This window comes from Sinohyriopsis cumingii, chromosome 14 (genome assembly GCF_028554795.1).
Source record: "Sinohyriopsis cumingii isolate HCF-2022 chromosome 14, ASM2855479v2, whole genome shotgun sequence".
Taxonomy (NCBI): domain Eukaryota; kingdom Metazoa; phylum Mollusca; class Bivalvia; order Unionida; family Unionidae; genus Sinohyriopsis; species Sinohyriopsis cumingii.
Genome location: NC_142974.1, coordinates 55,698,196 through 55,842,374, shown reverse-complemented (window position 1 = coordinate 55,842,374; position 144,179 = coordinate 55,698,196). Strand labels below are relative to the sequence as shown.

At 37.4% G+C, this 144,179-nt stretch overlaps 1 protein-coding gene across 1 annotated transcript; it reads right to left on the bottom strand.

Moving 5' to 3' along the window:
* Window positions 1–44,967: 44,967 nt before the first annotated feature.
* On the bottom strand, window positions 44,968–138,557 carry LOC149783861 (uncharacterized). Its single transcript, XM_089932923.1, has 3 exons — window positions 137,132–138,557; window positions 98,146–99,712; window positions 44,968–48,006 (listed from the first exon to the last, which is right to left on the bottom strand). The coding sequence occupies exons 1-3, from the start codon at window positions 138,530–138,532 to the stop codon at window positions 47,039–47,041; spliced, it is 3,936 nt and encodes a 1,311-aa protein (XP_089789049.1). The 5' UTR covers window positions 138,533–138,557; the 3' UTR covers window positions 44,968–47,038.
* Between the last annotated feature and the right edge of the window lie 5,622 nt (window positions 138,558–144,179).

Here is a 144,179-nt window from a genome sequence, read left to right as displayed (position 1 = left end):
CTTTTATAGTGTGTTACAGTGCACTTCTAAGTCTTCTAAGATTTATCAAATTTTCATTAGATATGTCAATATTTCTTTTACGTTTACAAAGATACATTTACTCCATTACCAGCAAAACTGTTAGATGTGCTCTGAAATGTATCAGAGTTTGCAAACTGGAGGATGTTACTCACATTATGTTACTATACATGATGTCATCATATCAGTTAAGGTATAAACTAATGTTCCTGAATTGTTAGACTTGTTTATGAATACTCTACTGGTGGCCATACATATATGTTAGCTGTTAATGTCAGTGGGCTCACCTTTAGTAAATGGCATACTAAAAATAAACATATAGGTAGATAGATGTCCCTATTTATTATACAAAACTGTCACACTAAATATAAAAAAGAACTTTATATATGTATCTAAAGGTTTGTGTAAATGGACATTGTGCCAAGAAAGAGTGTTCACAGCCTCTGCTGAATAGGTAACTATATGGTGGTGATTTACTTTTGGCATATGCCATACTAATTAATGTCTGGCAGTACCTTTCAGAATATTGTCATGTCTTTAAAATTTCGGAAGCTATCTATTTTAAGTTTTGACATTTCATAAAATTCAAAGGACATATTTAATTCCATCCATTGACCAATATTGGACTGACCATCAGGAACACATATTACAATCATTGCATGGAAAGGAGGTTGTAATTATTGGTATGTCAAATTTCAGTTAATATAGCTAAACTTCAAAGTTATCTGAAACCTCCAGCTAATTCAAGATATGCATGTCCTTTAAAATTCCAAAAATCATTAAAACACCTTTAACCCAAGTAAAATAACATAGCGATTGGTGTTGTTTTATCGTTATGCCCAGCACTTGGTTTTGATATCAATTGTAATCAGTATTATTGCTCAAAGATGAACGAAGACAAATCTAGGTTTTTAGTGTGCTTACCTTGTTACTCAGGATCTCTTAACATTATACAAAATATTTTGTATCTTATATCATCTTAACACTTTGACTTGAAATTTGATCATTAGGCTTGTAAGCGTATTTTGAAATTTAGGTGGGAAAATTAAATTTAGGTGGGGAAAGCTGGATTTCAGCATTTAGTCATTAATTTCAGGCTAAATCCCAGCTCTGATCATTGGTTACTCAAAAACAACATGGCAGTTATTATAATAAGATAGCTATTATTATTATTTAGTACGATTGCTTATATGAAACTTAGGGCCAATACGAAATGCATCCTGGTATTATGGGGATCGTATAATGGACAGCCCTGGACATTCAGCCCAGTATTGCACATACATATTCATAGAAAATGTTGTGCATCATAACAGTGGACAAAAGAATGACAGACAGGAAAAGCACAAACAAAGAAAATGCATGCTTTGTAAAGGGGTTGAATTTCTTAAGGAAAATAAAATAAAAGTTGTAGAAGTCGTCACAGATTCACATTTACAGATTACTGCGCTGATGAATAAGTTTGCTTTTTCTTAATTACTCTGATATAATGAAATGACCCGAATGTATGTGAGTGCTTATTTTCTCGAAAAACAACAAATATAAATTATGATTAAAAAAATTTTAATATAAAAAATGTGATGCATCAACATGTACTGAATGCTGGCCAGAAATATACATCATCCTGAGTAATACCTAATACCGAAATTCAGTCTAATGCCACTTCATGAAAATAACGTGTATCCCTCTTTCATTATGTATATGACATTTGACTGATAATGAACTGAAACTCTAATGTCCTTTGCCTATCACATCAATGTTGGTTTGTGCTGCATGCGTGCACTAACAGCGATCAATAGTATTAGGTTTACATTAGAAAGATAACCACATTCAAGCAATCACAATTAGTTATATTCAAAAAATCACAATAAGTTATATAATACTAAGTTATATAATATTATAATATAATCCACATTACTCATAACAGGTTATATGTTTGGTAAATATGGTATACTGACTTAAACAATGTTGTGACCATTGACTCCTTCAAGCAAATTTGTTGTGCATAATTACGTACATACTATATATATATATATATATATATATATATATATATATATATATATATATATATATATATATATATATATATATATATATATATATATATATATATATATAAAGTACCTAGCTACCTTAATTTTAAAACAAATGCTACAGGAAACACACGTTAGGGGCGTAAGTACAATATATGTTTCTTTGCAGTAGTTTGTTTAGGTGATGTACTAAAGTTTGTCATTGAGTAAATGGTAATCACTTTAGTTAAAAGCATATAAACCAACCCAGGATAATACATCATCAATGGAATTTCTATATAACTGGCTAGTATTTTGGACTGGGATGTCTGTACTCAATCTGTTATAGTAATGGTAGACTAGTTCCTCATATAAAAGTCAGTTTTATGACTTTTCTGGAACAATGCTCTTGTCATACACTGTGTAAAATAACTCTCCATGCATGTAAAGATGGAGATTGATGGACAAGTCACTTCTTGGAGCATTGACAATTACTTCAGCTGATAGATCCATCTATACATTTGAAATAAACTGCTGAGAATTATATAACATAGTAGCAATAGTTATAATGTGGAGAGAAAATGAGTTTTCTATGTATGCCATAATTATTCTTAGATGATATTGTAACAGCTTTTGATACCTGACTATACTCTTGAATTAAAGTTATGTATGTACGTGCACATTTGTAATTATATAAATTGAGTAAATTTCATAATATATAAGTCAGTTTTACAGTGTATGCAATTGTGTACATTCATTAGGGTTGTCATATAAAGGGTATTATTATTTTTGTGGTGAATGAACACATTTGAAAGAACTGAAAATTTGACGCTTTAATTGGTGTTAAGTATGTTTGATTTAGTTGTAATCAGATAGCAGTGATATAGCATTCAATGTCGCTTTTGATGAACTAGTATTTTAGTCTTAAAAATTTATTGAAGTTTCCAGAGCCATTTTATTTGCATTGAACTGCCATAGTTAAAAGGCAGTATTATGCTTGATAGAATAGTATCATTGTGTTTGTTGTTCTGTTTATATTTACAAACCGATCTGTATTCATGATACACTGCAATAAGTTTTCCTTTCTCAACTCAGTATGAATATGCGTTATTTATCATTTGACTTGATGTGTATATGCAAGAATACAATCATGTTCACCCTCTACTGTTTTGCCTTACATCCTTTGCATCCCAAGACAATGCTTGTCAACTTTAATTTTTCTTATTTTTTAAATAAATTTTTTATACTGAACCAACACTGCCACCAACCCCTATTTTGAATACTTTCATGTGACAAGGCAGCTAAAAGAATCAGTATGTGCCTTATGCATGAATCAAGTTCACTAGTACTATAACAAATTAGCATACTTTTCATCACCCCTCAACCATCTAGACTTTTAGATATTTAACTCTGTAGCAGACACATGTAAATACGTAAGCCAAGTCGGCTGCTCATTTGCAGCCCAGGTTACGCATTTGATCTCCAATGCTCGTCTGACTGACAGGCAGTCAACAACAAGCTAACCTATTTCCAAGCCTAACTCAAAATAAATCTCAACCACATTACAGATTTAGCTTCTGTGTGAATTTATAAATGATATGTTTATGATGATTAGGTTCATGCCTTCTACCTTAATAATTAGGGGTGTCAAAATACGAAACTATCCAGTGAGACCTAATACAGCAGTAATATCAAATGTTTTTATTTTTTCTATTTTCTAATGCATGAACATGAGTAATTAGTGTTGAAAGGTCACCCAGTTGCTCTTATTCATATATTTGTATCAATGTGCTGTATTTATGCACAATATCACATTGTTCCCGATGCTTATTGTATAGTACTTCCAACATGTAACAATTATAACTCTTTTCTTTATTTCCTTTTTCTAAGAGTAGCATATAAAGCTGTATTATATTTCTGTAATTATTCTTATTTTAATACAAGGTTACAATACCTGATACCTTTATATAAAGTGATAGGCAATAATAGTACTTGCCTAATATGTGTTGAATCTGCTAACTATATTACAAATTTGCAGGGTTCTTTTAATTGGAAAAAATGGGTGAGATAAATATTCAAAGTCAGTGTTTGTACCAAGACAATGAAATCCCAATCTTTAATTGGGAATTTCTTGTCTTGGTGCAAAACCCAATATAGATTCTTTTATTCACACATCATATCACTGGAAAGATCACCCAAGTCTTCCTTGAGAAAAGCCACGGTACTGGCGAAAACAATTTATCCCTTATACGCCATACACAGCAGCTTGGAATGACACGTCTATTGCCAACAATAAGGTATCCGTAAGTCCATAAAATAAACTGCATCTAAGCAGCATGCCTTTTCCCCCCGTTGTAATCGTTATATTCTTCTGCTGCCAGAAGAAAATTGCCTATACCTCTGTGCAACAAGGATCACGACATCCTCTAAAACAGGTCGAAGTCCTGCTGAAATTATCAAAAATTGTCAGTATAAAATATTCAAAAAAGATGCAAGCATTACATGTTCTGTGGAAAAATAATGATTCTTTTGTTATGCAATAAAGCAAACATATAATGATAAACAAGTGCTTCATTCAGCTGCTTAATTCACTAATAGTAAATTATAAATAACAAACATATTAACTCTTGATGGGCAATTGAGGCAGATTACAGTCACGAGACTTATGGAAAGTAGAACTACAAAGACAATTTACCAACAAATTTCTTACAGGAAGCCTTGAATAGCAGTTTGGCGTTATTTGTTTGCAGCACTGCTTTTCATCATCAGTTGGCATTTCACAGCAGTTACTACAGATGCACCAAGCTGGTGATTCACCTCTTGGTCATGGATGGTATCAATGTTGCTCCGTTGATGAGCCATTTATCACTTCAAAGACTATGTTTGGGTGTTTTTGGCATATTCGAGCCTAAAGGTTATATTTTCCTTCCTTTGTCATTTTGGCTATGTGTTCCTATAAGAAATGGATTCAACAATTTGAAGAAAAAAAACTGTAAAAAATATAAATCATAAAATTACAAGTCTTAATACAAAAGCTAACTGTAATGGGTAACCAAAATCATGTTTACCTTCAACTGATGATCTCTGGCTTCAGCTGTAGTAGCCACTTTTGTGCTGCTAAGTGATGGTCTTTGATTTCCTCTTCCTCTCCTTTGCCTTTTAACTCTTCTGCTACCCTTACCTGACTCCCTGTCTGAACTTCTACTTGATTCTCTTCCTGTACCCCTTCTACTAGACTCACTTCCTGTACCCCTTCTATTAGATTAACTTCCTCTAATACCTCTTCTTCTAACATCTCTTACTTGATGTTGGTCTGGGCTGTCAGTACTGTTATGAAGTGATGATGTCTGAGATACTGATTCATTTAGTGTTATCAGAAACCTATAATTAAATCATATGTGATAAAAGGCAGAAAAATCATAATAATTTCAATTGTAATATGGGGTGGGGGTATTACTTGTTATTTTTAACTGCACTTTTGTCGAAGCTAATATTTTTATTTTTAATTGCACTTTTGTCGAAGCTAATACTTTTATCACATAACAATGTACCACGTGTTTCTAACTGACATAGCCATGAAATGGATCTTTATTTATAATGGAGCTTGCCCACAACACTATTATTATTATCATTATTATTATTATTACTGAAGCGTAAAAATAAATGCGCAAATCACATCGAGTATCGGATACGTGAGCCTGAGGTGGTGATGCAAATTTACAAGACAATCAACTTCATTCTGAGCCAAAGAGGCGACTTTAGCGAGATCTTATAATAGCGGTTCTGATTGCAGTGATACGAGTTATCATATTTTTATTTAGTTTATCTTGCAACGTAACACACAATCTCACAAACACGACAAGTAATGCGGAATGGGAATTTTAAGAATTGCCCCTTAGAGGAACCCCTTATCGTTATGATACTCCATCATATTGCCTTTTTGCCTACTTCTTGTAATTTATTATATACAATGAGAAATCTAGAATCAATACATATGCTGCGCGTGACTATAAAGAACTAAGTATAAGGACAGACGAACAAATATGAAGAATAAAGCAAAAATTATATCAAAAGAGAAACACATGTTTACCTCGACTTCCATATTTTTTGACGTGCGTCACGTGACACTGCGACTTCGGGTAATATCGGTAAATTCCGTTTCTGCTTAATTAATTAGCAATCCGTATGATACGTGACACGAAAATTATTACATTTTCATTGATTAAACTGACAGTTGTACACATTATGAAGCTGAATGACGTGTAATTCCTCATTATTTGTACTATACTTTTCATAATATCATTCATTTGCAAGAACAAAAAAAGTCGAAAATCTTAGGTTGAATGCCTTTATGTAATTATATAGGTAGTGATAATAAATTACAGAATGTGCTATTTATTTAGCAGCGACTTAGTAGCTTGCATTAGTACTGTCCAAAATTGATGGTTTCTTGAGAAATGATATAACAGCTTACATCTATAGCTCTTCAAAATGACTGGTTGATCTAGAAATGGCTTTGTTGCTTGGATTAGTGACTGTGAAAACTTCCATTACATTGTCACTGATGGAAGCACGGAAGCCTCCTTATCGGAGAAGAAAGTAATCTGTATAAGATACCTTCACAATTATAAACTGGAAAAGGAAGCCACCGAGACCACTGTGTTTTTCGCTTCATTCTTTCTACGGACTAAATAACGTACAACGCATCAAAACAATGCAAGTTATCCAAATTTTACCACAATTGAATATTTTGAAACCACTTGTTATGGACCAGTGCATGAAATACAATTTTGATCAATCCTGTTTACATACCTGCTTACCCCTATAACTACCTACAGACAAACACTGCACAAATATAAAATAATTGCATATTTTGCTAATAAACATGCATACTTTTTGCGTTTAAAAAAATTTAAACACACTTGATTATTGCTCTTTTGATTGCTTCCCATCTGGTCAAATATCCAAAGTCAGCACAAATAGAAAGTAAGTGCTAGCAATGTACTTGATTTAGGCATTGCATCACTTTGTTGCCTTAATATTATCTTAAGAAAACAGCAGATATGTATGTTTTTGTGCGGGTGTTCTACCGAGAATGAGTATGTGTGTTTGTTAAGTGGGATATTGTATTGCTCTTACAGGCAGGAATGTATTGGTGTATAATTTGATCAGGTGTGCAGTAAAATTTACTTCCATGAAAGATATATCCATTCTAATTACAATATCCTACATTTAGAGTTGCGGTTAGGGGCAGTAACCCATAAACAAATTATATTTAAAGGAAACATTCATCCAATCACACACATGCTACTATTACTATGCAATTGTAGATATATATTAGTAATCACCCATATTTTTCAGTAATACAGACTATTAACAATGACAGTAATAATGAAAATTAGTAAGGGTATTTCATGTAGCTAGGTCTGATCTGAAGGTGAAGAAAGAAAGAAGACATAGAAATCTTTCCTTTATGATAACCTTACTGTTCCTATCTAAGTCCAGTCATCCCAGTCAGGTCGTTTAGGTCATAGCGTCCATGTGCTAGGAGCTACTTTATCAAGGGACACAACCAGTAATGGACTTATTATGTTACTTTGCCTATGATCGTGCATCGGTACCATAAGTAGCAACAAACATGAAGAAAAGAAACAGTATATGTCATAATGCATAAGTCCAGTTTTAAAAACTTGCTTTTCAACAGGAGAAATTGACTGACACAGAAATTATAAATGATCAATCAAAACTGTAATGCCAAGTTTAAAAAATATTTCAGGAAAGATGGCTAAAAACGTTCAGCATGTGCTGACAATGAAATAATACATATTGTCTTGTGTGCAAACAAAACTGACCAAAAAATAAACCATCAGCTTGTATTCAGGATACTTCTAATTACATATGGGTTGTCCTGCTAACACACAAATTACCAATGATCGGTCCTGCTAATTCTCCAAATCATCAAGGGTCTGCCCTGCTATTACACCAAATTTCCAATGGATCTGTCCTGCAAATTCACCAAATTGCAAACACAGTATTATCAAGTGTCATTCATGCTAATAAATTACAAATGGTCTGCCCTGCTGACACACAAATTACTAATGATCTGCCCAGCTAAGCTTCCAAATTACCAATTATCACCTTTGCAAAGACAACACATTACCAATCGTCTCCCTTGCAGTTACAAAGGGCCAGTCAATGAAGTTGAATATTATCATTAAAAAAGTAATAATATTAATTATTATTATTATTATTATTATTATATCGGCAAAGTTTGATGACACCTACAACTGCATATAATAAATTAAATAAAAATTTAAATAGCAAATCATGAAATTAACAAGTTGGATAGGATAAAGTAGTCATTTTATAATTTGCAACAGTTGCAAATTTTGCACACACGAACCCCCTCTCATTTTTGTGCTAAAACCTTAATTTGGGGAAATTAGGACTGATGTGAACACTGATATGAATTGATGATGTACGTCATTTGAGGTTGTCAACTATTTATGACATCGTTATTCTCATCAAGTTCATTAATCCTTGAGAGACAGCAAGAAAAACAGAATACTTTTCCTCATTTATGTTACATCTCAATACAAGTATTATGTTTGTTATATTTAATTACCTGCTTAATTAGAACCTATAAAATATTTCTTTTTAAAAAATTGCCAAGTTTGACACTTTATTGTAAATATGCAATTTCAATATATAGGGTTTCCATAAGAGTAAAATAAATTTTAAAATTTCAACAGATTTCATTTGTTTATATTTCCTAATATTATAGCATCGTCTGTAAAGTTAAAATGTAATACAATAATAATAATAATAATAATAATAATAATAATAATAATCATGGAAGAAGGAACAACAAAATACACAAGATTATATTTTTTCTAGTCAAAACATTCCTCAACCTTGCATCCACTTCTCTATTTATTGTGTCTGTGGATATAAGTAATTTCTCAAAGTCGATCGATACTTTAGAAACCTTCAGGTAAACAAAGAATCAAGTGATTTATTATGGGCAGAACAAGACACTTCTATAACAGTAATTTTCCAAAATGTGTTAACACTCTCTTGGACCACTGTCAAGACATATTGCTTCAGCTTTTACCTCATATATTACTTCTCTCTTTGGCTTTAATTTGCTGTGACTATGCAAACTTTAAAATCAGAATCAATTTATTTTAATAATTTATGTCTCTGACCTTTAACAAAAATTCCAATTAGAAAAGGGGCCCCATGTGGCTGAGTGGTCTAAAGCATTCACCATTACAAATCATTGCCATATCACCTCTGTCTGCGTGGGTTTGAGTCTCAGATTCGGCCAATGTGGGTATTTGAGAAAGCTTGCCAGTAGCTTCTCATGAGACGGTGGTTCTTTCCGGCATTTTCCCGGGTTCTTTCTCAACTATTTATACTGGTCGCCATATATAGCCTATCTTGTGCTGAAAAATGGTGTTAAACCCTACAACAACAACAAGAACAGCACAATTAGAATGCCACATTTTCTTTAATAGAATTAAGTTCAAAAGTATTCATATGTTTAAACTTCATTTTCACAAGAATGTTTTACATAAATGTTTCACTTAAATCAAATAAATTCAATAGTGTCACTATATTATTCATATAAGCGTAATGCATATATAAAAAAGGTTCTCTAGATAAAGTCTTAATACAGTCAGTTCTAATACAGGCATTGTATGGGCTAAGCGTAGGAAGGTTCCAGAGGACACAGCAGATTGAGCTAATTGATGAAGCGCTAAAATCTTAAAACATTTATCTATACCGCCTGAAAGGATAAAGATACCCGTCTCTATACCATGTCGGATTCACAGGCAATGTCAACTACCAAACACTGTAGAGCAGCAGAGTAGAATCAAGCTGACTGTTCAAGACTACGGCACCATCATGCCTGAAAATATTTCTTAATGATATAGAATACATTATATCCTTTCAAGAGAGGTTAGGAACTTCAGTGCCATCCTTATGTACATTTACTTTGCATTGTTTGTTTGTTTGTTATTTTTGTCTTAGTTTTTATTTTTTATTTCATTATATGCTTTTGTAATGTAACCTTGTATGTTGGACTTAACCCTTGTCCAAAATCAAATTTTCCACTTCACCTGAATTATTTACCTTTTATCTTTTATTTTATTCTGTAGACAACTAATACAAAGCTAAGATATTATCTGTGCGAATGGGTTTATTATCAGGAAAATTAATAAGAGAAATATGTTTATTTAGGTCTGTGTCTAGGTAATTGGGGTTCCCCTACAATTTACCTGGTGTACCTGACTTTGTCCAGGTTATATGTTTTAATTTTAGTAATAGACAACTTATTATGTCTAACATTTTTTGATAAACATTTTGGTACGTTCTAGAAAGTTATTTTCCATTAGGTAATATTTTGTAGAAAATGTTAACTGTGACCTGAGGTGTGCTCATGTAGTTTGTACTGGTACATTTAGATATTTGTTTCGCGACAATATTGAGAATACCAGCAACACCACCAACAACAGAGATACTGATTCCAACCACGGGCGGTACCACGTACGTCTCCTATAATGTTTCAGCGACCAGCGAGGACACTGCGTATACAACATTGACGATAACGATGATCCGTCCGCGATGTTTTTGGGGTCTTTTGTCATATCCTCGTCGATGATTCTTCCAGCAATGCCTTCCACGCGCCTGATTGATTATACCGAAAGTATTGAGTGGGATTCGTTATGGTATATACTAAGTTACCAACTGAGGTGTTTTCGAGAAAATTTCCAGACACCACCAACATATCGGTGCGGTTAAGGATTTGTCTTCTGGATCCATTATGAATATATCCTTGCTATTTTTATTTGACACGATTGAGACGGTTTCAGAAATCTGTTGGTAGAATGACGCCATGAATTATCCTAAATCTAGCGGCGCTAAACACGGAGAACCTGTACACCCCGGTAATCGCAGAGGTATATTCGATAACTTTATTTTCCACTGACCATGTTGCTGATCCAGACGCTGCTGTGGATAACATGTTCATGAGCGGAGTTTTGTGAATTACACCATCGGAAATCTTTTTATTTTTATCGAATTCAGTGTTTATCGAATTGATTCTTGAGTTGATAATAATGAGCTCATTGTTGATAATTTTGATTTTTGTTTTAACGTTGACTAGATGAAAGCGTTGTGTATTATTTTCCTAGAGCTTGGTGTTGATGACCGTTGAATTTCCAAAGAAATGATATATGGTCATATTTATGTTTCTGCGAAAATTTGTAAACGCGGTTACACGATTAGTTTATTCAGATCTGAATGTAGTCATTCCATCATTGATTGCCATTAAAGAGGTGATCATCGGGATCTTGCTGTTGTCCACATTTTTCTTCGATGCAGCGTCATCGTTTGATTTCTGGTTCTCTCAAATTAACAATGTCATTTTCGCTCATCTTGAGATCGCCAGTCATTGCATCACCGGACTTAGCAACGCATTTACTGATCTCAGTTCTGATCGAGGTGTTGTCGTTGTCCAAGTATTGTTTTTTTTTTTTTTGCCACATCGTCCTCTGATTTTGGCTCTCTCATATTGATAATTGTATTTCTGCTCATGTTTAGATCGCCATAAATTATATCTCCGATTGTTCTAATACGCCCAGTAATCTCTCCCATGATTGTTATAATTCATTCCTCCGAGTTTTTAATTTTACCGGATTTAGTAGACACCACTAAGTTATCTTCGGTCGCGCCTGGAACTCGCAGAATAATATCTGTCAACGGAATATCGCTCGTCTTTAACCGTCCTTGCTGATCCTGAAAAACAACAGTCACATTTGTGTCAACATCGGCGAGACGCAAAAGACCTGCAAGTTCATCTCGTGTTGCAAATTTGGATAAATCAATGTCACCTTAGACCTTACCGCTAGCAGATCTTCCGTAAATATCTATAAATTATTAACCTGTTTAAAACGACGGATGGTATACTCATGCATGCGTTTATTCAGCGGCGCTGATGACCTTGACACAACCTTAAGTACAGGAAGTACTCCTTTGTCACCGGCAAAGCCACCATTTCGTAAATATTATTTTGGTGGCGTCAATCAATACGAATCAAAATAAACAACTCATCGTGAATAAACCGCGTATGCAACCCAATGAGTAGCTGGACCAGAACTTCCATCAACATTAATGAGACCGGTTTCAACACGGTCTGGTTTTTCCGATAATAGATCACACATGAAAACACCTCTGCCGTTTTGTATGCTTAATCGCCGAGCATCATCAAGTAAATCATAATTGGACATGTGAAGCTTTAAAGACGCGTCGCCGGCAGTCTCAGAACTTGACCATACCGCATTCCTGGTAATCGTAGACCTAGTCTTTTTCTTGAGGTGTTTATGCCGTGTCGAGACATTCCGTGTCCTGCTGATTTTCTCAGTTCGATACCGGCAGCTATTCCATCAACACCAAGTGCACCTGATTTTCAACAGCTGGGGCCGTTGATGAAATATCTGTAGCCACTGTTGAAAATAGCACCTGTAATACCTCTAGAACCGGACATATATGGCCGGATTTTGTTGTCTCGCTCATCGCATTTGCAGAAAGATCAAGTCAAACGCCAGTTTTTGATTTCTTGACGTAATTGTAGTGTTTGAGCTAAAGTTCAGTCAAAGATAATTTATTTGGGCCCTACGCTGATTTTAGAGATATTTTTCCCCAGAATTCTTCTTCGATGCCGATTTCAGTTTTTTAATCTGACCAGGTGTCAGAGTAACATTGATGCGATGAGATGACTTTATGACATCATGAATGCCTAATAAACATTTACATGTTTTCAACGGGAATATCAACGACCCTCGTCCGCCAATATCTTCAAGCACCATTGTTTTATCTGACAGTATAATAGCGATTTCCCTTTAACCATGAGGGCCAGTAGGTATGTTATTAACAGGTGCTCGTACGTGAATATCAATGACAGATTGTCTGAATAAATCCAGATGTTCCAGTGAGAAATAATAGATTGGATAGAGCGATGAGAACTGAAGCTGAGATATCTGCAAATCAGAATCAGCATTCTGATTATGCCCCACAAATCTCATTAATCTTAGATACTCTCGTGCCAGATTGTTTTGCTCCAAATTCCGTATTATGTCTTTGATGTCCATGTATCCTCAGAGAAATCGTAGACACACCTAATATATCAAACACCATCGTGTTTCGTTCTTGATTTTCTAATATTGTGTTACCTTGAGGCGCAACCAGGATATGTTATGATGCTAAAATTCCCCGTTGAGATTATATCTGACATGTAAATAATTTGCTGTGCTACTGAGTATGTGGCCATTGTCAACTACAACGTTGACTTGCCGCCGTTATCCATGAACGATAATAATCCACCTTCTTATGTGATTCATTGAGTCATTGCTGGCATCTACACCGCAAGTTTTATTATTATTACCCTTACCTGCAGCTGCAGCATTGTCTCGCCTAATTGCGTCGTTGTCAATGGAATTTTGGACTAACGCAACTGTATGTTTGGCTCCGAAGATAACTTTTCTAACATGTATGATGAATCCAAAGATATGCGACAACCGTATCACACAGCTATATCTGCCTTGAGCATCAGTTTGAGATCGTCGTGCTGTTAATCCCAAGTTAAATTCTAGATTGCCGCCATGGACTACCGGGGCTATGTCAGCGTCAGTGTTGTTGGCGAAGTTTCTTGGTCGTGTTATGTCATACTGTGTATGGATATAATGGTCAGTAATATCATCTGAAAACATCATTGATGGACCAGCAGACCTTGAATAATCATCGGAATATCTTGCAAGTCCGAATATCATCGTAGTAACATCGACGTCGTTGTGAAATACTTCACTTTGTCTACGATCAATCATATACAGGACACTTTTACATAACGCCATAACACCATTATTAACAAGTCCACATTGGTCATCTACAGCATATGTAGTATTGTTATCTCTCAAAAATCTACCCTGAACTTCAATAAATGCCTTGGCGGGCATGAAATACCTGAATGTATCTTTGACTTGTAGCTCGATTCGCCCTCGCTGGTTTGGTTCTCGTGCTTTATAAGAATAATATTGATAATCACGCACAAACTGATCCCTGACTACTGGTGCGTCCATGTAAAATGCAGGTTCAGAAACATGACTAAACATGTTATTATAATTCGTTGTTTTCGTCGCACTAATCGCGCGAGTCTGTCCGATAGTGTCAATTACCTTATCACAAACAACTTCGATGGCTTTCAAGCCTAACTGTTTTGCAATGGGATAGCTTTTGGGGCAATCCTTCGAAATAAACACTGAATAACATTGCCGACTCCATCTCCACAGATCATTTTATAAACCGGTAATCGTGAATGTATAAACCCTGATCACTCACTGTAGTAATCGTGGGTAATTTCATCGATCGGAGCCCGATAGACACCGGCAAGTAAACGATGACAAATAGCAGTTGCATTACTAATTTCGTGAGAATTGTTGCCGTCTACTCTTATACCTGTTATGTAGATTTTATTTAATTTATATTTTATTTGATTTAATTTGTTTGTTTTTAAAACAAAATTATTATTCCGTTACATGGTATTATAATGTAATTTTCTTTGCTGGAATTTGACATTTTCTAGAATTTAGTTTACCTGTTTTTTTCGTAAACACCTAATATTAGAAATTTGTATCTTAATGCTGACATAGTTCCTGACCTTGATACAGAATTAGTAACAGTTAAAGTAAACAACTTTTTTATTTTTTTATTCATTCTAAGTGTGATTTATAGAGTTAAATCGAGGCTCTACTTTGTGTACGTGATGTAAAACTTATATCTTGTTCTAAATAGTGATCACGTGACCCTCATACGGGAATCTGTTTTGTGTCTTAAATTAGTGGATAACCTTTTCCTATAGAGAATTTAGACAGTCGGGCTTTTAAGCACTTACACATTAGGGTTATGGCTTTGTTGTGACAAGTTTGAGTTGAAATTCTATTTTCTTCCCTGGAAATATTTAAGTGTTCATACAGAATTCTATAGATCGAATATATGTATTAGACACCTTTACCTTTCTAGCACTTTCCAGATCTAATACACGTATTGGACCCTTATATCCTTCCAGCACTTTTACAGATATATTACATGCATCATACCCCTTTACGTTTCTAGCACTTTACAAATATAACACATCAGACCCCTTTAATGTTCTAGCCCATTACAGCTCTAATTGATGTATCTGACCCCTGTACTTTTGTATCACTATACAGATCTAATTCATGTATCATACTCTTTACTTTTCTACCACTTTACAGATATATTTAATGAATTTGATCCATTACGTTTCCAGCACTTTACAGGTCTAATAAATGTATCAGACCCTTTACTTTTCTAGCAGATTACAGATCTAATACATGAATCAGACCCTTTTACTTTTCTAGCACTTTACAGGTCTAATAAATGTATCAGACCCTTTACTTTTCTAGCACTTTACAGGTCTAATAAATGTATCAGACCCTTTACTTTTCTAGCACTTTACAGATATATTAAATGAATTTGATCCATTACGTTTCCAGCACTTTACAGGTCTAATACATGTATCAGACCCTTTACTTTTCTAGCACTTTACAGGTCTAATACATCTATTAGACCCCTTTACTTTTCCAGCACTTTACAAATATAATACATGTATTTGACCCCTATACTTTTGTAGCAGTACACAAATCTAATACATGTATTATACCCCTTTATTTTTCTAGCACTTTACAGATCTAATACATGTATTAGACCACTTTATTTGTCTAGCACTTTACATATAATATGCATACAGATCTAATACATGTATCAGACCCTTTTACTTTTCTAGCACTTTACAAATATAATACATGTATTTGACCCCTATACATTTGTAGCACTTCACAGATCTAATACATGTATCATACTCCTTTACTTTTCTCGCACTTTACAGATCTAATATATGTATCCGACCCATTTACTTTTCTCGCACTTTACAGATATGATGCATGTACTAGACCCCAGTATTTGTCTAGCACTTTACATATATAATACATGTATTTGACCCTTTTAGTTTTCTAGCACTTTACAGATCTAATTTTGTATCCGACTCCTTTACTTTTCTAGCATTTTGCAGATATGATGCATGTACTAGACCCCATTATGTTTCTAGCACTTTACATATATAATGCATGTATTAGACCCTTTTACTTTTCTAGCACTTTACAGATCTAAAACATGTATTAGACCCCTTTATTTTTAGAGGAATTTTACAGATCAGCTACATCTATAAGACCGCTTTACTTTTCTAGCACATTGCAGAATTGATGCATGTATTATACCCCATTATTTTTCTAGCACTTCACAGATCTAATACATGTATCATACCCTTTGCTTTTCTAGCACTTTACAGATCTAATATACTATGCGACCCCTTTACTTTTCCAGCACTTTACAGATCTTATTGCATGTAATAGACCCCTTTTCTTTCTAGAACCTTTGCAGGTCTAATACATGTACTTGACCACTTTACGTTTCTAGCACTTTTACTTATCTGATACATGTATGAGATCCCTTTACTTGTCTAGCTTTTTACAGATATAATACATATATCAGACCCCTTTACTTTGCCAGCACTTCACAGATATAATGCATGTATCATATCTCTTTACTTTTCTAGCACTCTACAGATCTAATACATGTAAAGACCCCTTTACCTTTCTAGCACTTTACAGATCTAATGCATGTATCAGACCCCATTTACTTTTCTAGCAGATTACAGATCTAATTATTGTATTTTACCCCTTTACACTTTTAGCACTTTACACGTCTAATACATGTACCATACCCATCTACCTTTCTGGTACTTTCCATATTTAACATAAACCTTTACGTTTCTAGCACTTTACAGATCTAATACATGTATCATATTCCTTTACTTTTCTAGCACTTTACAGATCTAATACACGTATCAGACCCCTTTACTGTTGTAGCACTTTACAGATCTATAACATGTATTAGACCCCTTTACTTTTCCAGCACTTTGCAGATCTAATACATGTATCATACTCCCTGACTTTTCTAGCACTTTACAGATCTAATGCATGTATATACCCCTTTACTTTTCCAGATCTTTACAGATCTAATACATGCATCATACTCCTTGACTTTTCTAGCACTTTACAGATCTAATACATGAATTAGACCCCATTACCTTTCTAGCACTTTTCGGATCTGATACATGTATACACTCCTTACTTTTCTAGAACCTTTAAAGATACAACACATGTATCAGACCCCTTTACTTTTATTGCCCTTTACATATATAATACATGGATTAGACCCCTTTACTTTTGTAGCACTTTACAGATATAATATATGTATTTAACCCCTTTACGTTTCTAGCACTTTACAAATCTAATGCATGTATCATACCCTTTTACATTTTTAGTACTTTACAGATCTAATATGTGTATTAGACCCCTTTACTTTTCTAGCGCTTTACAGATCTAATACCTGTATTATACCATTTTACTTTTCTAATACTTTCTAGGTATAATACATGCATTTTACCCCTTTACTTTTCTAGTACTTTACAGATATAATATATGTATTTGACCTCTTTAGTTTTCTAGCAATTTAAAGATCAAATACTAGTATCAGATCCCTTTACTTTTCTAGAACTTTACAGATATCATACATGCATTTGACCCCTTTACTTTTGCAGCAATTTGCAGATCTAATACATGTACCAAACCTTTTTACTATTCAAGCACTTTACAGATCTAATACATGTATCAGACCCTTTATTGGTCTCGCGCTTTACAGAAATAATGCATGTATCACTGTCTTTACTTTTCTAGCACTTTACAGATATAATGCATGTATTAGACCCTTTTACTTTACAAAAAGGTAAAGGGGTATGCTGCATGTATTAGATCTGTAAATTGCTAAAAATTAAAGGGGTCAAATACATGTTATAGATCTGTAAAGTTTTTTTTTCTAGCACTTTACAGATCTAATACATGTATCATACACCTTTATTTTTTTAGCAATTTAAGAGGTCTATAACATGTATTAGACCCCTTTACTTTTCTAGCACTTTACTGATCTAATACATGTATTAGACACCATTACTTTTTAGCACCTTTACTGATGCAATAAATGTATTGGGCCCTTTTACTTTTCCAGCACTTTTCAGATCTAATACATGTATTTGACCCCTTTACTTTTCTAGCATTTTTATAGCTCCAATAAATATATTACACCCCATTACTTTTCTAACACTTTACAACTACCGAATGTACTTGATTACAAGTCGAGTCAACTGCAAACAGTGAAGCTCCTGGTCTTCCAAAGGATAATGTGTCTGCAAATTAGGATTGATGTTGCTTGTTCTACTGATTACTTTTAACGTGCGATGGCAGACCTGCGTCTATACAGTTTACAATTTGGACTCGTCACTCGAAGCAGACACTCTACAGAAGTGGATGACAATCCTAAAAGAACATTTTAAGGACAACATCTGCATTATGGTGTTTGATGAGGCCCATTATGAAATTAAATAAACCAAGTGAGGGACAGATTTAAACATGAATTTGAATAGGTTATTATCGTTCAATATTTAACTGCAGTTAGATACATTCCAGTGCCTTATTCATTCATATCGCATTAGCAAATCACAAATTTATCTACACTGCCAAAATGTCCCTTCTCTCTCTCCCAAGGTTAAAAAAATGCTGCAAATGTTTATCATAGTGTGATAAAGGTAAACAGAGCCACACAACTCTATGCATGCAGTTTCAAACCTTTGCATATTCTGTAAATTTGAGGAATAGATTTACGTTTCATGATGTCAGGGTTAATGTAACAGGGTATGAAGAATAGTGTGTGTGTGTGTGTGTGTGTGTCTATTAAATCAAAGAACACCAATAATTATAATTTCAAATTGAGTACTATTTTATTCATTACAGCGAGATTAATGTTTACTCACATACTATACATTTATATAATAACCATCAAGTCATTGATTTGACCCTGCCACACTATGAAAAGAAGAGAAGCTAATTGTGAGGGAAGAAATATTAAAGATATATTGTAGCACATATCATTACCATACTCCATAGCTTTTTCATTAGTAGGCTTGCTTCATGAAGGTAACATAGTAGCATATCTTATAATAATTGGCCATAAGTTCCCTTAAAATGATAGACATCAGTAATAACTAATTTATTGACATGGCTACAAGCAATATGTATTTAATTAGGTTCTGATAAATTCTATATTTCAATTTATTAATGCCTATCATTTAAGATGGTTTATCATTGCATGAATTGGAGAACTGGAGAAACAATTAGAACGTACACTTCAAAATGTTTATGTTCTCTCTCTCTCTCTCTCTCTCTCTCAAGTTCTTTATATACATAAGACCATTGTATCCTTTTCCATTTTATATGCAACATATATTTGCTTTTGTGTAACATAGTCAAGTAGCATAAAAGAAGATTCAGTACTATTAAGAATTCATTTATGCATGTAAGAAAATGATTAACATTGAAAATATTGCAAGATATTATATATGTAGGATTGATTTTAAAGAAGTAAGTGATGACAACTTGCTCTACAATTTGGTCTGACTGTAGGGGCCTCGATTTAAGACCAGGCTACAGGCAGGTGTCTGTTGTACAGAGTCTGTTTTATGTCCCTAATATCTTGTATTAACAGCTACTGTGATCAAGCAAATACAAAGAGACCGATATGACGTTCTTGGTTTTCATAGCGAAACAACACTTGTGGTGTCAGACGTACCCATCAAGTTTGAAAACAGTTTCAGTCAAAAGACTTTTTCAGTTTCATCCATATAGGGACTGAAACAGGTATAGAACTGAAACAAAAATATTTGCCACTTGTATAGCAGAGGTGTGTCTGTGTGTGTGTGTGTGTGTGTGTCTTTCTGATTTTTAAAATAGGTTCAATAGTCTCAGTCATATCACTACGATGTTTGCAGTGTGGCAGTTTATAGTGATATCTATAACTGGTGCAAATGCCACATATATACAGCATCATATCCTGCCCAGGCACGTTATCCTGACATCAGGTGAGCCAGTCCTAACACTAACCTCTTAATTCTGAGCATCAAGTTAGGCAGCTGTTAGTACCATTGTTATAAGACTTTGGTATGACTCGGCCGGGGTTGTAACCCACGACCTCCCACATCCGAAGCATACGCTCTAACAACTATGCCAGCGGACTATTTAATATTCTTTTCACATGTTTTTGTGAACCATAATTGATATTTATAGAGAAATGTTCAAAATGTTTGAATTTTTAACCATTCGTTTGGATAATGCTAGCATATATTTACTTGATTTCATGTCATTTGATGACCATTATGCTTTGTGCATAAAGCTCTCAGCAAATTGACTTATGTCAGCAATGTACAGAAGGGTTTAAATGATAAGGCAAGTGTAAAATCCCACAGCAACAACCCATTATTTTTAAATTGTTACTATATGCATGTCGTATCCATAATTATTTCTTAATTTATAAAGGAAAAAATATTGACACAAATGTGCACACATACATTTAATTGTTTAACGCCTAGTCAGTTTCACTCCGTGTTATTATGCTGAAGCTGGATACAACTATGAGTTATATAAGCAACTGTATAAAGGGCACCTACATAAAAGACCGTGAATCCAATCAGTGATAAAGCTTTGTGTCATAACTTTCGTACAAATAAAGAAAATTCTCAACATTGAATGGAGAAACTATATACATAACTAGCAATCGTGTTTAACTGTTTCCTTATTAATATGGACAGACTGCAAACATATATATTTAGTTACCAGTATGTGCTCAAATTTACACTTTTGTTGTTGTTGTTGTAGGGTTTAACACCATTTTCAGCACAGGATAGGCCATACATGGCGGCCAGTATAACTGGTGGGGGAAGAATCCTGGAAAACCCCTGGAAGAACCACCGACCCACGATAAGCTACTGGCAAACTTTCTTACGTACCAACGTTAGCCGAGTCTGAGACTCGATCCTATGCAGACAGCGGTGAGGTGGCAGTGATCCGGAACGGTGAGCGCTTTAGACCAATCGGCCACTCGGGGCCCCTGAATTTACACTTTTAAAGAACTTTTCATATATATATATATATGTGTGTGTGTGTGTGTGTGTGTGTGTGTGTCACAAGATGAAGCCGGGTTGGGACTGGATTAGTGAAGACACCTAAAGCAAATGCGTTAATAAGATATTTATTTATAAACGCAAATTAAATATTAACATAATCTGACACCATTAAAACCAAAAAGATAAGGAAAATGATAAGGCTCCTAACATGAAACTATCAACAACAAGTAACTTAATGAAAAAACTCAAACATGAATTTAACGAATGGAAATTCAAACAAACGTAAACTAAGTCCTATCACCGATCAACAAATAAAAGTATATGATCTACACCCCAAAATAAACAAAATCTTGAATGTATCGTTCATATAACGATATTGAAATGCATATTAATTTGAATATATCATTCATATAACGATATTTACATGCATGTAAGTTTGAATGCATCGTTCATAAAACGATACTGAAATGCATGTAAATTTGCTCAGATAGCAATAGTGAATATAACATGGAACACATAATATATACAATTATCGTGATGTAACTCCGGTTCCACTCGCTCTAGTCAATATTCAGAGAAGCGCCCAAACATGGTCCGCCCCTCTCAGTCTGTTGAAGGATCCCTCGAGAGCCCTCACATTTAACACAGACCCTATGGTCGCGAAGCCTTGGTCCCTCTCATCGAGAACATCAGTATACTCTTCCGATCCAACGTCACCAGACACAGTATATACGTCACATGAAACCATACAGAGTTCTGTGACTCCACATCAAATGATGTATAAGGCAGCTAAAATTATAACAACTAAACCGTGTAGTAAACATGACACGGTTAAGTATATATCTTGCGCATGCCCACACATGAATTCGTTACCCATTACATTAATCGTTCAATGCATGCAGCGTATACTTAAATTCAAATTGTCTGTTCATTTACAACAAATAGCTAACTCGAACCAGACTATAGTATTTCTAACATGGCGTAGAATAACCTAGGCATTAACTCTCTGTAGAATTTAGAATAAATTCTAAAATATCTAAAGTATGAAACAATTCTGTCATATAAAACGAATAGTAATAAAGAACACTTAAATTTCATTACCTATACAACTGGAAATTTGCTCCCGTAAAGGGGTAAGCTTCCTGACCAGACTCATCGTCATGCAATTCGTTTATAGAGAATTTGCTCTATATATATATACTAACTGTGACAGATATGCGCAGCTAGGTACTTAGGTTTCTGCTGCAGGCAATTTGCCCATGCAGCATGAGTTGAGTTTCTCTCAGTATTTCGAAATAACTAGAGCCGAAAAAATATACCACCCTCGGGTGACGCTGTACGCGGCAACGAAACCCCAGTACATTTTTTACAACATATACATATCGATATAACTCATACACAATCCCGTGACTATATATTAATATATATATATATATATATATATATATATATATATATATATATATATATATATATATATATATATATATATATATATATATGATTCACGTCCACTAGGTTGTGCAAAAGATGATTTAATTCTGTTAAAATAACCCATTTTGTTTAGAATGAATAAAATTCGATTTACTCTCTCTCTCTCTCTCTCTCTGAATTGATGAGTGCTTTATCATAGAAAAAATTCTTTTAATTTGAGGCGTCTAAACAAATTAAGCATTTCTTCAGTTAATTTAAATTTATTGGGACATCTTGGTTTGGAACACAATTTTAGGTCTTTGCCCTAACAGTATATAGTCATTATCAGTTAATCTTCTACGTGAGAGGTTTAACACTGTTTAAAACTCTCTTAATTTGTTATCTTCGCTTTATTTCTTTCTTTTTCCATTACATCTTTGAATTACAGTGCTATGTAAACCAGGATGAAATATATTCTCAACTAGGTAATTGAACAATTCAAATTGCGATCAATAACTTATTTATTTCCAAGAAAAATGTTAAAAAGGTTATCTGGGTGACAGGTTTTGCGGTGATTTCTCCAACCGTTTGGGGGCGACTTCTGCAACCACTCCGGGGCGACATCTCCAGATACGTTGTGGCGAGTTTTTTTAAGGCGAGTTCTCCGCATACCCTGTCTCTTTGACTTGCGTTGGAGTTGGGTGGGGATTTCGCAACTTCTTCACAACGTATAACTTTCTTGGCGTAAGGACATGCCTCTTTAACTTCGTACCTAAGTATCCGGACTGCATCGCAGTATTTCTCAGTTTTTGGGCTGCCTCAGCGGAAGCCTCTCTGGACTTTGCCATGGTAACTACAGTCCAGTTTGAACACAAACACCTCCTGCTCTTTGATTCAGGAGTGAAATGTACACCAAATTCCTTTTGTATGACAAAGTTCATAGTTTTATCTATACAGTTTAGTTTTATATTAGTTTGCAAGCTTTTTCTGTCGCAACCTTTGCCTTTTCTCAACAAAAACTGGTTTCCGCAATTAATCCAAGTATCCATCATTAGTCTTCGCGCGTTATGTCATTCAATCATTAGTAACAGCGTAGAATATCCAAATATAATCTAGCAAGCCTTATTGGTGGCGCTCTACAATTTTGCATTTTGCATATAGAATTTTAAAGAAAAAGAATTTCACCGGCTTTCCTTATTGGTTATACTGGCTATTTAAAAAAGACCTTATATGTCGTATGTATAATTCAAAGAACCTTTATTTCCCTTTATTTTCGCGTATGATTGATGGGTGTAATATGGGTTATAGAATAAACAGCTTGGCCTTACTCCAGATGTGCATCTATAAAAAAAAAAGCCTGCTAGCACCACTTGGTCATTTTCACTTCCTGAACTTTAGAGGTAAATTGTATAAAAAAAAGAGCCGATAACTTTTTTTTACATCTTATATATTTGGTAAGTCATTCATTGCACTTTCAGAAGCTGGTATTTTCTAGTCTGGCAAAATCCATTTCCGTATTTTAATAGCTGCTCTGGATAATGTACTTTAGAATAATTCAGGCGGAATTTTTAGCACAAGGGAGCAGTCATTTTAGTTCTCAGTGTATTTTGATCATGTACAATTTCCAAAAGTACAATATCCAATGAAATATCATCCACGTTACATTAATTTAGCATATAGGTATACCAGTATTCTCTCCATTGTGCATGTTTTAAATGCAAACAACTTTACCTTACATACGTCACTCTCTCAAAAGTACATACTAACTGCTGAGCGTCCCCATTTAAAATAGGGTTCACGGCGAGAGTCTAGCGTCACCTGTCATGCCGGACACGGCGAGGGTAGTGTAACCATGACAATTTATTTGATCGTGTAAGGGCTTAATAAATTCATAATAAGCCAAAATTCTTTCATAACGTGCTTATACTTATGTAGTCGATTTCCACACTATTTGTTTTTCTGACTTCATCGTTGGTTTCTTTGCTCCATTGCATGATACGGGATCAGTTCAGTTCGTAGCCTCAACCACAACAAATCAAGTTGAGGCTACGGCATCGCAGCTAGGGTCACGCTTGCACTCCCTACGTCAATTTAAAGTACCGATAAGGTGATTTCTTGTTGTCAGATTTCATCGTACGTTTTTGATAAATCGTTAGACTCTTTTGAAAAATGTTTAGTCACGGTAGAACTCTAATAAACTCGCGAGGACACATGCAGGAGAAAAACCATTTAAGTGTGAAGTGTGTGACAAAAGGTTTAGTCGCAGGGGACATCTGAATCTACACACGAGGATACATACAGGAGAAACACCAAATAACTGTGAAATCTGTTATAAACCGTTTAGTAACAACGGAGGTCTGAATCGTCACATGAGGATACATACGGGAGAAAAACCATATAAGTGTCAAGGGTGTTAGGGTTACTAGAAACACCGAAATGCACTGAAAAAAAAAAACGAAATACACCGAAATACACACCGAAATGCACATGTATTTACATATTCTCTCTTTAAATATCGGTTTCCACACAAACATTATTATTTGGTTTTGTGTGAATAATAATATAATGCAAAATAAAATATGATTTATGTGATTTTGATACGAATTATTTACTTTTTCCTAGTTATAGCACGCGTCAATTGGTTGTACTTGATTGGACATGTTGATCGTTCCGTAACGGAGATAGTATGATAACGACTGATCGTTCCGGAACAAACTTAATCTCCGGAAATGAGAAGTAAATGTTTTGATATAAAAGCGTTATACAATATTGATATTATCACATACACAAACATGCGCAACAAGGATGGATCAATATCCATGTGTTATTTGTTCCGGTGAATACAAAACTGACGCTCTGCAATGCACAAATTGCCGACAATGGGTCCACTGTGGTTGTATTTCCATGAGTGCAAAATACTTGAGATAATGGTCTCGCCATTACTTGGAGTTTCTTTGCACGACGTGTTCTTTCAGTGGAGATGTATATGATGCTGGACAGGCCCTTACAAAGGTAATACAAATGTATGTTCTCTCTGTAAATAGATAAATAGATACCTTGATGAATTACATATTGTTTGTCGTTATTATTCTTCAAATATATATTTGATCTTGATATTCAAAAAATTAAATAAGATTATATTCGTGCCGCTTTTCTCGTTGAAATGAATGTACATGTTTGCGACAATTACATACTTTTCCTGTATCTCTCTATGTATCCATTTATATATTCTGTCCATTCAATGCATTATTAATGTTATATACTATTGAATTGATTGACTTACATATTTCAAAGCATACTTCAGTCGAGAACAATAAATCATTTAATGTTATTATTGTCTGCGCAAAACTTCGCGAGGACGACAAAAATATTGAATGTATTGATTTAAGTTACATATTTATGTAGTTCCTATTCTTTGTTTATATTTGCTCTTACTTATTTGGGGAGAGAGTAATATGCTCATGCTTTCTACTAAATCCCCGTTTGTAATTGCAATTGACAAAGTTTCTTAAAATAAATGATTTAATTTATATGTACCTAACCTATATCTGGCCATTCTTGCCCTCTCGTCTTACTTAATACTTTAATCTACTTTTCTCGATATGTCCTGCACACGTTCTATTATTCATTTTTATTTGACTGCACACCCTTTATTGTCTTCCCCGTGATCTCATTTCTTATTCAAACTAAGATAACAATGTCGAGTACATTAAGGAAACGGCCCCGAATTTGATGGCGGGTGTGGTTATGCATACGTGAGTTATAAGATAAAGCAAACAAGCATTCATTTCTTCAAATTGAAAGCTGTCTGCAACCTGGAAATACATTTTTACAGTGTCATTTAAATATAACAAGAATTTCACTTATAGTTAAATGACACTGTAAAAATATATTTCCAGGCTGCAGACAGCTTTCCATTTGAAGAAAATGAATGACCTGACCAATGCTGCAAAGTCAGAAAGTAAGCTTCTCATCATCTACGGGAGTTTCATTCCAGAATCAGAGCACATGTCTTTCAATGGAGAGAAATATGCAGTTTCTGTGAAAATTTTAAAATTGTATAATCCAGCAATTTTAAGGGAACTTGTACCAATGTCAGTATATGGTGATGTAACTGTTTATATAGAGCAATTTCTAGAGCACTGACTGGTTCAGAAAACTTTCACGAACTTCTGCGACTACGAACTGCAATATAACTGATATTGAATCCTATGTACTACGATGAAAAGTCCAACAGTTTTGTAGATTTGATTTGTGATAATCGCATTGTTGTTAGTGACTATTCAAAGCTTGTGGAGGACTCATCTCCCGCAGCATGCGTAATGTGGACTCAAATGTCGGGCCCAGAAAGAACAAACGAGTTTATTCCCAATCACTCTGTGCCTCTGTTATATGAAAACAAGGAGCATATGGTCATTGTAAATGTAGATGACTCAGTAGATGATTAAATAGATGACTCATTGGATGCTATTTCTGTTAATTCTGACTTGACGGCAAAACACGTTAGTAACGAGTCACATACTGATACAATCGACGACGTGACTGACATACACAACGAGGTAAAAGACGAAAATGACACATACAGACATCCAGCAAAAGGCAAATTTGACCAGTGTCATTTTCTTGACACGGGAAAAGCAGTGGAATTTTGTTAAAGTCAGAATCTAGCGTAGAATGCATTCCATGTGGTTTGAAAGAAAATGTATATTTCATTGTGAATAATGCGAAAAACCTCGAAAAGAGGTCAAGTAATGGCAAGCGTTCTATTTCAGATGACTGTGGTATATGGGATATATCTGCTGGTGCATCCCCTAAATCCTACTGTTTGCTGTCTGACAACGGTAATCTGACCATGATATTTTTAAAAAATGGGAAGTATTGCTTAAAAAGACAAGTCCAGCGGAAAAATGAGTATAGACCTTTTGATCCGCAACTTAGCAAAGATCAAGTTGTTGTGATCCACAGGTACTATACTCAGTTAGAACAGGACAATATGTATAAAAAGAGGGTCACATGGCTACGGGAGGGGGGTCTGGCAAGTAATTTGTCACTGGTTGAATATGTAGGGAAATTTCCTGGGTTAACGCCACATGGAAACTCGCGACAGACGACAGAGTATTTGCGGACTCCTGACCTTGTTTTAGACGAGATTACAGAAATGACAGGAAAATTTCTTAATTACTTTCGGAAAAAACTAAAGACAAATATCAAGCTAAAAGTCAATAATCCATTACGAATCTATCAAATAGACCGCATATGGGAAAAAATTGTGAGTCCATGAATCACGTTTTAAAACAGACAGTTGACTGGAAAACGAAAACGCTGACGGAATTTGTACAACTAACACATGAATTAGTAACTGGAAAATTCAGAAATCTGAGGAGTGCTCTAGTATGTACTAGAGAATTCCGGCTTGCCGACAGTCATAAACAATTTGAGTCGAGAAAAACAGACTGGATAAAGATGACAGAGCAACAACGCACAAACTTGTTCAAACGCTTCAGACGCCACATCGACATAGACACAAATTACATGATTTCGATTGACGGTCAGACAACTGTTGTTGCACCAAGGACTAATGGACGAAAACCTGGACAAAGGAAACGAAAAATTAATATACGAACTGTGACAATTACAGCTAAAAAATTTAAACATGAACCAGAGATTTCGTCATAATGTGCTATATTTTATTGTGTTCGGTTAGGTTTATTTTACCTTGTCTTGTGCAACATGTCTTTTAGTTAGATTTTCAAGAGGAACATAATCCTGAATACTATTGGATTAATTATCTGCGTGCTCAAATTATGCATTCGTTCAAACCTGATACATTATGTGTGTAATTAAACGTAAATATTAAATTCTGCCAAATAATGAATGATACATGTTTTTTAAACAAAAATGCTTACCTGAGTTGTCTTTGTTATCATCATGTATCGTGGCTTGTTACGATCACAATATTAATCTCAATCTTGCATATATACTATCGAATACACTTTTGGTACTTTGTTACATTTCACTTTCACTTTGTGTATGTATTTCAATTCTCCGTTTATCATATATATATCAAATCAATTAAAGAATAAATAATTCATATAAATTTAAATTATTTTGCATTTTATTATTATTCAAACATGTATGACTATTCCCCGTTCACATACTTCCAAGAAGAATACTTTTTTAGCATCCTTGCAAACTGTCATTTCATCATAACCAGTATATATATGCCAAATATTCGGAAACCTTTAAAACAAAAAATAAATTAAATGTTATTTATGTGTCAAAAACTATATCATTAAAAGTTATAGTAAATATATAATATAATGTCGGCAAATACTTTTGATACTTCTATACTTTTCCCTTTCACTCTGTGTATGTATTACTATGATTCGCCATGTATCAAGTCTGTCGAATCAAGTACAACCGAGTGACATCTTTACATGAATTTTGCTATAAATAGGAAAAAAGTAAATAATTCGTATCAAAATCACATAAATCATATTTGTTTTGCATTATATTATTATTCACACAGAACCAAATAATAATTTGTGTGTGGAAACCGATATATACTGAGCGAACATGTAAATACATGTGTATTTCGGTGTGTGTTTTGGTGTGTATTTCGGTTTTTCAGTTTATTTCGGTGTTTCTAGTAACCGAGTGTGTTATAAAATGTTTCGTCACAGCGGTACTATGAAAGAGCACATGAGGATACATCCTGAGGAAAAATCATGTAAGTGTGAAATATGTGCTGAAAGCTTTCATCACTCTAGAGATTTGACTAAGTATATGAGGATACATACCGGAGAAAAAATATTTAAATGTGACGTATGTAATACAAAGTTTGCTCGCATTGGACATCTGAATCGGCACATAAGCATCCATACTGGAGAAAAACCATTGAAGTGTGAAATATGTGCTAAAAGATTTTGTGATGCTGGAAATTTGATTCGGCATATGAGGATACATACAGGAGAAAAACGATTTAAGTGTGATGACTGTGATACAAAGTTTAGTCACAGTGGAAGTCTGCATAGACACCTGAGGATACATTCTAGAGAAAAATCATTCAAGTGTGAAATATGTGCTGAAAGGTTTAGTGAGAATGGAGATTTGAATAAGCACATCATGATACATACTGCAGAAATACCATTTAAGTGTGAAGTGTGTAATAGAATGTTTAGTCTGGGTGGACAACTAATTTTGCACATGAGGATACATATTGCAGATAAAAGCATTGAAGTGTGAAATAGTTGCTTCAAGAATATGTCAGTTCAACTTTCAGGCAGTAGATAAACTATACAAGTGTGAAGTATGTTGTAAAGTATTTTGTCAGGATTGACATCTAATGGGCCATCTGAGGATATATACTGGAGAAAAAACAACTAAAATATGAAGTATGGAGAGAAAAATTTGATTGAGGTGGAGATCAAATGAAGCATATCAAGACACACACAGAAGAAAATCCATTTAAGAGTAAAGTGTTTAAAAAAAAGCAGCCACATAATTCATCCATTACAAACATGATGTAAAGGAAAGGAAACAAAACTGCAAGAAAATATTGGAAAATGTACTTTTTTGTAGATTCAGAAAACAAATGTAATTCATGTTTACATCAGATGGTAATGAAACAGTACTGAAATCTTAGTGCAGGGGTTGACAACCTTTGGCACGCAAAGGGCAACCAAATCTCTGCATTCTAACAGTGTTACTCTCTCACTGGTGGCATGCGCTTGTTCCTTTTGTAATTAATCCAGAAAAAGTGGCACGCTATGTAAAATAGCTTGCCTACCCCTGTCATTGTGGATTCATCACCAGTGCCAGTAATCATGATTAACAAAACCAGTCATCAAGTTCCAAGTGAAATCAGCCTGATTGTGAAATAAATAATTGACTTTCAGTGCCATACTTATCAATGGCGGTGAAGAAAATAACATATGCATGACAATATATATATATATATATATATATATATATATATATATATATATATATATATATATATATATATATATATCAGTCTTGTAAAGTAAATAATGGACTGTCAGTGTCATACCTATCAAATTAAATTAGAAACGAAAGAATTGTAACATTTAAACAACATTGCAGGCAAGCAACAGGCAAACAACAACTAAAAGTACCACATAAATTATGCATCTGATTTTAAAGTTCTGCCAAACATGGCATGTCTTGGTACTAAGTTAAAGTTCATAAATATGTACAAAGAGTATTATTCAAATTCTTATAAAGCACTAGTTGTACAACATAAAATGTACCAGTGTTCAACTTAAGAAGTTCAACTAAAATGGGGTTTGTACATTTTCAAACAGGTGTTAATATAATCAACATAATACAATTTATTCATGCAATCTTTGTCATAGGTAACACAAATTCTTAAAATTTTACAAAGGCTATTATACATAAACATCAGAAAGATATTTACACAAAACCAGGTAAAAATTGTAACAGTGGAAATGGATAATTTAGCCATTTATTGATGGAAGACAAGTGTAGCTAGTTCAATTTATGTAGCCTCCATAAATGTTTGTCATTATTGCTAGTTCCTTTGTACTGTTTATTCCACCGGTGTACACATTCTTTGTCCAGGTTCAAGTTCCGCATCTCTTTTCAGCCTGATGCATTGGAATGTTATATTGGAGGGTCCATTTTGCTCCACTGGATTAAAATAACAAATGTACTTGATGTAGTATTTATAGTGGTAGCAATTGCTCAGAAATGATACAAATTGATATTACTACATTCTGTATCTCAGTCAAGTTGATTATAAAATAATCACAACATTGACATTAAATTTAGAACATACTACCTTATCTTTCTTTTGATTTTTACCACCTGTAAAATCTGTTAACCATGACTTTGTCACAGCATAAACTCAAATCATAGTTTGGTTCATAGGCAAAAATATTGTTTGAAGCCATTGTTTTGCCCTCCATTTTCATGCATGTATTCATAAATCTTCTTATCAGCCTTACATAAGTGAATACTATGTGCAGACAACTGTTTTACCATTAACATTAAATTTCAAGCAATGTCGGACAATAGTACAAATGACAAGAAGATGCAAGGAACAACATGAATTATGCAATCAAGGGTTTATTGCCAATAGAGAGCTGTGGGAATACATACTAGAGAGAAACCATTAAAGGCACAATAGTGCAGAATGTCTGTAATTTTATGAATTTTAAAGATCATGAAACTAATGAAATGTGTCAACTTATAAACTGAAATATTTCACAAAAACTTAGAGTTTGTGAAGTTTCAATTAGATAAATGATAAATAAACGAGAGAAAATGAATTTTTGTGGGGGCCCACTTTAATTGAAACTTGTAAAGTCATAAATTGTTATGGAAGCTTCAAGTGACCACAAACACGGATACGTCATCTTTGTCTAATGGGCAGGTTATTAGTCACGTGGTTGTAATTTAAATATCTACTATACACAAAAATGGTGGACACGAGAGAGTCAAGAACATAAAGGTTGCCAACACGTTTCCATTTCTGAGAAGAAAGATAAAAAAAACTGTCAAATAAACCGAATGGGACCCATCAAGGATTCATCTCAGGGCCCAGTTTGTTTGATACACAACATTGATGAAGGAGTTAGGACTGGTGTCAGACACTGAAATGGCAAAGTTGTTGTTGGACCGGTAGGCCAATGATTATATAGAAAGTGTTCTCCAATTGACAATATATTGTTCCTATGCTTGAAAGCACACTGTTTTATTACTACTGTCTTTGCACAAGGACTTGATTTTGCATTGTTAGATTCCCAAATTAGATATGATTGGCCAATTGATATTTCACTCGGTGATTGCATTGTGTGTATAATGTATTGTATATATTGGCTGGAATTTTTTTTGGGTATAACTTCGTGCACGTAAAGGTCATTTGTATTCATGATCATTACCTTTGCGGGACTGGTTCTTTTAATTCCGTTAGAGAACTTAGATATATATAAAAGCGTTATCGATATGTATACCCTCTCTCTCCCTCACACACACACACACACACACACACACACACTTTCGGTTACTGTGACAAGCACATTACCTGCATGCAAAAGCTTGATAACCTTTTCATGTAAACTTGTATATAATGTTAGAACAATTAATATATGTTTAATGTTGAACTGTTCATAGGGTTTTCTATATCTGAATGTAGAACAGATCCAGTACAATTTTGATCTCATGCTTATGAGAGGCTGGATGCTAAGATTTTATTGTACATGTTTAGCTACTAGTATTTTTATTATAAAGCATTGTATTAACTACAATTACAAAAGAATCTCTAGTCCTGATAGGAAAGGTGCTTTCAGTGCTACTAGAATATATGGCTGACAGGTTGTTAGGTTATCAGTCAATGTTTTCAGCTGCAATCAAGTTAGTTTTATTTATGTCAAAATTTGTTAGATCTATTATTGCGTATTCTTGCTAAAATGAAGTATTTCAGTTCTAAGTGTTTAACACAAAGTACAAAGGTACAGATTTAAAATATAAATTATAATACAAATAAACATTTATTACATATTTTTAGCTAGAAGTTACAAAATATGTATCAAACGATGAACCCATTGCAAACAGAACCAATGGCCAGTACATCTTCATGCTAAACATCAACAGCTGGCTGAGTGCTTTCGCAACAAGCAGAGAGAATGAAGACACCTTCAGTATCTGAAGTTTCTGCTACTGACTCAGGTAAAACTTTAAAATTTATTGCACATTTTGTTTTGTCATTCTACTAAAACAATAATGTAACAAATGCAATGCTGATAAAGGATATTTTTAAAACTGTGCTAGCAGATTGAGTCCTCTCTTCATACTTTTCTTAGTTTGAATTAGAAGAAACAACAATACCATGAATTTATCTTTTTCAGAAGTTGGGGATGGTACTTCAACTGCGCCACCTGATGCATGGAAAAAGGGCATAATTTTTACTGTAATTGCTTTGGTTAGGCAAAACAAATTCCAGTATACTGTGCTGGCTTACCCAATAATCACAGCTGTTTGTCCCCCACCCTCCACTTCCCTCACTACTGGTCAATCAGTACTTAGAGGAACAGTGATTGTACATTTTGAAATTGTGTTTACATGCCCCATATGCTTTCTCTACACAGTTTCCCATTTATAGCTATGTCTCGCATGCAATTCTTGTTAACACCCTCTTCCCATCTATCCACTTAGCTCATGATGAATGCACATTTATTTGAAAGTGAGCAAGTCATCAGCTGAATATTCCTCAAGCCAAACATCAAAGACAGGACATTTTTATTTCAGTGGCCAATTATTTTTCATCTAAATATTTTGATGGAATTAGTCTTTATCACAGTCATATTAAATAGTTTGGATGTTGATGGGGGTGTGGGTGTGTGTGAGAGAGAGAGAGAGAGAGAGAGAGATATTTGAAATGTACTTTTCCAAGTATGTTATGTCATATATAGCAGTGGATCCCAAAGTGGGCGTTACAGACCCTGCGGGATGGGGTGGTGGTATTACAGAGGTGAGGGTGCTGATACTGAATAATTCTTTTTATTGGGTAAGGTAGGGAGTGCTGTGGATAACCCAGGGGGCAGTGGCCCAAAAGAGAACCACTGGTATATAGTAACTAAATGTATGGTGTGACTTCTGCTAATTATTGGGACCGACATGTCTATGTTACGTCGTATACACTGCACAACATTTTTCATGTAACTTAAGATAATTATTTTGATCCTCATGCCTGTATACCAAACTAGAATAAAGTGGAATAAAATATTGGGTACCTGATGGCAAAATACTAAGTTTAGCCTCTACAAGTGGGAAAATCTAATCCTGTGATGAATTTGCTTCAGGAAATGCAAACCTACTCAGAGAAGAATCACCAGAACAGGCAGAGTTGTAGAAAAGAAGCAACTATCTGACTCTTTTGTAAGTCTGACATTTTGAGTAAATTATTTCATAAATAGTCTGGTATGATTTTAAGCTATTGAAAGACATTTTCTGAAGAAAATAAGAGGAATAATAATAATAATAATAATAATAAGGACTTTGTATAGCGCCTAATCTTTAGAAGCTCTAAGTGCTTTGCAATATAAGATAACACCTATAAGATAAAAAACATATTATAATATTATTACAAATCAAACACCATGAAATTAGAAAAACATTAAAACAATAGAAAAACATGTTGAGAATATTACAGGTAGGAAACATTATTAGGTCCTAAAGTTTGTTCTTGCAGTCCTGGTATGCAAAAGAACGCTGACCATATGACTTTGTTTTCATAGTGGGAATAATGAGTATACGATTGTTAGAAGAGGAGCGCAAGTATCTTGCTGGTGTGTACACATGGGTGAGGTCGGATAGGTATGTTGGACTAGAGTCCGACAGTTAAATGTAGCACAGAAAACAAATTGTGTGTTTGATTCTGGATCAAATGGATAGTTAGTGTAGGGTAAAGAACAGCGGGAAGGTGTGCTCTGATCGTGGTACTCTAAGTATGATCCGAGCAGCTGTGTTTTGAAGTTCTGGAGTAGATATTGAGATGAACCAGACAGAATTGAGTTATAATAGTCCAGTCTTGAAAGTACTAATGAACACACAAGTGTTTTAGTGGCATCAACTGAAACATGTTTTGAATTGCGCTGATGCGTCTCAGCTCAAGATATGCAGCCTTGCATATGTTCATGACATGTTGGTGCAATGTGAAAGTACTGTCCAGAGTAACACCTAGGTTTCATACTGATTGTGTGAATTTAATGTTGGCGTTTTGTGTGAGGTAAAGGATGTGAATGAGAACGTCTTTGTGTTGTGATCAGAATGGCCTCAGTATTATAATCATTCATCTGCAGCTTGTTACAAGGCATCCATGATTTCACATCAGAAATGCACCTCTCTACACCATGGATGGTAGCATCAACTTCAGTTGGATGGCTAGGTTTGTATATTTGGGTGGCATCAGCCTACAATTGGTGAGACGCTGGATGATGATTTATGACACCTGAGAGCAACTGAGTGTACAGAATGAAGAGAACAGGTCCAAGAATAGACCCCTGTGGAACACCACAACATAGATCAACTGGGCTGGAGTGTATTCCATTTGCAGATACAATTCATGTCCTGTTGACCAAGTAGGACTTGAACCACAATAAGGCTGTATCATGAATGCCAAATACATGCTGGAGACGGTGAAGTAATATATCATAGTCTATTGTGTCAAATGCTGCAGACAAATCAAGAAGGGTGAGGACTGTAATCTATCCGCTATCCAATGCCGAAAGAATGTCATTAACTACTTTTAGAAGAGTAGTTTCAGTACTGTGGCAAAGGCGATATGCAGATTGTACATTGCTAGAAAGACTCTTTGAATTTAGATGAGGTGGCGCTATACAGTTTCGCATTTTCCATAGGATTAAGATTTTAAAGAAAAAGAATTTCCCCGGCTTTCCTCACTGGTTATAATGGCTTTTTAAAAACGACCTAGTATAGCTTAGGTATAATTAAAAGAACCTTTAATTCCCTTTATTTTGATGTATGATTAATGGGTGTACTATGGGTTATAGAGGATACAGCTTGGCCTTACTTCAAATGTGAACCTTTCAAAAAAGTGCTAGCTCTACTTGGTCATTTTCTCTTCCTGAACTTCAGAGGTAAATTGTATAAAAAAAGAGCCGATAACGTTTATTACATTTTATATATTTGGTAATTCATTCATTGCACTTTCAGAAGCTGGTATTGTCTAGTCTGGCAAAATTCATTTCCCCTATTTTAATAGCTGCTATGTATAGTGTACTTTAGACTAATTCAGGCTGATATTTTTTAACACAAGGGAGCAGTCATTTTAGTTAGCAGTGTGCTTAAATCATGTAAAATTTCCAAACGTACAATATCCAAAGAAATATCATCCATATTACATTATTGTAGCATATAGGTATGCCAACATTCTCTCGATTGTGCATGTTTTAAATGCAAACTACTTCACCTTACATACGTCACTCTCTCTAAAGTACATATTAATTGGTGAGCGCCCCCTGAGATACAAGACGGGATAGAACAGCCTTTTCTAAGATTTTTTATATGAATGGGAGATTAAAAACTGGGCGGTTGTTCTATAAATCGTTATAGTCTAGTGTTGGTTTCTTCAGCAGAGGCTTTACATGGGCAGTATTGAAAAATGATGGGAATTCCCCGGATGAGAGAGAGGTATTAATAACATCAGCTAGTGAAGGCAATACTGGATCTAAGCACTCAAGCAGCAGTGATGTTGGAATTGGATCAAGTTCACATGACTTTCGTGCACTCTTCATCAGGATTGTACGTACGAAATGCATAGAGACCGGTTCAAATACTGCTAATGGTTGCCGCTCAAATTATGTATCTGTATGGTGACGACGAGTCAATTGAAATTGTGGTGGCAAGCTTATCTCTAATGGTTTGTACTTTGTCACGGAAGAAATTTGCAAACATGTCAGGAACGTCGACTGGAGAGAAGGTAGTTGGAAGTGGTGTTTATTTGTTCCTTGACATTAGCTTGTTAGTAATCACACAGAGCTCTTTGCAGCTGAAACTTTCCATGATCTTAGTAGTGTAGTGGGCTGATTTCGCTGCATGGACTATATTTGTGACATTTTTCTTAGCGACTTCATAGATTTGCTTATGAATAATGAGTCTGGTGGAAAGCCAGAGCTTCTCAGCTTTACGGCGGTCTCTTTTAGCAGTGCGAAGCTGGTCCCTAACACTGCTATACCATGGAAAACACTTTTGAATTGGTACTCTGCATTCGGTAGCTGGGGCATGTTTGTCAAGCAATGAACGCAGACAGTTATCAAGTTGTTCTGCAGTAGGAGGTAAGCAAGTTGTTAAGTTAGCTTGGATGTCGTGCATTAGTTTGGTTCTATTTATCATACGGAGGTTTCTCTTAATAGCAGATAAAGATGGAGGGTTAGGGACTGATATGTCAAGATGGCATATAATGCAGAGGTGATCTGTATCAAGGTCATGGGATACCAGGAAGGATCGTAGAATGTTATCATCAGGCCTATGAAGAATCCAGTCTAAAATGTGACCTTGTTTATTGACGGGTTGAATAAACCAGGGTGAAACCTTGTATAAGGGCAAAATATCCATTCGTTGGATTTTACTAAGATAGTTTTAAGAGATTTACTAAGATCGTTTTAACAGTACATTTCCGTTATATATATATATATATATATATATATATATATATATATATATATATATATATATATATATATATATATTACAGCTTGACAATTGATGTGACAAAGGTAACAGATGCAGATGGTCATGACAGTGATCCAGAGTATGAACCCAGCTTTAATATAACAGCGGTCCTGGAAGTAACTATAATAGAAGTTATATAATTATTCCTTTTAGTAAAAGCTCTAGTGTTAATTCAGAATAATTAAAGTTATTGTATTTTAGCCGTCCAATTCAAATTTGTTGGATGGTGGCATCATAAACCACTTTGTTTTAACGCTCATTTCAAACTTGTTACTTTCCGACCTGGAACAACCCACATTTCAAATCTGATACTGGTAATGGTTAGAAAGTAAAAATAACTTTTGGATTTGCATCATCCAAGTACACTTCTCTCTCAATAACTTGCACACAACGGGGTCCACAAACATAGACCGCACTATAAGTGAGGCGCGAGTTACCGAGGGACCTACAGATGTTTTAAAAAATTGCTTTAACATCAAGAAAACCGTGGGGAGGGGAGCAGCGTTAGGGAACTGGGTTGTTTATTGATTGAAACCTCATTTTACAATCACATCGATAATAATTTTTAATAACGTGCTTTTTCTAATGAAGTTGTTCGTTATTCTGTTTAAATAACATTTATTTTAAAAATGTCCAACATATGAAATATAGTTCCAATTGGTTTCAACAAGCATCATGTGTACACGAAAAAATATATGTATTACATCACTGCTTTTTGTTTTCTTGACGAGTCTGGTTCCCGTAGTGGTCTTTAATATTATCCTGTTAAATTGGGAGTCAACATAGCAGGGAATTAGACTAACTGTTGATAGACCACCAAACAAGATTCCTTATTTTTCTTCATAAACACGCGACGCTTATTTCGTGAGCAGTCGTCTACATCGAAATTCAATTTTGTATTGTTCAATTAGTACAATATTGATATCGTGATTCATTTGAAAGTAATAATGAAACTTCTTATCATCCTTGAGGATATCTCTAAGTGCCAGTTCAAGAATTCTCTGAAACTCGCTTGCCCACAATGGTCCATATCTGTGAAATTAAGCTCTTTATTTTACAAAGTATTCATCTCGCTTGACTGCCTTGTTTACTTTGATCAGTTATGAAAGGGTCGGTTAATTTAAGCTAGAGTATGTTACATACACAGTAACATTTATAAGTGTTCGATTGATCAAATGAAGTGAGTTCATCTGACATACGACCAGGACCACTAGATTTTAAGTTTGTAGGTGCCTTTCAACTTTTCTTTTATTGCACCTCCATTATTGGATTCAAAAGACATAGTTATAACATGGTAATACAAAGGAGACCAGCTTTTAATTCAGTGCAACAATACAACAAATACTTCCGGAAGTCAGTTATCAAAACATGGTCGGTACTTAATTAGGTTCTCAGAGAAACGCTCGTGGACATAGCTGTTACGGTTGATCGACGCACTTTACTTTAAGATAGAACACAAATTTCAATTGATAACAAAATAATTTAATTTGTATTTATTTATTAAAATACTGCCTTCACTAGGCATAAGTAGCATTTTCATTATCAAAATTTCCGTACTTATCGTTAATTGCAATGCACTAATAATGTCGTTTGGAAAGAAAATGAAAAAAAAAATTGTATGACCTATTTTAAAATTTGATATTTCAAAGTGTTGATTAAAATTTCCAGGTCCTATGTACCATTTTTGACAATAAAATGAGCGATACATCAAAGTTTCCGTTACCAATTTTGATCACGCTTTTCTTCAAGTTCAACAAATTGGGATCAATTTTTAGAGTATTTTCTGGTTTACAAAATGGGAGCCACGCCTGACCCTGCGTTATAAGTGGGTTTGCGAGTTATCAGGGTACGAGTTATCGAGTGAGTGCTGTATATTGCTTTCAACTTTTCTGAAAGTGACCATAATTTTGACTAGGTAAAAAATACAGTTACAGTGCAAAAGAGACAATGCATCAGAACTTTTGACAGAGTGCTTTTTAATGGTCATCTTGTTAGTGAGAGTACATGATATAAAAAAAATGATCAGTGTAGTTTGTTTACTGGTTTATAAAGTTTCATAGATATTACATCACATTCAGGCATCCAACGACCTATGGTTAATATAAAAGTAGATATGAAATTGTTGAAGACTATTTTGTTTGAAATCCATACAAGTGATACGAGTTTAAGTTAGTTCATATTTGGTTTATTAAATATTGTTTGAAATATGACTTTTAATTTGTCTCTCTTTTGTTTTTTACTTTTGTCTGCAATTTCTTTTCTTACGATAATGGGTGCAGTGACTTTCTGGGCCATTCAATCCAGTGTTCCTACATGAAAATGGGGAATAACAGCAAAACAATATGGATTATTCATACACTGGACAAAAGGATGGTTCAGAGAAAATCACCAGCCCTAAAAAAGGCAGGTTTTCAGAAAGCCAGGACAGAACTGACAGAGAGAGAGGAATAAAAATGATGGAGGTGGTGACTGACTCATGTAGGAATTGGATCAGTTCTGAGTGAGTTGTTTTATTTTGTTTCCAAATATCACCATACTTTTCAGTTTTTACAAGTCCATTTATATAAACTCCTGATATATTGACTTGTCATTTTTTACAATATTCATTTAAGTGTATTCGCAAAAAAAATTGCAAAATTTGTTTGAGAGGATTATTGTACAGTAGTCCCTCTCTTATAAAGCCACCCCTATTACAGCAGGGAAGTGGCCTTATAACGAGGGTGGCCTTTCTAGAGGGTGATGACAAATGTGAATAGTAAATACATATGAAGAAAGTCACAAGTATATTTAATTCTAAAACATTTAATATTTTCATTAAAAAAATCACATGCATGTTGTGAAATAAATGTAAAACAAACTGTTTCATCATTTTCAAAAGAATGTTATGAATAACCATTGATATAGTTTTAAAACTGTCTTTATAATTATGTTACAGATCACATCATCTGTCACTTTATTGGTAACAATCTAAAAACAAAAACCAGTCTCGTCACAATTAAAAATATCCTGGCTGTCATATCCCCTGCATATATTGTTTAGTCTTTTGTTGCAATCTTCGACAACTTCATTATTAACATCAGCTGATTCTCCGCTAAGAACAGAACACTTAATATTGTGTTGCACTTGAAATCTGTGCAACCATCCGTTACTTGCAGTAAAGTCATCATATCCCAATTCAACTGAAAAAATATTTGCTTTTTCTTGTCATTCAAGTCAGGATACAAACATCCCCTTCCTCAAACAATCTTCCTTTCTCCGTCCATTTCACCTTCCCACTTCTGCAGAATTGTTTCCTTATCTTTCATGATATTGTTTATTTGAGTCTTTCCGACATTAGTTTTCTGCAAGGATCCTCGATCCCCCTCGGTCGGTTGAATTATTTTCACTTTCTCTTCTAAACTGAGAATTTTCTTCTCCTCGATGACATTCTGATCTTTTGGCAGTAAGTTATTCATGTTGCCAACTACAATACTGATAAAACATTTTTTATGCATCTAAACAAATCGACATGTTTTTAAAGGAAGTGATCTTGTCACATGATTTGCTAGTCGCAGTCTGGTACCCTAGTGTTTTTATACATTTCTTTACACTAAGTAAGAGAAGCCAAAATGGCTTCGATATGTACCATCAACATCATGCAGATTTTGACCTCGCGGCCGTTAGGATTTGTAATCTTGACAATTGTTGTCAGTAGTAATAGCCACTAATTATCAAAGTGAACAAGCTCAACATCTTACTAAGGGAAGCCATAAAGGCTATCAAACCATTTTCCTGCTGACTTGTGTATTGTACATCGATGCTGCCACTTTTCAGCTGTTACTACTGTTCAGTAATTGTAATCTTAACAATTATCAGAGTGACTAAACTGGACATCTTATGATAACACAGCAGTATGGCTAATTGGATTACATGTACTTACCCTTTTGTATGGATTAAAATTAGTCTTTTTCGGCTTAATGGAATAAATGTGGCTTCTTGTGAGGCGTAAATGATATAATATTAACCTTAGTGATACATGTACTTTAATCAAACTTCTTTCAGTAATGAAAACCTGACATCAGTAAACTGAAATTGGATTACTAGACTTACGTTATGAATAAAATACTGGTTCTGGATACATATTAAAATAAAATGCGGCCGCTTTTGAGGGGTAAATTTTATATGATTGTACTAATATGTTGGCCGCTGGTTGTGTTAGCCATGTGGCCTTTCGTGAGGGGTACTTTTGAACACAAACTCGTTGGTGCCAACAAAGAAAATAAAGAAAACTCTTTATTGCCGCGAGTCGGTCTCGAGCTAATCTAACGGAATATGCTTATCCAATGTTGGCCATTATTGTTAACTTAAATTTTTAATTCACAGCAGCAGAGGGGGCGACGACAACAAAACGCAGCAACAACGGCGACAACAACGGCGTAGGGTTAGCCCTCCATTTTGACGTTTGGAGGCTTCTAAAAAGTTGTAGGATTCAGCCCCATCTGGGGACGACGACAACAAAACGCAGCGACAATTACGTGTGCAACGAAGCGTCGGTTTTATAAAGGGTTTATTTCGGCGTTTGGAGGCTTCTAAAAGTTGTGGGATTCGCCCCCTCTGCTGCTATTCGTGTAAAGTGTATGTGTCAAGCAGAATTCTAACAGAATGTATATTTATTACGGTCTAATACAGCGCAACCACCTTCACTATAGAAATATCGAATGTTTTTTATTTGCTCTGTAGTTTAAAGTGTCACTGCCGGATGATTAAGATCATTGAAATGTGTGACACTTATTACACATACGTGTGCGTTTGTCATTTCTTCTACACAAATAGATTTACTTGATGCATTATAGGATTCCAACGGTGCTGAGATGCTTAAATTATCGCAGTTTTCATTTTCTTTTCTAGTCTTTAGTTTCTGTTTTTGAAAGTCGTCATCAGATTCCTTATTTCATGTCTTTCCGTAACATTTATTGTATTCATCTCTTCTTTAAATGCGTCATGCACAGATTTCTTTGTTCTTGATTGTGTCCAACATAAATTCTTGTCTTTAAGAATAGCCAACTGCTTTGACTTCCGAAATGCTGCCAGGATGTCCAAGGGGTGGGGGTGGGGTCATCCTCCCGGTTGCTCGAAAATAAGTTGAGTATGGGGAGTGAAACAAAACTGGGATAGGGGGGTAACTGTCATAGTTCAACATTTACCAAAACACTTCAATATCCATTTATCTTTCTACCAGCTATATTCTGTCCTATCGAAATGAAAACCTTTAAATGATGATGCCTTGTGTAAGCATCACCATTATTTTTAGAACCCCTGGTGAAGAGGCATATAGTTTGCTAGCTTAGTCACCTGGAACAAGTTTGGAAACTGTTCTTTATGGTTGTGATGTACAATTTTCCACAACTCACAGGTATAGTCTTTTGGACACTTTAGTGCCTAAAATAAGATTTTTCACTTACAAAAGCTCTCTAAAGTTTTAAGTTTCTTGAATCAGTGCTTTACTGACTACTATGCCATATTACCATGTGTGTAATAATGCTGTACCATGATTTACATCATTAATGCTGTAGTGCGGTTGTTGAGAATTAGGTATTTTAATCAAATACATATATTTACTTCCTCATTTTAGTTTCCGGGCTATATGTAGCTATGCTCGTTAATTTTAATTATGCAATTTTATGAAGAACTGGTTTGGATTTACCAGGGTCTCATAATTACATAGAATGAATGTTTTTTTCCTTTTACTTGTAAAACCTAAGATATTAAGCAAAAAATGGATTAAAACTGCAAACTAAAAGTTGAGTGTAACCAAAATTTCCGGAATTTGTAGACAAGCAAGTAGACCCTAGCTTTTTTCTAACATTTCTGGTCGCGGAGAAATGTCAGAAAGAAAGCGGATATCTATTTGCTCGTCTATGTGAATTTGGAGATCGCAGTTTTCTCATTACAAAAAAGGAATTTGCAAATAAAGAAAACGCCTTTTATAATACTTTAATCTTAAGAAAGGTTGATATCACCCTATATTTCTTCAGTTTTAATGAAGACGGTGCAAATTGTTGTCAAATCTCTAGGCTATCTAGGATAATTTGTCAGTAAATCGTCCCCGATTGTACATTAAATTTCATCTTGGATTCATTTACTAGGAAATAAAAAACATAATCTAGGTGAATCAAACTATATAAATTACATTTTTGTTTCAATTGCACAAATTCTTGTACCTCAAAATTGAGTAGTTAATTATAAGTCAAGATATTATTGGAAATCACTCCTCATGCATCAAAAGGGATTAATCTGTGTTTATAAGTTCAAATATTTGTACTAACAGTTGCCAAATGATCATTACAGAATGTTTACCTCCTAAGCTTGTCATCAGACCTAATAAAATTAATTAGTTGGAATAGTTATGAATTTATTAAATTATGCGATGATTTTGGTCAAAAGGTTGCCGTGCATATTTCCAATAATATGATATACATCTTGTGGCAGTATTTGCTGAATGAAATCATGATCTAATATGAACTACACTGTTATTTGGCCATTTTGGATTTTCTAGGCAGCCTGTATTTTAAACACGCATTTGGAAAACTTCATGATGCAGGCTTCAAACTATTATAGAATACTTTAGCCAGTACCCAATGTGCTAATTAAACTAAGTGAAGAAAAATAGTGTGCATGTGTCAATTAAAAACTTTGACATGATGTCATCCCTGACATTCATCCAAACACCCCTGACTTGTTCAACAGGTGATTGATCAGTGTTTATCCTTTTAGATGTTATCATTGTTAGCAAAGAAAGTCCTTCTAGCCTGCTATTTTATTGTAAAAACAAAATGTTCATAACCAATAACATGCTGAAATGTATTCCCAAGATTTTCCAAGATTCATTTTGAGAAAATATCTGATGTTAAAACTAGGCACTTGTCAGGCAAGATGAAGGACAAGAACCGAGTGAACCAAAGTTTTCCAACTATTGGAACTGGGCTTCAAGCCTCTTGCATCTCATATGCAGAAATTGTCAAAGATACCATGTTAATGGGGCACTATGAATGATTGCTTCATGTGGATAATGATAATGGCAGATTTGCTAGCATATGACAGAAAGTCAAACCATACCGCCACTCATCATACAGTGTAAAATAAACTACTCCAAAGTACAAGTTTTCATATTTTATTTTCAAAGGAAACAATAAAACTGAATGACTTTTAATAAAAAAGGTGAAATATCAGTGACTTTCAGGGCACTGAATTGAGGAAATTATTCTCAAAGACTTTCAATAACCTTTAATTACCATGCAGACCCTGTCAAAGCCATAGTTGTCAGGTTTCAATGTCCAAAAGTGAGTTGTCAATATGTGTTAATAGTCACAACAACAACCTCCCTAAAAACATTTCCTTTATGCAGTAGAAGAAGAAAATGTGTTCTTGTAGAGATAGGAAATGATAAACAATTTATTTCCAGAATATTAAATGTTATAGAAAAAGACGAAGTCAAGCGTTTTGATACAAATAGACGTATCAATTAATTACTGTACAATCAATCATTATTATTAAAAAATCTGCAATGCAGACTTTAAGGCCAGGTTACATATGACATTCAACTTCATCATGAATCTGAAAAATCGAATAAATAATTTTTGTCTTGCAAGCTAAGAACTATGTGAAACTTATTACCAAAGTGGTAATTATATTGATCTATCAGCTAATTTTTCTTAGGTTTTATGGGACCGTTTCTCATAATCACAGGCATCACAAAAACCAATTGTATGATTAGTGATGTTACCTTAATACAGATTCTTGCTTGTTAATAATGATCTACTTTGAAAATAAATTGGTTAACAAGTATATAACTAATTTCTTTTAGGTAAAGTCTTTGTTTGAGATTATCGTTATCCTTTCATCACCATTTTAAGATCTGTTTCAAGTCCTCTCTTGTTTTATTTTCCTTGGATTACATTTGATTTTTATGACTGCATATTTTAAAAGAAATGAAATAGCAAAAGGTAATGTGCAAAATCTCAAACCAAACATGTAAGGGGCCCAGAGTGGACAAGTGGTCTAAAGCTCTGTCCGTTAAGGATCACTGCCATCACACCTCTGTCTGTGTGGGTTCGAGTCTTGGATTCAGCCAATGTGGGAATGTGAGAAAGCTTGTCAGTAGCTTCTCATGGGTTGGTGGTTCTTTCCGGGGTTTTCCTTTGTTCTTCCTCCACCATTAATACTGGCCACCATGTATAGCCTATGATGTCCACTAAAAATGGCATAAAACCCTACAACAACAACAACCAAACATGTAAATTTTGGCAAAGAAAGTGTATTTTTCATATTTATTACTGTCAAATAAGTATTCAAATTTCATAGATATTGACATACAACTGAAATACAGTTTTGCAGAAATGTTTGCAATCAACATGGTCAGGTGATGATGAAATGACTGTTATTGTATGAGCATTGTAAGATCTAAATGTAATGAATGATTTTACCTGAATTTAATGTTAGAATGGCTAGAACAATAAAAAATAAATAAAATTATCACTGAACAGTCTGTTATCATTTTTCTGTTGGAATTTGGGTATTACCTTTCAATTCAGTGTTTTTGTAATCAAAATTTACTGTAGTCAGGATTCCAGGTCACAAATTTTGGAACTCAAGGTTAAATGACTAACTGTCAAGGAATGTACAAGTTACTATAACTGTGTGCATTTTACCAAATTAATTTTTGTCAAAATTCATGCTGATTCTTACTAATGCCTTTGTTCATACAATTTAAATTTTCTAGTATAAAGTTGTCACTGTGAGACAATTTGCATGTTTTGCATACAAAGACATCTACCAATGTAGTCTTCTAGGCAATTCTAACCATGGCCTCCAAGATGGCTGGGCCTCACATTATAGCTGTACCTGCAATCACTAGATGTGCCACTGCCATGCAGTTCCCTATTATGTTTTCCTATAAATATCCTATAACATTTTGTCCATGTTTTGGTCCTATTAAATTCCTATTGAACAGTTTCATGTTGCATAGGAAAATAGTGCTTGGATAAATAATAGGACTTTAATTTCCTAGAAATGCCCTACTACTGACTCCAGGAACCTAAAGGAATCTTGTAGGATCCTATAGGTTTTCTACAGGGTTCAGTAGGAGGATTCTGGGTGGAAATTGTGTATCATCAGATGCTTTATTAGAACTCTATCATTACTAAATATTTTATCACATATTCCACACTTAAATGATTTTTTCTGCAATATGTATCCTCATGTGTTTCTTCAGAATTCCAATCTGACAAAACGTTTCATCACATACTTCACACTTAAATGTTTTTTCTCCAGTATGAACTCTCATATGCTGATTCAGATTTCCAATGCGACTAAACCTTTTATCACATACTTCACACTTAAATGTTTTTTCTCCAGTGTGAACCTTCATGTGCTGATTCAGATTTCCAGTGTGAATAAACCTTTTATTACATACTTCACACTTAAAAGGTTTTTCTCCAGTATGTGTCCTCATGTGTATCATTAGCTGTCCACCATAAGTAAACTTTTTATTACATACTTCACACTCAAATGGTTTTTCTCCAGTATGAACTGTCATGTGCTGATTCAGATTTCCACTGTGACTAAACCTTTTATTACACACTTCACATGTAAAAGGTTGTTCTCCAGTATGAGTCCTCATGTGCATCATTAGCTGTCCACTGAGAGTAAACTTTTTATTACATACTTCACACTTAAATGGTTTTTCTCCAGTATGAACCTTCATGTGCTGATTCAGATTTCCAATGTGACTAAACCTTTTATTACACACTTCACACTTAAAAGGTTTTTCTCCAGTATGTGTCCTCATGTGCATCATTATCTGTCCACCATAAGTAAACTTTTTATTACATACTTCACACTCAAATGGTTTTTCTCCAGTATGAACTGCCATGTGCTGATTCAGATTTCCAGTGTGAATAAACCTTTTATCACAAACTTCACACTTAAAAGGGTGTTCTCCAGTATGTGTCCTCTTATGCATCATTAGTTGTCCACCATAAGTAAACGTTTTATTACATACTTCACACTTGAATGGTTTTTCTCCAGTATGTATCATGTGCTGATTCATATTTCCCTTTGTATCACATACTTCACACTTGAATGGTTTCTGTACAGTATGAACATTCGTGTGCTTAGTCAAATCTCCAGTCCGGCAAAGCATTTAGAACATATTTCGCAACTACAAGGCTTTTCCCCTGTATGTATTCTCGTGTGATGATTCAGAGATCCACTCTGACTAAACATTTTATAACACATTTCACACTTATATGATTTTTCTCCAGTATGTATCCTCGTGTGCTGATTAAGATTTCCACTGAGACTAAACCTTTTGTAAACATTTTTTCTCGTACTTCACACTTATCTGGTTCTCATTCAGATCTGCGCTGATACCAAACTTTTATTATACAACATCACACAGTATAGGTTTTTCTCCTGCGTATCCAGTCATACTTCCATACTTCACATTTAAATGGTTCCTTTCAAACGCTGATACGTACTTGAAATTTACGTCAAGCATGCACACCTTCCGGCTATTGGACAATTCGGCCCAACTTGGACCGAAAATAAGACAATCCGGCCCAACTTGGACCGAAAATAAGACAATTTCGGCCCAACTCGAAAGACAATTCGGCCCAATTTTATAATACAACTTACAACATTTTTAACAAGTATTTATTTTTAACATATATTTTGACAATTCTTATATAATATGTTTTTACCGTATTATCAAAATCCTTGCATTAGGTTACTTAATTATTCATTCTCATTTTAATTAGGTTTTACAAATTAGAATAGAATACAATTTTACAATAGAATAGGTTGAGGATAAAATTTGAAACATTTGGTGAACTAGATAAATGTTTCCGGAAGTTATAATGGTTAGGAGCTTTCTGATATCTTTAGGAAAACCGTTCCAAAGAAAAATATTACTGTGGAGAAAGGACGCCTGATAAAAAGAAGTATCGTAGAGATTGACGTGATGCTTTGAGAGTTATGTAGACAATAATGAGATGCATCATATCTCCTGTGGAAGAAGGTCGATTTAGTTAGGCACGTGCCCACTTGGTCTCAAAATCTTAATTCTCAAGCAAAATACATACGTTACAAGAGATCTTATCGTATTTGAACGTATTTGTTATGATTTACAAATAAAATGATACCTGGAAAATGGTTGAAAATTGCATAATTAGGTATTTTGCGATAATTTCACATAAATTTAATTCAGAACATTATTCCGTTTTGCTATTATGAGTTACGAAAAAGACAGATAAATGTGCATAACGTAAGGTGCATCTTTACCAAAATTTATCGTATTTTAAATTTAATTTAAATTGATAATAATGAATACTCAAAATATCAAAAACATTTTACGTTGTCAAATTAATACCATTCTAATCATAACTGTTTCCGATTCAAAATATAAGCACGAAAGTTTACAATGTGTATGCCTTTTTAGTCACTCCAAAAATATAACGTATGTATCATTAACATACGACAAAAGACTGTTTATTAAATCTGTAATCGTTTTCACCCAGTTTTCTTGGTTCCCTTTCGGTCATGAAAATATGGCATGAAATTATTACAAATATGTTTCATTAACCATATTAAACACGTACATTCCTCATTGTAGTTATTTCTCCTGTATGTGACAGCTGAACATCAACCTTATTCACGTGATAATTGATCTGATATAATCAGTATGACTTATTTTACATTTGATAAGAAGATAAAATGAATATACTTAATTAAGTGCTTTCACGAAATTATTTAAATAAAAATAAAAAAAAACAATGTATTTTATAAAATGTTTTGTAACTTAAAATGGTAACGTATGTGTCGTAGTGTGAAACACGGATATATTTTAAAGTTCAAACAACTTAAATGTACACTTTTGTGTGCAATTAAAATGGCCTGAACATATATACACTCTCACATATAGAAAACAACATTTTTAGCCTTTAAAAGTGAGGAGTCCCCTTACGTGTACTGTTTAGGTAACGCATGTATTTCACTAACGTGAAGAAAATACATTGTTAATTAATTCCATTTCGGCATCAGACATTTTGAATATTCAACCCATAAATAATCTGATGTAGAACACGGCGTCATTTTAGAGAACGAGACTGCTTTGACGCATTTGTTTCAGACAAAACTGCATTGCATACAAGAAGTGTTCGTCTTGCAAGTTTCCGTCTTCATGGGATCAGATATAAATTTTACTTAGTCGCTCAAATTTCGTATTTTTTGTCTTTATCTTACGTCCCAGGTTTGAAACGTCAGATTTCAGAATACCTATATTTTTGTGGGCACGCGCAAGAGCCCTACGCCTCATCATCTGAAAACATTTTCCTTTGTTACTTTTAGTGATAACGTGTCAGCGACATTGATTTGTGCCTCACTAGTGAATTTGGGTGTCAGAAGCATTTAATCGATGCAGCTTCAATTTTAATGTGTTTCTCCAATCTGACCGTATCTTCAGTAAATGATTGTCAAGACTTGGGAAACATATTCTAATATGTGACATATGAAAAGAGTCTATATATATATATATATATATATATATATATATATATATATATATATATATATATATATGTATATATATATATATATATATATATATATATAATTAGACCAAAGCTTCCTGCAAAAAGAAGTTTTAGTCAAGCACAATATGTATGTATGTATGTATGTGTGTTGATATGTATGTGCACTCAAGCTGGTGAGTCTTATGTATACGGGCTCAGATGTATTTTGCGTTGTTTCACTTTATCCCTTTCTGGCAATTATTTTGTTTCTCATTTGAGAGAGAGAGAGAGAGAGAGAGAGAGAGTCACACACAAGGACAACTAAACTGACAAAATGCTCGGCATTTCTCTCTCTCCTTTCTCGCCCTCAGACACACACACACACACACACACACACACACACACACACATATATATATATATATATATATATATATATATATATATATATATATATATATATATATATATATATATATATATCTTACATGGTATCTACTTGCTGTTTGAAGAAAAATATCTTTATACAACTATCGTAAAGTTGGGCCGAATTGTCTTTCCAGTTGGGCTGAATTGTCTTATTTTCGGTCCAAGTTGGGCCGAATTGTCTATAAGTCACACCTTCCATAGTTGCTCTGCAGTATGTTGATAATGAAACACCAATAGTCGGCTAAGAAGAGCTAGCCTCCCATAGCAGTAGACACGTGGGTTCAAGGCAAGTATGATATCTCAAAAACGGCTTGGATGACAACTATTCTAAATTACATCAAGCTATTTAGCAGACAATGTTTTTTAATTTTTCATCCAGGGAAACGGCTTGCGTTTGCATTGTGAGCACCATTTGCTGTCAAAAATGGCCTTCGGATGTGAAAAATACATGTACGAAATAGGGGTTGGGGTACATAAACTTATTCTTCTATAAACTGCCATTGACTTCTCTGGTCAAGGGGATAATATTATTATGCTTTGTTTTAATATAGGTATTTACAAATATTGACCTTTTAAGCTTCACTTGTGTATTTGATTTTTTATGATTTTCTCATCTAAACTCAAGCAGTCTGTTTAGCAATGTACCATCTGCATATCGCCCTTGCCACAGTACTAAACCTACTCTTCTAAAAGTAGTTGATGACATTTTCTCTGCGTTGGTTAGCGGAAAGATCAGTGCTCACCCTCCTTGATTTGTCTGCAGCATTTGACCCAATAGACCATGATATATTACTTCACCGTCTCCAGCATGTATTTGGCAATCATGATACAGCCTTACTGTGGTTCAAGTCCTACTTGGTCAACAGGACACAAATTCTATCTGCAAATGGAAATGGAATACACTCCAGCCCAGTTGATCTATGTTGTGGTGTTCCACAGGGGTCTGTTCTTGGACCTGTTCTCTTCATTCTGTACACTCAGTCGCTCTCAAGCGTCATAGATCATCATCCAGTGTCTCACCAATTGTAGACTGATGACACCCAAATATACAAATCTAGCCGCCCAACTGAAGTTGATGCTACCATCCAAGGTGAAGAGAGGTTCATTCCTGATGTGAAATCATGGATGACACGTAACAAGCTGCAGGTGAATGATGATAAAATTGAGGCCATTCTGATCACAACACAAAGACTTTCTCATTCACATCCTTTACCTCAAACAATATATATCAGCAACACCAACATTACATTCACACAATCAGTACGAAACCTAGGTGTTACTCTGGACAGTACTCTCACATTGCACCAACATGTCATGAATATATGCATGGCTGCATATCTTGAGCTGAGACGCATCAGCTCAATTCGCATATATCTTTCAGTTGATGCCACTAAAACAATTGTGTGTTGATTAGTACTTTCAAGACTGGACTATTGTAACTCAATTCTGTCTTGTTCATCTCAATATCTGCTCCAGAAACTTCAAAAAGTTCAAAACACAGCTGCTCGGATCATACTTAGAGTACCTCGATCAGAGCACACCTCCCCGCTGCTTTGTATCCTACACTGGCTATCCATTCGACCCAGAATCAAACACAATGTTTTTCTCTTTGCTACGTTTCACTGTCGGACGCTAGTCCAACATACCTATCCGACCTTACCCATGTGTACACACCAGCAAGATACTTGTCCGACCTTACCCATGTGTATACACCAGCAAGATACTTGCGCTCCTCTTCTGACAATCATATACTCATTATTCCCACTATGAAAACAAAGTCATATGGATAGACAGCATTCTTTTGCATACCAGTGCCCAGCAACGTGAAATGAATTGGCCACTGAACTTAGACACAAAGACACAGTGATCACATTCAAGAGGGCTGTCAAAACTAACTTATTTCGACTGCAAGAACAAACTTAAAGACCTAATAATGTTTTCTACCTTAAATATTCTCTGCATGTTTTTATAATGTTTTTAATTTCATTGTGTTTGTTTTTGTAATCATATTATTATATGTTTTGTACCTTATAGGTGTTGTCTAATGTTGTAAAGCGCTTAGAGCTTCTATACAAAGTCCTCATTATTATTATTATTATTATTATTAGTATTATACTAGGTCGTAGTCCTACATGTAAGACCTGACGCTGATATTTATGGTTTGGGCGTCAGGGTCTTACTACCTAACTAACAGCGCTGTGTAGTGTGTTTCGATGTCGACTAACATTGTAACAAAAGTAAAATTTTCAGGAATATCTCACACAACTGGCAACTAAAATAACGGTGCTTTTCTACAGTGTAAAGTAATAATGTTTTAGTCAGACTTTACTTACTATGATGTCTTTTCTCTAATAAATTCAAATTCTCACAAAAGAATTGGAACTGTTGTCAAGTTTCTTTGGCCTATATTTCAGTTGACTGGAAAGCGATGAAAGTAGTGAATGGGGGCACCCTACGGACAATGGGAATTAGCATTAAAAAACCCCTTGGGCAAATCTACGGACAATGGAAATTTAACATGGAGAAAAATCGTGGGCAAATCTACGGACAAGGGGAATTAACATGGGAATAAATCGTGGGCCACTCTACGGACAAGGGGAATTTAACATGGTGATAAATCGTGGGTCACTCTACGGACAAGGGGAATTTAACATGGGATTTTTTTTTTTTAAATTTTTAAAAAAAATAAAATAAAATAAAAAAGGGGTAGGCAATTGAAAGGCTATCTCTTTTCGAGAAATATGGCTGGCCCTGAAAAGGGCCTTTGGGTTTTCTTCTTCTTCTGCTTCTAATTTCTTCTTTTCCTCCACCAACTTCTTATTTTCTCACCTACACTCTTTTTCTTCTTTTTTTTCTCCTCCTCTTCTTTCTTCTCTTCCTCCTCTTCTTCTTTCTTCCTCTTCTCATTTTCTTCTTCTTTTTCAATTTTTTCATTCCATGCTCTCATCCTTGTCCTTTCTTCTTCATCCTCCTTCTCCTCCTTTATTTCCTTCATTACACCACTTATCATATCCTTTGCTTTTCTTAAATTATTAATTTCCATTTTTACTCTATGCGGACTATAAGAATAGTGATCTTCAACTAGTCGTACGAGCATTTGTTCTATCATTCCCAAATTGTCAAGGACGTCTTGCAATGATTGAAATTTATCCAGGTGGTTTGAAGCCATCTTCTATGAAGAATGGTTTGAACGACGAATACTGTGGGTTCTTATACTTAAAGCGCGTACGTGAAGGAAAACATCCCCCTAAAAACATAAAATGGATCTTACCTAGATCATGACCCAACAACGCGCGTACGTGAAGGAAAACATCCCCCTACTTTTTCATTTCATATAATATAACCCAAACCATACTCTCCACATACGCTAAGAAACCCATAATCTACTATTCACACAAACATACCTGAGCTCTTACAAACACACAAACACATACCCTCACATCTTTTAAAAAGAGTTAGTGTTTATTTTCACACTACTCTACCTACACACATTGGCAAAATTGATCGTTATTTCTTTTCTAGAGTATTGGGTAGCCCTGAAAAGGGCTGTTTAGGTTGGAATTTCATGGACACCTGGTTAATGGTGGCACCTTCCAGGCCTAGCGCCACATACACACCTTATCCCCCAGTTACTTTTTACCTTTTGGGGGGAGAGAGCAGAGGCAGGATATGTCACTTCAGAATCCCAATTTTCGCTCTCTGGGATTTTGAAATTTCTTCTCTCCTTTTCCTCCTCTTCTTTGTTTCTTCTTTCCTCTTTATATCTTCTTTCTTCTTCTTCTTTATATCTTCTCTCCTCCTCTTCTTTGTTTCTTCTTTCCTCCTCTCTTATTCTTCCCTCCTCGACAATGGCTTCCGCGGCCAGTTCATTTAATATGCGCCTGGCATATTCCAGATGCACATGAAGCTCCAACAGTTTCTCCAGTCTCGTGTTCATTTTTGGTGTTGATCAATCAACAAGGGTAGCTGGACTGCCGAACGAGTTTCAATTTATACTGAAAGCGCGGACGTGAAGGAAAACATCCCCCTAAAAACATAAAATTCATCTTACCTAGATCATGACCATAAAAACAACAACAACAACAACGCGCCGACCTAAAAGAAACACTCGCTCACTTTTTATGCTACTCATCACTTCAATAGACTATCCACATACGCAAGGCAATCCAATCTAACCCCAAATATACACCTCAAACAGCCCTAAAAACCAAACATCATTTTAATCTACTATCCACACCAACCTATTTTATCACTTACAAACACAAACACACAAACTCATACCCTCACATTTTTTAAGAAAGAGTTAGTGTTTATTTTCACACTACTCTACCTACACACATTGGCAAATCAATCGTTATTTCTTTTCTAGAGTATTGGGTAGCCCTGAAAAGGGCTGTTTTTTTGTTTTGCTATGGCATTCTTTTTTAGTTTCTAAGAATGCGATGTCCTCTGAGGATAGACTTTCTGGCGATAGGTCTGCTTCTTCGGAAAGAGAAGAAGAATTCTTTGGTGTCGATACGACAATCGACAAAGCCTCTCTCAGCTTCAGGTTGCTGCTGCTGTTGCTGCTGTTGTTGTTGCTGCTGTCTCTGAAGTCTGTACTTCTCTGTCCATTCTTCTTTCTCCCTGTTCATTTCTTCTCTGAAGAGCTCTTCTATCAGGTCTTCAGTGATTTTTAACATTCTCACATTCTCTATTTCTTCTGGCTTCGGTATCAGACTGTGTCTGACCCTATGCAAATTCACGTAGGCTTCGTTGAGCTTAGCTAGTTTGGAGCACATCTTCTTAGGAGGATGAGTCGACAATGGATGGCTAGACTGGGAACAACCCGGTTCTTAAAGTGAAAGCGCGGACGTGAAGGAAAACATCCCACACACGGTTTTCGAGCCGCAACGTTCATGAGAGGGATAGTAAGAAATGAAAGAGCATCAATCCAACATTCTTATAGCTAAACAAAAGACAAAGGCATTTTTTCTAAACACAACATTTTTTATTCAAAAAATCACTTAACACTAAACAACAACATTTTTAACAATAATCCAACACTATAACATCAAACAATTTTTTTCAAATCACAAACATTTTTTTCTTCAAATACAATCTACTTTAAACAAGGCTGACAACGTTGTGAATGAAATTGTGATTTCCACTGTTGGAAATCATTAGGCCATTGATGGACACTACGTTTCCTAGCTTGAGACAAAAGATAAGCATAATGGTCACAAAACCATCGATCTACTTTCACATCGTTTCTAGCAGAAGAACGAGGATCAAAATGAGTCACTAAATGTTCTAAGGAATAGCCCAGGCTGCGATGATGCAAAAAATACACACAATATTGTCCACACACCAAGGAATCTGTGCCTTGTAATTTCACGTTATTGAATCGGGTGGTTTGAGCATTTCTTCTCATAAAGTCGATGATATCGTCTTCCAAAGGGGGCAATCCGTACGAATCGAAATATTCCACACAGCCTTCTTGAGGAAAGTAGACGGCTACCCAGTGGGTTCCTGGGAGATGACTATCGTCCGTGTTGATCACGTAAGCTTGATGGTCTTTAGGTTTGCGATGAGGGAGTTCATCTTTAGCACAGACGACAGGATTCCAAGAAGACGTATACGAACTGTGGTTCAAAAGGTAATAAAGTTCCCAGGTATCCATTGTTTTTGTGTTTGTTTTCTTCTTCACAGGTAATAATACGTCGTCAATTCGATCCTGACTTTTTGCTTGAAAATGTCTGACGAATAAACGGTTATTCGTTCTGTTTCCTCACTCTGATTCAGGAGAGTTTCGATACGATGGATCTCTTGAGTGGTTAATGGTGGACAAGAATGTTCACGCAAGTCTTTATACCACTGGTGCAACACGTCTTTGTTCGAGATGAGACTCCAAGCTTCGTCCAGATACTCGTCCAATTTTTCTTCTTGACTCAACATCAGGCATTTATCGTGTTGAATTTGACTGGGATGATCGTTTTGACATCCATAGCAATTTTTCTTGATCAATTCCGTCATTTTGTCGACCAAGTGTTTGGCAAAACAGGAGACTAAATGGGCTTCTTGTTCTGGCCATCTTGACTTCATCAAAACTTCTTCGTCTTTGTCTTGAGATTCTTCTCCTTCCACGGTCTCCTTACATTCCATCTCCAAAGTTTCTCCACTAGGTAAAGAGGGACAACAGTCTTCCATGGCTTTCTAATAATCTAGGATGACTTCTCTCAAACTGTTGATTTCTATGGTATTATCGAATTCTGCATACAGGATGACGTTCACCGTTACATCAGGGTCTCGGTTTGCAAACTGAATTTCCACACGAATCTGGCCTGATTTTATAGGGTGGAAATGTCCCTCGTCGCTGCCTTGGTCTGGAGTGAAATCGAAAGCCCACAAAGCATAGCCTCCTACATAATCCTCGTACGTAATACCGTGACTGGTGTTGGTTCCTAACTGACCGGTGGCTTCGTACAGGGACAAGTACGATCTCAAGTAATTCTTCTTCTCAAAGTCAGGCTCAAAGGGTCGGGTACACAAGGTCTTGCCATCGCGACTGACTTCGATCTTGGACACGCCAAAGTGTTGAAAGTAGAAAGGATTTTTAGCCAAAGCTCCGTTGAAGGCTTCATTTTCGACGATACCAACGATCAAACGCTTGGGTAGCTGTCCTTGGAACAGATGATCTTCGATCATGGATCGTTGTCCCTTGGGAATGGTGAAGGTTTTCACTTCCACGCGTCGTATGGGATACTTGGCTGTCGTTCTGCTCAACGTTTGACTGATGTCGTTACCCACTTTAGGTAACACTTCCACACGACGTACGTAGAGCCTGGCTTCCTCGATGACAGTTTTGCAAACAGTATTACCTATCAAATGGAAAGCGGCACTGCTCCGATTCAGTCTCAGGCGGACATTGACCCCGTTTAGTAAATATTTCTCTTGCAACCACATGTCCAGATGTAAACGATCCATCAGTTCTAAACTCTGTCCATCTTTGATTCTCTTTCTTCGTTCTATAAATCCGTCATTGTTTTCTTTCTTTTCATCAGTTTCTAAATTTTCAAACTTTTCAGCTTCGTCAGCTTCCCATACCACACAGGCATTGAGATGAGTGTTCTTGGCGTCTATTCCGTACGTCAAGAGATTTTCCAGGTACGCTCGATAAGGGTAAGTATCCATGCTGCTGCTGACCAGTTTGTTGTTCAAGTACAAGTCCACTCCGCTAAACAAGGAATGCATGAAATTGTTGACGGGAGCTATTACCTCATCGCCATCTAGGGTCGAATTGTCCTCATCGACAAGTTTGACTTTCAAGTACAAGTAACTGCTATTCAGATCGATGTAATCTTCGGGCTGTCCTTTGATTTCAAACTCGATGGGAGCGGAATCGGTCAGTGAGGAGACGGGGTGAAATTCCACCCACTGGGATTCTTGCATGGTCATCATGGTAGGGGGCATGGCAAACAGATCCAGTTCCGTCTTGGAACAAGCGCAAGATTCTCGGTACATCATATTTTTTTGTCTCTTTTCTCAATAATCAAAAACGTCTAAGTCTCGAACGGTTCTTCTTTTCTTGGCCTTTCTCGCTTGAAGTCTGGTGAAAGGGTGTTTTCTTCGTCGTCTCTTTCTGCCCTGTCCTTGCTGAATGCCTGACTCGGTAGCGTGCAGGGCATTTATAGGTGTTTCTCGTTGGCCTAAAATGTCTTTGCCCGTTTGCAGCAAGACATTTTTGCCTGCCCTCATGAAGGCTTCTTTAGGGTTTTGTTTGTCGATGATGACATTTTGGAGAAATTCTTTGCCTTGCGTCAGTGCCGCATCTTTCAAGGCGTGCAATCCGCGTGTCACCATCGGTTTCAACACCGGGGCCACCGAACGAAAGGCCGATTTTAACATGTCTCCTAAACCGTGTCCTCGCTGTCGAGCCACCCCTCGGTACACTGGATACATGACTTACTTACGAATCGTGAGAGAACCGTTTTCGAAAATGGAGTTTCACCGTGACTTTTCCTTTGGTGAATGGAATATTTTGTCCCAAATCTCCTTTTATAGCAATGTTGACCGTGTCCAAATACGACTTGCTGACAGGCAAATAGTGAGGATGGACAAATTCGCGGTGGACGTGGTAAGTGTTTCCACCTTCTTCGTCAGCGTTCGTGGCAGAATCCACTTTGAAAGGAATGACACGCAGTAACGGTACGGAGGTGTGTCCCACCACGTTGTACTCCACCACATCGGAATACACGAACATCAAATTCAGTCCTTGGTTCAGTTCTACCGGGGCACGAAATAACTTGCTAAAAGACTCGTTGTCGTAAACGATGGGTAATTCGTTTTTCTTGAGCATGGCCTTTCTCATGTCCATGTCTCCGCCCAACATGTCAAACAATTCAGGACAAAATAAAATGGACAGGATTTTACTTCGTTCAAATTTCATCAAGAAGCGACGAGCTGCTTTGTGGTACTCCATGGTGACACTTTTGTTGACATGCTCTAAAGCTTTCAGAAACACGACATTAAACCTGGAGGTTATGGTGCTGACCAAATGTTGACCACTAAAATAATAGCCTGGGGGAATGAACAAGTGATAGATGGTGTACTTTTGTGCACGGGTTTTCTTGTCATATTTGACATTGCTATCCATCCACTGTTGCATTTGCTCGTCATGAACTTCCACATCAAAAACATTTTGATTGGGAAGGACATTGAGGACTTGGGTTGGGTGAATCATTTCCACTAAAGCCACTTCCCAATGGGCTTCGTGATCTAAGGGGATGGCTTGAGGTAATTTGGCCGTGTAACAGCACAACGTGTTATTGGGAAACACCTCCATGGAACTGTCACTGGGTAAGGTCAAGTAAAATTGGTTTTGGTGACTCATAATTCTAGAGTTCTGTGGCTGTCCGAGGGGATATTACTGGACGTCAGAGGCGTGTCTCCACCCAAAATGGGGTTCTGGTTGTGACTGGCACTGGCACTGGACACAACGTTCCCGTTCGAGGAGAATTTCAGGGAGGGATTGGGAAGCAGGTAACCGATGCAACTGCTCAATAAAATGGTCCACAATTGTTTGTCTCCTTGTTGCAAACTCAAATTGGCGATGGCTGCCCCGATGACACAATACACCACGAAGATTTGGCAGAAAAAGACGATTTGCGTTTTAGGCACACGTTCTCCACACCACACCCACAAGGGTTGTTTTTGTAAATCTTGCACAGAAGAACTAGGGGAAGAAGGACTGGTCGACGTAGCTGCGTCTGCTGCTGTGTGAAAGGGCATGATGGTCACTTCTTCTTTTTATAGTCGATGACTTGCGAAGCGTCGATCCAAGAATCGAAACTGGGTGGATATCCTTTCCAACGTACTTTGACTTCTTTGACACGTCGTTTGCCCACTTTACGGGTTCTGCGTTCGAGAATGCTTTCGATGTCGTACACGTCGTCTTCTTTTTTGGTGACACGTTGTAACTCGGGCAAATAAAACGTTCCTTTGAGTACTTCTCCGTTCATGTCTTCCAATTTATAGACGGCAGGATGACGACCATGCACTCGTCCAGTGACGCGAAACAATTCGGTCGTCCAGTTAGGTAAGTAACCTTTGTCGAAAGTGCGTTTGGTTTTGCCAATGCGCACCCAATCTCCTACGGTCAACTCTCCACTTTTCTTGGGGACAGCCCTCGTCGGGGACGTACCAAACAGGCGCTCAAACACCAGCACTTCGTTCTCGGGAGTCACGTCTTGCGGGGCACGTCCGATGCTTCGATGGTAAGATTGGTTGTACGCTTGCACCAGGTGAGGTAAGATGTCGATGTACTTCAGAGTGTGGTGATGCGTAAAATATTTCCACATGCGTTCTTTCAAAGTGCGTTGAAAACGTTCCACGATGCTGGCTTTGGTTTCGGGATTCTCGGTGGTAAAAAAATGAATGTCACGTTTCTTTAATTCTTTTTGGAAAGCCTGGTTCAGAAATTCGGTGCCTTTGTCCGTTTGCCATCGAAGAGGGTGACGGCCGCTTTGTTTCAACACCCGTTGCAGGGCTCGCACTAACTCGCTGCTGGATTTGGAAGTCAAGGGCACGACCCAGGCAAATTTGGAAAAGACGTCGATGACACAAAACAAATATTTGTAGCCACGATTGTAGCTGGCTAAATGAGAGACATCGGCTAAATCGGCTTGCCATTGATGATCGATGCCTTCCACTCGGGTGCGACTTCTGGCAAACTTGCGTCGAATGGGTTTGTGTAAAGTGTAGGTAGCTTGTTCTTGTAACCATCGTTGCACTTGAGGTAAACGGAGACTTTTCAGTCGAGTTTTGGCAGCACGATACAATTTTTGAACTCCTGCGTAACCTGCAGGATGGGAGGGATCGTAGTAAATGCTGGCTAAGACTTTTTCCATTTTTTATTTTGTGTTGGTGTGTTAATAAGGCACCCACTCTTGGAAGAGGCTACTCTTTTTCTCTGGGGGTATTTTCTTGGATTGCAAGGCTTTGCGTGTGCGACCGGCAATAGGTGTCGAAGAGGAGGAGGATGTCTGAGCGGGGGATATCGGTTCTTGTTTCACTTCTGTCTTCACTTCTGTCTTCACCTTCTTTTTCTCTTGTGAGGAAGAAGGGGTGGCCATCATCTTTTTAATCCATCCAATTCTGGAGGTAGGTGGTGTTGTTAACTTGCGTACTTTTTCTGGTGGAGTTTGAAACCCTTCTTCTTCTTCTTCTTTTCCTTTTTCTGTCTTGGTCACGGGTACTGGTGGTACTGGTACTGGTACTGGTACTGGTGATGGTGCTGGACTTTTCATCAAGGTCTTAAAATCTTTCAGAGTGGGTAAAGCTGTTTCGTCTAAAGCTTTCTGGTGAAAGAGTTGCAGTCGTTGCAAGAGTTGACCATACTTTTGCGATTTTTCTGTTTCGGACAAATCTTGGCGATCCATCAAGGACTGCAATTCGTGTTGTAACTGGGACATCTCGCTCAAATGGGGATTGGGAGGTAAATGCGGGGTGCGTTGTTCTTGCCACCGATGGTATTCCATCCATCGTTTGTAAGGCACTAAAGCTAGTTTTCGTCCTTCCATGGGGTTGTCAGGGGTGAATTCTGAGATCTTGGGACTTCCGAAGGCCTTTTTATCTTGCTCCCATCAGTCCTCCCAACATGGTTCCCAAGACTCCTTTCAGTATGGGGCCTAACAAGAGAGGTAAAATACCTCCACGTTGCACTAACATCTTCTTTTTTTGACGAATGGGAACTTTCTTTCGAACCATTTGGCGAAGAACGTGACGATGTTTGCTCAAGCATTGTTTCTGGTGTTTGGACAAAGGGATCGTGCCTTTCAAGACGTTCAAACAACATTCGCACACGGTATCGATGACCTCTTTGGAGGCCGTTTGAATGAGTTTTTTTCGTAGGGGTGGAGAAGCTTTGGACAGGACAGATAACAGGTCCCCATGTTTGGCTAAACGTGGTGGCAGTCCTTTCCTTTTCTTTCCTTGGGGTTTTCTGGAGGGTGACATCTTTGAGTCTTATGAGCACCTAAAAAACACTGATACCCTACTCGGTCACAGGCCTTTTTTATACTGGAACGCGTCGCCACTGATTGTCTTTACGTTTTATCAGTTTGAGGACAGGCATGACACGTCGTGCAGGGGTACGTAACGGACTAAATCGAGCCAGTTCTTGCTTGGACAAATCCAGTAAACTTTGTAACATGCCCGATCTTTCTTGAACTTTGATTTTGGGAGAAGGTACTTTGTGAGCAGCAGCCACTGCCACTAAATTGGAAGGTCCTGCCACTGGGGAAGTTCTTTTGGGGGTCATCAACGGAGAAGTTCTTGGTGTGATCAACGTCTCCAAGTACTCTTCAGTTCCTGGTGACATCAACGGAGAAGTGGACAAACGTGAGGCTGCCGGAGACGTTGTGGCAGGTCGTGGCTTGCGAGTGTAAGGTTGCGTCCTGGCCGAAGTGCCTCTCTTGCGACTAGTTTTCTTCTGTGGACTTTTCTTTTTTTGAGGACTTTTTCTCTGTTTCTTTTTCTTGGGGCTTCTTTTCTTTTTCCGGGGTGATGGTGGTGGTGTCTGGTAAGAGGAGGGTCCTGCCACTGGAGAAGTTCTTCTTGGGGACTTGGTCTTTTTCTTTTTCTTCTTGGGGCTTCGTTGGACTTTTGTCTTAGGGATAACTTTGGGGGCATTAGGATCCCATCTTAAGAGTGAGCGAATGATGACCCCTCCTAGAGTACCGCTCCCTCCAGGTTTCAAAATGATTTGTTTTTTGGTTTGAGTGTCGATGCGGGGATCGGCCAGTTGGACCAAAGCGACTTTGTTTCGATCGAAAAAGCGTTGGGTTTGATGAGGAATCTGAATGATTCCTTGGAGTAATTGACGTGCCGTCACCGTGAACCATCGTAAGACTTCTTTGAGACTAGCTTCTAAGACACGAGCTCGTGTTTGTGGATCTTTTTCTCGACTGATGCCATACAAGGCACGAATCAATTTGACGGGAAGATGCGACTGAAGGGACGTCATGTTCACACTGTGTGAGACAGACGAAAAAGGGTCTGAGGTTTTTATAGATTTTTTTCATGGGAGGAGTGAAATGAAGTCGAGGACGGAGACGTGTACAGGACAGGCCCTCCGTCTTGGCACCAGTGGTGAAACAAGTGGGTACGAAATCGCAAATCCTCGGGGGTCGTAGGTTTCAAATCGACGAGTAAATAGGCGTGTGGCGTTTGAGTGGCATCGTCGTACGCCTGAGTCAGCCAAGGCGTTCCTAACTGTTTGGCTAAGACTTGCACTTGCGATTTATCTCGAGGGCTTTTAAACAAGACCACGTAATGCGCATTGAGACTGATGGTGCGATGGGCTTTACTTTGTTGAAACAAATTTTGGGTGATGTAAACGACACTGGCATTACGGTGATGCCCTTTGCGCGTAAACCACAATTTAATTTCTTCTTCGTCTTCTCCTAACATGTCGTCGAAAATGACCAAATGGGTTAGACGGGAGTCAGAGACGATGCCATCGTCTTCTTTAGGAATGCCTTCCACAAACACGATGGAATCGCCTTGACTTTCTCGCAAGAGGCTGTACGCCGATTGCCACTCTTTGTAACACCACACGATCCGTTGAGGGGGCCGATCGATCAAATGATGTTTATGTTCGATCAAACGTTTGACGAATTCGGTTTTGCCTGAACCGCTAGGTCCAGCAATGAGCATGTTAAAGGGATGGCGAAGATACAAAGCCTCCCAACTGGCACGATCTAAGTGTTCGTCGATGACTTTGACAGTAGAGGAAGAGGGAGCAGAGACAGCAGAGGTAGCCATGGTGTGAGAAATGTCACTTGTGACACGAAAACAAACAAGACAAGAGTTTATATACTTTTTCAGAACACGTTTATTGAATGTTTTTTTTCAAACATGAATACGAAAGACAAAAATACATAAAAGCCAAAGGCTTAAGTACAAGGATAAAAGGCACATGATAACGATGAACGTGGAATAAACACAAGTGTCTGTACAACAATCACATCTTTTGGGTAATGTTCTAACCAGTTCAACAGGGGGTAAGGTCACACAAGTGTCCTCCCGAAAGGGTCTTTCAGGTCTGTCCACGACAGTCCTGTCCTGGGTGACGGGTTCTTCTGGCACCGTCACTAACACGGGTTGAAAAGTAACTTTTTTCCTTGAACAACTCTCGTGCATACTGGGCCACTTCTTGGGTCCAAGCCTCAAAATCCCATTCTTTCCAGGCACGGACATCTGTCCAATGGGGATGTAAGTCACAAGCTACACACACATCGTCATACACGTCTTGGGTAGCTAAAAGTTGACGAATCTTTTTTTCCCGTAGAGGTCGAGAAGTATCCAGATGAAAACGCAAGGCTTTGAGCAAAAGGAGTTTTTCGTGACCATTTAAGGCCATGGAGGTGGTAAGTACTGATCGTAAAGAGTCCACAAAGAATCGGCTGGTAAACGAAATCCCAAAAAACAAGTCACTAAGACACACACCACTTGTCGTCCCAAATTGAATGGATACAGTTCTTGTAATAATTGATGGTAATGATCCACGGTTTGAATATGGTCATTGAGTTCCTTCCACGGAATCTGTTGGATGACATGTGACATAAACCGTGGCATGGCAGCCTGTTTTTATATTCTCTTTTTTTCGGATGCAATAGACGTACTTTCTAGCCAGAGATCTTCGTTCTCCAGTAGGGAATCTAAATCTTGCATACTGTAACCGAAACGTCAGAGTTCGTTTAGGTGTTTCCTCTTCCTCTAAGTAGATTCCACGTAAAATATGTTTGTAATCCTTTAACTTGTCTTCCTCAATGCGTTGCACTAGGTGAATCTCGAAGTAACCATAATTATGAACATGTCGATCATTAGCGACCTCAAAGTGTTGAACAATGTCTGACCATTGAAAGAATTTCTGACGAATCAGTTCTCTTATACCATTCAGGTACCAGTGGTTAAAGATCTGGTGACGTAACGGATGCAATTGTTCTTTACGTTTCACTTGTATTTTCACCAGCTCTCGGTAAATCCTTTCTCTCAACTCCTCAGGCAAAGCACGAATGTTCTCTTGTAAAGTATCCATGAATAGGTCATACTAAATCCTCTTTGGTCTGACACAAGAAATGTACTCTTTGCACAAACATGGTTTCACTTCAGTGTCAAATTTAAATCGTTGAGTCACTAATCTACACATTACAATTCGTTCAGAAGTTTCCTCTTTCACCAAGTTGACATTGTGTTCAAGATGTTGGTAATTCGTTAACTCTTCCTCTGGAATTCGATGCAATACGTTTACAATGTAGTAGATAGAATCGTCCATACCAAACCAATCCTTTTTATAACCAGGAGATCGTTGATCAATGTCTGTCCAATGGAACACTTTCAATTGAATCAGTCCTTGTATAGCCTGAAGGTACCAGTGGTTCAAACACCGGTGACGTATCGGATGCAATTGTTCTTTACGTTTCACTTGTATTTTGACCAGCTCTCGGTAAATGCGTTCTCTCAACTCCACAGGCAAAGCACGAATGTTCTCTTGTAAAGTATCCATGAACAGATGATTATGGTAAGAAGTTACTTCAATGTCTCGGTCCCACTAAAGGTAAGTAATGACAATTCGGTGACCATCGAGCATGTTCTACGTAGGCCGAATCTTGCGGTTCCCAGTGGTGAAGTGACACACCGCAACTGAAGCACTTGACTTTATCTCCTTCGCCCAAGTAGAAAAATCCGGCTCTGGCTAATTCTTCGGGGGTCGGTCCTCCCAGATACTTTGGCCATTTTCCTTTGAACGATTGAAGACGATTTTCAAAGTCGCAGTATTCCGACAAACGCACAGGAAACGAATATTCGTCTTTCACAGGTTCGTTTCGATGAGGGTTGGGTGACATGAACAGGAGTTTGCTCAGGGCTGGATGACATCCGTAGGGGGGTAGACGTGAAGGTGAACATTCCCCTTTAAAACGAAACCCAGTAAAATGTCCAAGAGGACGAGCAGCATCGCTTTCGCACCCCACAGGTTTGACACGCACAGCATCACTTTCCATGATAGGGGTAGGGGCACTAAAGTTCCCATGATGCTTTACGGCATCGCTCAGGTCACAACGTACAGCATCGGTCCCATCGCAAGGCTCACAATCGCACTCGTCTGCAAACTCCGTTACGCAATTACAATGGTAACCACATGGACAATCGCAGTTTCCTTCCGGACATTTTCCGTCGCAATGCATGGGTCTTATCCATCCAGTATTAGTCACACTAGAGGAAGATACAACTTTTTTACAATCCCCAAACTGAAACGATGTCTTTTTCAAAGTATTCATCTTGTTCGCTCGGTCTTGGTAGTCACAATGAACTATCGGTCTTGCCTAGGGTTCCTTTTTTATATACAGACCAATACCGGTGTGACCGTACGGTAAGGTGAAATGATTGGGAAGTCGCACTCGCTTCTGGTACACGATTTGATAGACTTTTTCCAAGGGTCGACTGACGATGTGGTGAGTGGGTAAACGTACAATTTTGTTCGGTTGGTAGGTGGTCACTTTAAAGTTTCCATCCTCTCCCGATTGCAAGGCTTCTTTCAATACCCCAAAGTTGACCACTCGACTGGTACGATAATTCAAAGTCAGTCCTTTCACTTTGCACGTCGTGTGCACTTCTCCTTGTTTGTCCCAGTATTCGTAGCCGTAATTTTTGGGACCGCCACTGACGAAACTTAGAATCTTGTCGTCGGGATGCTCGTCTGTCCAGGCTCCTAAACGGTCTCCTTCGATGTCAGGGTGCTGTTGAATCGGGTGATGGATGTAAATGCAACTGTCCGTGTCAAAGTACAGGACGCGTTCTTCTAACAGTTCTAAAGCTTCGTACAATTTTAAGCGAGCATGGGCTGTCACGTAAGCCGCAATGATGACATTTCCAAAAGGGTCGTCTTGTACAAAGTCCAGATCTTCTTCGTAATTGACCAAGATCAAATTCTCTCGAACGACGTCCACGTGTTTCATGTATTTGGTTTTGTCGTGAATCATCTGGAAGTAGCGGGAAGGTTCTGTCAAATATTCCGTCTTGGGTAAACACGGTCGTTGTGCCATTTTACCCCACAAGCAATTTAACATCACTTTGGCAAACGATCGCCTGCCTTCGTTTTTCTCGATGTGGTCTAAAGTGATGCCTTCTTGTTCGTAGTATTTCTCTTTGAATTGTATTTGGTCTTCGGGAGTGTGACACCATGAAGGATAGCCGCTGGCTTCTTGTTTCAGTTTCAAAAAGGCATCCACGTAGTCTGCGAAAATGCCTTTCTGCGTGGGGTCACCCTTGTGGTACTGTTGTGTCTTGGGAAAGTGGCAAATTTCGTACACTTCTAACAGTTGGTATCCCATGTCCAGAGCTTTGAACAATTCTACGCTGACCCAAGTTCCCGTCAAGGCCCGTTCTTCCTGGCTGTGATGGCAAGGTTGGTCTTGGTTGCACGTTTCGGCACAAGTACGACACAAGGGAAACATCAGTTTGCCTTGACAATGGTGAGGTAAGACGGGATGGTATAGGTTCGTGGGAGGCAAAACTTTGCACTTGATCAAGCCTTCGTATTGTCGAATGTTTTTCAGGTCGATGTGTTCAGTCAGCAATTGCGGGTGCCCTACAGGAAAGCGACAATATTTGCACACGTAGGGATACAGCGAACACACGTCCAAGTATTTGATTTCTTCTCCTTTCTCTTCGTCGGCTTGGTACAGCAAACAGGTGGCATTGGTCCTTCCTCCGTACAAACTATCCCTCGGGTTCAGCGGGTCCATGAACTGGTAACTTTCCACGAGGCGTTTAAACTCGGGATCAGTTTTCATACGGTGATCGTACTCGTGTTCCCACATTTCCACCACTTGGTATCCTTGCTGTTCTAACTTTAGGCGTCGCTGACAAGTGTCCTGGTACAAGTCTTCCATGGTTCGTTGCAAAAACTGATTTTTAGTGCCACGGTCAGGGTAACAGACGGGACATCCGTGAAATAAACAACCGTTAAACTCGTACACGATCTTGGGGTTTTCTAAGTCCCAGCCATCGACCGAATACGTTCCGATGGTCTTTTCGCCTCCTCCGTTGCGGGCATGCTGAATCCACTTGTCTTCCTTGTCGCACAAGTAATGTAACCAACGTAGGGCTTTGACCGAGTATTGACGTTTGACAAAGTGGGTCGTTTGAGGGCTGATGACAGCCACGGTGTTTTCAGGCATGAGTCGTTGTCGATACACTAAGGAACACGCTTTGGCAATGGTGCAAGCTTCTTTCAAAGGATCGACCCCTCCGTGTTCCATGAACAGTTCTCGAAATTTTCCACAGCAACGTCGTAAAATGTCCACGTCGGAACGACAATACTTTAGCATTTCTTCCTGAAAGTCGAAAGGGTCCGAGGCGTGAGCCTGGTACCAAGCGTAGAAAGCTTCTCGTTGTTCGGTACGCATGTTGTCGGGGTCGTAATAGTGAGCCTCTGGTAAATGGGGTAGAACGGCGTGTTGATTGGCTTCCGTATTGAAAAAGTGTGGAAAGTACCCTTTAGCCATTTCTGTCATTCCAAACGTTTTAGGCATTCGACTCAAAGGCATGGCCAAATAGCTCATCGAATCTTTAAACTGCACTTGTCCCACTTGCATGAAAATGATTTTGGCTCCGTTCAAAGTCACTTTAGGACGCTCGGTGCCTTGTTCCGTATAGTATCTGAGAAGAAACTGTCCATCGTATCCGGAGAAATTGTGAGCCATCACCGTGGCATGACGATGACAATCTCCGTAACGTTCGATGTCCTCTTGGCTCCACGTCTTGTCGACGGGGTCTAAGACCCATTGGGCAAAATCGGCTAACGTGTTCGGTCCCCGAAAGATTTTTTCACGCCCTCTAGGAATTTTGCTGCAGTGAGGGCAATAACTGAAGATAGGTTCTTGAATACACTTCTCGCACGCTCGATGAGCCACGCAGAAATTAGGAATGTGAATGCCAGTCTCCTGCATGCATTCGAAATCGAAAAAGATGAAATTGCCTTTCTTCTTGTGACCGTCCTCTTTCTCTGGTGGGGGTTGGTATTTTTGCACGTAACATTGGTGTTCCAAGTCCACGATGTGGTGACAAATGAGACATTTTTTCTTTCCTGAACATACGTGTGCCTTGACAATATTGGTACGTATGCCTTGTCCACACGCGGGGCACAATCTCAGCAGTTGACAAGCGCATTTCTTCTGTGAACCTTGCGTCTTCAAATGTTGTTGGTAACAGGTAGGGCTGACAAACGTGCGCAGACAAGTGGAACAAGGCACTGGTCCTTCGCTCAGACAGGGTGAAGAGGCCAAACATCCTGTGCATTTCGATCCACAATGCTTGTGTTGCTCTCGATTGTTATAACCATGGTCACATTTCTCACAGTAATAACTGTATCCCAGGAATCCAGTGATAGTGGTAATCGTATCGAAATGGTCATCGTGATAATAGACATGAATGTATTTTCCGTCCTTAAAGTCTTGCCCTCGAAACAATAGAGGTCCGCGCACTTCTTGAGGGTGCACTTTCAAGGTGTATCGTGGAGCTAGGACATCTTGCAATTTTTGCATCTCAGGAATGCCGCAGGGTGTGTCTTTGGGCAGTCCGGCTTGTTGTAACAGGAGTTCTGCTTCATTTCGTTGTTTGGCTCGGTCGGAACGTTGAATAGTGTCCCAGGTTCTTTTCCATTCTACCGTGTCGTTCTTGTTGGCATAGGTTCGTCCCACCACGATGGCACGGGCTAAGCACATCTGGTCATGAAGGTTGTCAATTCGGACGAGACTTGTTTTGGTGTTGCGAAGGTAGTCCACCAATAACATCTTTTTGCGTCCTGTCCCTTGAGGAGGAGAGACGTGGGTCATGTCCAGTGTGGCTTTACCATCGGTGATGTCAAACTGATCATTAGATTGTTGTACGTGTTGAATCTTGTCCATGACTTTGGAAGCAGTTAATTCTGCAGGGGTGCTAAACTCGATCCAAACAGGGGATTTCAAACCGTCGTGTTGTATGGAAAGTCTCAAGCGATCGTCTTCTTTGGGTTGACATTGTCGCTTGAGTGCAGTGAGCAAAGAATCCCACACCTCGGTGATGAACACTTCTGCTTTCTCTAACGGCACTTCAGCCTTGAAATCTTTAAACTTCACCGTGTATTTGTAAGCCGTGGTTCTAAATTTTCTAGAGGAGCGCTTTTCGGTCTCTCGAATGGAATAGTACTTTTCAGGGTTGACTAAGGGTGGTGAACTTGGTTTAGAGGGTTCGGATTCTGGTTCACTCATGTCCTCTTCAAAATCACTGGCATGAATTTGTGCCAAGATTTCAGCCCTGGTACGAGGCGATAGATCACGTTTCTGCCTCTTACTTTCTTCTTCTTCTTTCTTCTCGAATGAATGGGATCGTTTCATCTTGAAAGCAAAAAGTCAAATGACTCAAGTTCAAACACCATAAACTACTTTATAGTCATAGCAGACCAGCGTATATAAAAGGGTGTGTGTCTTGTCCTTTCACTATTCATTTCACTCTCAAGCCGAGCACAACGATGGAAGAGACTGACCAGATGGAACGTTTCGTCAGAGCTTTGCGAGGGGTCATTAGAAAATTCTCTTCAGACCAGCCTACGGACTACTCTCCTTCCTTTAGAGATAAAAGTCAAGATACTTGCTATATCTGTCAGAAGAAAGGACATTGGTCTTCAGAGTGTCCAGACCGTCAAAAAAGAAAAAAAACAGGGGATAAAAAAGACAAAAGTCAAGATACCTGTTATTATTGTAAAGAAAAAGGACATTGGTCTCCAGATTGCCCAAAAAAGAAACAAGAGGAGTCAGAAGAAAAGAGGAATTCTTCAGAAGAAGAGAGGGATTCTTCAGAGGAAGAGAGGGATTCTTCTGAGGAAGAAAGAAGACAGGTGAAGAAAAAGAAACAGGAGAAAAAAAGAAGAAGGGAAGAAAGCGAGGAGGAAGAAGAAGAGGAAAAGAGTGTGACGGTGAAGAAATTCAAAAAACAGAGAGACTAAACAAGGAGAAAAGAAGAAATTAATGAACTTTTCTTTATTAAAGTGTTGTGTTATAAATTGTGAATTGGATTGTAAAAAATGGAGAAAAGAATAAATGAATGATATAAGGTAAGTGTCTTTGAGTTGTGATTTTAAAATAAGAAGCTACACTCAAGCACTCATACACAGACACGTACTAAAAGGGTAACATGGGTGAGTTTTTTTTTTTTGAGTTATTGGCAAATTGAAATTGTATTTCTTTTCGAGAAATGTGGGTGGCCCTGAAAAGGGCCTTTTTTTTTCATGGTGTAGGGGTGAGTTTAAGCAATCAATTTTAACTGCCTTAAGCCTTTGCCACGGCCAAGGCCTACTTCTGGACTGCGTAATGTTGATGATGATAATGATTGGGTTGAAATCACTAAGGGTGGTACGGTAGGCTTAGTCACAGGGTTGACATGTTTGGCTCGGGAAGGTCGTATTCTCTTCGGTCGTGATAAAGAAGTCTGATACATTTGTTTCAGACTTCTTAACTCCGCTAAAATGTCCAACAGTACCGTGACCGTTTGATTTTCACCCTCTTGTTTCTTTGCTGCTACTTCTTCTTGCTGTTGTTGCTGTTGTTTTTTTTTTTTCTTACCTCTTCTTCTTGTTGCTGTTGCTGTAGGAGAAAAGCCTGTTCCGCTTCCTTTTGTCGTTGTATAAATTTCTCCAATTCTTCTTTCTGTCTCTGTCTAAAATTCTCCACTTGCGGTAATGAAGAAAGTAACGAAGGTTCCGGAACAAATTCTTGCGAGGAGAGAAAATCCACAAAATCCCAATTCACCTCTTCTGAAAGTAAGTCCGGGTTCCCTTGGGCAGTCTCCCCTGCTGGTGCACCCCACTGGATCGTTTTCTGAGTTTCCGTCATGTTGAATCACTGTCGCATAGATTGACTGCACACAAGCGCTAGCGAATCTATATTGACTACGTGACGTCACAGACTGCTCTCTTCGGATTGGATGCGAGCTGACTGAATTCTGTAACGCGTGTTCGGATTGGTAAATGAACTCAATCCGTTTCAATCCTTCCTCCGCCTATAAATAAGCGCCGTTCAATGCATTGATTCACCTGTTCTCGTCGCTTCAAGATGTGGACTACAGTTGAGTCATCCACCCTTGTGTCTTCCATGATGTTTCGGACAGACTTGCTCATGTATGTCCGATCGAAGTGGACCGTTGTCCACAGGACAAACACCAGCCTGTGGATACGTAGGATCTACGTCGAAAGACAAGGATGCCTGAAAAGAGTGCTGATGTACGGACCAACAGTAAGACGCAGCCTAAGGACAAGAAGAAGACCAATGCGGTGCCATTTATGTTAATGAATACATTAACATAAAACCCAAAGGCCCTTTTCAGGGCCAGCCATATTTCTCGAAAAGAGATAGTCTTTGAATTGCCTACCCCTTTTTAAAAAAAAAATCCCATGTTAAATTCCCCTTGTCCGTAGAGTGACCCACGATTTATCACCATGTTAAATTCCCCTTGTCCGTAGAGTGGCCCACGATTTATTCCCATGTTAATTCCCCTTGTCCGTAGATTTGCCCACGATTTTTCTCCATGTTAAATTTCCATTGTCCGTAGATTTGCCCAAGGGGTTTTTTAATGCTAATTCCCATTGTCCGTAGGGTGCCCCCATTCACTACTGATGAAAGCCGGGAATGCCGAAATCGGGTTACGTGGAAATGTTATTCTTTAACGAAACAAATAAAAATATAATATTCCTATTGGAACTGTAAAGCAAAGTTTCGTTTCGTTCAAGAAACATATCCGCCCCATGAACCTACTTAAACATACTTCGGCATACCTAGACTACCGTCGCATTGCAACAAATTCAAATGTATGTCAACGGAACATGAAAAGTTGTCCATTTGCTAGTTTCATATTTTTATTCTGCAAGAATAAAGACAGCACAGTAAGTATATTAATTACACATAAATTAGTGGAAGAGTGTCGATATATGCTGCCAGATGTGTGAGATATTCCTGAAAACTTTGACTACTCGTTCCGATGTCAACGACATCGGAACACACTATACAAGGCCGTTATTTGGATAGTAAGACAGAGCACCTAAACAAAATCAACATGTGCTATGTCTTACATGTAGAACTAACTAGGTCGCTGATTGCGGCAATCAATTTGTACATAAACATTGGCCCCTTCCCCCTTAAGTAAAATTCATAATGTTTTTATGGAGCAGTCAGCCACATTGTTTATACTTTTCTGTTTCTTTATGTATAATTAAATACACTGCTGTCCGGCAATCCTGCGCACCTAAGGTTTTCGTTTCCAATATCGAAGCAAAACGCATACCGAATTCGAGCGATTGACAAAAATAAAATACAGCAATGCTTACCATTTGAAAGATGAAATTGTCACCAGAATATTCTGTTCAAAATAATATTAATGTTGTACACAGGGGATACCCCCACCCCTACCCCGTTTTCCTGACTCTCGATATATCGGCCTATTCTGCGCATATCTTTGAAAAGATGTAATGTTTATCCATCTTGCTATAGAAATGAAATATATTACATTGGACTTTTTCTGTCAGCAGTTCAGTCGACTAATTAGGCCAGGTTTATAGCTAGTTTTACAAAATTCAACGTAAAAATACCAATAAATAGCAAGAGATATTAAGCAAACTAAACCGATCTTGTATAAAAGTTAGTAAAGTTCAACATTTTATGAAAATTAAGCTATTACGTGGAAGAGAAACAACAAGGAATGGGATGTAATGTGTTTACAACGTCTTGTTGATGGGGAAAAATTACTACAGAATTTAGAAACAGACTATACGCCGGGTAATTTGTTGAGAATTTATATTGTAACGGCAAGTAGACACTTTGGGTAGCAGACGATTTTGAACGTGTGGGACAACTTGCAAAATTGGAAACTTTTTTATGTGCATTTCGAGTCTAAATGTGGGATATTTTTGTACACTTTATGAATATCACTTTTCTAAATTAATGTATCATTCTTTCTGGATACAAAATGGATTTTTGACCCAAAATAGCACGTGATCAAATGTTTACAGAAATGACGTATCGTTGCGCAGAATTACCCGACGCGCAGAATAGGATGACATGGCGGTAATTGTTATGCTTTAGCTTCATTATATTTTCTTTCCATTTTCCATGTATTACTTAGTGTTGTATGTAATGCTCTTTGGACAGAGAGGTAACTGTGCTTTGTGCCTCAGTGTGAGAACTGTTTACATCATGACAAAGTAGCATATTTTGGACTTAATTTACAAAATATGGGAACAAAATGGTGACCATAATATATTGTCTTGCTCTTTCTGTAGCTGTCAAGTTATGCACCCCTATTTTTATGAATATTATTCACATTTCAATACAGACACACATAAACAATTGCATAATATATCAGCATGCATTCTTAAAAGTAATTTAAATCCACAGGAGCACATAGAATTTAGAGGAATCATACATAAACATACTGTTGTGAATGTTGGATGTCACCAGTGGAACGGACTTTGAAATAGTGATGCATATGGCATATTGCTTACTATATTTTGGTGAGAAGAATGAAAGTTTTAGCACACCGACATAGCATCTACCTTCGTGACCCCACTGTGCAGTTGACATAAGAGATTTGTTCTCTCACAATTGGGTGATAATAGGAAATGTTTCAGGGTTATGTATATATCTTGAAATTTCTAGGTTCAGTTAACAAAGGGGGAAAGGTTTAAAATTAAGTGACCGTTTCATGCATTTGACAATATATTTGCAAACAGTTTCTCCTCTGAAAGTCTTATGTTTTCACTGAATGTTAAAAGTACATCAATATCACTTGTTTCTTTTCTTTTTGCACGCCTCAGTTTGCATGGTAAAAGATTAGGATTAATCGCAAGGTCATGCAGAAAGAAACAATAGCTTCAATCTCATCCAGATACTCATTCTGATCTAAGTGCACAAGAGAGTGACTCTGATGGACAGATTTAGCTTCTGCATGAATAGTTTTATGGTACGTGCTTATTAAAAGCCAAGCCGCTGAAATGCTTTTTTACCTTTAACTGAATTTTCCACTGTAAATATTTGTTCTATATCTTATCTTATTATTTACTATGATTTTGTAAACTCCAGAAAGTATTAAAGTCAGTTGTCAGTAAATTGGTGTCTGAAAAGAAATTTCTCCATTAAACTGTACTCAGACTAATTATATATGTATGGTCAATTTCACTAGCTATGTATCAATTAATTTATTTGATATGTCACTATGTAAGTTTATCAGGGTCTCACACATCATTATATATTCTAACATTGTCTGATGTTAATTCATTAAAATATGACTACTCCAGACAAACTAGTCTTGTGTTGCAATTACCCACCCACCCCCCACCCCCCCACACACACAACACACACACTTAACACAACACTGATGCTGCTATTAGCATCTCCAGAATGATGATGAAAAGTTAGGAACTGCTTTTTGTATATCAGTCTAAAAGTAATTCTAAAGCACATTATTTACTTAAGTGTGTGATTTGTTTAAGTTTGCTAGAAGAGTTTATGGAAACTTTTCACTTCTGTCACTGACAACTAACATAGCATTTCTGTCATTCCCTCCTAAAATTTATAACTTCCAGATCTCTTCTTGACATTCATGAAACACTGTAAAGGAATTTTGATTCTGTACTGATGCTATGGTGGTAAACAAAGACGAAAAGCATTGTAGGTTAGAAACAATTTGAAATCTTTCAAGAAATGCAGTCAGTCATAACTCACAATGTAAATAATGCAGTGCTTTTTGCTGCAAGTTAGTCACTTTTCTAAAAGCATAATATCATTTTTAGTTTTGTGCACAAAATGTTTTTCTTTATACAATTAGTACTAGATAATGTGATATGTCAGATGTTCCGCAGCACAGTGCCTCAACGACCACACTAGGTCATGAGACTGATGATGATGATGATGATGATGAATGTGATATGTACACAACTTTTTTCAGCCAAATTCTTAAGGTGGCAGGGTACAGTTTCGAAAATTGATGTTATTGGCTGTCTTCAGCAACTAGACCACCACTCCGGCAACCTTCTCAACCACAACCTGAAGTTCACCCACAACCCGAAGACGAGCCACATCGTCCGCCAGAAACTAAAACTAACATTATCGATAAATTTATGCCTGATGGTATTGTCACTGTCACGGCCCCAGACCAATTACTTGATAATGCCAAGTTTGGATATCGCAAAAGAGATATGTATGTAAAACCCGAATATGTTAAAACTCTAAAATTTGTCGATTGGGTTAAAAATATGTATCGTGTCGCAACTGACACTCCGCAGATCAGATATAGGGAGATGTTAATAAGTTTAACATTTTTAACCAGGTAGTAGATGAGTATATTGAACAAGTAAAACAAGAAAGGAAATGTAGAGAAGAAGAAAAAAAAGTTGCAACTTAAAGAAACTAAACAAAAATGAAAATCACACTTAACAATAAGTAAGAAAGAAGCAGACAAAACAACTAGTAAGGAAAAAGAAAAATTGTGTGATACAGATCCTGGATCCGGTGCCACTGGAAGTGATATTGCCACTCAAGGATGTGGCCTTGATAAACATTGTCCCCATAACGTCCTTGCTGGTGTTGATTGACTAGTAATTCTGATAAGGGGGAAACGAGTCGCTAATAATTCCTGAGAAATCATTATTGAAGCAGCTGCTATTTGTCAGAGATTATTCACTACTTGTATTATGGACATTGCTGTCTAATGGTCTCTCAATCATGAAATTGTTGATTATTACCGCGGTGATTGAGGGTATGCAATTAGATCAGTGACAAGAAAATAAGATGATCATATATAATGCTTAACGTGGAATTGTAATGGTCAGGGTGATAATTTGTGATTACCAACATATAAAGCGATCTACAATAATGGAATCGGTATCGTTGTTCAGGGTCTATTCAGAAGGATAGCCCCAAAACCATCGCCGATTGACTGGGAATGAAAGATATTGGCGTTGTTCGTGATAAAGGTATTGGTGATTTTGGTGATGTTGCTAGTAAAGCATTCTCAGCAATCAGAGATAGACTCGCACGATTAATACACAGATCGCCAGCGGTCTGACTCTGCCAGTAAAATTGCACAGCACCGAAGTTATGCTTGCAGAAGTTAGTAAAGAAATAAATCAAGCTGCTATTAATAGTTGAAAGAATTGGGTGGTGTAGAAGCTCGAAATATAACTGCAAATTTGGTAGCGGGTAGTGGGTTCTCTCGTCATTACCGATGTTAAACGTCGTTGGTGCATCATATCAGACAGCGGCAAATATAAATAATGTTCAATCGTATATCTGATCAAGCATTTGACATCGACGCACCAGTGCTCAAGGATGAGTCTGTGCGTGATTATCAATATTATTCTTGTGAAGCACGAAAACCAGACAAACGTGCACGAATCGAACTACGTGTCTAGGATACATCAAGATATTTCTTGCCCGCCGTGGCATTCATTGAAGTTCAGGGTGGACTTGTAAAAACCGATGGTAATAACGGAATTATGGCGTTATTCAGCAGTGCACAATATATTATTGATAGTAACGAAGTCGAAGCATGCCTAAATGACTGATGTTGCTACGACAATATTGGGGTTATTCCGATACAGCGATGATTATGCATGGCCCAATGTTTCATCAATAATGTTTACCAAAGATACCGTTGATCGGGTTTAGGGCCAACTTTATACTTTTCGGTGCCCCAAATATTTTACTGCTGCGGTTGACAACGCCGATGATGAAGTTTATTCTCTATAAATGTGAATTTTAATGTGGGATTCGCAGCACGTAAAAATCAAACTGATGCGCAGGGGAGATTTAGCTGTACAAAATCACTGTCACATATGTTTGGTTTCTGCATAAATGTTAGAAAGGTTCTCTTTGGGACAAAACAAACAGTTGCTCTCGTTCGAAAGGGCATGGACGATGATGCTATCTGGCATGCTGAAGGAGTTGATTCAGCTGTTCATCTGCAACCGCAGCACTTCATAGAAATATGACACTGACAAAGCTTTCGTTGTAGTTGCCAATAATATCACCATGACTCGCTGAAGAACAACAGCTGCTCTCTTTTATAGATGGCGGCGGAAAATCAACGTAATCATGGTTGACAATGACTACAGACTCGATCACGAGAGCAACTGTTGGCGCATTTCAATGGCAAATCGCACCACAACAGGGAGTTTCATCACCTGGACATGTATTTATAACTTTTCAAGATATCCGACGACAGGATTCTCCAACAACAAATCATAAGGTATTTGACCAACTTTGAGTTAGTGAAATTCCTTTCAGGATAAATGGACACCAAGAACCGTCTAAAGAAGTGTTGTTAGATTTTGAAAATAATCATGTTGCACGTGCTTATCATCGCTTGATGACATTCATAGGGTGTGATCAAAATGTGGATTATGTGTTGGAAATATGTCAGCGGGATTTCTCGACGTTGTATCCGATCTACTTCTCCTCACTGGAACACCTAGATTTGTTTAGACAGTCAGTCGTTGACATACATTTTCGAGCTCATATAAGGGCACTGCAAGCCGGTGTTACTCATTATAGAGTAGTCGCTGTTATACTCTCAGACAAAACAATGCTGCTTGAAGGTGTTGGTGGACGAATGAGAATTAGTATTGCCCCAGTGGAAAATATGTAATCGATCCCAAGTGTACGATCAGTAATTAAATTGCTCATGACATTATAATGTCATGTCATCACGTTAATGTCACTCTGACTCCTGGTAAGATTAAAAAGCTACAATCAACATAAGAAAAGTAGTCTGGAATAAAACAAATATTACTGAAATCAGCACAGATCGCAGGTACAGGTAGTCCAAATAACCTTTCCTTTAAAGAACGTCAACTCAAGCACTTCACTGACGCCAAAAGATCAGCGACTGGTGTTAGATTAGATCTTTCTGCGGGCGCCATTAAAGGCATTGCCAAGACGGGTGGTATATTTTCACTTCTTGCAGCTATACCAGTGTTGTTAGCCTCTGAAGCTCCAGCTGGTGCAAAAGCAGTTGCACTTAGTGCTGTTGGAACTGCCACTGGGATGGCATTAAAGAAAGCGACAGTCCAAGGACTAAAGACTTTCAATAAAGGTCGATCCACGGGAAAAGGTCTAAGACTGCCTGGAACATTTCGCTAAACATGCTTCCCATGTCCAGTTTTGATTTACTTGATGCTGCTAAGAAATTAAACATAAAATCTTAAGAGGTATTTTTATTATTAAAACAAGCAAACCGTGTTGAAACTGGTATCATTAATCTCGTTGAAAATTCTGGTCCAGGTACTCACTGGGTTGCGTATGCGGTTGATTTACGTGGAGTTGTTTATTTAGATTCGTATGCGTTTGGGCCACCAAAACAATGTTTAAAATATGTCAGCAGAGTACAAAACACTCCCGTCTGGTATTCAATATTTTGAACAAAGACAATAACTGACCCGCCAATATGTGGCCGTGAAGTACTCGCTGCACTTGACGCTGTGTCAAGGTCCCTGACACCGCCTCATAAAATCGTGCACGAGTATACATCGTCGTCCAACGTTTTAAACAGGTCTCAAGAGTGATATACAATGGTAGATATTTACGAAAGATCTGTTAAAGGCAATCCCCAGGGTGACGTATCCAAATATGCAACCCTTGACGAGGTCAAGAATGAACTTTTGCGTCTTGCAGATGTGGACCAAAATGAAGTTGTTGTTTTTCAAGATCAGCAACGACGGTTTAAGACGACCAATATCCTGCAGACATATATCAATCTGAAAGTTCCAGGTGCAACTGAAGATAAATTAGTGGAGTTTGCTAATAACGGTAAAGTTAAAATTTCGGAGGAATCAATTCTAACACTCATTGGAGAGATTACTGGACGTATCAGAAGAATTGGAGATATTATGTGAGGTGATCTCAACATGAGCAAAAATACAACTATAAATGTGAAAGAACTAAAATCAGACGATAATTAGGCAACAAAAATATGTGAACAACAATGATCCACGATCAGAACTGAGATAAGTAAACACGTTGCTAAAATTGGTGAAGTAATGACTGGTGAGCTCAATATGGCCAACAATGGAATTGTTGGTTTGCGAGAACCAAAATCAAACGATGACGCTGCAACAAGGAAATATGTCGACAATAGCAACATCCCGATGATGACCTCGCTAATGACAATCAATGATAGAATGATCACGTTTAGATCTGAATCTTTTAATCATGCAATCGCGTTTCCAAATTTTCTTACAAACACAAGTAAAACCGTTCATGAATTCTTTGGAAATTAAGCAGTCATCAACATGAATCTGTCTGACATCAAAAGCATTACCGAAGGTTTAACATACACAGTATCGTCTGGATCAGCATGATGAACATCACTCAATACATCCATCAAACATAACGCTAATGTTATCGGCATATACAGGTTCTCAGTACTCGTCGTTACAGCAGTTACAATATCTACAACAATTTTACGGAGTTATCCAGTTAATAGATCTTCTGGATCTGTGTTAGTGATATTGGAACAAAAAGACAAGGAAACATTTGTGGTGGAACTCAAAGAACCCGAAGATTTGTTTTAGGTGTGTTGTACTATTTATGCATTGAATTCATTGCCAATATGCCACCTACTTAAAGTGATTGCAATCTACATAATGAATTCCCCAATCGACGTTCAGCGTTTTAGATACGAGCAAGCACGTTTGTGGCATACCCAACCGAAAAATATCATTGACGAACACACAGCAAAGCAAACAAAACATCTCAGACGTGTCGATGTTACTGACATAATTTTATGCTCTGCATCCGCAATAATCGCTAGAACAGTAATCATAGCGGGAACATAGTAGCACCAGTGACAGGAATTGGTGTTTCAGTTGCAACCGGAATTGCTGACATTCTTAATATCATCGCAAAAGATCTACGTTCGTGGTTAATAAATTACGCTAGTATACAAATAAATTATCATCGGTTACACGCGCACACGCCAAATTATCTTCGTTGATGTCAGGTCTCAATGATGGAATAATATCAGATCAGGAATTCACTGAAATGATTAAGATTTGCAATGAGACTTTAGACACGGTAGAATATCCCTTGTCTCCAACGAAAATAGTTATTTGATCTCCCTGATTTACATAATATCGCTAGAATTGCTAAGACAAATTTTAGCTAACACAACACCAACAACAACCACGACGATATCAGCGAGCTCAACCAAGCGTGTGTTTGACGTTATCTTTCCAACGGTGATTTCAGCCAAGGAAATACCACCAGCACAATTGCGAGTATACTACAGCTGGCCAAATATCAGATCAACGTCATTTGGTGGGTTGCAAACAAACAATTCACAAATGGTACTTGTGTATAAAATTAAACCTGATTGACCCCCCGATTGGCGAGTTGTAAGTATATCTACGGTCAGTTGTCAAATCGAACAGATCAACAACGAGTTTCAGCGCATAATCAAAGATCGATATTCTGACTCAGGAACAATTACAAAAATTAATTCGAGATCTTATTATTGATGTTAAATATGGAGAAAAAAAAATCTCATTTTAAAGTATGCATATTGCTGCATTAAAGTTGATAAGCTCAAAAATTGTTTAATGTTCCGGTCGAATGAATCCGCAAAAAGTTTCCACACCCAACCCCAATATATCTTGCAGTGTGTTTTGCAAAGCAAAAAGTTTTAAATATTTTTTTGCTTTTCCTTAGCGCAGACGCCGCCGACAATACTCAGAAGACAGCTATTATTAGCCGGTAACGTTTTACTCCACGTGATCGGTGTCACATTTTTATCTCTGTTTAGATGCTACAACTTTCACTTTCACAATTAGATTGTTTATAATCCGATTGCTCACGATCGCACATGATTTTGTTTAACTGTCTCGCGCCAGCACAGAATAGTTTGAAAAACCTGTATTTTGCCACTAGTATGTATCTACATTCACAGTTCAGCTCTTTCAACAGTACAAAATCACAAAATCACATATAAATCGTTATATAATAAAAAATATGTTTAAAATTGAAAACAATTTGCATTCATCATTTTGGACAGCACAAAAGGAGATAGCTGTTCCCTGGTGATGATCATTGGTAATATTAACTTTATTTATATACAGACATCTGCTACCGTAAGCGGATAGTGCTCATATATTATTTACTTCCAACAGGCATTTGTATTGCTCAGTACTATATTAAGCGGAGACACAACCCCCAGTTCTGCAGTATCCAATATTAAAATATTATTTTTTGTTTGCATTTCTTTGAAAATGCTGAGTTGGTTATTTTATATGCGACTCTTTGTACCGAAGATGGGAAAATATGAAAATGATTGGATGCTGAATTGAAATTGTATTTCTTTCCATATCTTGTATTTACAGATATAACTGGTCTTGAATTATTTGTATTATTGCCAGCATTTCCAAGTTTGCAATTCTAACTCCCTGTAATAGCCTGAAGGTTATTCAAACAAATATCAAGTTTTTGGATGTTAATGTGATCTATCACGAGACTTCTTTTCGATCAGACCACAAAGACTTTCATAAGTAAATTTATGACAGATACCTATTTTCTCGGCAGTAAATCTGAGATGACAAGTATTATCAACCCAACCGACCGATATTTTAGTGTACAATTTCTGATGATACCATCACGTGATGCCTTATAATTTGTAACGAAAGGATGTGTTACACATTCTCCTTGCTCCATTTGTATAGTAAATATTATTTGGCTAAATTATTATTATTTAATTACTAGAAACAATATCCCAGGTGACCATCGCCACTATCACGAAAATCTAACGAGATAGTCTCCAGCGTTTTTATGGGAGATTCACTACCATCATGTTGTGTTTCAATACCGTTTCTGCCTCCACAGTCTAAACATAACAGTTTCCAACCCCCACCCTCACGCCGATTCATTTGTTACACTGTAAACATGGCTTTGGTCTTAGACTCACTCTTCGTAGGTGGTATCCGTATAATTCATTTACAAAAGACTTATTACAAGGAGTTGTAGATCCAATCATCAACCACTTTCAGTTATTCTTTGCTCGAATTATTATATATTCTAAATTTAAATTTATTTAAATATATATTTACCTTAATTATAATATGGAAGAATTTACGAGATTATGTGTAATTAAACCTTCGCAAGGGAGATTAGATCTTAACATAAAAAACCATGACTTGCCGAGGCGAGCTCTGATGGATGTTCATACTGATTCGACGAATTAAACTCTGATCCATAATATCCGTGAAGCCAAGAAAGAGTTTCGCCACGATGGTGAAGCTCATGTGTTGTCAACATTCAGAATTAGGCAAAACGATAACCTCCAAATTGATGATTTAACGAATGACCAGCGAGCAAGGACATTTATTATTTATCTCGATGAAAAGAGATACAGTTTAAAAATAAAATTGATCGTAGCTTTAGACGCCGCCGATGTAACTTGGCTTATCCGTGACAAACGTGACCCTGTTCGAGCGAGAATCACATCACGCTGGATATGTTGTAACGTTAAGTAAATATTTTAAACCATGATTGTTGACTGGTATTGGGAAAACATTTTATCAACGAGCATATCCTGTGACGGCAGTTGTTTATGTGATATATCCGCTGCATAATAAACCTAGAGTTGTCGATCTCAAACGATGAAACTTTCGACGCTACATTGTATAGCTGCGCCAGTTACAGAAATTTCACAAATGCAATACGTGGAAATGGTGTAAGGAATCTTTATTCTAAAAACAAAAGAATGAGTAGGATGAGCATGTCAAGGAACAGGGCTCTACGATCAACGACGTTGCTGAGCTGGAAAAGAAATTAAAATTTCCGATAAGAGTGAAAACAACTGACGGCGAGATTTTTCATAAATCGAAATATAAATCAAACGGAACTTCGATAGAGATCGTTCATCATAGCACACATGAGTGGACGTGGCACGTAACCATATTTTCACGAGATAAAACTATTCAGGTTTATGAGGGTGATATTTCTTATTTTGTGAGAAATGTCAGAAAAAGTAATCCTTCATCTGTATCGTTGTTTCCAAGTTCAGAAATGAAAAATCTTGCGTTGAAATATACCGATGATGTTGAACATTTCCTCGATAATTGCTTTATCTTTCCGTCATTTGCTTATCACTTTGCTCAAGAGAAAAATTCATCGAAACCGACAAGATCGGAATTTATTGTTGATATACATCGCAGTTGTGTCGAATACGGACACGACGGGTTCTGGAATACTAAATACGATTATAAGGATGTTATCTCCGTTGATATGCTTGCATGTTATCTTGGAAGTTTTCTTGGAATGGGAGAGAGTACTAAATATTTTAAAAGAATTTGGACATCCAACACACGAAATGACTAGGGTTCTGATAAATGGATATTTACCAGATTTTCATTTAAATGAATTTCCATGAATTGAATCATTTGAATTTACAGAAAACCATCCCACTGCTTATATTTGGTTTGGTCGTCATTTTAGCGAACGTGCATGGGCTCCAATAGTGTAATTATGATATGTCGTTGATGCTGGTTTTTAGCATCGTTAACTGTTCTTGACGAAATCTTTGAGCGTAATCCCAATGAAATTTAATGCGTAAATAAACTTGAGAAGGGTTTTGGCAGAAACATAATTAGTGAATTTACTCAGGGTAAATCATGTGATCACAAACGACATTGCACAAGGTTAATCGATGCCAAACTAGATTTTATAATCATTGATACAACAGAGAAAGGAACATTTATAAGCCGGAATAATGATTACTTATCGGATGAATGTAAATTAGGTACAATTGTGACCTATAATGATGGTGACTCACTATAGTTGACTCATTGATGATCTTCGATGTTAGCGTCTGTTACGATAAAACTGTTATCGGTGATAAACAAATTTCTTGATACCGTGGTTAGAACTGCCATATATGCATATAATATAAATTATAATAAAACACGCAGATGTGTTAAAGATTGGTAACAATGCATCATGGGGCGAATGGAGAATAAAAAGAGAAAAAAAAATTCTCAGTTATTCCGAATCAGCTGATTATATTCCCGCAGATATTTATTATAAAAATAATCTTATATCAGCGTTGTCATCAGCAACGTCGGTGTATGATATCGTAGCTAAACATACAACTGTTTATCTTAACGGGTGCGGTGGTTCTATTAAAACAACGCATGCGATTGAATTTTTTTCTTCAAAGTTTGATATGGTTGCTTTGAGCCAACACATATACTCGAAAGAGAAATGAAAGAGCGAGGAGTGAACTATCATACTTATCACAGCTTATTTAGATGGAAAGAAGATGCAAGGACCCCTGAACGAATGGGCGAACAATATATACCTAACATCATCATTTGGGTCTTTAGATCCGCTTAAAACTTTTTTTGATTGGTTATTAACTCGAAATACTGCTGTAAACATGTGTGGCGATTGTGGTCAACAAACATCTTTCGTTGGACCATCTCCGCACGAATGGCTAAAAATATATGTAGATTTTTATGAGGAAATAACTAATGATTACCGAGCGCTTGATCCAGAATTAAGAGAGTTTAAGAAATTAATCAGGCTACAACCAGACAAAGTTTAGTGTGAAATAATGCGTGAGATAACTCCGGAAAACCCGATAAATGATTTTTTGAATTTACGAAGGCCTGCTGATTTGATAGTTGCAAGTCGGAAGCTAGTTCGTGATGCACTTTATCAGTAATTATTTATGTTGCATAAAAAAAAAATCAGACCTATAGGTACCATTATATTATCACCCAGCAGATACGCGTTGGCAAAATATTGATGCTGAAATTCCAGGTTGCGATAGTAAACAAAAGCTTGAGTTAAATGGTATTATTTTAGCTCGTGTGAGTGCTGTTGAGAGCTCATTAACGATATATAAATCTCCATGGACGCAGTGATATGGTATAACGATTCATTCGTCATAACGACTAACTATTTTTGATACAAATATTTCGATTGTTGATGGTCGTATTGAATGGTCAAATTAGTCTATCTGGCAGTGTCTCGAGTCAGAAGAATATCTCAGCTGCGTAGGGTTATCATAGACTTCACAGCAAATAATATTCAAACTACTGGCAATTTAATAGTACGATCACAAATAGCTTGTTATCAGCGATGTTACAAAAAATAAGCGCGACTATGATCTTGATAATGAATTTATCATGACGCTGAAAAAGAAGAAAAACAACAATCATTGTGCTTGCTATAAACGATATCAAGGAGCCAATTCACAAATGTGAAGGTGGTGGTAACTGTGTATCTTCAGGAATTACTTGTAATTGTTCACGTACAATTCCACGTTGAGGGGCAGTTGAATCTAGTGTGCAGATTATAGTCTGCCAGTGGATCTTACCATGCTGAAAATATTATGTGTGGTTACACTCCAGACTGGATCAGTCGCTCTTTATTACCGCCTTCATATTCGCCAGGTTCGTATACATATCTGACAGTTACATAACCTCATGCTGGTTCTTATCAGAAAGAGTCATGTCGTTGTCCTGGTATGTGGGTTTCGTTTTCGTAATTAGATTGATAGGTGTCATATAAACTCCATGAGTTGTAATTATTTAGCGCAGTTATCACACATGGTAGCCTTGCAAACCATTCACAAAATCTCATGTCTTTCTGAACTTTGTTCAAGGATATTTCCTGCGTATATTGATATACAAACAATCGCTCAGCAAGTGTTGGATTACATCTTTCAACGACTGCCTGATCGCGATGAACTGCGGTGTGCCCGCGTCTGATTTTGGCGTTGTGCTGTTTCATCAGAGATGTTACTGCACCAAGAAATTCTTTGCCAGAATCAACATGCAGCCACTGTGGCCATCGCAAGGATCGTCGTTGATAAATTCGTTCAAACGCAGATGCAATTTCAGTTGCTGTCTTTGTTGATACGACTCTGCTTCTTTATATCTACTTACAACGTCAACGACAGTTAACGCCTACTTGTATGTGCGCGATTGACGTCTACCACATTAAATAGTCTCATGTTGTAAAAACAAAATATCTGCTTGATGAAACTCATAGGAAGCAATGACATCAAAATGTAAATCCTGAATTGTGTTTAAATGTTGGTAGGTAAATTTGCCATATTGCCTGTCGTGCTAACCAATTTGCAGCAACAGAACATGCGAAACCTGCTACATCAGCAAGTTTACTAATCGTTGCTCTTCCCCTCCAATATCCTCTTGGGCTACATTCAATCGATTCCATTATTATAATAATAATTTTCCGACTAATTATCAGCCCCTAGCATAAGTTAATCTTTCATCGCAGGTCTTCTAACACAATTAGCATGTGATTCTTAGAGAAATTTATTTTTTACAGACATTAGAGTATGACTCAACTTCACGTCTGAAATATGTCGTTGCTGTAGGTCTGGATTTTTATACACTACATCATGAACGTGGCACGCTAATCGCATTTATTGGATACTCTCCTGGTCTTGGTTGATCTTTCTCGTCACGTCGGATATCAAGTCGGGTTCCAGGCCCACAATAATTATATCCAGGAAGATTCTTCTCGCCAGGATACTTAGCCCGTGAACCGCGTGGTAATTTATTCATTGAAACGGCGACATCTAAGCCTGTTTCATTAGAGATAAGTCTGCATTTTTGTACCACAATTCATACACTTGCCTTTAATTGTACGCGCTTTAGTTTTCGTCGTCATTATTTTAATCTACTGGTGGGGTTGTGTGCTCTGCATCGAACGTAATATAAATTCATATTGTTTATTATATTTCTACAACATTGATATCATCGATTTCTCAGCGATACGAAAGCAAGACCAGTCAAGCATCATCCAGCGCTACAAAAAATTCAGTCAGAGCAATTATCATAGGCCAATTTGGGTTTGGTAAGAGGCAAATGATAGTATTGACTTTATCACGCTATTGATGATGCTTCATCTGTGGATGATCTTGATAGATGTATTAATAATCTTGTGGTATACGATGATGTGATGCTAAAAAACCGTCAAATCCAGCTCGGATATTTTCCCGAGGCAAACACAAAAATAGCGATATTTTATATGTTACTCAGCGCTATATGCAAACACCTAGAGTGATAAGCGATAACTGCAATCTTCTGATCGTTGGTGTTGATATCCACACACTAAAGAACATCGACCAGACCTGGTGTTCAGGGGATATGGATATGAATATGTTTAAAAACTTCTTCTCAAAAGCGCAAGGAATTCCTCATTGATTTATCACGATAAATGTCCATGATCCTAGGTCGCGAGAGTGAATAGGTCACGATAAAATGTTTAGTTGAGACATACACACCCCCACCTGATCTCTGTTTTTACCACATACAGTGAGGGAAGTGACCACCAACAGCGAATATTCTTGGTCGTTAATAAAAATAAAAATAAATCTAACCCGATTAGAAGTCTCGGTCGGTTAGAGGCTTCAGTTTAGTATTACTGACGCTTGTTTGTTCCTCTTTGTATGAAGTTTTATTTTCGCAAATGCACTGCTCTACAAAGTGGTGTGTTCACCCTTCCTGCTGTTAAATGTGCTTTCCTGGAACCCGACTTGATATGCTTTCTAACTCTCAACATGAAGACTCACTCCATGACCTTGAACTTTTAACCCAGACAATCCTATTTAATATGTATATTTTAAAATAATAAAATAAATATGTTATATAAAAGATGGAAATGTATACTTTAATACAATACTGCATTTTAATCTAGATTCCATGAAGTTGTCCCACACGTATAAAATCGTAAGCTATCGATACTGTAAACTTGCCGCTAAAACGGGATTTTCAAGTAATTCTAGGCGTATAGTCTGTTTCTAAATTATTTTGTAATTTTTCCCCATAAACGAAACGTTGTAAATACATTACATCATATTCATTGTTGATTTCCTTCAAAATAATAGCTTATTATTTTATAACATTTTGAACTGAACTAAATATTTTACAAGATCAGTTTAGTTTGCTTACTATATCTTGCCGTTTATTGGCATAGTTGCGTTGAATTTTGTAACACCAGCTATAAACCTGGCATAATTACTCGACCGAAATGATGACAGAAACAGTCGGTAACAATGTATCTCGTTTCCATACCCCGACGGATAAATATTACATCTTCTCAAAGATACGCGCAAAAGAGCTCGACATATCGCGAGTCACGAAAATACATGTGTGGTATCCAGTGTGTCCAAAATAAATATTATTGTCAACAGAATATTCTGATGACAATTGCCTCTTTTCAACTAGTAAGATTTGCAGTATGTTATGTTCGTCAATACGTTGAGTCAGGTATTCGTTTTGATTCAATATTGGCGACGGAAGCTTTAGGTTCTCAGCAATGCCCAGCAGCACTGCAGACAAACTTTGAGTTTGGCAGGCATTATTGTTTAGCACACTAAGTACGGAAAACGGACATCCCCACTGCAAAAGGACCGGAAAAGGAATCTATATTTATCAATAAAAGCCTTCTATGATTTTTAAAAATTCATAGCAGAGATAACTATTAAAGAACAATTCTGATAAACATTTAGCGTTGGAAACATATATGAAAAATATATAATTCAAATTGTTATTAATTGAGCGAGTTTTCTTCAATATCACTGGTAATACATTGTTACCTTTTACTAATCTAGCATATTTTGCACATTGGTAAATTATGTGCACTACCTTTGGTTCACATTTTCCATGTCACTTTATGTAAATCCTATCATTCCAATATCTTACAAAATTATAACCCCACCCACCTCGTGATGTCCAATGAAACTTTGCCAAACCACTTGAAGTTAAATCTATGCAATCGAATGGAACGCCAGGGCTGTCTTAAGATGAAATGTTTTATTATATGATGTGCAAAACTCTTTATATGATGTGATTTTGTACTTATGTGATGTGCAACCCTCTTTATATGCGGTAATTTCGTCTTTATATAACGTTCAAACGTCTTCATGGTGATGCGCAGAGACGTTACTATCTCAGGCGCGAAGGAGCCAAATAGTCATTGGACAGCATTAATTCGGTCGACTCAAACTGAGCAATACAATTTATGACATCTTTTCTTTCATCACCTTGTCGCATAGAACACACATTAATTCGAATCTACAACGTGATCTCCACCAGTTTCTGTAACAAGATATATACATACAGGAGGAAAGAAGGTCTATGTGCTATCATTATAGTACGAGAGAGAGAGAGAGAGAGAGAGAGAGAGAGAGAGAGAGTTTATAATAAAGAAGGCATCTTGGTACTGATAATAATTATTGCAATATATATTCATATATATTCTCATGAACATCATTTAAATCAAAACGCAGAGCATAATGAACGGTTACACGAAACATTCTTTCCTTTTGATGGCTTGGAACATAAGGTTACGGAAATTGAGCACATTGTAAAATGCTGTGTTCAGCATTGCGCAGATGACAACATGCATGACCCAGTTGCCGTCCTTCAATATTGGCAACGAAGGGTCATAACGTGCATAAAATTGGAACTGAAAATCAGAAGTCAACGATTGAAGGTGATAAATCCTTCATCATTATAAATAGGAACAATGTAATTGAAACAGCTTTGGACGAAATAAAAGGCATTTAAAAACCGCAGTTGATGCTTGAGGTCCAGTGTTATGGAGATATAATCTATTAATAAAGTGACGTTAACGTGTTAAAGCAATTGTAGTAACTCAAAATGGAAAGCCTTATATATTTAAGGCTATATTACAACTAGGCCTAGTTTAAGTTCCTGCTAGTAAAATCTACCTGCAAACCAGAGGGAACAGGATCAAACTCAATTTAGAGATGGACCTCTAGAGAAATTCATCCCTGTTATACACAAATAATTAACTGTAGGCAATTCATTTAAACTACCTGAAGTCTTTATATATATATATATATATATATATATATATATATATATATATATAGGTTGCTGCATTTGTATGGGGAAATATGAACTCGTTTTGTCAGATGGATATACTGTACTTCCAGGGTCGTGCAGTATTTCCATCCGAGAAATTCGTTCATATTTTGCAATAAATATGCAGTAACTTATAATTATTTAATTAATGGCTTGATAAATAAGTAGTGTGCATTTTACTTACGTGAATGTCAACATTTAGAATTATGTTGTATTTTCTGCAAAACGTGTGAAAGTGAATGCGGAACCCTCTGCCAAACTAACAAAATAACGGCTAGAATACTCAGGAACCTTCAACAATCAATAACGGAGAATGTAGTGTCAGAACATGAAAAAATATGCACTTTTCATGAAGGTGTGAGAAGCTTGCTTGTGAACATCGTCATTTGTTTGATTATATGGTAGTTTTGCAGTAGTAAAGTCTACATTCCTATCATTTTGTCATTGCGAAATAACAAACATTAATGCAATCTTAGCTAACTTTTTAAATCATATTGACATTGCCCATGAATGGGGGAAGGTTGGGTACGTTTAAACCGGTAAGGCCGTAGGGTGTTACTGACTATTTGTCGTGACTGTCTCATTTAATGGATTTTGATTTAGATCAAACATCAACAGACTCGAATGTAAATCTATAACGGTTGCATAGCCACTGGCACCACTGATAGCAGAATTCGTACAACTATAGTCTCTCTTACATTTATTTATCCATTGATCGCTAGTAAGATACGTTACCGATTGCGCTATGATTTGTGTTTTCCTATATATGCTCGGAACTCATATATACAATTATATAGAACGGGAAAAACTCAGAGAAAACTCCCCTACCTTATTGCAGATATAAGACAACCGCCATGTTAAGATGAGCACGCCCACTGAATCAATAACTTAGCCATTGTATTATACCCTATGGGGTCTAATAGACCCCCAATAACTATTTACCCGTACATGTAGGCTTTTTACACAATGAAATCAATCTTCTGAACAAAGGCGGATATAGTTATCAAAGCTACATGAACATGTATATAGACGACGTCTGTAGTCGGTCAGTGAATGAAAAACAATTGATCTGCGACGGAATACTGATTTACTTTCTCTAAACAACTGAGGGTATTAAATGATACACATGTACACATACGATAATCAGGTGCTTACAAATACATCATCGCAAAACCACTCACGCTTTGATTTACTTTCCCGGGATTGTGTGAAGTTTCTGCACACACAAACAGAAAATAAAAACTATCTATGCACGCTTCCATTCACTGTCCGACTGAACGATTTTTAATCTGTAGCATGGCCTTGATGTAATACACCAACAGTATCCCTCTGTAGTCCCTGCAGAGTTATCTCCCTTGACCGCTTACAGTCCAATACACGCAATCTAACAAGTCAGGTGAGATATTGAAATAGTATTCGCTATTTCTTTGAAAATCCTGTGTTGGTTATATTATCTGCGACACGGCGTACCGAACGACAGCAAATATCAAAATAGTTTCCAGCCTCATTCATTGATGGAAATGTTAATAATTCACCTGTCTCCGTATTTACAGATTTAACTGGTCTTGTATGCTTATTATATTTCCCCGTGCAGAATTCTGACTGTGTAATAGTCTGAAGATTATCAAAGAATTATCAAGTTTTTGGGCCATTAACATGATCAATCACAAAACCATCTTCGATCAAACCATTAAAACATACACAAAATTTGTGGATGTGATACCTTTTTCAGCAGTAAATCTAATATAACCAGCATTTGTAACAGAACCGATTGGTGTTTTGAGTCGGCAGTTTCTAATCACACCAGCACGCGATGCCTCATAATTTATTTTATGATGGGATGCACTCAAAACACATCAACGTTATTTCCTTGCTTCATTTATATAGCAAATGATGACTTGTCCAAATTGTTATTTTATTACTAAAAAAAAATATGTAAGATTTCTATCCCTCGACAAAATCTATGAAAACTCTAGGGAGATAGTCTTCAGCATATTTTTTGGGAAATTCAACGCCGTCATTTTCCTTTATTATAATACCTTTTCAATGCCGGGTATTTTCTATTTCCATATGTCATGCATAATTGCATTTCGCCCTGACCACCGTGTTGCATTTGGAACATGACTTACTCATCATACACTCTGCAGGTGATATCCACAGAAATCTGTTACACAAGCCTTATTACAAAGAGTAATCTCATTGTTTAATGCAGCTATCACACTTGGTTGTCTTGCAACCCATTCACAAGATCTCTTGTCTGCATGAACTTTATTCAGGGATATTTCTTGAGCATACTGATATCCGAACAGTCGGTCAGCTAGTGTTCAATTTAATCGCTAATCGCTAAATCACGCCTGATCATGATGAACTGCAGTGTGCCCTTGTCTGATTTTGACATTACCTTGCTGCACCAGGAACTCTTTCAAATGTCTTTGTTGATAGTGCTTCTGCTTCTTTATATCTTCTCACAATGTCAATGACAGTCAATGCATATTTGTACGTGTGCAATTGATGTCTACCATTTCTAATAGTATCATGTGGTAAAAACAAAATATCTGCCTAATGAAATTCATTGGGAGTGCCAACATCAAAATGTGCATACAGAATATTTTTAGGTGGTGGCGGCTAAATGTGCCCTATTCCCTATTATGCTAAACAATCTTCAGTGACAGAAAGTGCAACACTTGATGCATCAGCAAGTTTACTAATCGCTGCTCTACCCATCCAATATCCTCTTGGGCTATAATAAACTGAGTCCATATAATAGTTATTTATGATTAAGATCTGGCCCCTAGCACTAGTTTACCTTTCATTGCAGATCTAAAATTTAGCAAGCTTCTTTCTGAGAAATTTATTTTTTACAGACTTTAGAGCAGGGGTGGGCAAAATACGTGGCCCGCCAAGGGTTTTCATGCGGCCTAGAAAAAAGTCATCATTCGTACTGATTCTGTTTATGTTACTCTGTTTATCAAATAAATGTGCTTATTTTGAAGTTTAAGTTTTCAAATATTAACAACATATTAACAACTGAAAATTAATTAGTTGTTATTTAGAAAAACCTTTTGTTTTGCTATTTCTAATTATTTTCTTTAATGAACTATGCGGCCCGCAACACGGTGTAAATTTGTGCATGCGGCACTTGCACTAGAAAGTTTGCCCACCTCTGATTTAGAGTGTGAATCAACTTCATGTCTGCAATATGTCGCTGTTGCAGATCTGGATTTTTATACCCAAAGTCATGAACATGGCATGCTTGGTCAATTGTGTTTACTGGTTAATCTCCAGGTCTTCGTTGATCTTTAACATCAAGTTGGATATGAAGTCGGGTTCCAGGTGTCAACAATAATTGTATCCAGGAAGATGCTTCTTGCCAGGATACCTAGATCATAGGATCCTCTGGTAATTTTCCCAGAGAAGCAGCGATATCTCCGCCTGTTGCATGATGGATAAATTTGTATTTTTTTTGGTACCACATTTCACACACTTGCAAGTGCACGCTTTTTATTCTTCATTGTTACTGTTTTTAATCCACTGGTCCTACCGATGATGAGGGTGAGTGCTCTGCATTGAACATAACATAGATCCATATACTTATTATAATTCTAAAACATGGATGCTATTGATTTCTCAGTGACATGAAAGCTAGAGCCAGTCAAGCATCATCCAGCACTACCAAATTCTATCTGAGCAATTATCATAAGTCCATCTTGGTCTGGTAAGATACAGTTGTTACTTAACCTGATAATAAAGCAAGAGCCAGTCCAGCGCTACCAAATTATATCATAGGTCCATCTGGGTCTGGTAAGATGCAATTGTTACTTAACCTGATAATGAGATGGCTCAAGTGGGATAAGTTATGTTTAGTGGCACCATCTGCAGATGATCTGCGATGCTACATGTTTAAAGATTTTATTGAAAATGCATAGTTGATGGATGAGGAAAGCAATTATATTTTTGATTTTATCACAGACATCAACGATGCGCCGTTGGTAGATGATCTCAGCACAGGGTATCAACAATCTCATAGTATATGATGATTTAATGCTTGACAAACAATCAAATCCAGCTTGGATATTTTCGCAAGGCAGACACAATGACACCGATATTATATATGTAGTTCAGCAAAATGTGCAAATACCTAAAAGTGATGAGAGATAACTGCAGTCTCCTGCTTGTCTATAACAGTGTTGATACCCACACACTATGAAACATCCACCAGACTTGGTGTTCAGGGGACATGGATATAATCAAATTGAAAACTTTATTTTCAAAATTGCAAGCGATTCCTCATGGATTTATTACAATATATTTACATGATTCTTGGATGTGATATCGCATAGGTCTTGATAAAAATTTTGGTTGAGAGAACTTTTTTTATACAGACAGCAGCAGAGAGGCTGAAGACCAAAGTAAGTGTTGGGTTGGTAAACGAGAACACATAAAAATCTGACACGAGACAAACATCAAGAAAAAAATGTGCTCACATGGTTAGAGGCCTCAGTTTAGTGTTATGGACACTTGTGTGTCATTCTCACAGGAAGGGTTATTTTCACAAATGGACTTCTAAAAGTGGCATGTTCACCCACTCTGCTGCTCCTTGAATGTTCAGGTACATTATATAGAACAAATTATCTGATTATGTACATTGTTTTATATTTCTAAATTTTCAATTTTGTTATTATTGAAATAATATAGATCATGATGCAAACATGATTAAAAAATTTCAATATTTTATTAAATGAAAGTACATACTATTAAGCAAACACTCAAATATAAAGATAGATACACCAATGTCAAAAACACAGGCCCTCCATTTGTGGGTGGTTATATATTTGATTTATAATTAGCTCTTTAGAAGGTAGAGGCCCAGCACCTGTTTTTGGCTTTCTCAATTCATCAACTGTTTCCTCGGCTGAACAATGTTATTGAAGAAACTATTTATTATGAAAAAGTATGAAATGCAGGTATATCTTTCTGTTGATGGTAAGATAAGTTAAAGAAATCAATATAAGAAAAACATGAAGGCCAATATTTTTTACTAATTTAGTTACAAATAGTGATGGTTATTGAATCGGTTTCATTTGAAACATTTAAATTTTCTGTAAATATTATGGATGCAGTTTGCTATATTCAGGAATAAGTTTTCAGTAATACCGGTAATAAATATAGTTCACAATGCAACTATTAACAAAATGTTGTTGTTGTTGTAGGGTTTAACACCATTTTTCAGCACAAGATAAGCTATATATGTCAGCCTGTATAAACGGTTGAGGAAACACCCAGGAAAGAACCACAGACCTACAAGAAGCTACTGGCAAGCTTTCTCACAAACTCAACATTGGCTGAACCCAAGACTCGAACCCAGACAGAGGTGAGATAGCAGTGATCCATAATAGTGATCACTTTAGACCACAGCCACCCAAAATGTTAAAGTTTGCAATATTTCAAACGACAATCCGCATACATGTATTTGAAATGTATATATTCCTCAACATTTTTTTTTCCATAACAAACAAATACTACTTTAGACTTTATTTGTTCATTAGTAATTACAGTACTAATTTAGATATCAGCATAAAAATAGCAAATTTACACCAGTTAAAAATACTGTATGATACTAAACCTTTTATCACACACTTCACATGGAATGAACTGCCCACTGAACTTAGACACATAGACACAGTAATCCCATTCAAGAGTGCTCGTAAAACTCACTTATTTTGACTGCAAGAACAAACTTGAAGACCTAATAATGTTTTCTACCTTAAATATTTTCAGCATGTTTTTTATGTTCTCTGATTTTATGGTGTTTGTTTTTGTAATCATATCATTATATATGTTGTTTTTTTTTTTAATGTAATAGGTGTTGTCCAATGTTGCAAAGCGTTTAGAGCTTCTAAAGATCAGGCGCTATACAAAGTCCTCAATATGTATGTTAGCCAGAAAATGCTAAACTTTAGTAATTAATAGAATTATCTTGAAAAGATATATTAAATAAAAAATAGTTTATAGATATGGTAGATATTTAGGAATTAACGGCCTCCATCACCTTTTCCCGTGCCTTCTCTTTGTCTTTTGCGCTCACTCCCTTTCACCTCCACAGCCTTTAAACTTTCCAAACAATACACCCTCTTTTTTCAGCAGACTCCATAGTAACATAACTTTCTCCTTTTTTGGTCCAATAAGCACATTGTTTTTTCTTTACCTCACTATAATCCATATTTTAAAATACACACAAAACACCCTATTATGAAAAAGCACATACAGACAACACGATTATTCATGGAAATGTGTGAGCATCCTCTTAGCAGCAAGTATATTTTACACTTTCATAAATGGCAATTTCAGTAACAGACCACTTAATCACTTAATAAGGTGAGCATTATGACCCCACAACTGAGTTCACTCATATTTGAGGAGATCAGTTTTCATGAAATATTCATTGAGTGGACACTCACATCAGGGACAAGTTCAGCTTTTTGAGTTCAGTTTCTCACTCAACTTTGAGGAGTTTCTCGAATACGGACCCAGAGTATTATTTTGTGTCAAAGTTCAGGTAACAATTTCCTAGAAATTGTAGCTTTCTAAAGAAACTATTCATTCCTGTTTCATATCAATCTTTGGAAATCTATCAGTAGAGTGTTCAAATATATTCTTGAGGAATTATTTAAATATTCATTGCAATTACAATGCACTCATTGGCAATTTGGATTGTTGAGAACTCATTCAAAGACATTTTATATTACTGTGATGACATAACAACTTTCAAAACTAATGGAAAACATCTGGAATATTTTATTCTTTTCCATTATGTGTCCTTGTGTGTTCATTCAAATTACAACTGGGACTAACCCTTCATCACATACTTCACCCTCAAGAGACTTTTCTCCACACCATTATGTATCCTCATGTGCACTGTTCGAGTTCCACTTCTACTAAACACTTTCTCACATATTCCACACTTAAAAGAATTTTCTCCAGTATGTGTTCTTATGTGATTGTTCAGACCATCACTTCTACTAAACATTCTCTCACATACTTCACACTTAAATGTTTTTTCTCCAGTATGTATCCTCATGTGAACTGATAATATTTCATTCTGGCTAAATGTTTTATTACACTGTTCACACTTAAATGGTTTTTCTCCAGTATGTGTTCTGATGTGCTTATGCAGAATTCCACTGTTACGAAACCTCTTATCACATACTTCACATTTGAATGGTTTTTCCCCGGTGTGTATTCTTTTGTGCTTATTCAGACTGCTACAGTTAATAAACCTTTTATCACAAACTTCACACTTATATGGTTTTTCTCCAGTATGTATCCTCACATGCATTGTTAGCTGTCCACTGTTTCTAAACATTTTATCACACACTTCACATTTAAATGGTTTTTCTCCAGTATGTATCCTCATATGGTCTCTAAGATTTTTACCCTCCCAAAATATTTTATCACATTCTTTACACATCAATGGTTTTTCTCTAGAATGTGTCCTTATGTGCCTATTCAAATTTCCATTGTGACAAAACCTTTTATTACACACTTCACACTTATATGGTTTTTCTCCAGTATGCGTTCTTGTGTGCTCATTCAGAATTCTACTGTTACTAAACCTTTTATCACATACTTCACACTTATATGGTTTTTCCCCGGTGTGTACCTTCATGTGCTCATTCAGATGTCCGCTGTGAATAAACCTTTTATCACATACTACACATTTATATGGTTTTTCTCCAGTATGTATCCTCACATGCATTTTTAGCTGTCCACTGTTACTAAACATTTTATCACACACTTCACATTTAAATGGTTTTTCTCCAGTATGTGTTTTAATGTGCCTATTCACATCTCCACTGTTACGAAACCTCTTATCACATACTTCACATTTGAATGGTTTTTCCCCAGTATGTATCCTCATGTGTATATTCAGAGGTCCACGGTTAAAAAACCTTTTATCACATACTTCACACTTATATGGTTTTTCCCCGGTGTGTATCCTTTTGTGCTTATTCAGACTGCCACAGTTAATAAACCTTTTATCACATACTTCACACTTATATGGTTTTTCCCCGGTGTGTATCCTTTTGTGCTTATTCATACTGCCACAGTTAATAAACCTTTTATCACATACTTCACACTTATATGGGTTTTCTCCAGTATGTATACTCACATGCATCGTTAGCTGTCCACTGTTTCTAAACCTTTTATCACACACTTCACATTTAAATGGTTTTTCTCCTGTATGTGTCCTCATGTGCTCATTCAATGTTCCAGTGCGAATAAATCTTTTATTACACACTTCACACTGAAAAGCTTTATTTTCTCCACCAGATTCCATCATGTAAGAATTCAGATTTCCACTCAAGACCAAACCTATCATCATATCATCTTTAAAGTTGGTATTAATCCTACAACGTAAGTCAGATCACCCGATATTTTTTTTTCTGAGGGTCTTACAGCCTAACTAACGGCTGCTGTGGAGCGTGTTTTGATGTCCGCTACCAGTATAACCAAAGTCAAATGTTCAGGAATATCACACAACTGGCAACCAATAACGACGCATTTCTACAAAGTAATTTTTTTCTTCTTCTTCAGACTTTCCTTACACTGGTGTCTTTTCTCTACCAAATTCAAATTCTCACCAAAGAAATGGACCTGCTTCGTTCGCCTACATATCAGTTGGCCGGGTAACTGGTCAGAAAGGACCGGTACGGAAAAGGCCTGGGTTAAAAAGGCCCGGTCCAGAAAGACCAGTATCGGGTCAGAAAGACATGGACCGAAAAGGCCCGGGTTACAAAAGACCGTTTTAAAGATTGAATAATAATAATAATAATAATAATAATATAAAGAAGAAGAAGACAGCTATTATACAATACCCATATATATTCAAGTCAAAGTCAATGACAGTTTTACATATATTGCTAAAACAATGAGCTACAAAAACTGAAGCACTGGTCAAGGAGGATTGACACCTAGACAAAAATAAAGCACGGATAGCAAGCAGCAGACCTTTACTGATTACAAAGATCGTAGTACCGATATTAGGAAAGAATCAGCGATCGCATTGTACTTTTCACAGTACCTTTACCTGACACTTGTAACACTATAGTTGATTAATTTCTCATAAAATTCACGATGGTAATCGAGAAATGCTGCTGGCATCTTTAATCTAAAAGTGTCCTGATTTGGCTATTGGCGGTATTTGGGGTGGGGTAAAGAGCACGGATACATCCACCTGCGACGGTGAGCTGGATGAATTCGTAAGACGACGAATTAAACCACTCGGCCATCGACACCCTTAATATTTGTATTTCTGTAAGTCACAAGTTACCGTTATACATATGATCTGGTGCGCCTAACCGTCCAATGTAACGACCTAGGACTCAGAGACTAAGCTACAGATTTTAGAAATCATTAAATACACTTTGGGACCAGCACATGCAGCACGAAATAAAAACTTCTCAGTTTTTTAGCTCCGTCGGCGATCTGTATGGTCTCAAAGTGTAAGTATAAACACTGTAGCAACAACAGTACTATATCCCTCTGTTATTCTAAGATAACATCCTATATCGTAATATTAACGTCAGCAGCCGCTATGTGCAATTTTGTTAAGTTTTTTTTTGGTCGCAAAGGGAATATCTATGTATGCACGTATTTTTTTTTTATATAGTTGGATGATTATTTGTTGCTGTTATTGTAGAATTAATTACTATATTTTGCTGTTAAATTTATTTTACAGCCGTTATAAACAATATTGTTATAGTATTTGATACTGTGATTTAAAAAGACAACACAAACGCCGAAAATTCTGTGCAAATAGTTTCGCATTTAATGTAAGCTTCTTCAGGCACGAAAAATCAATAGACATTGTGCATGGTGACATGAATAGGCTCACAAAAGAAACTTATTGGATTCATAAGTTAGATACTCTGTATCCTAATGGACTTAATGCTAATGCACTATATAAAATTGTATAATTTAAATTGATATATTGTATATCCTTTATAACAATATAGTTATATGTATGACTGTTTGTCTCTAGTTTATTTTATTATTTTAGTATTTGATATTAGATTTTAATATTCATGTCTTAGCAATTATGCTTGTAATTATTAAAATATTTATAAATCTGAATTGGCATTAGCGTTTGTCTTTTGCTGCATATGCTACTTATTCTTTTCTCTTTTTAACCCATCATAAAAAAAATTGTCAATTATTTTTATAAATAACCTCTTAATTCTTTTCTAATTGTGACTTGACTTTCATTACAACCACAACGCAATAACGGTGCCTACATGGCACAGAATATAACAAATGTCTATTGAAAGCATAAATTTTAATCAACGCAAATAAACTACGAATACACATGTATTAACGATATTGAATGTATGTGAAATAGGAAGAGTCAATAGTCAATAATCAAGAGTCAGTAGTCTTCGCAAATGAAAATATTCATCCATCATAAATGAAATCGTCATTAATTAAAGCATTACCATGACAAAGTTGGCATGCACAAACCACACTAACTCGTATTCAGTAATGATATGTTATAACAAAGCTATTATTGATTCGCTTTACATACAATGTTTTCTTACACAATTAATATTTGCCTTCTTTGTTCATTTTACATAGAACATGAGTAGTGAAGTGGGGCGATTTGGCGACAATGGGAATTAGCATTAAAATACCCTTTGGGCCTGTATAGCGACTACGTAAAATTAACATGGAGAAAAATCGTGGGCCTGTATAGCGACAAGGGGAATTAACATGGGAATAAATTGTGGGCCTGTATAGGGACAATGGGAATAAATCGTGGGCCTGCATAGGGACAAGGGGAAATTAACATGGGAATAAATCGTGGGTCTGTATAGGGACAAGGGGAAATTAACACACACACACACACACACACACACACACACACAAACACACACACACAAATAAAAAAAATGGGTAGGCAATTGAAAGTCTATCTCTTTTCGAGAGATTGGAGTGGCCCTGAAAAGGGCCTTTGGGTTTATGTTAATATTAAGGTATATTAACATAAGGGGCACCGCATTGGTCTTCTTCTTGTCATTAGGCTGCGCCTGACTGTAGGACCGTAAATGAGTATTCTTTTGAGACATCCTTGACGCTCCACATAGATTCTTCGCATCCATAGACTTGTGTCTGTCCTGTGGATAACTGTCCAGTTGGATCGGACATACATGGGTATGTCCGTCCTTAACATTATCGAAGACACAAGCGTGGAAAATTGTACGTCGGTCCACATCTTGAGGCGGCAAGTAACAGGTGAGTGATTGCACTGAACTGCACTTATTTATAGGTAGAGAAAGGATTGAAACGGATTGAGTTCGTTGACCAATCCAAACACGCGTTACAAAATTCAGTCAGCCCACATCCAATCCGAAGAGAGCAGTCTGTGACGTCACGTAGTCTATATAGATTCGCTATCGCCTGTGCGCAGTCAATCCATGCGACAGTTTTTCAACATGACGGAAACTCAGAAAACGATCAATTGGGGTGCACCAGCCGTTGAGACTACACAAGGGAACCCGGACTTACTTTCAGAAGAGGTGAATTGAGATTATGTGGATTTTCTTACCTCGCAAGAATTTGTTCCAGAACCTTCGTCACCTTCTCCTTCATTAACACACGTGGAGAATTTTAGACAGAGACAGAAAGAAGAATTGGAGAAATTTATGCAGCAGCAAAAGGAAGCAGAACAAGCTTTTCTCCTACAGCAATAGCAGCAAGAAGAAGAGGTAAGAAAAAAACAGCAAGAAGAAGCAACAAAGAAACAAGAGGGTGAAAGTCAAACCGTCACGGTACTGTTGGACATTTTAGTGGAGTTAAGAAGTCTGAAACAAATGTATCAGACTTCTTTATCACGACCGAAGAGAATACGACCTTCCCGAGCTAAACACTCCAGCCCTGTGACTAAGCCTACCGTACCACCCTTAGTGATTTCAACCAAATCATCATCATCATCATCATCATCAGAAGTAGGCCTCGGCCGTGGCAAAGGCTTCAGGCAGTTAAAGTTGATTGCTTAAACTCACCCCTACACCAAAAAGGGCCCTTTTCAGGGCCACCCACGTCTCTCGAAAACAGATACACTTTCAATTGCCAATAACTACAAAAGCCCCATTTTACCCCTATAGTACGTGTCTGTGTATGAGTGCGTGAGTATAGGTTCTTATTTTAAAATCAAAAACCCAAAGACACTTACCTTTTATAATTAATTTATTCTTTTATTAATATTTACAGTACAATTCACAATTCACAACAAATCACTTTAAAAAGTTCATAGACTTCTTCTGTCTCATTATTTACTCTCTCTGTTTTTTAAATTTCTTCACAGTCACAGTCTTTTCCGCTTCTTCCTCCTCACTTTCTTCCCTTCTTCTTTTCTTCTCCTGTTTCTTTTTCTTCACCTGTCTGCTTTCTTCCTCTTCTTCCTGTGAACACTCCCTCTCTTCTTCTGACTCCTCTTGTTTCTTTTTTGGGCAATCTGGAGACCAATGTCCTTTTTCTTTACAATAATAACAGGTATCTTGAATTTTGTCTTTTCTAACCCCTGTTTTTCTTTTTTGACGGTCTGGACACTCTGAAGACCAATGCCATTTCTTCTGACAGATATAGCAAGTATCTTCACTTTTATCTCGCAAGGAAGGAGAATAGTCCGAAGGTTGGTCTGAAGAAAAGTTTCTAATGACCCCTGGCAAAGCTCTGATGAAACGTTCGATTTTGGGTAGTCTCTTCCATCGTTGTGCTCGGTTAGAGAGTGAAATGAATAGTGAAAGGACAAGACACATACCCTTTATATACACTGGTCTGCCATGACTATAAAGTAGCCCATGGTGTTTAAACTTTAGTCATTTGACGTTTTACACTCAAGATGAAACGATCCTATTCATTTGAGAAGAAAGAAGAAGAAAGTAAGAGGCAGAAACGTGATCTATCGCCTCGTACCAGAGCTGAAGTCTTGGCACAAATTCATGCCAGTGATTTTGAAGAGGACATGAGTGAACCAGAATCCAAACCCTCTAAACAAAGTTCACCACCCTCAGTTAACCCTGAAAAATACTATTCCATTCGAGAGACAGAAAAGCGCTCCTCTAGAAAATTTAGAACCACGGCTTACAAATACACGGTGAAGTTTAAAGATTTCAAAGCCGACGTACCCTTAGAGAAAGCAGAAGGGTTCATCACCGGGGTGTGGGATTCTTTACTCACCACACTCAAGCGACGATGTCAACCCAAAGAAGACGATCGCTTGAGACTTTCTATACAACACGACGGTTTGAAATCCCCTGTTTGGATCGAGTTTAGCACCCCTGCAGAATTGACCGCTTCCAAAGTCATGGACAAGATTCAACACGTACAACAATCCAATGAAGAGTTTGACATCACCGATGGAAAAGCCACACTGGACATGACCCACGTTTCACCTCCTCAAGGGACCGGACAACGCAATAAGGTGTTATTGGTGAACTACCTTCGCAGCACCAAAAAGAGCCTCGTCCAAATTCACAACCCTCAAGACCAGATGTGTTTAGCCAGGGCTATCGTGGTGGGACGAACCTATGCCAACAAGAACGACACGGCAGAATGGAAAAGAGCCTGGAAAACTATTCAAAAATCGGACCGAGCCAAACAACGAAGTGAAGCAGAACTCCTATTACAACAAGCCGGCCTGTCCACAGACACACCCTGCGGCATTCCTGAAATGCAAAAATTGCAAGATGTCCTAGCTCCACTCTACGCCTTGAAAGTGCACCCTCAAGAAGTGCGCGGGCCTCTGTTGTTTCGAGGGAAAGACTTTAAGGATGGAAAATACATTCACCTTTATCATCACGATGAACATTTCGATACCATTACCAGTATCACTGCATTCCTGGGATACAGTTATTACTGTGAGAAGTGTGACTATGGCTATAACAATCGAGAGCAACACAAACATTGTGGATCGAAATGTCCAGGATGTTTGGCCTCTCCACCCTGTCTGAGCGAAGGACAAGAACCAGTGCATTGTTCAACTTGTTTGCGCACGTTTGTCAGCCCTGCCTGTTACCAACAACATTTGAAGACGCAAGGTTCACAGAAGAAATGTGCTTGTCAACTGCTGAGATTGTGCCCTACGTGTGGACAAGGCATACTTACCAATAATGCCAAGGCACACGTATGTCGAGGAAAGAAAAAATGTCACATTTGTCACCACATTGTGGACTTGGAACACCAATGCTACGTGCAAAAATACCAACCCCAACCAGAGAAAGAGGACGGTCACAAGAATAATAAAGGCAATTTTATCTTTTTCGATTTCGAATGCATGCAAGAGACCGGCATTCACATTCCTAATTTCTGCATGGCTCATCGTGCGTGCGAGAAGTGCATTCAAGAACCTATTTTGAGTCATTGCCCTCACTGCAGTAAGATTCCTGGAGGGCGTGAAAAAATCTTTCGAGGACCGAACACGCTAGTCGATTTCGCTCGATGGGTCTTAGACCCCATCGACAAGACGTGGAGCCAAGAGGACATCGAACGTTACGGAGATTGTCATCGTCATGCCACGGTGATGGTTCAGAATTTCTCCAGATACGATGGACAGTTTCTTCTTAGATACTATACAGAACATGGAACCGAACGTCCTAAAGTCACTTTGAACGGAGCCAAAATCATTTTCATGCAAGTGGGACAAGTACAGTTTAAAGATTCGATGAGTTACTTGGCCATGCCTTTGAGTCGAATGCCTAAAACGTTTGGAATGACAGAAATGGCTAAAGGGTACTTTCCACACTTTTTCAATACGGAAGCCAATCAACATGCCGTTCAACCCCATTTGCCCGAGGCTAAAGACTACGACCCAGACAACATGCGTACCGAACAACGAGAAGCTTTCTACGCTTGGTACCAAACTCACGCCTCAGACCCTTTCGACTTTCAGGAAGAAATGCTAAAGTATTGTCGTTCCGACGTGGACATTTTACGGCGTTGTGTGGAAAATTTCGAGAACTGTTCATGGAACACGGAGGGGTTGATCCTTTGAAAGAAGCTTGCATCATTGCCAAAGCGTGTTCCTTAGTGTACCGGCAACGATTCATGCCTGAAAACACCGTGGCTGTCATCAGTCTTCAAGCGCCCAACTATGTCAAACGTCAATACTCGGTCAAAGCCCTACGCTGGTTACATTACTTGTGCGACAAGGAAGACAAACGGCTTCAGCATGCCCACAACGGAGGGCGCAGAAAGACCATAGGAACGCATTCGGTCGATGGCTGGGACTTAGAAAACCCCAAGATCGTGTACGAGTTTAACGGTTGCTTATTTCACGGATATCCCGTCTGTTACCCTGACCGCGGCACTAAAAATCAGTTTTTACAACGAACCATGGAAGACTTGTAACAGGACACTTGTCAGCGACGTCTAAAGTTAGAACAGGAAGGATGCCAAGTGGTGGAAATGTGGGAACACGAGTACGATCACCGTTTGAACACCGATTCCGAGTTTAAACGCCTCGTGGAAAGTTACCAGTTCATGGACCCGCTGAACCCGAGGGATAGTTTGTACGGAGGAAGGACTAATGCCACCTATTTGCTGTACCAAGTCGACGAAGAGAAAGGAGAAGAAATCAAATACTTGGACGTGTGTTCGCTGTATCCCTACGTGTGCAAATATTGTCGCTTTCCTGCAGGACACCCACAATTGCTGACGGAACACATCGACCTGAAAAACATTCGACAATACGAAGGTCTGATCAAGTGTAAAGTTTTGCCTCCCACGGACTTGTACCATCCCGTCTTACCTCACCATTGCCAAGGCAAACTGATGTTTCCTTTGTGCCGTATTTGTGCCGAAACGTGCAACCAAGAAAAGACTTGTCAGCACACCCAGGAAGAACGGGCCTTGACGGGGACGTGGGTCAGCGTAGGATTGTTCAAAGCTCTGGACATGGGATACCAACTGTTAGAAGTGTACGAAATTTGTCACTTTCCCAAGACACAACAATACCACAAGGGTGACCCCACTCAGAAAGGCATTTTCGCAGACTACGTGGATGCCTTTTTGAAACTACAGCAAGAAGGAGCCTGGACAGACGAGCACCCCGACGACAAGATTCTAAGTTTCGCCAGTGGGGGTCCTAAAAATTACGGCTACGAATACCAGGACAAACAAGGAGAAGTGCACACGAAGTGTAAAGTGAAAGGATTGACTCTGAATTATCGTACCAGTCGAGTGGTGAACTTTGGGGTATTGAAAGAAGCCTTGCAGTCTGGAAAAGATCAACACTTTAAAGTGACAACCTATCACCCCAAAAAGACTGTACGTTTACCCACTCACCACATCGTCAGTCGACCCTTGGAAAAAGTCTGTCAAATCGTGTACTAGAAGCGAGTGCGACTTCCCAACCACTTTACTTTACCGTATGGACACGTTGGTATAAAACATTGGTTGTAACTGGATAGTCACCCACCAGAAGCATGACTTCACCACAGCAAGAATCGAGTGAGAAACCCGATGAGAACTCCAAGTTCAAACCCTACCCTTTTCCAGTCTTCTTACCTGACTATTGTGATTGTGCCCGTCGATTGGACACGTTTCAGAAATGGCCTACGGATAGGGAAGGATTACCTTCTTGGCATGTTTCAGCTAGAACAGGATTTGTCTACTTGGGACCTGAGTCAGGATTGGGATACAAAGTACAGTGTTTCGCTTGCGGACTGAAGTTACGAATGGATCTATGTATCTACAAAAATTCAGCTATTCTGGAACATACTCGATGGTCTCCGCACTGTCCTTACCTTTCTATGGCCTTTCCACCCATGACACTACGGTACAATGATGACGGCACCTTAGAGACGGTACCTTCCAAAACTAGACATAAAAAACATAAAAGGGAACGATGTACAAGCTTGAGACTGCATTGCCACTAGTATAAAAAAGGGGCTATGGTCAAGATCGATAGTTCATTGTGACTAACAAGACCAAGAGAACAAGATGAATACTTTCAGAGAAATACACAACAAGTTTAGACAGGCACAATTGAAGTGTGGGGCTTCGGAAGTAGAATGCGATTGTGAGCCTTGCGATGGGTACGATGCTGTACGCTGTGACCTTAGCGATGCCGTAAAGCATCATGGGAACTTTGTTTTCACTGCCCCTATCATGGAAAGTGATGCTGTGCGTGCCAAACCTGAGGGATGCGAAAGCGATGCCGCTCGTCCTCTTGGACACTTTACTGGGTTTCGTTTTAAAGGTGGATGTTCACCTTCACGTTTACCCCCCTACGGATGTCATCCAGCCCTGAGCAAACTCCTGTCCATGTCACCCAGCCCTCATCGAAACGAACATGTGAAAGACGAATATTCGTTCCCTGTGCGTTTGTCGGAATACTGCGACTTTGAAAATCGTCTTCAATCGTTCAAAGGAAAATGGCCTAAGTATCTGGAAGGACCAACCCCCGAAGAATAAGCCAGAGCCGGATTTTTCTACTTGGGCGAAGGAGATAAAGTCAAGTGCTTCAGTTGCGATGTGTCACTTCACCACTTGGAACGTCAAGATTCGGCCTACGCAGAACATGCTCGATGGTCACCGAATTGTCATTACTTACCTTTAGTGAGACCGAGACATTGAAGGAACTTACCATGTCATTGAAGAAGAAACCAGAGTGGCTAGGAGTCGAATGTTGGACATCACCGAGACCAGTATTTAAACTTCATTTCAAAAACGATATTGAATCATTACCTAAAGAACTGCAAGAGAAGATTTACAAGGAAGTTTGGCAGGGACTTGCTAGAGTGAAATCTCAATGGGTAACTGTAGAACTTTTGTACCGAGAAATTCACAAGAGGAAAGTGAAAAAAATTAATCAATGTGTTAGATTTCTCTGGGTCAAGTGTGCATTCGTCCTATTATATCACTCTAGACCGTTTGCATCAAAAGAGTTCAGTGAGATTCTTGGACGTTACCCTGAATGGCAGTGGTCAGAAAATACTCACTATGTGGATTACTTTTGCTCTAGGAGAAGATTGCGAATTGTACGGACTGACCTATTCGTGGATACTTTACAAGAGAACATTCGTGCTTTGCCTGTGGAGTTGAGAGAACGCATTTACCGAGAGCTGGTCAAAATACAAGTCAAACGTAAAGAACAATTGCATCCGCTACGTCACCAGATCTTTAACCACTGGTACCTGAATGGTATAAAAGAACTGATTCGTCAGAAATTGCTTCAGTGGTCAGACCTTGTTCAATACTTCCAGGCCCCCGATGATCCACGTGTTCATAATTTTGGTTACTTCGAGATTCACCTAGTACAATGCATTGAGGAAGACAAGTTAAAGGATTACCAACATATTTTACGTGGAATCTACTTAGCGGAAGAGGAAACATCTAAACAAACTCTGACGTTTCGGTTACAGTACGCAAGATTTAAATTTCCCACTGGAGAACGAAGATTTCTGGGTAGAAAGTACGTGTATTGTTTCCGAAATAAAGAGAGTATAAAAACAGGCTGCCATGCCACGACTTATGTCACATGTAATTGAACAGATTTCGTGGAAGGAACTCAATGACCATATTCAAACCGTGGATCATTACCATCGATTATTACAAGAACTGTATCCATTCAATTTGGGTCGACAAGTGGTGTGTGTCTTAGTGACTTGTTTTCTGGGATTTCGTTTACCAGCCGATTCCTTGTGGACTCTTTACGATCAGTACTTACCACCCAATGGCCTTAAATGGTCACGAAAGACTCCTTTTGCTCAAAGCCTTGCGTTTTCATCTGGATACTTCTCGACCTCTACGGGAAAAAATGATTCGTCAACTTTTAGCTACCCAAGACGTGTATGACGATGTGTGTGTAGCTTGTGACTTACACCCCCATTGGACAGATGTCCGTGCCTTGAAAGAATGGGATTTTGAGGCTTGGACCCAAGAAGTGGCCCAGTATGCACGAGAGTTGTTCAAGGAAAAAGTCACTTTTCAACCTGTGTTAGTGACGGTGCCAGAAGAACCCGTCACCCAGGACAGGACTGTCGTGAACATGCCTGAAAGACCCTTTCGGGAGGACACTTGTGTGACCTTACCCCCTATAGAACTGGTCAGAACTTTACCCAAAACATGTTTACAGACACTTGTTTCTATTCCGCGTTGATAATTTCGATGTGCCTTTTATCGTTGTACTTAAGTCTTTGGCTTTTATGTATTTTTGTCTTTCGTATTCATGTTTTAAACATTCAATAAACGTGTCCTGAAAAAACTATATAAACTCTTGTCTTGTCTGTTTTCGTGTCACATGTGACATTCCTCACACTATGGCTGCCTCTGCTGTCTCTGCTTCCTCTTCCTCTACTGTCAAAGTCATCGACGAACACTTAGATCGTGCCAGCAGGGAGGCTTTGTATCTTCGCCATCCTTTTAACATGCCCATTGCTGGACCTAGCGGTTCAGGCAAAACCGAATTCGTCAAACGTTTGATCGAACATAAACGTCATTTGATCGATCGTCCACCCCAACGCATCGTGTGGTGTTACAAAGAGTGGCAATCGGCGTACAGTCTCTTGCGAGAAAGTCAAGGCGATTCCATCGTGTTTGTGGAAGGAATTCCTAAAGAAGACGACGGCATCGTCTTTGATTCCCGTCAAACCCATTTGGTCATTTTCGACGACATGTTAGGAGAAGACGAAGAAGAAATTAAACTGTGGTTCACGCGCAAAGGGCATCACCGTAATGCCAGTGTCGTTTACATCAATCAAAATTTGTTTCAACAAAGTAAAGCCCATCGCACCATCAGTCTCAATGCGCATTACGTGGTCTTGTTTAAAAGCCCTCGAGATAAATCGCAAGTGCAAGTCTTAGCCAAACAGTTAGGAACGCCTTGGCTGACTCAGGCGTACGACGATGCCACCCAAACACCACACGCCTATTTACTCGTCGATTTGAAACCTACGACCCCTGATGATTTGCGATTTCGTACCCAATTGTTTCACCACTGGTGCCAAGACGGAGGGCCTGTCCTGTACACGTCTACGTCCTCTACTTAACTTCACTCAAAAAAATCTATAAAAACCTTAGACACTTTTCTTCGGTCTCACACAGTGTGAACATGACGTCCCTTCAATCACACCTTCCCGTCAAATTGATTCGTGCCTTGTATGGCATCAGTAGAGAACAAAATCCACAAACACGAGCTCGTGTCTTAGAAGCTAGTCTCAAAGAAGTCTTACGATGGTTCGCAGTAACAGCACGTCAATTACTGCAAGGGATCATTCAGATTCCTCATCAAACCAAACGCTTTTTCGATCGAAACAAAGTCGCTTTGACCCAACTGGCCGATCTCCGCATCGACACTCAAACCAAAAAACAAATCATTTTGAAACCTGAAGGAAGCGGTACTCTGGGGGGGGGGGGGTCATCATTCGCTGTCTCTTAAGATGGGATCCTAATGCTCCCAAAGATCTCCCCAAGAAAAAAGTCAAACGAAGCTCCAAGAAGAAAAAGAGCCACGATGCCAAGACCAAGTCCCCAAGGAGACCCGTGTCTCCAAGAACTTCTCCAGTGGCGGGACCCTCCTCTTACCAGACACCACCCAGGAAAAAGAAAAGCCTCCAGAAAAAGAAACAGAGAAAAAGTCCCCAGAAAAAGAAAATTCCACAGAAGAAAACTAGTCGCAAGAGAGGCACTTCGGCCAGGACGCAACCTTACACTCGCAAACCACGACCTGCCACGGCGGTGACTGCGTCTCCGGCAGCCTCACGTTCATCCACTTCTCCGTTGATGACACCAAGAACTGAAAAGTACTTGGAGACGTTGATCACACCAAGAACTTCTCTGTTGATGACCCCAAGAACTTCCCCAGTAGCAGGGCCCTCCAATTTAGCGGCAGTGGCCGCTGCTCACAAAGTACCTTCTCCCAAAATCAAAGTCCAAGAGAGATCGGGCATGTTACAAAGTTTACTGGATTTTTCCAAGCAAGAACTGGATCGATTTAGTTCGTTGCGTACCCATGCACGACGTGTCATGCCTGTCCTCAAGTTGATACGACGTAAAGACAATCTGTGGCGACGCGTTCCAGTATAAAAAAGGTCTGTGACTAAGTAGGGGTATCAGTGTTTTTGGTGCTGAAGACTCAAAGATGTCACCTTCCAGAAAACATACCTCTTCTAAAACCCAAGGAAAGAAAAGGAAAGGACTGCCTCCTCGTTTAGTCAAACATGCGGACATGTTATCTGTCCTGTCCAAGGCTTCTCCACCCCTACGAAAAAAACTCATTCAATCAGCATCCAAAGAGGTCATCGATACCATGTGCGAATGTTGTTTGAACGTGTTGAAAGGCACGATCCCTTTATCCAAACACCAGAAACAATGCTTAGGCAAACATCGTCACGTTCTTCGCCAAATGGTTCAAAAGAAAATTCCCATTCGTCAAAAGAAGATGTAGGTCCAACGTGGAGGAATTTTACCCCTCTTGCTAGGCCCATTGCTGAAAGGAGTCTTGGGAACCATGTTGGGAGGACTGGTGGGAGCAAAATAAAAAGGCCCTCTGAAGTCCCAAGATCTCAGAATCGACCCCTGACATCCCATGGAAAGACGAAAACTAGCTTAAGTGCCTTACCAACGATGGATGGAATACCATCGTTGGCAAGAACAACGCACCCCACATTTACCTCCCAATCCCCATTTGAGTGAAATGTCCCAGTTACAACACGAATTGCAGTCCTTGATGGATCGCCAAGATTTGTCCGAAACAGAAAAATCGCAAAAGTACCGTCAACTCTTGCAACGACTGCAACTCTTTCACCAAAAAGCTTTAGACGAAACAGCTCTTCCCACTCTGAAAGATTTTAAGACCTTGATGAAAAGTCCCGCACCATCACTACCACCACCACCACCACTACTACTACCAGTGACCAAGACAGAAAAAAGAGAAGAAGAAGAGGAAGGGTTTCAAACTCCACCAGAAAAAGTACGCAAGTTAACAACACCACCTACCTCCAGAATTGGATGGATTAAAAAGATGATGACCACCCCTTCTTCATCAGAAGAGAAACAGAAGGTGAAGACAGAAGTGAAACAAGAAAAAATATCCCCTGTTCAGGCATTCTCCTCCTCCTCCCCGACACCTATTGCCGGTCGCACACGCAAAGCATTACAATCCAAGAAAATACCCCAAGAGAAAAAGAGTAGCATCTTCCAAGAGTGGGTGCCTTATTAACACACAAACCAACACATGGAAAAAGTGTTCGCCAGCATTTATTACGATCCCTCCCATCCTGCAGGATATGCAGGAGTTCAAAAATTGTATCGTGCTGCCAAAACGCGACTGAAAAGTCTCCGTTTACCTCAAGTGCAACGATGGTTACAAGAACAAGCTACTTACACTTTACACAAACCCATTCGACGCAAGTTTTCCAGAAGTCGCACTCAAGTGGAAGGCATCGATCATCAATGGCAAGCCGATTTAGCCGATATCTCTCATTTGGCCAGCTACAATCGTGGCTACAAATATTTGTTTTGTGTCATCGACGTCTTTTCCAAGTTTACCTGGGTCGCGCCCTTGACTTCCAAATCGAGCAGCGAGTTAGTGCGAGCCCTGCAACGGGTGTTGAAACAAAGCGGTCGTCACCCTCTTCAATGGCAAACGGACAAAGGTACCGAATTTCTGAACCAAGCTTTCCACAAAGAATTAAAGAAACGTGACATTCATTTTTTTACCACCGAGAATCCTGAAACCAAAGCCAGCATCGTGGAACGTTTTCAACGCACTTTGAAAGAACGCATGTGGAAATATTTTACGCATCACCACACTCTGAAGTACATCGACATCTTACCGCACCTGGTGCAAGCGTACAACCAATCTTACCATCGAAGCATTGGACGTGACCCGCAAGAAGTGACCCCCGAGAACGAAGTTCTGGTGTTTGAGCGCCTGTTTGGTACGTCTCCGACGAGGGCTGTCCCCAAGAAAAGTGGTGTGTTGGTCGTTGCAGATTGGGTGCGCATTGGCAAAACCAAACGCACTTTCGACAAAGGATACTTACCTAACTGGACCACCGAATTGTTTCGTGTCACTGGACGAGTGCATGGCCGTGATCTTGCCGTCTATAAATTGGAAGACATGAACGGAGAAGTACTCAAAGGAACGTTTTATTTGCCCGAGTTACAACGTGTCACCAAAAGAGAAGACGACGTGGACGACATCGAAAGCATTCTCGAACGCAGAACCCGTAAAGTGGGTAAACGACGTGTCAAAGAAGTCAAAGTACGTTGGAAAGGATATCCACCCAGTTTTGATTCTTGGATCGACGCTTCGCAAGTCATAGACTATAAAAAGAAGTGACCATCATGCCCTTTCACACAGACGCAGCTACGTCGACCAATCCTTCACCCAGTTCTTCTCTGCAAGATTTAAAGAAACAACCCTTGTGAGTGTGGTGTGGAGAACGTGTGCCTAAAACGCAAATCGTCTTTTTCTGCCAAATCTTCGTGGTGTATTGTGTCATCGGAGCAGCTATTGCCAATTTGAGTTTGAAACAAGGAGACAAACAGTTGTGGACCATTTTACTGAGCAGTTACATCGGTTACCTGCTTCCCAATCCCTCCCTGAAATTCACCTCGAACGGGAACAACGGGAACCTTGTGTCCAGTGCCAGTGCCAGTCACCTCTCCAACAACAACAACAACAACCCTATTTTGGGCGGAGACACGCCTCTGACGTCCAGTAACCCCTCGGACAGCCACAGAACTCTGGAATTATGAGCCACCAAAACCAATTTTACTTAACCTTACCTAGTGACAGTTCCATGGAGGTGTTTCCCCACAACACGTTGTGCTGTTACACGGCCAAATTACCTCAGGCCATCCCATTAGATCACGAAGTCCACTGGGAAGTGGCTTTAGTGGAAATCATTCAGCCAACCCAAGTCCTCAATGTCCTTCCCAATCAAAACTTTTTTGATGTGGAAGTTCATGACGAACAAATGCAACAGTACTTGGATACCCATGGCAAATATATCATAAAAAACCCCTAGCACAAAAAATCAAAAGTACACCACCTATCACTTGTTCATTCCCCCAGGCTATTATTTTAGTGGTCAACATTTGGTGAGCACCATAGCCTCCAGGTTTAATGTCGTGTTTCTGAAAGCTTTGGAAAGTGTCAAAAAAAGTGTCACCCTGGAGTCCCACAAAACAGCTTGTCGCTTCTTGATGAAATTTCCTGAGGGGGGTAAAATCATGTCCATTTTATTTTGTCCTGAATTGTTTGACATGTTGGGCGGAGACATGGACATGAGAATGGTCATGATCAAGAAAAACGAATTACCAATCATTTACGACAACGAGTCTTTTAGCAAGTTATTTCGTACCCCGGTAGAACTGAACCAAGGACTGAATTTGATGTTTGTGTACTCCGATGTAGTGGAGTACAACGTGGTGGGACACACCTCCGTACCGTTACTGCGTGTCATTCCTTTCAAAGTGGATTCTGCCACAGTCGCTGACGAAGAAGGTGGAAACACTTATCACGTCCACCGCGAATTTGTACATCCTCACTATTTGCCTGTCAGCAAGTCGTATTTGAACACGGTCAACATTGCTATAAAAGGAGATCTGGGACAAAATATTTCGTTCACCAAAGGAAAAGTCACGGTGAAACTCCATTTTCGAAAACGGTTCTCTCACGACTCGTAAGTCATGTATCCAGTGTACCGAGGGGTTGCTCGACAGCGAGGACACGGTTTAGGAGATATGTTAAAATCGGCCTTTCGTTCGGTGGCTCCGGTGTCGAAACCAATGGTGACACGCGGATTACACGCCTTGAAAGATGCGGCAATGACACACGGCAAAGAATTTCTCCAAACTGTCATCATCGACAAACAAAACCCCAAAGAAGCTTTCATGAGGACAGGCAAAAAAATGTCTTGTTGGAAACGGGCAAAGACCTTTTGGGCCGACGAGAAACACCTATAAATGCCCTGCAAGCTACCGAGTCAAGCATTCCCGCTTCCTTGACGCCACAGCAAGGACAAGGCAGAAAGAGACGACGAAGAAAACACCCTTTCACCAGACTTCACACGTCTATAGCTAGAAAGACTAAGAAGAGAAGAACCGTCCGAGACTTAGACGTTTTTGATTATTGAGAAACAGAAAAAAAAATATGCACCGAGAGTCATGCGCTTGTTCCAAGTCGGAACTGGATCTGTTTGCCATGCCCCCCACTATGATGACCATGCAAGAATCCCAGTGGGTGGAATTTCACCCCGTTTCCTCTTTGACAGCCTCAGCCCCCATCGAGTTTGAAATCAAAAGACAGCCCGAAGATTACATCGATCTGAATAGCAGTTACTTGTACCTGAAAGTCAAAGTTGTCGATGAGGACAATACGCCCCTAGCAGGTGATGAGGTAATAGCTCCCGTCAATAATTTCATGCATTCCTTGTTCAGTGGAGTGGACTTGTACTTGAATAACAAACTAGTCAGTAGCAGCATGGATACTTACCCTTATCGAGCGTACCTGGAAAATCTCTTGACGTACGGAATAGATGCCTAGAACACTCATCTCAATGCCTGTGTGGTATGGGAAGCTGACGATGCAGGCCAGTTTGAAGAATTCGAAATTAATACCACCAAAGAACACAATGCGGGATTTGTAGAACGAAGAGACAGAATCAAAAGTGGGGATAGTTTAGAACTGATGGATCGTTTGCATTTGGACATGTGGTTACAAGAAAAGTATTTGCTGAACGGGGTGAATGTCCGCCTGAGACTGAATCGTAGTAGTGCCGCTTTCCATTTGATAGGAACTAGTGCTTGCAAAACTGTCATCGAGAAAGCCAGGCTCTACGTACGACGCGTGGAAGTGTTACCTAAAGTGGGTAACGACATTAGTCAGACGTTGAGCAGAACGACCGCCAAGTATCCCATACGACGCGTGGAAATGAAAACCTTCACCATTCCTACGGGGCTTCGATCCATGATCGAAGATCATCTGTTCCAAGGACAGTTACGCAAACGTTTGATCGTTGGTATCGTCGAGAATGCAGCCTTCAACGGAGCTATCGCTAAAAATCCTTTCCACTTTAAACACTTTGACGTGTCCAAGATCGAAGTCAGTCGCGATGGCAAGACCTTGTGTACCCGACCTTTCGAACCTAACTTTGACAAGAAGAATTACTTGAGATCGTACTTGTCCCTGTACGAAGCCACCGGTCAGTTAGGAACCAACACCAGTCACGGCATTACGTACGACGATTACGCAGGAGGCTATGCTTTGTGGGCTTTTGATTTCACTCCAGACCAAGGCAGCGACGAGGGACATTTCCACCCTATAAAATCCGGCCAGATTCGTGTGGAAATTCAGTTTACGACAAATCTAACAGAGACGGTGAACGTCCTCCTGTATGCAGAATTTGATAATACCATAGAAATCAACAGTTTGAGAGAAGTCATTCTAGACTATTAGAAGCTATGGAAGACTGTTATCCCTCTTTACCTAGTGGAGAAACTTTGGACATGAAATGTGAGGAGACCGTGGAAGAAGAAGAAGAAGAAGAAGAATCCCAAAACGAAGAAGTTGTCATGATGAAGTCGAGATGGCCAGAACAAGAAGCCCATTTAGTCTCCTGTTTTGCTACATTCCTGGCAGATATAATGAAAGAATTGATCAAGGAAGAGTGCTATGGATGTCACAACGACCATCCCAGTCAAATTCAACACGACAAATGTCTAATGTTGAGTCAAGAAGAAAAATTGGACGAATATCTGGACAAAGCTTGGGGTCACATCGAGATAGAATTCGTGTTGAACGAGTGGTATAAAGGCTTGGATAAACATTCTTCTTCTCCATTAACGACTCTGGAGTGCCGTCGCATCGAATCTCTCTTTGACCAGAATAAGAAGTCGGAGCCAAACGCCTTTTACTTGTCAGACATTTTCAAGCAAAGAGTCAGGATCGAATTGATCACTTATCATTACCTGTGAAGAAAAAAAACACACAAATAAATGGATACCTGGGAACTTTATTACCTTTTGAACCACAGTTCGTACACTACTTCTTGGAATCCTGTCGTCTGTGCTAAAGATGAACTTCCTCATCGCAAGCCTCAAGACCATCAAGCTTATGTGATCAACACGGACAACAGTCATCTCCCAGGAACCCACTGGGTAGCCGTCTACTTTCCTCAAGAAGGATGTGTGGAATATTTCGATTCGTATGGATTGCCTCCTTTGGAAGACGATATCATTGACTTTATGAGAAGAAATGCTCAGACCACCCGATTCAATAATGTGAAATTACAAGGCACAGATTCCTTGGTGTGTGGACAATATTGTGTGTATTTTCTGCATCATCGCAGCCTGGGCTATTCCTTAGAACATTTAGTGACTCATTTTGATCCTCGTTCTTCGTCTAGAAACGATATGAAAGTAGATAAACGGCTTTGTGACCATTATGCTTATCTTTTGTCTCAAGCTAGGAAACGTAGTGTCCATCAATGGCCTAATGACTTCCAACAGTGGAAATCACAATTTCATTCACAACGTTGTCAGCCCTGTCCAAAATAATGTGTGAGTTGAAAAAAATTGTTTGGTATTTGAAAAAAATGTTTGATGTGAAATTGTTAGATTATTGTTAAAAATGTTATTGTTGTTTGTTAGTGTTAAGTGATTTTGAATAAAAAATGTTGTGTTTTGAAAAAAATGCCTTTGTGGTTTGTTTGGCTATAGGAATCTTGATTCACGCTCTTGACTTCTTACTATCCCTCTCATGACACTCATTGAACGCTGCGGCTCGAAAACCGTGTAGGGATGTTTTCCTTCACGTCCGCGCTTTGACTTTAAAAAAAACGGGGCAGTTTCCAATCTAACCATCCATTGTCGACTCATCCTCCTACGAAGATGTGCTCCAAACCAGCTAAGCTAAACGAAGCCTACGTGAATTTGCATAGGGTCAGACACAGTCTGATACCGAAGGCTGAAGAGATAGAGAATGTGAGAATGTTAAAAGTCACTGAAGACCTGATAGAAGAGCTCTTCAGAGAAGAAATGAACAGGGAAAAAGAAGAATGGACAGAGAAGTACAGACTTCAGAAACAGCAGAGAGATCAGCAACAGCAACAACAACAACAACAGCAGCAGCAACCTGAACCTGACAGAGGCTTTGTCGATTGTCGTATCGATACCAAAGAGTTCTTCTTCTCTTTACGAAGAAGCAGACCTATCGTCAGAACGTCTATCGTCAGAGGACGTCGCATTCTTAGAAACTAAAAGATCGCCCTAGCTTCAACTTCACGCAAGCAAAAAAGAGCCATTTTCATGGCTACCCCAATCTCTAGAAAACAAACAACAATCGATTTGCCGATGTGTGTATGTAGAGTAGTGTGAATATAAACACTCACTCTTTTCTGGTGTGATGGTATATGTTTATATGTGTGAGTGATTGTAAGTGCTCAAGTACGTGGATAATAGATTATCATCATGTTTTTTTTGGTTTTTTTGCTGTTTGACGTGCGTAAATAGTAGATTTGGGGTTTGATTTGACTGCTTTGCGTTTGTGGATAGTATGTTATTGGTTTCATGAAGTTTTTTAGAATAGTGATGGATAGTATAAAAAAGTCAGTGAGTGTTTCTTTTAAATCCGCTCGTTGTTTGGTCATGATCTAGGTAATATAAATTTTGTTTTAGGGGTATGTTTTCCTTCACGTCCGCGCTTTTAGTATAAATTGAAAATCGCTCGGTAGTCTAGCTACCCTTGTTGATTGATCAAGAGAATGAACACCAGACTAGCAAAACTACTTGAACTTCATGTACACCTGGAATATGCCAGGCGTATAGTGAATGAGCTGGCTGCAGAGGCCATAGTAGAAGAGGCAAGGATAAAGAAAGAAGAGGAGGAGAGAAGACAGAGGGAAGAGGAGGAAAAGAAAATAGGAGAGAGGATGATTTACAAGATACCAGAGACAGAGGATTGGGGTGCTGAAGCCAATCATCCCGCCTCTGCACTCCCAAGAAAAAAAGTAAAAGGAGACTGGAGAAGAAGATGTGTGTGTGGTGCCAGGCCTGGAAGGTGCCATCATTAACCAGGTGTCACTGGAGTTCAAAAACAAACAGCCCTTTTCAGGGCTACCCAAACATTTAGAAAAGAAATAGTAATCGATTTGCCAAGGTGTGTATGTAGTGTAGTGTGAATATAAACACTGACTCTTTTTTCAGTGTGTGTGTGTGTGTGTGTGTGTGTGTGTGTGTGTAAGCGCTCAAGTACGTTTGTGTGGTTAGTAGATTATTGGGTTTAATTATAATGCTTTGCGTGTGTGGATAGTAGATTTGGGGTTTGTTAATTGCTGCTTCACTTATGTGGATAGTATATTATATGAAATAAGAAAAGTAGGGGGATGTTTTCCTTCACGTCCGCACGTTGTAAGTGATAATCCAGGTAATATCAATTTTGTTTTAGGGGGATGTTTTCCTTCACGTCCGCACTTTAACTATAAGAACCCACAAAGTTCGTCGTTCGCACCATTCATAGGAATAAAAAACGAAGATGGAAGTGTCCCAACTTTTTAATGATTTAAGGCATGATTATTTTTGGATGGTGGATGGTGAATATGGAATTGAAAGGATTGAAAGAGACTGGAGGTTAAGAACAAGTCTGCACTACGTGAACGAACTAAAATTAGCCAGGAAGATGAAAGAGGGATTAATTGAAGAAGAAGTGAAGAGATTGAGAGGGCTGATAGATCCCCCTTATGTCAGAGTGGGGACAATAAAAGAGGCCCTGGAGAAGGTAAAAGAAGTAAGAAGGTTCTTGGAAGAGATAGAAAAAAAGGTCAGAGTGTCCCTTTGTCAAAAGGAGTGTTGAACAATTGAAGAAAGGGGAAGAAAAGATGAGAAAGGTGATAGATGAAGAAGTGGAGAAAATCAAGGACAGGTGGGCAAAAGATAGAAAAGAAGAAGAAAATAGAAAGAAAAAGGAAGAACTAGAGAAACTAAACGCTAACTGGATGAAAATCCAACAGAAGTTCCGAGCCATGGGTCACCCGGACTGGATACCGGAAACAGAAAAGAAGAAGAAGAAGAAGAAAGGAATGATGGAAAAAATAAGGGGATGGATAAAGAAGTTAAGGAGTTAGAAGAAGAAGAAGAAACCCAAAGGCCCTTTTCAGGGCCACTCCAATCTCTCGAAAAGAGATAGACTTTCAATTGCCTACCCCATTTTGTGTGTGTGTGTGTGTGTGTGTCTGTGTGTCTGTGTGTGTGTTAATTTCCCCTTGTCCCTATACAGACCCACGATTTATTCCCATGTTAATTTCCCCTTGTCCCTATACAGGCCCACGATTTATTCCCATTGTCCCTATACAGGCCCACAATTTATTCCCATGTTAATTCCCCTTGTCGCTATACAGGCCCACGATTTTTCTCCATGTTAATTTTACATAGTCGCTATACAGGCCCAAGGGGTATTTTAATGCTAATTCCCACTGTCGCCAAATCGCCCCACTTCACTACTAACATGTAGTAGCGTGTTGCAATTATTTTCATGATCACTTGACGTACGATTGTGACATACTGCACAATGATTCTCTACTGCAATTATTTATAGACATTTAACAGTAAAACAAGGATTTGATATTTACGTATTAGTTACTTTTATTAGACATGATACTGGTAATTGATACATAAATGGGCCTTTTCGTACCGGGCCTTTTAAGCCTTAGTCCGTTTTAATCGTGGGCCTTTTCGGTACCGGTTCGTTTTGACCCTGATCCGTTGGCGGTAAACATATGAATGCCGGGAATGCTGAAATTGGGTTAAGTTGAAATACTATTCTTTAACGAAACGAATAAAATATATCATGGCTATTGGAACCGTAAGCAACGTTTCGTTTCCTTCAAGAAACAAATCCCCCATATGAACCTACTTAAACATACTTCGGCATACCTCGACTACCTTTGCATTGCAACAAATTTAAATATATGTCTACAGAACATGAAAATGCGTCTATTTGCTAGTGTCATATTATCATTCCTCCAGGATAAGGACAGCACAGTATGTATATTAATTACACATAAGTTGGTGGAAGAGTGTCGATATAGGCTGCCATGTGTGTGAGATATTCCTGCAACTGTGACTACACATTCCGATGTCGGAAAACACTATACAAGGCCGTTATTTGGATAGTAAGACAGCATTAAAACAAAAACAACATGTGCTATGTCTTACATTGTAGAACTAAGGTTGGTATAAAATTCGATTAAGAATAGAACTAAGGTTGGTATGAAACTCGATCAAGAATTTTATAAAATAAAAATAATAAAACCTCAACACAAAGGCAATCCGAATTTCAATACGGTTTCAATACTGTCGGGCATTTCTGCGCACATAAGTATTCCGTCTCCAATATTGAAGCAAAACGCATACCAAATTCGATGGATTGACGAAAATAAAATACTGCAATGCTTATCATTTGAAAAGAGGCAATTGTCACCAGAATATTCTGTTCAAAATAATGTTACTTTTGGAAGCACGGATATCACCGCCATGTTTTCATGACTCGCGAACTATCGGCCTATTCTGCGCACAGCTTTGAAAAGATGTAATGTTTATACATCGGGCTATAGAAATGAAATACGTTACTGTTTCTGTCAGCGGATCAGTGGAGTAAATAGGTCAGGTTTATAGCTAGTTTAACAAAATTCAACGTAACAATGCCAATAAATGGCAAGACATATTATATATATATATATATATATATATATATATATATATATATATATATATATATATATATATATATATATATATATATATATAGGGGGCCCCGAGTGGCCGAGTGGTCTAAAGCGCTCACCGTTCCGGATCACTGCCATCTCACCTCTGTCTGCGTGGGTTCGAGTCCAAGGCTCAGCTAGCGTGGTTACGTGGGAAAGCCTGCCAGTAGCTTCTCGTGGGTCGGTGGTTCTTCCCTGTGTTTTCCATGGTTCTTCCTCCACCAGTTATACTGGCCGCCATGTATAGCCTATCTTGTGCTGAAAAATGGCGTTAAACCCTAGAACAACAACAACAATATATATATATATATATATATATATATATATATATATATATATATATATATATATATATATATAATAGAAGCTATTATGTGGAAGAGAAAGAACAATGAATAGGATGTAATGTGTTTACAAAGTCTTGTTTATGGGGGAAAAAAATTACTAAAGAAATCAGGAACAGACTATACCCGGGGAATTTCTTGAGAATCCCGTTTTAACGGCAAGTTGACACGTTGGATAGCAGACGCTTTATTGCGTGTGGGACAACTTCTTGGAAAATTGGAAACTTGGATTAGGATGCAAAATGTTTGTAAATCTTTTAAATAATGTATTTATTTTTATGATTCTAAAAGATATATAGTAAATATGATTTTCTGAGTTACAAGTAGTATCGTGTGATACCCTTTGGACAATGGGAAAATACATTATAGACCACCCCACCCCCGGAAACATTTAGGCATAAGACTTTTCAGATCACCCTGGGAACGTTTAGGGACAAGGGGAATTTAACATGGGGAATTTTAACATCGGTGAGACTATAGAAGGACAACAAATTATTGGGACTGTATATAGACAATAGGAATGGAACAGGTGAGGTGACGTCATGGTACTAGATATTGGCAACAATGTGGCAAGGAGCTGACCTCAATCGGGCCAAACATCAAACAGTGATAGCGGGTAACGGGCACGTTCTGCTAGTTTAGCGGGTAGCCGGTGGCGGGTAAATTCAGCTAGTTCAGCAAGTAGCGGTGGCGGGTAACTTCATATAGTTCATAAACTATGCGAATAAAACAACGCTTGGCGGGGCGGGTAAACAAACAAATAAACAAACAAAGATACACATATATGGCAAAGAGAATAAATATCTTTTAGAGGCATATGAGTCAAACAGGTCTTGTGCGACAAGGAAGACAAATGGATTCAACATGCCCAAAACGGAGGAGGCGAAAAGATCATCGGAATGTATTCAGTGGATAGTTGGGACTTAGAAAACCCCAAGAACGTGTACTAGTTTAATGGATGCTTATTTCACTGATGTCCCCTCTGCTACCCTCAACATGACACTAAAAATCAGTTTTTACAACGAACCATGGAAGACTGTACGAGGCCACTTGTCAGCGACGCTTGAAATTAGAACAGCAAGGATACCAAAGTGATAGAAATGTGAGAACACGAGTACGTTCACCGTTTGAAAAATGATGACGAGTTTAAACGCATCGTGGAAAGTTACAAGCTGGTGGACCCACTAAACTCACAGGGCAGTTTGCACGGATGACTGACGAGTGCCACCTATTTGCTGTACCAATCCGACGAGGAGAATGGAGAAGAAATCAGATACTTGGACGTGTGTTAGCTGTATCCTTACGTATGCAAAGATCGTCACTTTTCCGCAGGGCACCCGCATTTTCTGAAGGAACACATCTACGTGGACAACATTCAATAATAAGAAGGATTGATCAAGCGCAAAGTTTTGCCTCCCACAGATTTGTAACATCCCATTTTACCTCACCATTGCCAAGGAAATCTGATGTTTCCCTTCTGTCTTACTTGTGCCGAAACGTGCAAACAATACCGACCTCGTCAGCACACCCAGGAGTAGATTATGTTTTTCTCTCTTTTCTTTTTTTTGTCTCCTCTTCCCGTGTGTAGATATTGTATAATATGTGAAGTAGGTGTAAAGGAAATTTTCCTTCACGTCCGTGCTTGAAACATAAAACCGAGCGTCCGTCATTCGCGCCATTTAACATTGAATGACCAAAGAAAAGAGCGATAAACCTTATGAACAAAATTTTAAAGTTGCAAGAAGTGGTGGACATGATAGGTATCGTGGAAGTGCTCTTGGTTAGAATTGTAAATGGTGCCTGTAGCCCGCACATTAAAAAAGCTAAGGAATAACTGAGGGAACTGATTAAAGAAGAAAAGGAGGAAAACGGGGATGAAGAGGGGAAAAATTGGTAAAAAAAGGATGAGAGAGTGACATGATAAGATAGAAAATGAAGAAGCAAATGAAGTAAAGAAAACGGGAAAGGAGACGGAGAAATAGGATGAGGAAAAAATGAGAAAGGAAGAAGAAGACAACAGCTATTACAAGACTAAGAAGATGGTGGAGGAAAAGAAGAAACCAAAAAAAGATCAAGAAGAAAAACAAGAGCCCTTTTTAGGGCCACTCTTATGCTTCAATAAGATTTTATCCCTCCGAATTAAACAAATAAAACAACAAGAAAACAATGACTTAGTAAGCCTAAACAATTTTTAATTTTGACAAAACGAATTTCGTTGGCGCATGCCAAGAACGCAAAATGACTTCCATGCTGCTAAAATTACAGAATAGGGATATTTATTTCTCACCCATTCAGCAGATAAATCTGTCTGTTTTGCTAATCTTACTTTTTCAATCTCAGTCTGGTTATAAATCCAACATCAACAATAGATAAATAACTATAAGAATTACAATGATAAAGGAACTTAAGGTCTTTCCAACTTTTATAACACCAAAACAAATTATTTTCACACAGATACAGACAAACAAACACACACACACACGCCGACTGAGATGTGTGATACTTCAGACACAGGTTATACACGTCACTGACAACACAAAACCAGACTCTCTCAAGTGCATCTGCAAAGCCAGCCAAAACCATAAATGTGTTATGTCAAACTGGTTTCTACTTTGTTGAACACCCACAATCCGTTCCAGTTTAATCAAAATATAATAATGCGATTGATAATGTAAACTCCTGTACTTACTAACCAGAGTGGCTCATTCATCAGTCCACGTGCTATTCCACAAAACGGTTTCCATGTAACGTATCATTGCACTTGTGATAGCAACACTTGTCATATTTCCAGGACAGAAAATATAAATTTACAAGAAAGTCATGAATTGTACCCTGTAGGCATATCCATCATGTAGGCCTACTTCACAGTATCCTTCATTTGCCAACCATTGAACGTTTTCCAAATTCGAACCGATGAAAGTTAAAACTTAACCATGTGAAAGATATTACTTTTTTATTGTCAATTTCATATCACATCATGTTATTGTAACATTACAGCATGTAGCCATATATATATATATATATATATATATATATATATATATATATATATATATATATATACCGTGTCGGCCTGTTGTGTGCGTTGTACTATTGTGGGGTCAACAAGATATCATTTCTGTAAATATTGGAACAATGTTGTTTTGATCAAATGTTGTTTGTTCTTTCGGGTCAAAATCCTATTTGTGTCACGATGATACAATCGTCAATTAATCTTGGCAAGTAATATTTACAATGTGTAAAAACAAAATATCCCACATTTCTATTATGAATGCACTTGAAATGATGCCTTCCAAAGGTCAACATGAAGACCAACCCCACGATCTTCATGAACTTTTTTCCCCAGAGTTCACGGTTCAATTTATCAAACCCTGTTTAATATTATTAACCGAGTTTATAATTTTCCAAGAAGTTATATCACATCTAGTCTGCATACCAACTGGACATGTGAAGCGAGATTGCTTTGCATTTGCCGGGAATAGTCTGTTTCAAAATTCTCAGTATATTTTTGTTTCCATACATGGGAAGTTGCAAAAACATTACATCAATTTCGTAAGCGTTTCTCATCAACCGAATTACTTATAAAACGTATAAAATGTTCAACTTCTACTAATTTCTAAAAAAATAAAAAATTGGTTTAGCACTTTCAGTTATGGATTTTCCACAGGTGCATCAAGGATTCTCATTCGGCCACCAACACCCAAGTATACCATTGAAAAGAAATAAATCAGGCACGCCGTACGATTATATTGTTGAGAAATCTGTAGACTTGCATCGACCTTTTGATGCATTTTGACATACAACCACATATTGTACAATATGAGGATTGTCTTCCATAATATTAGCTAAATATCCGTTTAACTACAACGAATCCCCATTCACTTGTAATATGTTAAAAGCAGTTTTGTTAGCTTCTTCCTTGTTATCGAAGTCTGTAAATTGAGAATTGACTCACACGTTTAGGATGCGATAAGACAATTTCGGGTATTTATTTGCCATATATACTGCCCCTCATTAGCTGTTGGTGGATGTTTATCTGTGGTAGGTACGAGAAAAGATAGGCGAAAAAAGATAGTGTCAAAGTGGTTCCCAACAGCAAAAAAGATAACAAACGTGATTATGCAGTTTGAGAAGCGGTTAGCACATGTAAATGTACCACAAAGTCTATATATATATATATATATATATATATATATATATATATATATATATATATATATATATATATATATATAAAATTTCGTTTAATACTTTTGCGCACAGACTACAAAAAAAGGAAAACACCAGATATTGACATTTATACTACGACCGCTCCACCACGGCATTAACCTGGGGAGCAATCTGTTTTTAATAATACAGCTTGTGAATTTCCCAAGAAGTTTTTATAGCAGAAACATATTTTGCTGGGAAAAAACATACTTCATAGTGAGGAATTGCTGCATGCAACACACCCACCCACACCCACACACACACACACACACACACATATATATATATATATATATATATATATATATATATATATATATATATATATATATATATATATATATATATATATATATAACTAGAACAGAAAAGACTTAAATGGCTGTTTCATTTGAATGTATCAAACAGATTTATCAAAGAAGCTCAAAATATGTTATATGCAATTTTTGGCATATTCCGGAACACGCTTATAAATTGATTAATATAGGATTGATATTATAGCTACAACTGTGTAAACTTAGCCAACTGAAACCAACATACAAAAATTAAAAAGTTTATATGATATAGTATATAGAGAAAATTGAGTCCTTTAATTGAGATCATCTGATGCAAGCAGGGATTGATATTTGAATGAATATTCTCATGATTTTACTGAAGTTTGTCTGTAACGATGATGATTTCCAAGAGCATATCAAATAAACGAGTGCTTTTAGATAGTTATATAACTTTAACATTTACATTTATTAATCTACAATATTTGTTTTTGTCAAGATAATACATCACGATGCAGAAGCGAATCAGATCAAATATAAAAAGAAATTATTAATCACTTTTTGTGTGTAATTTGGATTTTAACATTGCTTTAAGAAATGTTCAGTCATATGCATTTTATAGTGATGTCTAGCACTGGGGCATCTTGTCAGACATGCATCATCATGTCCCACCCAGTCAAAAAAAACCTGACACCAGGCCGACCAGTCCTAACACTAACCTCTTAATGCTGAGCGCTTAGCAAGACAGCTGTTAGTACCATTTTTATTGTTATTTCGTATCACTCAGCCGGGGTTCGAACCCACGACCTCCCACATCCGAGGCAGACACTCTAACCACTACGGCATGGAAGCGGTCTAACAATGCGAAGTGGATTACGGGTTAGGGCAGATGTAGTGACATATGCAGTCTTGCCAGTTACTGCTCTACATCACTATATGACTTATGCTTTGGCAACATCACTTTCATGGGTTATTAATGCTAATATTCCACAGGTTGCACAGCATGTTACTTTAGACAAAAGTCATGAAGGATAGATAATGTGACCTAGAAAAGGGATAACAAAAGGAAAGAGGCAAAACTGACCTAATGACATTACTGATGAAAAACCGAGAAGAGCCACAGTCCCACTGGAAATAACTGGTAAGCTTTCTCACATACCCACATTGGCTGAGCCTGGGACTCAAAACCAAGTAGACAAAAGGTGAGATGGTAGTGATTGTTAACGGTAACCGTTTTAGACCGCTGAGCCACCTAGGGCCCCAAAGCAACTTCTGTCATATAAATATATTAAAGGAGTATTTTAGTTAAGATAGACAAAATATTGGTTGTAGTGACTTTGGTTTAGGAAACCTTCAGATTTCAGAAATATTAAACAAAACGAACCGGAAACATTCACATCTACAACCACTGGAAAGCATGAAGTAAAACACCTACATGCATTATGTGAAAAGTGGCACTTATTTCCTGATGTTCCAAGACAAATACATATAATCTATCATGCAGATCACAGAACCTACAACAATGCAACTCCACCCTTACAGTACAAATCCTCTGAATTGAAAACAGAAATTCAATATTAACTGGAGAATGATTTTATTGATTAATGAAAAAGAAATGGAGATAATATATATTCTTCTTCCAAAATTAGAAAATACATTCTACAAGCCACAGTAGAAAAGTCAACAGTGTCAGAAAAACGGGCTTCATTTCCAATACCAAGAACAGATGATTCCATTGACAAAAGAAAAGTACAAAATATTTACAACGGCTGACGCATTAAAAGGATTCTGGTAAATTTCACTCCAATAAAAGTAAATTATAATAGAGATTTCGGCATTTGCAACTCCAGACGGTCTTTATGTGATGCTGCTTGGTATGTAAATGCTCAGTCAACATACCAGCATTTAATGTATATCATAACATATGGTCAAGACAATTGGGACACATAAATCGATGACGTCATCATCTACAATGATAAGAAGAAAAATCACTTGAGACACCCTTTGTAAATTCTTTGATTGGCTCAGTGATGAACAATTGACAGCTAATTTAGTTCAAAGTGAATTTTGACATACTTGTGTTACATAATGTGGGACAAGGTCAAGTGAAGTTAGTAGAAGGCATTTTTAACTTAGTGAAGTACTGATTCAAAAACACACAGATGGTGTGGATCATCTAATACATTATTTTTCTACTTTAAAAATATTAAACAAGCTCCAGATAAATTATTTCACAATCAAGAAAGAATACTTGTGTTTCATACTAACAATACAACATTTTGAAGTGTATGTTAGTTCAGCTCCTTATACAATTATTTGAATCAGCGATCACAACCTTCTTATTTTCATTAACAAAATGAAACACAAAAATCACTGTTGGGTAGGAGATCACTGTTGCAGGAAATCAACATTGATGCAAGGCACATTTAGATTACATGTATAAGATATAGAAACGTCTTCCTATCTCAGTTTAATACCAAATGTATTTTTGAATACCAGGAAAACACTAATTTCTTTAAGAGGGGAGGTGCAGTGTATATCTACATTGAGTGCTCAACTTTTGTCCACAATTATAGATAGTTATTTAAAGAAAACAGTCACATTTAAGCTATATGTTTACTCCAATTTGAGTCCAAGGCCTGATCTTTTTACAAGCTTGGAATACTCTGGAAGAAAACTTGTTGACGATTTGATGGAGATTTCTAATACAAACAACCCACATATAAGTAATTCCAGGCCCATTATTCATGACACTCCTGAAATACAAGCTCAAACTCAAATCTAAGATCTGAGTTTTCCCTCAAATACCTAAGTGTGCCCTCAAATCAGGATTCACTAATCTAAGACATGGAAACCACTCAACTCAACTTTGAGGATTTCATTCAAATAAATGAAATAACATCTTACCTAACTCATGGAATACACCTAAAAATGATGTATGCATATCGTCAATATTCATGTTGGAGAATGGGTCTGACAAGAACTAAGGAAAGTCCAGCCTTACATGATGTGGATGATGAAGCATGCTTCCTAAGATTTAGATTTAGAAAATACACAATTTTATTTTTGGTAACAATTTTTGGAACATTTCCTATCATCATAAACCAATCGGTCTGGATCACTTACATTGCAATGTCAGATGCTCTTTACCGTTTGATATTTTGCAAGTGGAGCTCATATCCCACTGGTTGGGGACAGCATGAGGTTATAGCAAATGAACCATGTTCTAATCAGATTTGCATGGACCATATCATCTCTGGCTCACCACTACATAAAGTTTCCAAGTGATGATGAATTGACAACAGAAAAACAACAATTCCACATAATAGTTGGTGAGTATGCATCCTTAGAAACTGCTTTTTGTTGCATTTATGTTAGTGACCTCCCCTTCTCTAAAAACATGCATTATAAATATTCAAGCCAATATATCTCTGAACGGAATGGTGAAATGGTAATGGAATATAATGCAGCAATGAAACAGATACACTGTCAATATGCGAGTGTATACTCTTTTATATCATTTTTCTTAAACTTTTTGAATGTTCTAAATGGTGCAATTTATACATTGTCCTACAATTAAAATTGTATTATTATTATTATTCCTGCAGGTCCAAAGTTTCTATATTTTTAAAGAAATTACTTATTACTTATCAATATGTATACTTTTTAATTTTATTCTAAATTTCATACCATTAACTTTCTTACACATGTATATATTTCCATTAATGTCATTGGACTATAAATAACCCTTTTTAATTACTACAACATAGCTACTTATCATATACATGTATGATCGATACCTGAATGCATGAATAGGTACATGGATGGCTGGATAAACAGATCAATACTAAACTACTGGAAAATAATGATAAATACATGGATGAGTACTTACATTTAACAAAATTATTACATGGAATATAACTCGATCATAAAATAATCATATATATATATATATATATATATATATATATATATATATATATATATATATATGTATGTATGTATGTATGTATGTGTGTGTCTGTGTGTGTGTGTGTGTCTATGTATGTGTGTATGGATAGTCCATGACTTAAGGCTCAGAAAAATATCTGAATTCCTTAACTAAAAAATTATTGTCCCTCACATAAATTAACAAGGTGATGCTTGAAAATGTACTGTATGCAAATAATGCTATGCTTATTTTAATCACAATATTTTTAAGAGAAATAGGATACTTATCATGTCTCCATATGGATATGCATAAGTATGCATCTGTCTCTGGTCACTGGGATACAGTAAAACAGATGTATACTAAAAAAAATTACAGGCACTCATATCAATATATTTTACTAACATTTTATGTTTTCATGACACCTTGATATGCAAAGCTTTCCCTTGTGTGACTCCCAATTACGCCCCCCCCCCCCATCTGCATTATAACATGTATATATTTCATATATCATCAAATGTGTGTCAGTTGTGAGATTGCTTAGCATCACTGACCAAATTATGTTTATTTTCCATACCTAGGATTTCCTACTCTCAGTTTGTGCACTGATGGAACATTCATCAAAATCATTGCAACCAAAGCAAATGAACAGGATTATGTCAACAAGAAAGGTTTTCACTTCTTGAATGTTCAGGTACAGAATATACAATAAATTATCTGATTATGTACTTTGTTTAATATTTCTATGTATTATATTTATGTTTTATATTTCTATATTTCTGTTTTATATTTCTATATTTTATAGTTCTAAGTTCTATATTTGTATGTTTTATATTTCTATATTCTATATTTCTATATTCCACATTTCTATGTTTTATATTTCTTTTCAATATTGTCATAATTGAAATAATATACATCATGATGCAAACATGATTCAACAATTTAAATATTTTATTTCAGTGAAAGTACATACCATTAAGCAAACACTCAAATGATACAGACAGATACACCAATGTCAGGTATTAGTCCTTCAAGGAAAGTCTATAAGAAATATAATAGTAGTAATGATATTAGAACATGGAGTAGTACTTGCTAAAATACAATAACTGATTTGGTGGATACATAAAACTGCAAACAATACAAACAAAGACTGTAAGACAGCCATTATCATTATGAAATATAACATAAAACTATGCCAGTAAATAGTACCATAGAGTGTCATTAACCCAGTGAGTTTAAACAAACATAATATATCATGTAGTGATGATAATAATACATTCAAACTGAAATATTAACTTAGAAAGATATATCATATTAAAGTAAAGATTATTCAGAATCAATTTTATGGTCATTACAGATGAGATAAAAATTTAAATATGTATCAAGATATATTAATTTTAAACATTTGTTCCTATAACCTCTTTACACATATGAATGAAATAAATTTAATTAAATTTCAGATGGTGTGTGATGCAAAATTTAAATATTACAAACTCTGATACTCAGTGGCCAGGATCTACTCATGACTCCAGAGTATTTAGAGACAGTCTTCTATGTCATACTACTGATGTGTTAAATGTGTAAAATTTATTAATGTATGGTTTTAAAAAAAAAATAATACATTTGTACAATGAATTTATTAATATAAGGTTTTAAAAAATAATACATTTGTACAATGACAAAATATTAAATGATAGCAATACAAAATATACTTGAAAATATTTTCAGCCTGATGAATAAATTATATGATCCATATAGGTACCCAGAAAGAAAAGAAAAAAATTCAAAATATAAGCAGGGTAATCAGTTATATTACAGTTATTACCAGATTGGGTAAAATTTCACTGACCAACAAGCAGACACATTATTGCACAGACTGATCAAAATAAATGTGATAAAATACAATATGCCACTATTTAATTAGCATTAATTACGGTCCAAGGATTAGTGCTGATACCACGTTTTCATTTAAAAATTAGTGTTACAAATCAAAATCTGTGCAATGTGGAAGCCATAAGCTTTACAATTATATGACATAAATCCATTAAATATGAAGGTTAGTAACTTACATAAAACTTAACAAGTGGACCTTCCATTGAATGCATATTATTTTCACTTACTGGTAAATGTGATGGGCCGCTTTTAGGGGATGTTGTGTACTCATGTAGATCTTTCCTCATGACACCCTTTTTGGTCCCAAACAATGATGCAGAAAGAAAATTTAATAAGGCCATTTCCAGGACAAGAGTAAAAATAGAACAGAGCTATGTAATAATGAAATGCAGATTCAACTGTTTACATTATGGTTTTAGAGTTGCCCCTAATAATGCATAATATTGGTATTGAAATGGGTAAAAGAAAATGATGGCGTTGAATCTCCAATAAAAGATGCTTAAGACAATATCCTACCGAAACAGATGATGCATTTAATGAAACGGTAGAATACCCATATGTTGGGAAGGTTGATGGTGAAGCAGTGAGAAGTATTTCCAAGAATCACTTTTATTAATTTGAAACATATGCTATGATCTTTTAATACCCAGGGTTCCTGTTGGCTCAATGTATTCAGGTGCTCTCCTATACAGATCACTGACATCTTACATCAACACATGGATTTTAGTTTATACTCAGCCTATGCAGGTATGAAGCTTGATAGAAGCTTCCCATGGATTGGTGGTTGTTCCTAGTTGTTGTTTTTATTAAAATCTTGCTCCACTAAACAAACTGTCTGCCTTGCATAGCCTATCATGTGCTGCAAATGACAATGAATTCACAAGAACAAACAAACCTATTATTATTGACATATGACCTATATATATCAACATTTGAACCATCAGTGAACAGAATCTTATTTAAAATGATATCAACTACTGCACAGGAACGACATCAAAATTTTGATGTAAATTGCTCTGCAAGCAGTAATTGTTTTCAACATGAAGAATTTCAATTTCCAAACACAACATTTCTGTTTCCTTATCAATTTTCAGCATTTTGTTCTCCAATTTTATAATTTCTTTTTCAATTCTGTTATTACTAGTTGCAAACTTTCCATTTCCAACTTAATACAGGGTGTATTTGATTTTCTTTTGAGTGAAGAATGAAAATGAATTCAAATCTGTAAGAAAATAATCTGACTTGAGTTAATTATAGTCTTTACAGTTTTAATACATAATTTTTAACCAGAATTTGCTTTTTTTCTTCTTTATATTAATTGCATAATGAAAAAAACAATTTAGATTTCATGTGTACTGCAGAACCAATTTATTTTGTTTTGGTTTAATTGGTTTTTTGTCATAACAAACAAATACTACTTTTGACTTTATGTGTTCATTTAATAATTACAGTACTAATTTAGATATCAGCATGAAAATAGCAAATTTACACCAGTTACAAATACTGTATGTTGGTTAACCAGAAAATGCTAAACTTAAGTAATAAAAATAATTTTCTTGTAAAGATATAATGAATTAAAAATACTTTATAGATATGGTAGATATCTATGCATTAACGGCCTCCAAGACCTTTTCGTGTACCTTCTCTTCGTCTTCTTTTCTCACTAACCTTTCAACTCCACAGCATTTAAAGTTTCCACACAATACACCCTCTCTTCTTAGCACAATCCCCAGTAACACAACTTTCTCAAAGGTCTCAGAAATGCTTAATCATGCATACTTGGACGCCAATTTTACATTGGGGATGCAGAAAATCAATTAGGCAGGAGTCCTCGGTATGCATATAATAGGTGGACGGCAAAATTCAAAGGCTTGCCAGTCAAGATTGAGCCACATGCTGTGTAGGAAAAGTGTTGATCAGTTAGCTGTGTTGATATTTGCAATGACAGACTTTACTATCTGAAAGTCACCCTCCCCCCCACCGATGTACATGTCGCCATTATAAGAGTACATCACAAGAACATGCCGAAATAGCTGGGTGGTAAGATCAAAGGCTTTGACTGGCAGCTGGGTGGGAAAATGTGCTGATATTTACAGTGCTTGAATTCAGAGGTAGAAAGACCCAGAGATGTACATGTGGTCATTGATAACAGTACATCAAATAAACAATTTTAGCTTTCATTATTGTGTTCATTTCTGAGTGTAGCGGAATAAGCAGTGCACTTGACCTCAGTATCAAGACATGTTGAGACTTAGACTTGAATTAGTATTTTGGGGTTCACTGGCAAACTGACAAAGATTGTAATGAGATTCAGGAGAGTGGTAAAGTTGTTAGAACTAGTAATAGTTTGGATGAGACAGTAGCGAAGTGTAAGAAGTGTGTGATGCCTAGCTTAGTGCTTTGAACAAGAGCTTCCTTGGATTGACAAAACTCAGCCTCACTCTGATGGACAAACAAGCACTATTTCAGTGTTGTAAAGAATGTAGAAATTAAACTCAATGGCAACCAATAGTTCTTATAATCTGCATAGTTTTCTGGGAGGGGACTGCAACTTTTGCTGGTGGGACTCCCATTTTTACTAAAATGGGAGTCCTGGACTCCTAGTTTTAAAATCCTAGCGAGACCTGTTTCTCCCTTTCAGTCCAATAAGCACAGCGTTTTTTTCTTTACTTTGCTATAATTCATATTTTATACTAACCACAAAACAGCCTATTATAAAAAAGCTGATAAGATGCAAGCATGTCGTTGTTGTTGGGTTTAAGGCCATTTTTCAGCACAAGATAGGCTATACATGGCGGCCAGTATAAATGGTGGAGGAAGAACCCTGGAAAACTCAGGGAAGAACCACCGACCCACGAGAAGCTACTGGCAGGCTTTCCCACGTACCCACGCATCTCATTAGCAGCAAGTATCTTTTACACTTTCATAACTGGATATTTCAGTAACACTTAATACATTCAGCATTATGTCGCCCTCAAGTGAGTTCACTCAGATTTGAGGAGACCATTTTTTCTGAATTATTAATTGAGTGGACATTCACAAGATGGTCAAATTCAGGTATTTTAAGTTGTGAGAATGAGTTTCTCACTCAACTTAAGGAGTTTCTTGAATACGGACCAAAGGCATTATGTTATGTAACAGGTTAAGTGAAAGAAACAGTAGCTTTGTAAAGAAGGAATTCATTCCTGTTCATATCAGTCTTTGGAAATCTATCAGCAGTGTTTCCAGTTATGTTCAGATATAATTCTTGAGGAATTATTTAAATTATTCATTGCAACTACAACAATGCGCTCATTGACATTTGGGATTGCCAAGAACTCATTTAAAGACATTTTATATTGCTGTGAATCATAAAAACTTTCAAAACTATTGGAATTTATCTAGAATATTTTTCATGTGTCCTCATGTGCTCATTCAAATTACAACTGAGATTAAACCTTCATCACATACAAGAGGTTTTTCTCCGGTATGAATCTTCATGTGCATCATTATATGTTCATCTGAATTAAATGTTTTATTACACACTTCACACTTGAATAGTTTGACTCCAGTATGAACCCTCATGTGCTGATTCAGATTTCCACTGTGACTAAACCTTTTATCACATAGTTCACACTGAAAAGGTTGTTCTCCAGTATGTATCCTCATGTGCTTTTTCAGTTCACCTCTTCCATTAAACCTTTTATAACAAACTTCACACATAAACAGCTTTTCTCCAGTATGTGTCCTCTTGTGCATATTAAGACTTCCACTTTTACTAAACATTTTATTACATACTTCACACTTAAATGGTTTTTCTCCAGTATGTGTCCTCATGTGCATATTCAAATCTCCACTCTGTCTAAACATTTTATTACACACTTCACACTTAAATGGTTTCTCTCCAGTATGTATCCTCATATGTACTGTTAGATTTCCACTTTTACTAAACCTTTTATCACATATTCCACACTTAAATGATTTTTCTCCAGTATGTGTCCTCATGTGCTTTTTCAGATCTCCGCTTTCACTAAACATTTTCTCACATACTTCACACTTAAATGGTTTTTCTCCAGTATGTATCCTCATGTGAATTGATAAATGTCCATTCTGCCCAAATGTTTTATTACACTGTTCGCACTTAAATGGTTTTTCTCCAGTATGTGTCCTCATGTGTTTTTTCAGATTTGCACTTACACTGAACCCTTTATTACACACTTCACACTTATATGGTTTTTCTCCAGTATGTGTTCTTGTGTGCTCATTTAGACTTCCACTGTTACTAAACCGCTTATCACATACTTCACATTTGAATGGTTTTTCTCCAGTATGTATCCTCATGTGTATATTCAGAGGTCCACAGTTACTAAACCTTTTATCACATACTTCACACTTATATGGTTTTTCCCCGGTGTGTATTCTCATGTGCTCGTTCAGAGGTCCGCTGTGAATAAACCGTTTATCACATACTTCACAAGTATATGGTTTTTCTCCAGTATGTATCCTCACATGCATCATTAGCTGTCCACTGTTACTAAACCTTTTATCACACGCTTCACATTTAAATGGTTTTTCTCCAGTATGAGTCCTCATGTGCACCGTTAGCTTCTCACTCGTATTAAATAGTTTATTACACACTTCACACTTGAATGGTTTTTCTCCAGTATGTGTCCTCGTGTGCTGTTTCAAATGTCCACTGTGACTAAAACTTTTATTACATACTTCACATTTAAACCGTTTTTCTCCAGTATGTGTCCTCATGTGCTCATTCAAAGTTCCAATCCGAATAAATCTTTTACTACATACTTCACACTGAAAAGGTATTTCTCCAGGGTGTTCCATCATGTAATAGGCCCAAATCAGATTTCCACTCTTGCTTATTGGGCTTCAACATGGAATAAGTCATTTCTCGAGATATTGCGAGTTACAACGTGGAATTCCAAATTGTTGTGCTCTTTCTCGAGAAATTGCATGGTCGGTGGCTCCAACTTGGAATAACCATTTCTCGAGAAATTACGTACAACAAATTGGAATTCAAAATTAATCAGTAGTTTTCAAAGACTGACATGTTTATTTGAAATCTTTATATTTATTTAATCTGATTTTTATTTTTCATGGCATTTTTTTAAAATAATTGTACTTGAAATATGTTTCAAAACAATATTTGTATTTGAAATACATGTTACAAAAAAGTAGTTGTACTTGAAGCATGTTTGCAAAAATATTTAAATCATATATTTAAATTTTGACTTATTTTGTATTATTTATTTTATTTATTTATTTATTTATTTATCTAAATGCTAATATTTTTTCATTGTATTTGTAATGAGTTCGATTTTGAGTTGCTGGTTAAGACTGAATCAAAACCTTTTGCTAAAGAATTTTGCACATAACTATTTGAAAAATAGATAGTCAATGAGGAAACTTTTTATCCAAAGGAAAGGAAATATTTCACACTAATGAAGGTTATCGCACTAATGAAGGTTATCACACTAATCAAAGTTACATGTTCAATGATGTCATAATGAAATGTTCAGACTTTAGTCCAAAAATACGGCTTGAATGTCGGAAAGATCTAACTGGACGATCTAATTGGACAAATGTAGTTAAAAATATGTACCAAAGGTATGCATATAAATATTATGAGACAGTTTTCTATATTCAATATAACATCAAAATTTCACAAATATAAACAAACTATTTTAATAATTAGAATAATAACAATAACAACGATGAGGGTATTCGTTTATTTTTTATTACATAGTCTCCCATTCACTGAACTAATTATAATTACTCTGATTTCTAATATGGTTAAAAATATATGCATTTTGTTGTAATATACCTTGTGTAGCATTACGCATTCTTCCCATGGAAAGTGTTCTGATGGAGTGCGTTTAATGTGGGATGGATGAAAGTGTCATGCATTTTATTGCATTATACCTTGTGTAGCATTACTTATTCCTTCCCATGGAGAGTGTTCTGATGGAGTGCATTTAATGTGGGATGGATGAAAGTATCATGCATTTTATTGTATTATACCTTGTGTAGCATTACGCATTCTTCCCATGGAGAGTGTTCTGATGGAGTGCGTTTAATGTGGGATAAAAGTCCTCTATGGTTGCTACAATCAGTCCCACTTGTCTGAAAATATTAAATGTAAGACCTGATAAGAATTGGGCATCAGCTGGAATAAACATTCCAGGCTTTGTTATAGCTATTACTCACTTGATTACTGAAGGTCTTAGTACAGTGATTACTGACTTGATTACTCCAGGCCTTGTTACAATAATTCAGGACTTGTTACAATGATTATTGAAATGACCATTCAAGGCCTTATCAGTGATTACTGACTTGATTACTGAAGGTCTCAGTACAGTGATTGCTGACTTGATTACTCCAGACCTTGTTACAATAATTCAGGACTTGTTACAATGATTACTGAAATGATCACTCAAGACCTTATCGGTGATTACTGACTTGATTACTGAAGGTCTCAGTACAGTGATTACTGACTTGATTACCCCAGGACTTGTTACAGTGATTACTGTTTATTCTCAGCCTTGCCATAGTGAATACTGCCTTGATTACTCCAGATCTTCCCATAGCGATATCTGACTTGATTACTCTGAGTCTCATTATAATAAATGAAAGTTGTAAATTATTTTCCTTATGTTAAATGAGCTGAAGTTGCTCCCAAGATTTCCTGGCTTTGGATTCTCTTGGGCACGGTCAAGACACAGGTATGGACCCCATTTTCTCCTGGTATAGACGTTGATCAATTACCCTTCTGCTCAACCTGTTAGCATATGCAAATACAAGTAATGATTGCCAATTTTTTCATCGTTTTATGCTGGTATTTTATTGGTATCAACCTTATTGATTTTTTTTAACGAATAGATCTCCCCTTGCTTTAAGACTACTTAGAGAGATGGTTTTATTTGCTATTTTTAAGTACTTTGTGAAAAGGTATATTATTATCTTTGTTATTTTTTGCCACCTACATTGCAATATGCATTCTAATCTCTTCTATTGTGCATACCTTATCAATTATCCAGGTTGTTTGAAGTTTCATCCTATTTGCATTGGTAATTTTAGCAATTGGGTCTGTCAGCTTCCCATAGACTTTTCTGCCTCTGAGATAGTGTATGTATCACCTCTACTGATCTATAGTCTTTAATTATACATAACTTTAATGTTTTCTCCCACTTTCATACAAGTTTCAATTACATTACAGATCTGAACTTTATTTTTGTCAAAAATGTTGAGACAATTAAAATATATTGATATAAATAAAATTCTGTTTACCTAACTTCATTATTTTTAATTAGCAATCTATTGTGTGGATACATTAAGCATATATTTCATGAGTATTTGTAGTTGACTAGATTTCTCATTTCCTTCCTCGTGCTTAAATCTTGGTATAATTCTTTACACATCCTATATCTTTTGGTTATTAATGATTTAAATTATACATTATTCTAGTATAACTCTAGCTTTTTTTATAGACAAAATCCAGACCATATGTGTAATTACAGTCTATGTTGTTGTTGTTGTTGTGGTAGGGTTTAACGCCATTTTTCAGCACAAGATAGGCTATACATGGCGGCCAGTATAATTGGTGGAGGAAGAACCCTGGAAAACCCCGGAAAGAACCACCGACCCACGAGAAGATACTGGCAGTCTTTCTCACGTACCAACGTTAGCCGAGCCTGAGACTCGAACTCACACAGACAGAGGTGAGATGGCAGTGATCCGTAACGGTGAACGCTTTAGACCACTCGGCCACTCGGGGCCCTTACAGTCTATGTAAAGTTTTCCTTGATTTATTGCTATATTATGAGTTTTGATTTTCAACATAAACTGTTAAGCTATTGTTGGTTTCTTGTGCATTGTCTATAAATTATAATAGTGTGATTTACTTGTAATTCACACGCCATAAGATGCCTCTGTGGGTTTAATAGCACACCTTATGCAGGTAACAAGGAATTTTCTGTATTATTGTAAACAACAATTCCATCCACAGTGTGAAATAAATACACAGGGAAGGATATCAAGCCATGACCAAAATTAATCTCCATTAATACAAATATTTTGTTTGTTTGTTCAAGAAATTAATTTTATACAGGTCAATGTATAAAACTGAAACTGTTCATTTGAATTGTAGGACGGACATTTCTCATAACAACTTTTAGGAGCATGATTTAGCCACAAACTCTATATTCATTTACAGGTTGAAACTGCCAAGTGATTGTATATTTCTTACATTGTAAAACTCATTAAAATGGTTCAATTTGATCTAAATTAACTTGAAGGCTGTGCTTAATTTCTTAATGAGAGCAGATGGTTTATTAAGGAACATATTAAAAACGATCTGATTAAAGAGAATAAAGATATAAATGGTATTAATATAGATGGAAATGAATTTCTAATAGCTCAGTATGCAGATGATACAACACTGTTTTGGGATTAATTAGAAAAAGACCTTAAAAATACAAAACACACATTAAAATTATATGTAAACGCACCATGTCTTAATGTAAACATAAAGTAAACAAGAATATTATGGACAGGAAGCATGAAAAACAGCAACAGCCATTTAGAATACAATTTATGCTGGTTAGATGATAGTAGTTAATGGGGGCGATATAGCCTCATGTAGACTTCTATGTTAAAAAAGTGTCCCGGCACCTTAGCCTCAAGATTTATAGCCTCACGTAGACTTCTGTGTTAAAAAAAGGGTCGCAGCACTATAGCCTCAATATTTATAGCCTCACATAGCCTTCAAGGTTAAATTTGGTCGTTTTCATTATAGCATCAAGATGTATAGCCTCACGAAGACTTTAATGTTAAAAGAGGTGGTTTGTACCATAGGGACAATAGGAATTTAACATGGGGAATTTTAACATGGGTAGGACTATAGAGGGACAATGGATTGTGACTGTCTAGGGACAACGGAAATTGAACATTGGGCGGCGTTATGGGGTTAACAGGATCAACACATTTTAGAGGTGAAACGTATTTGTAGGGACAAAGGGTTGATAGGGACAAACATAGACATACAGAAACAAACAAATACACATCCAAACACACAGAAAGAGGACAGAAATGTTCTAAACAAAGACTCGCAGAGAGAATAGAGACTCGAAAAAGAAAAATATATTGTATCGATACAAAACATTTATTTAAGTATATACATGAGCTCTCTGGCCTGTGCTTTGGTTTAAGCACTATCCATTTAATACATTAACATTTCTACATGAAACAAACCGATTTACTAGTTATTTAGTTCTTGGTTCTATAAACTACTTTTCAAAATTAAAGTTCACGCCTTTCAAAAAATCACTCCATATACAATTTTTTTACATTAAATGTTCATTTATAAGAAAAAGCTAAAACAAAACAAGTAACAAACAATCAAATAGGACAAAGTTCATGTTTCTCTCTATATCTGTCACACATGTCGTTTAAAATCTGTTCAGCTACCACTTGTGTCCCATCATAGATGTTTCGCATCACGTACTCCCCTTTCATTCGTAAATCTGCTGTTATGTCCATTTTGCTAGGTACACTTATCGGTATGCAGATCAAGTGCAGTCATCGTCTTCTTCCCATGGAGGTACAACACATTCCAAATGAATAATCACTTTTCCATCGGTGATGTCAAATCTTTCTCTCATCGACTGCACGTCTTCAATAGCCCTCAAAAATTTGGAGGAAGTTATTTCTGCAGGTGTGCTAAATCCGAGACATACAGGCGAGTTCAAACTGTCGTGATACATAGATAGGCTCAAACGACCTCGATCTTTGACTTGGCAAAGACATTTGGGTTCCTCTAACAGTGAGACAAGTAGGTTCGTAATGAAACCTGCTACTTCCTCGGCTGGAACATTAGACGCGAAGTATTTGAATTTCACCGTGTAGGTGTAAGTTGTCGTTCTAAATTTTCTCGAGATGGCTGTCTGAGTCCTTTGGATGCTAAAATACTCCTTTACGTCTACTGAATCATTTCCCTTCCTAAACGCACTTTGCTGTGACGATATAGTGGTGAAAGAGGCCAATGATGCTTGTTCCTTCTCTTTTTTCTTCTGAGTAGAGTTATTCATCTTTCTCGTCGCTTGTCCTCGCAACGAAGTGTCGTTCTTGGAAGTCGTCCCTTTTTATACTGGGTGATATCAGCATGTCAATACGGTAACGTTTTGTGGTCTGGAATTTTCACTGGTTGCACGTAGTTTGTCATGGCGTTAGTAAATAAACAACTAAAATGTGGTACTGCATTGGTGATTTGATCGTGAGGCATAGAATCACACCGGAGTTTCTCGTTGGACTCGAGTCTTACGTTCGATACTTGCCGTTTGAAAGGATTCAATTTTCTCGATTGATATTGGTAGTGACAATGAACTATCGGTCTTTGTCCTTTTTCATATGCTGACCAATATCTACGTGACCGTGCGGAAAAGTGAAGTGGTTGGGAAGCCGCACTCGCTTCTGGTAC

What these genes read in the sequence shown, in the direction of transcription:
- LOC149783861 (XM_089932923.1), bottom strand. Translation starts at nt 138,532, where the DNA reads ATGATGGAACACCCTGGAGAAATACCTTTTCAGTGTGAAGTATGTAGT. An exon ending in ATGAAGGTTTAATCTCAGTT is followed by an intron (nt 99,713 to 137,131) that starts GTAATTTGAATG and finishes GGGTGATCTGAC; the next exon opens with TTACGTTGTAGGATTAATAC. An exon ending in GGTGAAGTATGTGATGAAGG is followed by an intron (nt 48,007 to 98,145) that starts GTTAGTCCCAGT and finishes TCTAAATGCTTT; the next exon opens with GCCGGACTGGAGATTTGACT.